Source organism: Candoia aspera, chromosome 3 (genome assembly GCF_035149785.1).
Source record: "Candoia aspera isolate rCanAsp1 chromosome 3, rCanAsp1.hap2, whole genome shotgun sequence".
In the NCBI taxonomy this organism is placed as follows: Eukaryota; Metazoa; Chordata; class Lepidosauria; order Squamata; family Boidae; genus Candoia; species Candoia aspera.
This window is the reverse complement of record NC_086155.1, coordinates 165,620,549-165,764,727: the sequence shown is the minus strand read 5'-3', so window position 1 is coordinate 165,764,727 and position 144,179 is coordinate 165,620,549. Positions and strand designations below refer to the sequence as shown.

General features: G+C 39.0%; 4 protein-coding genes and 1 pseudogene across 6 annotated transcripts; 1 reads left to right on the top strand and 4 right to left on the bottom strand.

Annotated features, from left to right (window-relative positions):
* The first annotated feature begins 7,855 nt into the window (after nucleotides 1-7,855).
* B4GALT6 (beta-1,4-galactosyltransferase 6) lies at nucleotides 7,856-32,286 on the top strand. 3 transcript variants are annotated; one of them, XM_063299228.1, is made up of 9 exons: nucleotides 7,856-8,168; nucleotides 15,819-15,932; nucleotides 18,927-19,051; nucleotides 20,110-20,226; nucleotides 20,736-20,923; nucleotides 22,676-22,798; nucleotides 24,107-24,208; nucleotides 29,198-29,406; nucleotides 30,641-32,286. In XM_063299228.1, the coding sequence occupies exons 1-8, from the start codon at nucleotides 8,054-8,056 to the stop codon at nucleotides 29,343-29,345; spliced, it is 1,032 nt and encodes a 343-aa protein (XP_063155298.1). In that variant the 5' UTR covers nucleotides 7,856-8,053; the 3' UTR covers nucleotides 29,346-29,406; nucleotides 30,641-32,286. The 3 variants fall into 3 exon arrangements, with proteins under 3 accessions (XP_063155298.1, XP_063155297.1, XP_063155296.1); XM_063299227.1 differs by lacking the exon at nucleotides 7,856-8,168 and adding an exon at nucleotides 15,401-15,517; XM_063299226.1 differs by lacking the exons at nucleotides 7,856-8,168; nucleotides 30,641-32,286 and adding an exon at nucleotides 15,409-15,517 and having other exon boundaries at nucleotides 29,198-29,465.
* Nucleotides 32,287-33,233: 947 nt separating this feature from the next.
* TTR (transthyretin) lies at nucleotides 33,234-36,560 on the bottom strand. Its single transcript, XM_063300234.1, has 4 exons — nucleotides 36,474-36,560; nucleotides 35,483-35,622; nucleotides 33,946-34,081; nucleotides 33,234-33,473 (listed from the first exon to the last, which is right to left on the bottom strand). Exons 1-4 carry the CDS (start codon nucleotides 36,540-36,542, stop codon nucleotides 33,366-33,368), a joined length of 453 nt encoding a protein of 150 aa, XP_063156304.1. The 5' UTR covers nucleotides 36,543-36,560; the 3' UTR covers nucleotides 33,234-33,365.
* Nucleotides 36,561-50,753: 14,193 nt separating this feature from the next.
* On the bottom strand, nucleotides 50,754-93,441 carry DSG2 (desmoglein 2). Its single transcript, XM_063299224.1, has 15 exons — nucleotides 93,236-93,441; nucleotides 75,967-76,002; nucleotides 75,197-75,325; nucleotides 74,044-74,205; nucleotides 73,691-73,835; nucleotides 72,697-72,863; nucleotides 71,048-71,182; nucleotides 70,770-70,955; nucleotides 69,719-69,981; nucleotides 67,223-67,365; nucleotides 65,569-65,796; nucleotides 63,832-64,059; nucleotides 62,806-62,933; nucleotides 61,348-61,680; nucleotides 50,754-53,637 (listed from the first exon to the last, which is right to left on the bottom strand). The coding sequence occupies exons 1-15, from the start codon at nucleotides 93,281-93,283 to the stop codon at nucleotides 52,696-52,698; spliced, it is 3,273 nt and encodes a 1,090-aa protein (XP_063155294.1). The 5' UTR covers nucleotides 93,284-93,441; the 3' UTR covers nucleotides 50,754-52,695.
* LOC134495079 (U2 spliceosomal RNA) lies at nucleotides 56,876-57,024 on the bottom strand (annotated as a pseudogene).
* A 10,903-nt stretch (nucleotides 93,442-104,344) lies between the features above and the next one.
* On the bottom strand, nucleotides 104,345-142,934 carry LOC134494197 (desmoglein-1-like). Its single transcript, XM_063299221.1, has 16 exons — nucleotides 142,769-142,934; nucleotides 130,913-130,951; nucleotides 130,235-130,363; nucleotides 126,974-127,129; nucleotides 126,266-126,413; nucleotides 124,336-124,499; nucleotides 122,196-122,330; nucleotides 117,826-118,011; nucleotides 114,976-115,247; nucleotides 113,832-113,974; nucleotides 112,884-113,105; nucleotides 110,274-110,861; nucleotides 109,332-109,483; nucleotides 108,112-108,175; nucleotides 106,153-106,367; nucleotides 104,345-105,389 (listed from the first exon to the last, which is right to left on the bottom strand). Exons 1-16 carry the CDS (start codon nucleotides 142,814-142,816, stop codon nucleotides 104,448-104,450), a joined length of 3,603 nt encoding a protein of 1,200 aa, XP_063155291.1. The 5' UTR covers nucleotides 142,817-142,934; the 3' UTR covers nucleotides 104,345-104,447.
* Nucleotides 142,935-144,179: the final 1,245 nt, after the last annotated feature.

Here is a 144,179-nt window from a genome sequence, read left to right as displayed (position 1 = left end):
GCACAAAGGTACTGCTGGACTAATGTTTCCTTTTAAATGCTTTCAATTAGACCTCGAAAATCAACCTCTAAGTTGAGTTCTGTATTTATTTGGCACTAAAAGATATTTTATATGTAATTGTAGGAGAACTGCAAACTCTTTGGTTACAGTCCTTTGGAAATTGAGAACAAATGCACTGGAGCATAGAGTTTCAAAGGCTTAAGACAGCAAAGTCTATTGCGGAATCCTTTTAGTTGATGGCTTGTATGATGGCACTCTTCTTTTTTCCTTAATACTCTGTCATTCAACTACTTCCCTAATCTGTTTCTTGTTCCTGTATCATTTTTTTTAATCATTCATCTTGAAGATACTGGTACTATGAACTTGACTGAAAGGTGGCTTCACTTAACCTTGCCTAGATGAGGGCTCTTTGGCATTCTTTTGGCCAGAAGCCCAGCAATCACTGTGGTTGTGCATATCAATAAAAGAGACTTTGCTACATCTATCTCCAAATGCTTTGGTTTCCCCCCCCCCCCCGTTCTTTTTTTGGTGCCTTCCAGTCAGTTTTTTGACTCTTGACAACTGCTTGCTGCAGTTTTCTTGGCAAGGTTGTTTGGAAGTGGTTTGCCATTGTCTGCTTCCTAGGGCTGAGAGAGAATGACTGGCCTAAGGTCACCCAGCTGGCTTTGTGCCTGGCAGGACTGGAACTCACGGCCTCCTGGTTTCTAGCCTTACTGGCCTTACCCACTACATCAAACTTACTCTTGGTTCTTTATTAGAGTGGGCATTTTCCCGACAATATGGTGTTCCATTTAATGATCTAAAGCTGATTAATATAAAGCAAAGATACTACTAAATAGGCTATTTTTTAAATGTTTTCATTAGACAAGAGAGCAAAGTTATTATAAATTTGACAACATAATATGACATAATTCAAAATCTAAATAGTTCAACAATATTTGTCTAATCACCAGTTTTCTTATCAGCTAATAAGTTAGTCTCTAAGTACATCATGTTGATGAAATTAAGCTGCTATTCCCAAACAACAGAGAACATTTGTAATTTTTTTGTGTATTACATATACATGTCACAAACCCACTGCATACCTCAGTTATCTGTGACATGGGATCACAGACTCCACTGTTATCAAACATTCTTAAGACATAGGGCACAAAGAAGACAGCTGCATTTCATTTAGAGACTTCAAATTAATGATATTTTTACAAAGTTCTGTTAAAAGTGCTCTAAAAATAACCCAAGTTAAATCTAGTTAATGTGTTACATTCTTTAACAATGTATTATTAGATGTTAACTTTTCACCCAGCGCACTAGAGTTTCATAGTCCTTCATTACACAAATATTTTGACTCCAAAGATTTAGAAATCAACCAGGGTTTCTTGATTTAATAAGTATCACTGTAAATCAGTATGTTAAGTGTTTTGCCTGTGTCACATTCACTATTTCTTACCTATTCATTCTCTAAATATTTAATTATTTATCTTATATTGGTTTGAGAGAGATGAATCATATTTTCTTAATACTTTTTAAGTAATTCCACAAAAGCAAAATCAACCATTATTTTAAATGGCATTTTGATTTATTTAGGCTTAGGTTATGAGCTATATAAAAATAACTGATTAAACTTATTGGATAATCAGACTCACGTTTACCTGATTGCCAAGGTTTTACTGATCTTTGACACTGACATGGAGCTAACCTAAATAGAATTCAAGCTTAATATTCTACGTTGTGAATTATATCACAAATAGGATAATGTCAAGATCTTGAGAGAATGAGAGACAGTTCTTGGTCATTGTTTTACTGTTTATTGCAATCAATTAGCAATCAATGTGAGAAACGTAACTACAAAGACACTAGACAAACAATATAACAAAAATATACAACATATCATCAAACCAGAGTATATAGAAATTATCTAAAATATATTACCTAGCCAAAGCCTAAAATCAAACAAAAATGTTGTTAGCATTGTCCTAAAACAAAATGAAATGAAATGTTACTTTTGCTTAGGATCATGGCTGGGCATACTTATGCAATAAAAATGAATACATTTGTCTTTGATATTATAAACAAAACAAAACAGCACAATTAACAATCCAGAGGATGCTATAGCTTTGGTGAGTGCCAAATGTCAGTTGGCAGTGGATTTTCATAGCTACAGAACAAAATTTAGCCCCTGAATGGATAACACTGGTCCAGATGTCTGACTGAAGAAGTAAGATATATACTTCATCTTCTCTCTGTGGTAGATACTTTAGGAGAGGAGGGATTAGGGTGGAATGTAAGTTGCAGTACAGTAAGATACGCTTTATTGAGAGCACAGGAGCAGAGACATTCTAGATAGGAATCTTGTGATCCCTATCCTCAGTAATGAGACACAGGTAACAGAGAATGCAAGTACTGTCAAGCTGGAGCTTTCTGACAGGTGATATACATTTAATTCAAGGTATTATCTTTTATTGTAGAGATAATTTTGCAACATTTTACAAAATGAAATGTCAACTTGTAACCCACCAAAGTTCAGACTACAGGTAGTCCTCAACTTACAACAGCAGTTAGGACCAGAATTTCCATCGTGAAGTGATGTGGTTGTAAATGTGACCACATCGCTTAGCAACGGCAATCCCTGCGGTCCTGGTTGCTGTCATTAACCGAATCCCACAGTTGTTAGGCAAGGCAACTTCCTGCTGGCTTCCCACAACCAAGTCAGTGGGAAAGCTGGCAGGAAGTTGCAAGGCCCAGGCGAATCGCAAGCAGGCTGTCAGGCAGGTAGTGGCTGCTGCTGGATGGGGGAGGGTGCAAGTGGCTGTGCAAAGGTGCGAGTGAGGTGCAGCAAGGCTCAGGGAGGGTGTGCAGGAGTGTGCAAGTGGTCAGCACAGCACGAGCACAGAGGGGCTGGGGAGGGTGCACAGGTGGGAGAGACTTACCCTAGCAACTTGCAGACTTCCCTGCCAGCTTCCCCACTGACTTTCTGGGGAAGCTGGCAGGGAAGGTTGCAAATGGCGATCATGTGATCTCAGGACACTGCAACCAGTCTTAAGTGCAAGCTGGTTGCAAAGTGCCCAGATCATGATCAGGTGACCACAGTGGTGCTGGGATGGCTGGAACTCTGAGGACCAGTCATAACCACCATTCATTCAGCGCCATTGTTACTTCAAATGGTCACTGAATAAATAGTCATAAGTCGAGGACTACCCGTACTCTAGATAGATTTTTAACCCCTGGGTATTTAGGCTGATTTTCTCAGGAATACTGTATTGGAGATGTAGATCAATCATTTTATTGTGACTTACCATTCTTATCTGAAATGCAGTCCAGTGGCAATTACAGGATATAACTAAAATCTACAGAATGGTTGTTACAACTTCTTTCTAGGAAATAGTCAAGATAAATAAGCGAAGATAAATAAGGAATTTAAGAATAATTATATTAGAAAGGCATTATTAAGGGTCTGGGATAAATATAAGCTTAGGTTGGAACCCAGCGTTCCCATGTGGTTATCACCTCAAGAGGCATTTGCAAGATGAGAGAGTATGGGAGAAGGAACGTGGCTAAGGTATAAAGACCTAGTAATTTTTGAGGAAGGAAAACCAGTACTGAAAACAAGAGAGAAACTGGAGATAGAGGGATATATATGTCACTGGTTCAGTTATAGCCAATTGCTTGAACATTTTAAACTAGACAAAAAGAATTTTAGATTTTTAAATGAAATATCAATTCTGGAAAAACAATTATGTACAAATAATCAACACACGATCACTAAAATGTATAAGTTATTATTACAAATGAACCTGGAAGATGAACAAGTTAAGGAATGCATGGTAAAATGGGCCAGAAATTTTGGTTATAATATTAAGTTGAATCAATGGGAAAGAATGTGGTCAAAAGGATTAAAATTTACATTAAGTTATAATTTAAAAGAAATTTTCTATAAAATGATGTTGTGATGGTACTTAACACCCGATAAATTGTCAAAAATTTTCAAAAATGTACCAAATCTTTGCTGGAAATGCTCTCAAGGGGTGGGAACATTTTACCATCTTTGGTGGACATGTGGGAAGGTGAAAAAAATTTGGAATCAGATTCATATTATAATTCAGAAAATATTAAAAATTAGAATAATAAAGAAACTGGAACTATTTGTACTAGGTATTATGGATGAAGAATTGGGGAAAAAAATCATGGAAATCTGCTTATATACATGACTAGGCTGCTTGAATGCTATATGCTCAATATTGGAAAGATTCATGAATACCGTCAAAAGAGGAATGGACAATTAAACTGTTGGACTTAGCCTAAATGGCAAAATTAATGGACTTGATGAGAGACAAGAACACTGTCAATTTTATGGAATCATGGCAACCATTTGTGGAGTATTAGAGACCGTGTCATGAGCACCGTTGAGCTGATTGTGTCAGCACAACAGCACACATAACAATACCAAGGAAGCAGGGGCAAAGGATTAAGAGATATGCAAGCGACGCACAAAGACAGGCAACAGAGACCGGCAGCAAAGCAACAACTTCAGCCGGAAAGATCCAATCAAGAAGATACATTGTTGCAAGGGTGAAACTGACAACACCTGAATACAAAGCACGCCCGGAGCTGTCAACGGAAGCGCAGAAGATAATCGCCCGGCATAGAGTCATCACCGGCCGGAGGAGAAAGATTAAGCAAGACGCCCGGGGCACCAGCAGGGGCCCCGCGACCCCTCACCCACCGGCACGGGACATTTGGGGCTCGGGGATTCACGCAACGGGGGGAAGGAGGAGCGCTGACCGGCGCGGGCTATTTAAATCCCGTACCGGCGCACTCCATCCACTCTCAGCTTTACCTAGGCGTGCACTGTACTCAAATAAACTCAGAACCTGATTTCTCCTGAATTAGCGTCTGTGTCTTATTAAGTAGCAGGCAGAGCCTGACAGACTGAAAAAGATGAAGTAATGACTATGGGATTTTCATAATAAGGATGTTATGGAATAGAAATAATGGAGGTCTATATATGTAATCAGTAGCAAGAGAATAAGGTATTATAGATATTTCTATAACTAGGTTAGGCGGAAGTCACTTTTCTTATTTTTTTCTTTCTTTTACTTTTTTCTTTTCTTTTTCTGGTATGTATGTATCAATGTGTAAGTTGTATATACATGTGTTATTCTTTTCTTTTTGTTTTCTCTCTCTTTTTTTAAAGGTTTCCTTATGTTTGGGGTATTTGTTATTTATGTTGGTTATTATTGTGTTGACTGGTCTGTATTTAGAAATTTGTGTTCGTTATTTTTTTGTTTTAGTTTTTGAAAACAATAAAGTTTATAAATATGGAGAAAAGAAAAAAAAAGGAAATAGTTTGTTTTCTTTTGGAAGAAACTTTGAAGAACAGGTGAAAGGTAAGCACTCAAGATACAATTTCAAGAGAAAAAGAAGGCAAGGCAAAAGAAGAAAGAGTTGTCACCACCCCCTTCCATATTCCTCTTCTTCTACCCAGGTGAATGAAAACATTAGTGGGTTAGTATTTGCCTGGCAATCAACTTCTCTCCCCTTCTTTGTATCAAACAAACAAGATTTCTCAACTGAACCTATCCAATCTTGTTGAGTTCTGAAACACTACTAGGTGGTTCACCTTTTTTGAGAACTAATGTGGCGAATCCCTTCTTTTCCCCTTGGCAGAAGCACAGAAAGAAGACATCATCTGGTTAGCCTCCACCTCACAAACTGAAGCCTCCACGCTCCTATGGCATCATGTTGTCTTTGGATCGCCTGCCTAGGTCAGGGTTTCTCAACCTTAGCAACTTTAAGATGTGTGGACAGCTTGCTGGCTGGGGACTTCTGGGAGTTGAAGTCCACATATCTTACAGTTGTTAACATTGAGAAACCCTGGTCTAGGTCCTTGAAGACTTCCCCTAATTTTCCTTGAGTCTGCTTGCCCCTCTTGCCTTCTCTCATCTCTCACTCCCCTCGCTTGGCCAGTTATTTTTTTCTCTTGCCTGCTCTTCTCTTCCACCTCATGCCTGCTCCTTATGCCTGTCCAAACTATTGTCTTCCTTGTGCATGCTCATTATGTTCCTACCCACCCTTCTACATTTCATACAGTGTGCATCCCTGTTAGGATTCCATATCACTTCCAGTTTGTCTCCTGACAAGAAAGTCCCAGCATAAGTTGAAGGAATTATCTTCACCAAGATAATTCCTGGACCCTGGGCAGTTTACAATAAAATTAACAATTAAAACCATAAACATAAAAAATACAATACAAATCAGCCAAATATAAATAGAAGATAAAAATGGGTATAAAATCTAAGTTGCAATAAGATCTAGTTCAGTGGGGAGGGTTCTACAGCGCCAGCCAACCCCAGGAAGAACTAGTCCCCTTCCCACCCCAGGTGGTCTCAGAGCTGCCCCTCATTCCCAGAGAGGAGGGGGCGCATTCCAGGCAGATAAGAGATTTCACAGTCCAGATTCTGTTTGTGGGAAAGCCAAGAGGTTCAGGGTAGCTCCGCGCTAGAGCCTTGCTGATTATTTACCCTTAGGTTAGTCAGAGCACATTCAGTCTGGCAAGATTTTGTCTATATGGTAAGAATGAAGAACTAGAGTTGAAGATATCGGCTCAGCATGGTTCTTGGCCAGTTTCCCTTGACAATATGTTGAAAAAAAAAATAAAGCTTAAGGAGGAGGAGGAGGAGGAGGAGGAGGAGTTTGGCAAAAAAAGATGTTGCCCCGGCAAGTTGGTACTGTGGCTAGGTCCAAGTAGAAAAATGCCCACTCTCATACACATTCTTGTAAAGTGTGTTTGCCATTAAATAAACCACAGCTTAACTATGCTTTGTCAAATAAACAAAGTATAAACCATTGTTTTAAGCATACCAAATTAAAGCTATACAAACCATACTATGACTTACTGCACTGCATGAGCCAATCACAGACTCGGGTTTACATATTGGGACAGCTGGCTTGGCCTTTCATTGAGGGAGGGGAGGTAAATAAAGTATTCCCGAGTCCATCCTGCACAATAGCTATTTCCCCTCTGCTAATCGCAGCAGATTGTTAGGAGGTTGTGTATAACAGGACGGAATCTTCTTTGCCACCAGGTTTCCTAGTGCAAACAATCTTTGGTCCTAACTATTCTTTAAGGCACCGGAACATCCCAACCCCACCCACCCCCACACCTTTCTTTTTTGTGGCGGATGCCACGAGGATTTTCTTTCTCCCAGCTGCCTCCTCAGCTTGGCTATAACCACGGCGGACCTCGCCCGCTAGCGTGGGTCGGCAGCCGGGGGCGTCAGGGAGCGCCGCGCGCTCCGGCTCGTTCCCCGCAGTTCTGCAGTCCCTCGTCGCGCAGGGAAGCCGGGGCGCGCACGCCCACAACGTCGCAGTCCAGGCGCCTGCCCGCTCGCTCGCTCCTACGAGGAGTGGGGAGGGCTAGGTGGGGAGCGGGGAGTAGAACAGGAGCCGCCGCCACCGATCGACTCTCAGCCGTCAGGAGAACAGGGGTGGTGACGGCGGCGATGAGGGCCGGGGAAGCTACGGGATTTCCGTGGATTGAGTAGACCCGGAGCCGATCAGCAGGAACTGCCACACCTGAACAGGCAACGCTGGGCGCCACTCTCCGCTTTGGCCGCAGTCTCTGGTTGACTGAACGGGGACAGAGCGAGACGGGTTTTCCTTTCGCCGCCAGCGGCCACGGTACCCATCGACCACCCCGTTGTGGTACGGTCTGCTCGTCCCAGTCACCTGCGTCACGAAGCGTCCCCCTTTTCGCTCCGCGGCCGTCGCCACTCACCACCCTTCGCTTTAAAGCTTCACCGAGAGCCCCCCCGCCGCGTGGCTCCGCTCCATTCTACACGCCCCCTCCCTAGGAGAGCCTCCCCACCCTGGGATGCCATGAGTCATCCCTGCTGCTGCTGCCGCTGCTGCTTCCACGCCGCTGCTTCCACGCTGCCGCCGGCGGTCTGGAAGCTCCTTCCCCGGCGTTAGTTCGGAATCCATTCGGCGGGCAGCGTTTTGCCCGGGCGGCGTAGCGGGCCTCGGGGAGGGGTTCCTCCTGCCCTGGAAGAGGAGGATGCCTCTCTTCAGGACGGCGCTGAGGGTCTCCAACCGCTCCATTCTCGTCTTCATCTTCATCTTCTCCTTTTCTTCCTCTTGCCTTTATTTCATCTATGTGGCTCCTGGCATAGGTAAGACAAGCTCTTTTGCCCTCCTCCAAGGTCGGTGGGTGGGATTAAAGCAGGCGCCGCCCTGGAGCTGCCTGCCCCAACGGGAAGCACGTGGGGGCTGATTCTCGCAGATGGGCTGGGAGACCCGATCATGGATCACCTTCCCCGGAGACCGTTGACACTACCATTTCCCGACCTCAGTGGAGTTGATAAATGTTGTCTTTGAGGTGATGGAAGGTGACATGAGCTTGTAGCAACTGTTTTCCCACATGTCTATCCATGCCCTGGTGCAGTTTTTGCTAGATGAATTTGTGTATGTCCATGTCTAAGTTCCCACATGCCATAGTTTAATAGGAAAATGCCAAAATAGGAAATAATTCCTCTCACTTCTCTTTGCTGCTTGTAGAGATATATGCTGTAGACAGAATATGGGAGGCTTCTGTGGATTACATGTTTGAAAGACCTGGAGGTTCCTGTGTCCTTCTGGGAAAAAATGCACAATTTTCTAGAAATGATAATGTGTTGCTTCAGGGGGATGAAACACTGACTTAATCAGCATTCCAGATGGAAATTGTTGCTGCTGACAAAATCGCATGTGCCTCCCTAGTGGTGATGCCTGAATGTGTGAGACGACTGACAGTTACGGGGTTTGGTGGACAGTGTGACTTAATGTGTAACCGAATGGCTCACCCCAAATAGGCAATTATTTCACAGAACTCCTCTATAATAATTATAATATAATATAATAATTCTTAATATAACAATTCTTATATAATATAATCATATATAATAATTCTTTGAACCCTTTGAACAGTTTCTTCTACCAAAACAGTGTGTCTCCCTCTCTCTCTCCCTCTCTTGGTTTAAAATTATCTAGACCCTTTTCAGTCAGGCTTCAGGCCCAGACATGGGACAGAAACAGTATTGGTCACGCTTTTAGATGATCTCTAGTGAGAGCGGGATGGGGCAGTGCATCCATCCTGGCTCTTCTTGACCTCTCTGCAGCCTTCGATACCATCGAGCATGGTGTCCTTTTGGGTCGGCTTCGGGAGTTGGGGGTGGGCGGCACAGTTTTGTGCTGGTTCACTTCCTTCTTCTGAGACTGGTCCCAATCGGTGTTGATAGGGAGCAAGAGGTCTGATCTGCGGCCCCTGCTCTGTGGGGTGCCTCAGGATTCAGTTCTCTCTCCGCTCCTTTTTAACATCTTCATGAAGCCGCTGGGTGAGATCATCTGCCACCGTGGGATGAGGTATCATCAGCATGCTGATGTTACCCAGTTGTACATCTCTGTCCTGGATGAACTGAGTGATGCTGTGGATATGCTTTTGTGGTGCCTGGAGGCTGTGGAGGTCTGGATGGGGAACAACAGGCTTCAGCTGAACCCTGGTAAGATGGGAGTGGCTGTGGGTGTGGGGCTCCTCTGTATCTGGGAATCTACCATTGTTAGTCCTTTACAGGGTTGCACTGCCCCAGACGGACCCAGTGCACAATTTGGGGTTCCTCCTGGACTCACGACTCCTGTTCAAGGAGCAGGTGGAAGTCATAACTAGGAGAGCCTTTGCTCAACTTCATCTTGTGTACCAGCTGCTCTCTTTCCTGGATCGGGAAGCCCTTCTTTTAGTCATTCATGCCCTGGTCATCTCCCGTATGGACTACTGCAATGTGCTCTACGTGGAGCTACCCTTGAAAAGTATCTGGAAGCTCCAGCTGGTGCAAAATGCGGCGGCATGGGCACTTATGGGTACCTCTAGGGCTGCTCATGTAACACCTCTGCTGCGCGAGCTGCATTGGGTGCTGGTGTGCTTCTGGGTCCAATTCAAGGTGTTGGTTTTGCCCTTTAAAGCCCTTCATGGCATGGTGTTCTGCCAAGTGTCCAAGCAGTGATCAGTTGCTCAGACAATTGGTTCTTTTAGATCCAGTGACAATAAGCACATCAGTGGATAAAGAGATTTTAAGCTTTATTATTAACTCAAGCAAACAGATTTAAACAGAAACAGTTTAGGCAGATTAAACAGAAACAGTTTAGGCATAAATAGCATAACATAAAGAAAAACACAACATACCAAGCAAGATGATACCCAATCATTCCTATAGGCTGTCAGGAGCCCCTTAATAAAGACAGCAGAGATACCCCAGGGTGGCTCAATTTCCACAGCACCCAGCGCTCAGGTCTGTGCAGAAACGCCCAAACTCAAAAGGTAATCCTAAGGTTTTTAATCAGAGTCTGGCCCTAAAATCTTGTGACCCCATTTCCTTGGTACAGAGACTGCAGGATCTGACCTCGACTGGATAATTCCCAGGATCTGGAGCACCTGTTTAATCCAAGAGCCTGGGAAACTATACAGATAAGCTAGTGCTTAACAAAAACAATCTTGGGGTTTTCTTTTCTCCCCCCATTTCAAACAGAAATAAAAAACAAGCCAGATAAACATTAGTATAACTCAAAATAATCTCTTAAGCTTCTTTGTGTGAAGGAGAAAATCAAAATATGTCACTTAAACTCCTCGAAAGACAATGGTCTTCCGTATTGCCACTACACACAGGCCCAAGTTACTTGAGGAACTGTCTTGTCCCAATCACATCAATGCATCCCACCTGGTCTGGCAGGAAGGGCATGTTACGAACCCCATTGGCTAAAGATTTCCGACTGGTAGGGTTGAGGAGGAGAGCCTTTTCTGCCATTGCCCCCGCCCTGTGGAACATCTTGCCCCTGGAGGTGAGGTTGGCCCCCATTCTTCTGGCCTACAGGAAGAGTGTCACGACCTGGCTCTGCCAACAAGCTTCAGGATCCAGGAGTGATAGGCAGCCCTGGGGGCGGTTGGTGATTTAAGGTGCACTCTCTGCCTTTTAGTTTTCCTCTTTTATCTTCTATTTTTTTGTATTTTTATAATGATTTTTATGACTTTTTTATTTGTAAGCTGCCCAGAGTCACTTTTATAGTGTGATGGGGAGTGTATAAATTTAAATTTAATAATAAAAATATTATTCCTTTGTAGGACTCATTTTTGTCTCTTGTGCTTGTTGATTCCTTTTTGAAAACAAATAAAAATGGTTTCTTTTCAGATCTGAAACCATATTTCATTTTAAAAGCCAAGACCAGCACACTGAATGAATACACAGCAAGTGTTACTGGTCATTGTTTTGAATTTTATTTTTCTGAGGTTCAATTCTCAGCAGAACTCCTTCATGAGCTACTAAAATTATTTGAATTTTTACTCAGCATCTGCTTTAGAGTTAGAGTTCTTTACATGACAGAATAGCAAAATTTGCTTCATGCTTTCCAGTGGTTTTATCTTGCAGTTTCTACATCAAGAGACTTGATCTTCCTCCCACCACTAGATGAAGTATTTAGTTCCATTGTAAACTAAGGCTGTATCCAGCCATGCCCCTGACAGCACGGGTATCTCCAGCAGGGACAAGGGGGCAAATAATGATGCCTGCATCACATCATCATATGATATAAATATGCAATGGCAGCATTTCTATAACAATGTCATTGCATGCGTGTCATCTTCATTTTGGTGTCTTTGGGGCTTGCTATAGACAGCCACTGCTGACAGGATTTTTAAAATTATAGCTTCTGGACAAATCATTGTAGCCTGGCTTGCACACAGTGCTAAATTTAATATGTGGATTTGCATGTCTTACGACCAGCAACAGACTTTACAGTTTAGGTTATGTATCAGCTAAATTTGTCTCATTGATTTTGTTAAGATAAGCTATGAATATGAAAGTAACAGCTTGAAATATCTAAACAACAATCCATGATTCTGAGTCCAGTTTGTTTCATTAAAGGATATGTAACTTTCCTGATGTTATAGAGATAACTGTAACATTAAATAAGTGATACTCTCTGAAGAGATTCAATAGACCTAAAGGAAGTTAAAGGAAGATGGAAATACTTTACTGAAACTCTTTACAAATGGTATTACAAAAACATGGAGAACATGGAGAAACAATGTATTCAGGAACAAACTCACTAAAAAGTGAGGTACAAGAAGCAATAGACTGGCTCCCCAATAGGAAAACAGTAGGCACATATGAAATACCTACTGAACTGTTTAAAGATGCAGAAAAAGAAACAATTGAAGTGTTAACAGTTCTAAGTAAATATAGGACAAGACTCTGTTCTACAGCCTTGGAAAGAGCAGAATATACCCTTAGAAGAAGGTATATATTGGAGAAGGAAGATGTAAGAGAATGTATACATTACTTAAGAACTGCACTAATTCCCCAGAAAAGACATATGAGATCAGGTAGTTAATGTAAAATGAATAATGGTACAGCAAGAAAAGGTAAGAAGGAAGTTTGCTTTATTGACTGCTGCAAAGCCTTTGATTTAAATCATGCCAGAACGTGGAACATATTAAGGCTAATGCATAAGCCACAACACCTGACTATTGTTTTGAGAAAACTTTACAGTGAAGAAGCAACTACTATAACAATGGAAAGTGGATAATCAGAGTGGTGTAGAAAATGAAAGGGTGTGAGATAAAGATGTATATTGTCCCCATATCTGATTAACGTACGTAGTTCATATATTATATAAATGCCAAGATTGGACAGGTGCTATCAAAATCAGAGGCTGAGATACTAATGGTTTGAGATACACAGCTCACCTTTTATTAGTTGAAAGCAAAGATTCAGAAGTGTTCATTATGAAAATAAAAATGGAAGCTGAAAATTAAGTTAAGAATTTTGGGTTCAGGAGGCCAAAGGTAATATGAGCCAGTTGCAGTGAAGAAATGAAGGTAGCGGATGATTTTCCCACTCTTCAGATCAAGAATAAATAGTGTGGTACATAAGAAGAGATTAATCCTAGGGAGAAAGATTAAGTAAGATCATGAAGGATAAGGATATTTCTGTGATAACAGAGTTAAAGCAATGGTCTTTCAATATATGGCTGTGAAAACCAGGCACTGAGAAAGTGTGAGAGAAAGAGGAGAGATGCCTTTGAGTTAGAGAACATCAGGACCTTTACTGAGAATACCAAGGGGTGCAAAGGGAACCAGTTAATTATTCCTAATGAACTGAATAAAAATTGAGTACTTGTGGTAATGATCAGTTAACAGAAATTCACATACTTTGGGCTGCATATGATGGACTTGGAAAAAAAAAGACTGCTTGGCAAAGTTGAGGGAAATAGAAAAAAGAGATAAATAAGATTCAAGGTGATGATTAGAATTCCCTGGAAAAGCTAAGAATTTTACTAGAAACAGGTTGAGATGGCAGGCATTTGTCCATACAGTTATTTAAGTCCAGCTCATTGGCACTCACCTAATTAAATAACTTGCCTACAGTCCATCCTACATGCCATGATGGGACTTGCAAAGAATGACCCACTGAAGCCCTGGCATATAAAAAAACAGAAACTGAAATACATGAACAATAACATTCATAAAACGTAGAACAAGATTTTCATACAACACTACTTGTAATTTTTTTTTAAATATCTATAGCATTGTTGTTTTGAGATAGAATAGAATATAATGAAATATGGAATGAATATACATTGTAGTGAGGAACACTTTGGCTAAACTTCAACTATACGATTTTTGAGATTTTGTGCAAGGGAAAAACTGTTCACAATGACTGATGAAACCTCTTCCTGACTTGGTTAAACTGACTGTTGATATCTGAGCTAGAACTATAAGGGAGTAATTCACTATTTTTCCCTGTAAAATAACTTAGCCATTAAGCGGTACTAGGTACTTGACATACCTTACATAATACCATTGCAAAAATCTCAGGATGAAAGATTGCACAACAATTAGGTTGGGTGAATAGTAAAACTAAAATTTCTCTCAACTGCCAGTATCCTACCTTGGGGTGGCCAACAGTGGTCTGACTAGAAGAATCATTTTGATCTGAAGCACACCAGATGAAGCTGTAAAAAGGCCTTTCTGGCCATAGCTGCCATCTGCTCATGGCAGGAATTGTGAATCCAGGAAGACCCCTAGATTGTACACCATTCTTGAATGGGGAAGTGCTACTCCATCGAAGCTTGAAGATGGAATATCCCCTGATCTAGATGACCCCAACATCAATAGCCATTCAGTCTTGGTAAGATTGATTTGGGATGGTTCCTCCCTATCTAGACCTGCACAGCTCCAGGCTCTGGGACAAGACCTCAGTAGCCTCACTCCACCAGCCTAGAGTCAAAAAATATAATTTGGTTGTTGTGTTATTCTCTAAATTCCGTATTGCTCCTTTGTACTCTGGAGTGTTACAAAAATGACACAAAGGGTTTTCCCCATTTGTGTATTTCCAGTGGTACTGCCCTCTGCAGCATAATGTAGCTTCAGAAAAACAGATCAGGAATGAAGCTTCAAAGAAGTCCAGAAATGAAAATCCTTTCTGTATTCCTCGCTTCCTCTAGTGATCTGGGCTTTAGCTGACTTTGAAGTACGTCTTACCACAATACATAATGACATTCTCTGATGTAGAGATGTGGAATTTTTAATATATTTTAGTGTTTCACTATGCTAAGCATCTTTTTATATAATCAGATTAATAAAGTTGAATTATGTTTCTGATAAGACAGGATATAGATAAAATTTTATATAATGTATATGAATTTTAAATTATTCCAAATAGTCATAAACACAGTTGAAATATTAGTTATAATTTATCTTTCTTTACGTGCTTTTATGTGTAGAAAGTAGGTATGACCATCAAGTGTGATTCTTACTTCTAAGTTTTAGAAATAATATCACTTTAAAAGTTGACCTGTAATATGAAACTGATGTGTATTTAATTACAAACATAGTTACATTTTTTCTATGGAGAATTTGGTGTTGGGTGGAATCATTTTAGTAAGCCATTGAACCCTGCTGGCTTTATATTTACTAATGTTACCAAGAGTGACATCTAGTGATGTGAGTTTTTGTTGCACTTGAGATTGATTATGTGACAGATGATCAGTGCCATTAGCATCAATTGCTTATGAAACTGAAGATGAGAACAGAAGTTAGACCTATGATTAATTAATTATTCCTTTTCAAGTGGAAGATGTTTTGCATCTAATACAGCTTTCAAGAGGTGGTGCAAAGCTCTTCAAGATATTGTGTTTAATATTAAGATTCTACATGTTGTATTTTTGTCAACTTGAATTATCTGTTATAATTTGTTTATTTGACCTGTCTATGATAATTATCCTAAAATTATTCATTCTGCCTATGATTTAGAATATTATACATCCAACTTTACATTTTATATTGAAGTTAATTTTGAATGTTTTTTTTTCTTCATAGCAAATACATATTTATTTATGGTACAAGCACGAGGTATAATGCTGAAAGAAAATGTGAAAACAATAGGACATATGATCAGGCTGTACACTAATAAAAATGCTACACTAAATGGCACAGGTAGGAATATTATACAATACTTTGAATGTTTATGTTATTATGTAAATTATTTTTAGTGACACTCTGGGCCAAAGGAATTCTTGAATCAAATCCCAACAAATTATTTAAGATCAGAAGTATGCATTTAATATGTTAATTTGCCCAGAGTCCCTCTTTTGGGGGAGATGGGTGGTAATTAAATTTGAATAATAAATAAATAAATAATTTGGCATATATGAAATTACATAATTGGATAAAAATGAGTTGGGAAGACAACTTTATAATCAAATGATTAATGGGGAATATTTTTATTTCTATTAAGATTATCCTGATGGCAACAGTACAACTGATAATATTGCTCAGACAGCGATGTATCTTCCAGAAAACTTCACTTATTCTCCTTCTCAACCTTGTCCAGAAAAATTGCCCTCCATGAGTAAGTTTATTTTCATCTTAACAGAAAACCTGTTAACCTAAACCTATTACAAACTGTTTTGAATCGCTATTTTCAATAAAGCTCTTTAATATCATTATTTTTTTTTACATTCATACCATTAATTTTACATTAAAAAACTATATTTCCCCCAGGGGAAAAAAAAGTTTGTCATCATTTTTTAAAAATAATTTTTAAACATTCTACAAAAATAAGTTTAGAATTTCAGAGTTGAATTTGGTGCACTATTATGTATCATGTATAGATTGCACTATAATGGCCCAATTCAATGTTTGTAATATTTTAGAAACCTTTCTGTCCTGTGTTCCTCCTCAACTTTGATGGAGTTACCAGATCTAGACTGCAAGAATCCAGAAGATCACTGGATGGAAGCAAAGAGATACAGTAAATGTTAATTCTATCCTGTCATTTAGTGGTTGGTTGGATTTTTGCAGCCCAGATCTGCTAGCCCTACCCCTTCATTCTCCTATGATAGAATTAAATAGCTTTTTGCTTTAAGCTTTAATTAGCCATGGATTACTGTACTCTACAGTATACTGTGACCTATCTTAACTAGGGTAAACTAGAACAGGCCAGCTTCATAAAGTAATCTTGTTTTAACTAATCAAGAGTTACTGGATTTAGTATGCACATTGCAATGTAATTAGGACTGCCATAACTGGACTGCAAAAATCCAGTCAGCCACTGGATCAGAAATTTCTTTATCTGCTCTGCTCAGATTCTAATAATACAGAATATTGTGGGTAAAACAGGCAGGATTTCAGATTGTGGTTAAAGATAGTGGTTAAACTTAACCATTATTATGGCCAACTTGGCTTACCATAACGTGAACATGCTCAACAGGAGTAGTGTGAATGAGAAGCAAAAGCTTCTCAAAGGCCTCCTTGTTGCTTCGTCCCACTAGAGAAGAAGGTGGGGGCCGGGTGAGTTCAAGGTTTGTTGTGGCTCATTCGTCTAATGATAAACATGATATATTATTATGCATAAATAAGGCCACTGATTTTTCCAAGGTTTTCCATGAACTTCGTATCTGAGATCTAAGTATTAAGAACCAGTGTGATATAGTGCCTGAAATAACATTTTGGTATTATTCTCTGATGATGGGCTTGCCCCACGGTCATTTATCCATTTCAGAAGGGCGGGGACAGATGACATCATCCACTCCTCAGCCTTCCTCTAGCCTGCTGGAAAGGTGACTGCCACCCAGATATTCTTGCTCTACATCAAAAGATGATTTTTTCTCCCTCTTCTGGAGCGGGGAGGTCCCTCTGGTCCACCTGCTGTACTTCATTCCACGTGAAGCAAACGCTCCTCCTCCAGCTGCCCATTGTATGCTCTGCCTGCCCCAGTCCTTGCTCTCTGCCTTTGGCCACCTTTTTCTACTGGCCTGCTGGCATGGCTCCCAGGAAAGGCTGGGCCTTTGGTTTCTGTTTTTGGGGGTTCAGTAGTGGAATAGTGAAATGCTGGCCCTTTTTTGTTTGTTTGCAATAGGTTCAGCAGAGGAACTGTGAAATGCTGGCTAGTATTTATTTATTTTTTAAATGGGTGAAATTGGCAAGAGGTTTGCCAAGTCCCCTTTCCAGCCAAAATGACAGGACAGCTTGTAAAACTTAAAAACAAAACAAAACCACAGTCCTCCAAAGACATGCAGTTGGTGTTTTCTTTCCTGGCCTGGGTGGAAGGGGAAAAGAAGCAGGTGAATCCCCCAATCAGGACTGGGTCAATTTCAACCTGGAGAGTGCAGGAATGGGTCGAAGCCCCACATGAGCCCCCTTAAGCCTTCTTAGAAAACAAAAATGATGGATGGCTACAACTCAGCGCTTTCTCTGGAAGTGTGTTCCACCTTCTCAGAAAAAAAGGCAGTGATAAGCTTGGATAGTAGAGATCGTCTTGTAAGCTATATTGAGGGTTAAGAAATACACTCACAAATTTGCCTTCTACTAAATTGTCTTTTACAGTCAGCTGTACCACATTCCCCAGTAACAGCCATTTTGTGAGCATTTCCATGACATACTCCCAACATTTAAAATGTGACACTGACCCCAAAAGGTTGCCCACCCTTCTTGCTACTAAAATGAGTTCAGGCCTATGAACGTCATTTCCCCTTTTCCTTGCCCTAAGGAGAATAGGAAATGTTAGTTCCATTTTCAACAAGCCAGCTTTGCATTGTATCTGAACTGGGACAAAAAATGTGTTAGTTTAAGCATGTTTTATTTGAAAAAGCCAGCTCCAAGTCACGGTTTATGATACTGCTTTGTTTGAATAAACTTTGATTGAACTAATCTTACATTTGTCTAGATAGCGCACCAAAGTACAGTTAGTTGAAAACTGAAAGAAATGCTGCCAATCTCTTTAGTGCCATGCTGGAAGGGGAAAAGCAAATTGGAACCTAAAGTGTGATTTGGCTAAACAAGGCCAATGTTTGTGATGATAATAAAGTAAAAAGGGAAGATGTACATATGTAAATATATTTTGCTATATGGCAGAGCTTGTTGTCTCCCTTGGTGCATGTTTAAAAAGATGCACCTCAGCTTCATTATGGTGTATAAATCTTAAAACCTGTATGCATGTGGCAAATATACACATTCTGCTGTGTTGTTCAGGTCTTATTCTGCTCCGTAAGTCAGGAGATATAATGGCACATTAAGCATTTTGGATCTTAATTTGGATTTGAGATCCACTGTTTGTGCATTTAACTATTATTTCATTACTGTATTCTTTTTTTATGTGTTTGTGTTTAAGCACAGGGGGTTTCTATACCTGACAAGCAAAAATTCCCTTTTTCTTAACTATATTATGTCACACCATTTGGAAAGCTGTATCAGATACCAGCTCCTATCATTGGCTGTTATATATAATAATATCTATATCATTTACATGTGGGTTTAAATGTGAGGGAAATCTTAATCAAAATTTATATCATGCTTCTCATAATTAATGCTTCTCATTGCATAATTAATGCTTCTCATTACTTAGGAGGCTTTATTGAAGCCAATATGAGTGAAATCAGTTTGGATGAAATTCAGCAGATGTTTTCTAAAGATTTAGACATTGAACCAGGTGGTCACTGGAAGCCAAAAGACTGTAAACCACGCTGGAAGGTAAGGTACAGTTATTTTTCTAGTAATCTAGGACCTGCATGATTTTCTTCAGGTTTGAAATTGGTTGTCTTTGCAATATTGGAACGTATCTTCATATATACCTGACATGTTTATGTATAATTTATCTTTACTTTTCAGCCAAACACGAAGCTCATAATGAATTGAAGTTTGAAAAGCATGCTAGAATAAAGACAGAATAATGTATCTTTACCTACCTGCCAGTCTCTATAAGAATCTTGGTACTGTTCAGTTTAGGTACAGTCCAGATCATTAGCCACTGATAGGCTTCAGACCATAACTAAATGTGGTAAGGACAACCACATTTAGTTATTTGTACATCTGTCATGTAAGATAGGATTGAGGGGCAGGACTGATTTTCACATGAAAATCAATATTGAGTTAAGAGGTGAACTTACCCTTCTTGATGCAAAAACTGAAGTCTTTAAACTATACTTCATAAATGAATGGGACCATTATATCAACAGTAAATGTGTTTGTCCATGTTGCATCTAGTTTGGCTTTTTGAAAAACACTAATAAATAACTGTTCCACCATGTGTTTACTAAAATGAACATCGATGGCAGTCTTCAGAAGATAAATTTCTGAGGTGCTCCTATTGAAAAGGCTGTTTCCTATATTCTCAATGATTTTAATCTGGCAACTTGATAGAATAGGGCTTTAGATAGAACTTTATCTCAGATATACCAGAACCATATATTAAAATCAGGCATTACCTAAGGTATGTTGAAGGCAGTTGGATATGTCAATATGAGACAAAAATGTACTTCTTGCATTGTTTATTAAGTCATAAAAAAGATTTAAAAACAGATTTTTCTTAAGAGATCATTGAAATTTGCGATTACTGTATTTTTCTTCAGATAAAGCAGACATACAGATTAATTTGCAGAAAAGTAATTAAAATTAATTTTCTGCTATTAGACTTGTTGCATAACCATAATCATGCACCACCAGCAAATAGCTTTCCTAAGATTTGTGTGTAACTTCTGCAATTCTGTCTGCTAGCATAACAGATTTCAGATGGGTCTCTATTTTTAAAGGTTGCAATACTCATCCCTTTTCGCAATCGTCATGAACACCTTCCTATATTTTTTCGACACTTAATACCAGTGTTACAGAAGCAGAGGCTAGAATTTGCTTTTTATGTTGTTGAACAGGTGAGCTTTTTTTTTATTTCTTTCAGAAAAGAGTTATTATATTATTGTACATATTTAGCTGAATATATTCCACAATAAACAGCGTGTGTCTGCCAATCTATGTTTAACAATGTATGTTTAGCAGTGTTCTTGCTGTGTTTGGGCAAATTTCTTGAATTACTGCTATAACTTGAATTCCAGATCAGCAAAAGAAAATCTTTAAATATTATAATATATGTCAACTTAACTGGAATCTTCCATGTCTTCTCTTGTGTGTATCCAGTATTTTTAAAACATTGTTTCTATGTTCTCCTATTAGTAGGAATGTAATTAACTAAGGATTGGATCTCTACCTGTAATATACTTAATTTAAAACGGACATATTAAAATTAACGGGACAAGCTGTCATAGCTCAGGTTCATTGATTTCAGTGGTTATATAGCATTATGAAACCGTATTCCAATAGTTAATCTGCATATTCTAATTCACTTTCTTTAACAGTTCATTCTTCTGTTTTTCCCTCTGTTAAGATAGGAACACAGCCTTTTAACCGAGCAATGCTGTTTAATATTGGCTTCAAGGAAGCTATGAAGGATGGTGACTGGGACTGTGTAATCTTCCATGATGTGGATCATTTACCAGAAAACGATAGAAATTATTATGGATGTGGTGAAATGCCACGTCACTTTGCTGCAAAATTGGATAAGTATATGTACATGTACGTAACATGTGGAACAGTATTTCTGACCTCCTGTATTTGTGCAGTTAGTCAAAGTAAGCAGTATTGGAAAATATTTTAAATCGATCCTCACATTCTATGAATATATCTATTGGTATTACTAAAAATTCTATGGACCAAAAAAAACATATAGGCCAAGTTCATGATGATGAAATGTCAGTTCTAAAAATGCACATCTTCTGTGACATATAGGCTTATAATCCTTACTGTTGGCTTTAAGAATGGTAAATAAAAATGTATCAGTATACATGATACATTTGGCAACCACTATTTACATCTCTTGTATGTATATTTTCTCCTATTTCATTAAAGTTCAGTTTGACTATTAATTCAAACAGTGAAATCCAGGAGCAGAACCACAAAGAATTTGATACATGTTCTCATAGCAGCCTGCAGACATCCAAAATCTGCTCTACTGTTTAAAGATTTCCCCGAGAGCACTATTTCTCAACCTCAGCATGCTGGCTGGGGAATTCTGGGAGTTGAAGTCCACATATCTTAAAGTTGCTAAGGTTGAGATACAATGCTCTAGAATATATTGGACAGTATGCAATGAGTAGGAGGAAGTCCCATTATAACACTGGATTTCTCACAACAGTTTTAAAACACTTTACCTTACTTAACATGCATAGTTTTATTATATAATTCTACTGAGGATATTTGCTTTTAGTAAGATTTTGTTTCTAACAATTCAATGCTGCTCTACTCCTGATGGCTCTCTAAGCAGCAGCTTTGATGAATCTTACTGATAGTGTTTTACTGGAATAGATGACTTTATAGGTGTGAAATAGGCTGGAATTTAATTCTTTGAGAAACATAATCTATTTATTTATTTGAAATTTATGTGTTCGATTTATATCCTGCCTTTTGTTCAGGAATTCAAAATGGCACACATAGACTTCCACCCATTTTATCCCCACAACAACAGCAACCTTGGGCTAAGAGAGTGACTGTCCAAAGTCACCCCATGAGCTTTCATTGTTGAAGGGGGACTAAAACCTGGGTGTCCCCACTCTCATTCCATGCCCCATTGCTAAATGCTGTTCCCACAAATAACCTGTCTTTTTGTTTGATTTCACTTTTCTCCCACCCCAGAACTTGTGCCATATGCTGAATTTTGCAGCAGTTCAGGGTTTTTTTTGCTTATCTTACTCCTAGCCTTTCTGATTCAACTAATTGCACATTCAGTCTGTCCCTATCCTGAATATCTGTTTTTCTCACTTTTTCTCCATGTTTGGTATTCTGCCCCTTTATATATTTTTTTTAATTTTTCCCTTTGTTCTAGTATTTACAAAGAGCAAGTTCTCTTTTTTAGGAAGATATTACAAAGTCTTAATTGCCCACCAGTGTGATTTTTTTTAACCTCTACTGTTCGAAAAGTTAATACTGTTAATGCACCATTCAGTTGTTTTGTAGTCACAGCTGCACTTTATTTTACAGAAATAACATTACCTTCTCTGTTATACTCCCTGTTTACAAAATTCTAAACCCATTTAAATATAGTTATTTATTAATCTAAATTAGTTATATGTAAGATGTGAAAACCGTTGTGGTGGAAAAGAATTATAAAAATGTACGAAAGCCAAGTTTGTTGGTAAATTGTTGCCTGCCCCCCCAAAGTCTAATATGGATATTTCCACGAAGGCAGCGGGAGTTGGGCATGACTCAGAGACTTCCCTTTTATCTTTACAAGTCCTAAACATAATAAAAATTACCTTCTCTCATTTTCAGTCTTCCATACAATGAATTTTTTGGTGGTGTAAGTGGACTAACAGTAGAACAATTCAAAAAAATCAATGGATTTCCAAATGCTTTCTGGGGATGGGGAGGAGAAGATGATGACCTTTGGAACAGGTATTTGATTGTATTGTATTAACTTTATTAGGTCATTGACCAGAATTCAACAGTTCATAGCAGGTGGAACAAGTGAAGGTTCAAAGTAGATGTAGGATAAATGGAAGAGTAGTATCCAAGCTCTTTTCTCCTGGCATGAGATGTAAAGACTTATTGGACAAAATCATAACAGTAATTGGCTAATACCAATTTGAACAGCTTTAAGCAACAGCTCATAGGTAAAGGAATGCCTTGCTAGCATACTGTATGTCTCTGGATTCATCTAATGGGACCCAAAGCTAGCGCAGTGGAAAATGTATGTATTTTTGTGTTGAAAAAAAATTGAAATACCATGTATTGACAAATCAATGGTTAAGGGTCTTAAAATATTAAGTATGTTTTTTATTATCAGATTAGGCTAGTTCAACCCCAGCACCCTCCACCCCAAATCGTGTTTATAGGACACTTCAGAAAAGGTTTAAAAAGAGTTTGCTATCAACTTCATTATTCTATAAGTAGAAATATTGAAGGGGACACAGCATATGACATAGACTTGCTCCTCCATTGTCCTATTTTGGTTTAATTTTCATACTTTTTAAATGTGGTTTTTGCATAAATAATATTGCTTAGTTGTGAGTGTGATGCTGAATTATGTATCAGAAATGTGGAATTCCTCATTATATGAAGAACTGTGGACTTACTGAGCATGGGCCTTAACAAAAAAGGATTCCATATCTCAGGTTTGCAGTTATGGACTGATGATGTTTGCTCTCTACATATGTACTGGCTGTTTTGTGTTGTTTTTGACATGATGGAAAGACTATGTTTTACAAGATGGGGAATGCATTCAGAGTGTAATTTGGGAATTCTTTCCAACCCCTTAGTAATAGCTCTACTCTGATGGTGTTGCCAGGAGGAAGAGTTTGAATTACAGTGGAGCGGTCAGCATCATTCTGAGCTGCTGGCTGTCTCACTCATAGAGATGCATTGGAAGATTTTGTTCTGAATTTTTTGTTCGCTGCAGTCCCTTGGTGGTTTTGGCCCATTTTAGATTCAAACTTTCTTTTGCCAGCTTCTCTCCAAACACCAAACCTGATTCAGTTCTATTTTGAGTTTGTTGTTGTTGTTTTGATATATTTTCCTCTTCTTTTAATAACTAAAACTATTTAAAAAAGCCTTTCTGCTCAGCTATGAAATCAGCTATGGCAACCTGCCTGTCCCACCAAACTTAAGACACCTTTTATTTATAAAGGTTGCCTCTGATTTCTGTCCCTGAGTTTATATCTCAAAGTGTTTCCTTCTTACACATGTTAATTATTTGAATTATAGGGTCCACTCTGTAGGATTTAATGTGACAAGACCAGAAGGAGAACTTGGGAAGTATAAGTCAATTCCTCATCATCACAGAGGAGAAGTTCAATTTTTAGGACGGTGAGAATAAAAATGTTAAAATAAGTTTTTATTTTTACTATAATATTGTGCTTCTGGTAGTTAAACATAACTGATTAATTTATTCATATGCAACATTTTAGCATTCGGAATATTAAAAATTCCACTGTGGAATATTCATTGCTATTTCCAGTTTGGACTCTCTCTCTCTTGAAAACTATCTTTAGTTTGACAGAATACTCTTATGGTTCAGCAAAGTCTGGAATAGATAACTGTGATAATATCCCAGCAGCCAAATTTTAAAAGAAAATGAGGTAATACAAGCAATATATGGGTTTCTGCAGAGGGAGCAAGGGGAGGCAAATTATGAAATATGTGACCTGATGTTCTGACACAAACTCCTGCTACTTACATATTTGTGTCATGATGTTACATGCAGGTATATAAGGGACAGCACATTTATTATCTTTTTGATGAAATTTCAGCTTTCTGCAGATAACAATAACAATCACCACCACCACCACTACCAATTTATTAAACTTGTATGCTGCCCATCTCTCAATGACTCTGGGCAGCTCATAACAATTGAAGAAATTACAATAAATAAAACCTAAAAAATAAAGATGAAGATACCTCTAAAGCTATAATATCAGAACCACCAACTCAATGTTGCATGTTTCCTATTGCCCCTGAAAGAAAAGGAAATATAACCTTAAACCTTGCATTTGCAACATAACTTTGCTCATGCAAATAAATCATATGTGAGAATAGTTCTTTTGATTCAGACTAGTATTGACTGACCAAATTCCACAGTATATCTGATCAGCCATGGTCTTGTCCTGGGTTAATTCAGTCAATACTGAAAAACAACAACTATGCAATAATTCTAGAATTGCAAATGGAACTGAACTAATGCTTTTTAACTTGCATATTCAAAGTATCAATCATATTTTTAACTATTAGTCAATGCATATACTGAGCATAATAAGAAGAGTACTATGCTATGTTGTTGTTTATTCATTTAGTCGCTTCCGACTCTTCGTGACTTCATGGACCAGCCCACGCCAGAGCTTCCTGTCGGTCGTCAACACCCCCAGCTCCCCCAGGGACGAGTCCGTCACCTCTAGAATATCATCCATCCACCTTGCCCTTGGTCGGCCCCTCTTCCTTTTGCCCTCCACTCTCCCTAGCATCAGCATCTTCTCCAGGGTGTCCTGTCTTCTCATTATGTGGCCAAAGTATTTCAGTTTTGCCTTGAATATCATTCCCTCAAGTGAGCAGTCTGGCTTTATTTCCTGGAGGATGGACTGGTTTGATCTTCTTGCAGTCCAAGGCACTCTCAGAATTTTCCTCCAACACCACAGTTCAAAAGTATCGATCTTCCTTCTCTCAGCCTTCCTTATGGTCCAGCTCTCGCAGCCATATGTTACTAGGGGGAACACCATTGCTTTAACTATGCAGACCTTTGTTGTCAGTGTGATGTCTCTGCTCTTAACTATTTTCTTGAGATTTGTCATTGCTCTTCTCCCAAGGATTAAGTGTCTTCTGATTTCCTGACTGCAGTCAGCATCTGCAGTAATCTTTGCACCTAGAAATACAAAGTCTTTCACTATTTCTACATTTTCTCCCTCTATTTGCCAGTTGTCAATCAAGCTGGTTGCCATAATCGTGGTTTTTTTGAGGTTTAGCTGCAAGCCAGCTTTTGCACTTTCTTCTTTCACCTTCATCATAAGGCTCCTCAGTTCCTCTTCGCTTTCAGCCATCAAAGTGGTATCATCTGCATATCTGAGATGGTTAATGTTTCTTCCAGAGATTTTAACTCCAGCCTTGGATTCCTCAAGCCCAGCATGTCGCATGATGTGTTCTGCGTACAAGTTGAATAGGTAGGGTGAGAGTATACAGCCCTGCCGTACTCCTTTCCCAATCTTAAACCAGTCCATTGTTCCGTGGTCTGTTCTTACTGTTGCTACTTGGTCATTATACAGATTCTTCAGGAGGCAGACAAGATGACTTGGTATCCCCACACCACTAAGAACTTGCCACAATTTGTTATGGTCAACACAGTCAAAGGCTTTAGAATAGTCAATAAAACAGAAATATATGTTTTTCTGAAACTCCCTGGCTTTTTCCATTATCCAGTGGATATTGGCAATTTGGTCCCTAGTTCCTCTGCCTTTTCTAAACCCAGCTTGTACATCTGGCAATTCTCGCTCCATGAATTGCTGAAGTCTACCTTGCAGGATCTTGAGCATTACCTTACTGGCATGTGAAATGAGTACCACTGTTCGATAGTTTGAACATTGTTTAGTGTTTCCCTTTTTTGGTATGGGGATATAAGTTGATTTTTTCCAGTCTGATGGCCATTCTTGTGTTTTCCAAATTTGCTGGCATATAGCATGCATTACCTTGACAGCATCATCTTGCAAGATTTTGAACAGTTCAGCTGGGATGCCGTCGTCTCCTGCTGCCTTGTTATTAGCAATGCTTCTTAAGGCCTATTCAACCTCACTCTTCAGGATGTCTGGCTCTAGCTCACTGACCACACCGTCAAAGCTATCCCCGATATTGTTATCCTTCCTATACAGGTCTTCCGTATATTCTTGCCACCTCTTCTTGATCTCTTCTTCTTCTGTTAGGTCCTTGCCATCTTTGTTTATGATCATACCCATTTTTGCCTGGAATTTACCTCTGATGTTTCTAATTTTCTGGAAGAGGTCTCTTGTCCTTCCTATTCTATTGTCTTCTTCCACTTCCACACATTGCTTGTTTAAAAATAATTCCTTATCTCTTCTGGCTAACCTCTGGAATTTTGCATTTAATTGGGCATATCTCCCCCTATCACTGTTGCCTTTTGCTTTCCTTCTTTCTTGGGCTACTTCTAATCTCTCAGCAGACAGCCATTTTGCCTTCTTGGTTTTCTCTTTCTTTGGGATGTATTCTGTTGCCGCCCCCTGAACAATGTTGCGAACTTCTCTCCATAGTTCTTCTGGGACCCTATCTACTAAGTGTTGTTGTTGCTTATTCGTTTAGTCGCTTCCAACTCTTCGTGACTTCATGGACCAGCCCACGCTAGAGCTTCCTGTCGGTCGTCAACACCCCCAGCTCCCCCAGGGACAACTCTACTAAGTCCAGTCCCTTAAATCTATTCTTCACCTCCACTGCATATTCCTTAGGAATATTAGTGAGCTCATATCTAGCTGATCTGTGGGTCTTCCCTAATCTCTTTCATCTGATCCTAAATTGTGCAAGAAGAAGTTCGTGATCTGAACTACAGTCAGCTCCAGGCCTTGTTTTTACCAACTGTAGAGATGTCTGCCACCTTTGGCTGCAAAGGATGTAGTCAATCTGATTTTGGTGTTGTCCATCTGGTGAAGTCCATGTATAAAGCCGTCTCTTAGGTTGTTGGAAGAGAGTGTTTGTTATGCCGACTGAGTTGTCTTGGCAAAATTCTATCAGCCTATGTCCTGCTTCGTTTTGTTCTCCCAGGCCATGCTTACCTGTAATTCCAGGTGTCATTTGACTGCCCACCTTAGCATTCCAGTCTCCTGTGATGAAAATATCATCTCTTTTAGGCGTGTTGTCCAGTAGGTGCTGCAGATCCTCATAGAACCACTCTACTTCAGCTTCTTCAGCATCTGTGGTTGCGGCGTATATTTGGATCACTGTGAAGTTAGATGGCTTGCCCTGAATTCAAATTGAGATCGTTCTATTGTTTTTTGGATTGTATCCAAGCAATGCTTTAGCCACTTTACGATTAATTATGAAGGCTACTCCATTTCTTCTGTGGTCCTCTTGTCCACAGTAGTAGATCTGGTGGTCATTTGATGTGAAGTGGCCCATTCCAGTCCATTTCAGTTCACTGACGCCCAAAATGTCTATCTTTAATCTTGACATCTCACCAATAACCACATCCAATTTGCCCTGGCTCATAGATCATATATTCCAGGTTCCAATGGCGTGTTGATCCTTAGAACATCGGATTCGCCGTTCATGACCAGCACCGTCGGCCGCTAGCCGTCCTTTCGGCTTTGAGCTAGCTGCATCATCACGTCTGGGGCTAGTTGAACTCATCCTCTGTTCCTCCCCAGTAGCATTTTGACCATCTTCCGACCTGGGGGTCTCATCTTCCGATGGTATACCGACATATCTCTGGTTGTACTGATCCATTTAGTTTTCACGGCAAGAATACTGAGGTGGGTTGCCATTACCTTCCCCAGGGATCGCATTTAGTCTGACCTCTCTGTCATGACCTTCCCGTCTTGGGTGGCCCTTCACGGTTTAGCTCATGGCATCATTGAGGTGCTCAAGCTCCAGCACCACGACAAGGTAACAATCCTTTGTTATAGCTGGGGATAAATTGTTGAAAGCCAGACTTTCCAATTATTTTTGTCACTGTTGTACTGTTTGTCAAAATAATAAAGAAGATAGTAGAAACTATCACAATCACTTTGGGGGGATTAGCATTCATAGACTCCATACAGATGCCAGTAGCACACTCCTGTTTTTTCTGCAAAGGATTAGATTTGCTTTTGCAGGATGCTGTCCAACATCCCCATCTTCAACACTTCATTTTCTCTTTTTCGAGAAGAGTGGTGTCCAACTGAAAGTAAACCCCACTGAACTCTGGAATTTATTTCTGAGTAGAAGTTCATAGGACAACATCCTTAAAGTTCTTGCATTTGCTATGTATTATTATATCACATGATGTATGGATATGTTTGTGTATCTTTAAAGCAGCCATTTCCAATATGATACCTTCCTGCTCTGCTTGAGTTTAGCACCTGTCCATCTTGATAAAGTTTCTGCTTACCTAAAAATCTGTCCAGCATATTTATTGCAGAATAAATGTTTTTGCTGAATATTCTGCAAAAAGTCTATCCAATATGTTTATTGTTTGTTGAACTCTTACTTGTGTTCAGTTTGGGTTCAAAACAATTGTTGGTTTCATTCTGAGGCTGAAAATATTTTCTTGTCCAAAAGGAGAATGACATTTTACATTTTTATCAATGCTCTGAATATTTTTTTCCACAGATACAAACTATTAAGATATTCACGAGAGCGTCAATTTATTGATGGTTTAAATAATCTACTATATATGCCATCTATTCTTGCCAGTAAACTGTATACTAATATCACTGTAAACCTGCTACCAGAACTAGCTCCTGTTCAAGATTATTGATGGAACAGCAGAATAAACTACTGGATCAAAATTTTGTAACACTGGAAAAATACTAAATCAGGTATTTCTAAAAAGTCAAATGACTGCACAATCATATGCCAATTAGTGAATGTTTCACATTATGAAACTAATAAGTTAGCTTTGCTTGTTAGCTTTTCTGTAGATAACAAATGTAGCATGCTTACAAATCAGGAAAATCCCTTTCTCTAAGAAAGCATGCATTCAATGAATTATAATTTTTTTTTTTTATGTTTTCCATATCATGTAAATATCTGTTAAAAATATCAGGCTTTTGACAATGGTAGCATTCTGCATGTTTTGGAAGTATTTGTGTTCAGTATTTCTAGAATTTAGGCATGAAATGTAAGCAATTGAATCTAGACAAAGATTTTGAATGATTTATAGGCTGATTTATAAATATTGGCTATCTGTTATTATAAACTTTTATGCTAATGTTGAGCTACAGCCCTTCCATATACCACCTATACCTATGATTTTGCCACCAAACCTATGAGAAATCATCTTTCAATCTTTATTCTACTGATTACCAGGGCAGTTCCCTGAATACGCTTGAAAGAATATTATTTATGCATATTGCATGCATGGGAATCCATCCATGATGTTGCATTTCATTATGATTCTTGATGTGCCAGTGCTGTTAATGTAGATTTATATCTAACTAGTCTATTTTCATCTTACTCTTTTGTGGATTTTTGTAATAAACAACATCATCATTCCATCCAAAATCAAAAGAGCAATGAATTAGAAGATGAATAAATGTTAATGGGAAGAAGTGATGGTGGAAAGGCTTTACATGAGTAACAAGTGGAATATTCAGAGTAATTGTCATTAGTCAATATTTTTCTCATTGAAAGCCATTGGAAATGGAATCAACCTGAGGAGAAATGTCTTGAAATTCATCCTAAACCGATTGCCATCAGTATTAAAAGTTTTCCTTTCCTTTGTAAACAGTGAATTTTCTGCAACAAGCTAAGACACTTCTGTTTATGACTTCTACATGGGTGAACTTGCCCACCATTTTACAAAGTTGTTTTGATCTTGTTTTTTTGTGCCCAGTACACATAACTGAGGTATGTCTCATTCTAGTTTGCATTGGACTGGATGATGATTGACATATAGCATCCTTTTTATGAGTACTATTCTTTGAATACTTGAGCAATTATCTTTACAGAGTGAATCACTCTGTTCTGATACAGGCGTTTCAGTGTTGAACATAGGTATCAACCAAGATTTAAAAAAATGAGAACCAAAGAATTACTTCTTTTTCCTTTCAGAATGGAAAATGCATTGCTCAACATCTACAACAAGAGTAAAATGGATACAGATCTCATTTACATTATGGATTAGTTCTTCTGCAGATGTCTTGCAGTTGTTTGCGATAACAAAATTACTTATCTTTGTTTTCTCCTTACAGCCTCAGCATAACAACTGATTATAGGCTGCTCATTAAATATACAAAGTGATGTCTATCATTCCAAATAATTTGCAATTTGAAGAGATTAAAATGGAAAGATGTTGCTGATAAATATATAATTTTGATTAAATTATATGACCCAAGCATGCAAAAAACCCTTTACCTTTAAATCTAGACACCATATTCTGTACACTATTTCTCAATTCCCAGTTAATGGATTTTTGCAAAGCTAAACATAGTATTTATAACATCCTGTCCTAATTCAATATGGTGACATTGTTTGAATGGAGAGGCTTGTCTTAAATATTGCCAATGTGATGCATACGTTTTGTAAAAAGTGTGTATGGGGTGTGCATGTGCACATACACTTTGGAATTACATTTTTAACCTGCCAGGAAAAAAAAAGTTATGATGCATACCTTTTTCTGCTCAATTATACCATTCGGTAACAGATCTTTGTACACTATGATCCTTTAAATTAGCTTGCGCTTGGAGTTGGGAGCCATTCGCTTTCTTTATGACTTCATAATGTAGAAGCATTGACAGCCTTGTTATGCTCTCTGGCTTTGGGCAGAATGCCTTCTAGAACAGTTTTTCAAGAGCAAGATAAATAAATACATTTCAGATGAAGCAATAAAAATCATGTAAATAACGAAGGCTTAGTAAGTGGTAGCATACTGCTGACCTAGTCTAAGCTCACTAGCTAAGTGGAACAAGTCTTGGTTAGTGCTTGGATGGGAAAGCTCCAATCAGAAAAGAATGCAATAGCAAATCACTTCTGTACAGGTAGCCCTCACTTACCAAGTGCAATCAGGACAGGCAACTCTGTCGCTAAGTGATGTGGTCATAAAGTGAAAAATCACATGACCATGCCTTAGGACAGCAGTTCATCAGTTCTAGTTATGGTCATTAAGTGAATCTCCCATAGTCATTAAGCACGATGTCATGTGACCATGACTTGCAACTTCTTGCTGGCTTTCACATTGACTTTGCTTGTTGGAAGCTGGCAGGGAAGGTCACAAATGGCGATCATGTGACTTTGGGGATGCTGTGACAGTCGCAACTTTGAGGACTGGTCTTAAGTCTCATTATTCAGTGCCATTGTAATTTTGAATGGTCGCTGAACGAGTGGTGCTGCCATGAAAAGTACATGAGCGTGTTGACGAAATCACTAGGAGCTGAAATTCAGCTTGGAAAACTTGATTTTAGTTAATGAAAACCTTAACTGTTTGGGGTTTTTCCTTAATTCCCCCAACACTATATTTTAGGCTAAAATGAGTGATTGACATAGCTGTAGTTTTATTAGCTTTTTGTCTTGGATTTTAGGTTGTGTTCTTCAACTGAGTGAAACATACTTTGATATTTATGTGTAAATGATGAGAATGGTACTCATAGCATATGAGGGGAAGTGTACTTAATCTGATTTTACTTTTTCAGGTGTAAGAAGCACATTAATGTATTAACAAGTTCTGAGTATTGTACAGAATTGTGCTATCGCCTATTATTCTGCTCATTAAAATATTTATACTTTTTAAATCCATTGTTTTTTAAAGTACAGTGTGCTACAAACCATGGTTTTGTTTCATATCTCTAATCTTTATGGGCTCTTGGGATGAGAATCTTGAGAAAGTGTCATGGGTGCTGCTGCAGAATGGCTGCCATAGAGGTGAAAGTTAACAAACTGGGTTCTGTGGTACCTAACCACATGTACTGTGGAATCACAGAAAGGGAACTGGCACAAGAATGCCAAGCAGAGATTAGGTCTGAACTTCATAACATGAAACCCTTCTTCTGAAGTCACTGTTTCAATAAAACGCATTCCATAGGAAAATCAACTGATGAAGTTAAATGCCAAGAAATACATCTCAGAATTTGGCTTGAAGTTGGAGAGGTGAGCCTGAGTCTCTAATCACAAACCCACAGGTCTTCCATTCAGGATCACCAGTCCAAATACACTATCACACACACACATTTCTTTGCCATTTTCTCTTTATATCAGATAGCCTTTCGGTCTCTTGCCTTGCACTTGACCAATCTCAAGTCATTCACTGTCTTTACTTCTTAAGGGTGTGCCTTGGCCGTGCTGGCTGGGAGATTGATAAAATGACAGACACGCTGGAAGGACACCAGGCCGGTAAAAAAACTTCTGTGCTATGCCTAAAGACCTTTCTCCTCCTCATTCCAGATAAATGTTACCCTGTGCCAGTGGCTCTGCTTCTCTCCAGGTACATTTACTACTTGGTGGGGAACAGGACAAATTCTAAACAGATACAAAGGAAGCAAAGGAAGAATCACAATTGTTCACAAATTCGTGCTTTCTGAATGACTTACAGCCTGCTGTTGAATACAACATAAGAAAAACGCATTTCATCTTTCTTTAAGCAGAACTGTATTGTGTTTGATGCATGGACACAAGTATTTAGAGAAGATGTATTTATTGATGCATTAAAAAAAAAGTTAGCCAAGTAGTAGCTGTTACATGCTACTGCAGGAAACAAGCCATTGATAGTACAAAGTAACTACCTCTTTTAAAATATTGCTACAAAAGTGTAATAGAGAGAATTTTGGATGAATTATGCACTGTCTCATTCCTTTGGGTCACTGACAACAGCCGTGGTTGAATAAGAAAAAGGACTAAGGAGAGCAGCGATAGTGTAATGACGATGACCAGAATCATTAGCAGTAAAAACCACCTGTAAAAAAACAAAAAGGAGTTTGGGAATGTTTTTAGTTAATATAATGGCCTGAAAGTGAGTATGTTAAAGTAAGACAGATGGATATTAAAGGAAATTCATTATTTGTTTTCTTCCATCCTGAAATTTTACCTTTACTTTCTTTTACTGAAAATAAGTAAACTAACCACACTTTTAAATACAGCTGGATATGGAGATCAGTTAAATACAGACATATATACATGTATGAAAGTGCACATGTTTTGATGAATATTATGACTCTTTGGTATTTTTGAATAAACATAGATGGTCTTGCAGTTTAAACTTACCAAAGACTTCAGTTTACATTTCTCACCTCCCCAAACATTATGCTTACTTAATAGCAGGAATTCTTGAATCAAACTGCACCATAATACTTGGGAATTAAACATTAGGGATAAAACAATTTTTCACCAGTGATTTACCTTATATTTTAATATTTCCAAATACTCACATCAGCATATTCATGAAATGGGGAAACACCAAGTGCCCTCCAGTATGAGCTAGTGTCAAATTCCACCTTGTACAAGCCTTCTATAAACAATTCATCAGTTGTAAGTTCATGGATTTCTCCATATTCATTTGTTTTCCTTAAATAAATACATGAGAGTGACACCGTCAACAGCTTTACTGAAAGCAAATGGCATATAAGTTTATTCTGATCATAGGCTGGATGCAGAGTTAGTCATACTTAAAACACAGACATTGAAAGGAATGGGACTCCCATCAAAATTGCCAGGGCTCCAAAGTTGCTAGCTTCTGGAGCAGTGTTGCTCAAGCTTAGCAACTTTAAGGTGTGTGGACTTCAACTCCCAGAATTCCCCAGCCAGCATGGCTGGCTGGGGAATTCTGGGAGTTGAAATCCACACATCTTAAAGTTGCTAAGATTGAGCAACACTACTCTGAATAATTAACCTTTGTCTTCAATTAATGGGGAAACCAAATACACAGGGAGTAATTCTATATGTGCATGTTGAACTTACAGTCTCAACTCCAAAGCATTATGAATAAGGGAAACAAACAAAAAATCATGTAAGTTAATTAGAAGTGCTTATATTTAGGATAATGTAGTCTTTTGTTCTATGCCCAACTACCTGGTAGCAAAGCATATTGAATTCACTGAGATTTCCAAATAGATAGGAGGTTTTAATGCTAGGTCATACTGTATTTTCTGAATCTGTTCAAATCTTTTTTACACTGAAAAAAGATCATCAATATGGCTAAATTAAAGCTGATCAACTACTGTACCACCCTTCTATCTACAACTATTTGATAGACCTCCAGATTTTCTATGAGCCTCATGTGGTGCAGAGGGGTAGGCGGCAGTATTGCAACCGAAACACTCCCCCATGACTTGAGTTTGATCCCAGCGGCAGCTGGATCTCGGGTAGCCAGCTCAGGTTGACTCAGCCTTCCATTCTTCCAAGGTTGGTAAAATGAGTACCCAGATTGCTGGGGAAGGTGACGACTGGGGAAGGCAATGGCAAACCACCCCACTATAGTCTGCCAAGAAAATGTCGCAAAAGCGGCATCCCCCCAAAGGGTCAGACATGACTCGGTGCTTGCACAGGGGACCTTTCACCCACCAGATTTTCTACAATGGTGAGGATTGTTATACCACCTGTAGCTTCCAGGGTTCTTCTGAGAATCATTAGCTACAGAGCTGTCTGACTATACAGTATTAAGTTTAAAATGTTCTTACTGTTAGTTACATTGCTAAAAATGTAAGTGTGATAAGTCTCATAAACAAATAAGAACTCACATCCCATTATTGCACCTACTTCTTCACTGAATCAGGATTTGAGAGGAGATAGTGCCATCACCATGCTAAAATATCAGTGTTCTGAGGAAATACTGGATCTACAATCCTTCAAAAATAATAAGCAATGAAAGCTTGTGGCTAATAGGCTTGTGTTGTTAATACATTCCATTTGAGAAGAAAATACAGCATCAGCAATAGATTCCACCAGATACTTTCCATGTGGTCTTACCCATTAGCAAACTCCTTCCAGGTCCCATCTTCACCCTTTTTGAATACTTTTACTGGGAGGCTGGTAGCTGGGCTTCCTCGAACTGCATCAAGGACTTTCACCATCAGAGGACACTTGGAATCAATGGAACTATGGGATTCCTTGATACAGCAAGAGAGATTTCTATCAGGTGTTTGGTAGTACACAACCTGTTTTGTGATCAGTAGACTTTGCTTTATTCATTCAAAACCTTTGCTTTTAAGGTTTGGGTTGGATTTTTTTTTTTTGGGTGGTGGTAGCATTGGGAAGCCTTAGTTTGAGCTAAGAATTTGTGTAAGTGACATTTAAACTAGCATAGACATAGAATGCAACTTTGAGGTGCTGTTTATAAATTAATATTTAGAACATATACAAGCACACAGACATACAAAATACTGATACAAGCTTTTTTCAGACCTCTGCCAGACATTGCCCTCCACCAGTTTTAGAATGAATATTCATTCTATCCAGACAATATTCCAGATGTTGACAAGCCGCACTGTAAGCATACTTTGGTTACTGATGCACATAACCAATAATCAGACTTCCCAGTTTCTTGTATCTACAAGTCAAACCAATTTCATTGTATTAAGCTAGAAATGAAATGTAATCATTTCACAAATTTTCCCACGGAGTTTGATTCAGTATGCAAGATATTCATCTTTGTGCCAACATCTTAAATCTTTTTAAGTACAATTGAAAAGTATTACTAAAAATAAATACATTCTAAAACGTATAAATGACAAAAAATGCATGCTATTTTATACATTAGATTTTTTTTTTTTTTACCTTAGATAGTTTCAGTTATTTGAAAGAAATTTATGCCTAAGATACTTTGATTGAAAAAGCAGCCATCAAAAGATACAGTTAATGCTATGGATTTTCCTATAGCAATTGTTTCATAACACTTGTAAACAAAGGCATTTTTCTGTCCTCCCTCATTAATCAACTGTACTGTTTAACCAATACTTACCACTGGTGCAGCTTCAATGAGATACACCATTGTAGCCAAGCAAAAGAAAAGCAGAGAAGAGGGAGCCATTGTATATGCAGAATGGAAGGCTCTACCAGCAGCTACAAGTTAGTGGGATTTGGGTTTTTATACTCCATCCTCCTACAAAACAGGCTACTTATCAGGTGCCTGTATGACTTGAAACCTGCTGATTCTGATTATTTACTTAGCAAGCATCCTGCTGTGCAGAATTCCTATCCACTGGCCTCTTGCTGAAGTCTGTAGGATTACAGTAGGTAGGTGGAAGGAAGGACTACCTAGGTGCTGGGAGTAAGAGAATCAGTAACCCACACAAACATGAACCTTGCCTATTGAGATTAGTCTGTTAGCATAAGCATTTAAAAAAAAAAAAGTGTTAAGCAACTGATGTCTGCTTAGATTTTACTGACCCCAGCAAGCCCACCATGCAATGTGAACCTGTGGGCATGCCTGTGACATTCACTCAAACTAAAGAAATCTGTGATTTGTTTGGGGTGTGTCCACTTCAGACTTTTGGAGTTAAAGTACTCCTGGGCTGTTTTGTGTTACACTATTCATATTCAGTGTAGAGAAGCAGCTTGCATTGCAGGAGATGATAGTTCACAAAGCAACGGGTATTTGTGTATATCATACCACTGACTCTGAAAGCCCAGGAGAATTTTTCATTCCACTCCCCAATGATCAATTGACATCTATTCTAAGTTAGAAACCTCTTTCCTTGCCGCATCAGCTTTTAAAAATAGATTGATGTACAGATACTAGTCAATGATAATAAGTACCTGGGAGCTGATTATGTAGATCTATCTTGTCCAATTTGACATCATCCAGATGCACTGCGATTACAGCTCCCAGTACTCCCAGCTTGCTGGCTGTTGGGAATTGCATTTCCAACATGTTTGGAGAGTATCTGGTTGAGAAAAACTGCTGTGGATTAGGTGCAAAGTGGTGCCTAGGCTAGTTTTCCCTTATGAATTCAACACATACATTCATCTTTCAATCATCATCATCATCATCATCATCATCTACACATAGATATTACTCTTCCTCTACTTTCTAAATACTCTGCATTTTTTCTCCCAGTAGGAAAGAGGCAAGTAAAAGGTTCGTTACATAGCTGTAACTTTCCGTGGGGACTTTGCAGGCTGTTTCTAATGGCTTATATTTTAGTTATCTTGTGTTTTCTGCCTTAGAGTGGTGGGAAAGGCTGCTGCCAATTTTCAGTGGAAGTGGTCCTTGCTGAGAGGCCCCTACTGTAAAGGACAAAGAAGGGTCCTGGCCTGGTTGCCTGCTGCTGGGAGAGCACTTTCAAGACTGGCACATTGGGAAGCCAAATGAGGGCAAAGCACTAATGTGGAAAGCCAGACATTCTCACTGGGGAAAGGCAGGGTTACTCATGGAAACAGATTAATTTGCAAATATTCAAACACCTAATAGATTATCTGGATTCCAAAGCATTTAAAAATCACACGCTGCTAGTTAAAATACGATTTTCTAATAAACGGGCCTCTCTGGATGTCAGTAATGCTCCTGAAATGAACTATTTTCTCTTAAAACCCATGTTTATGTCAATGCTTTTCCCGTATTGCTATGAATTTCTTTCACACACCCTCAGACAGGTTATTTTGTTCTCCCATTGACTATTACCTTCATGTAATTCATTGCTTAAATTAATATTTTGCTTCTAGATGCACAAATACAAATCTGAGCTTAACGAGGCTTTCTTCTGAATAGACATGCATGAGATTACACTGTAAGAAACTTCCTTTAGAACTGAGATACTCACTTTGGATCCTAACATACCATTTCAATTATAGGTAAACATGTTCTTGTTTCTTTATTTTGAAGCACAAAGTAAAGAAGATTGCAAATCTGAATCCACTTACCTAGAAGTAAACCCCACTAAACTCATTGTGAGGAACTTCTGGGAAGATATTTATAATACCGATGTTAATAGAAGTTAATAGTTTATATTTAAATTCATGATAACAGCATAATCTTCACCAAGTTTACTCTGAAGTCATTCCCATGGGTCCAATGGGATTTACTCCATTAGAGCAACTGTTTTCTTGTGACTCTGGGTTTGAATGGATAGAGCAGGCATTTAAGTAAGAACATTTGGGCATGTTCACCTCAGGAATAGACACCTTTCAGAATGTGTAGTGCCACTAAGATATTAAAATGTATGGATTATCTTCTGTATACAAATCCATACAATGAAACAAATTTGTTTAAATTTAATGCTCATCAGTAGAAAATTATCACCAGTTTCTTCTGAGATATAATATTGTCTTTTATCTGTTCTTCCCTGGTCCCAATAAGTTTATTAGATCAAATCTTTTATTCACTTACTTTAATAAATATTGAAATCACTAGTTTAGTCTAAATAGACAAATGACCAGGAAATGTAAATCAATTTGCATTGTCAGTTGAATTTATCTTAACACTTATCTTAAGATTCATATGTTTCTTTCAGAAGCAGGTCATAATTTAAATCTAAATGGTGTTAAGTGTTTCAACTTAGCAACAGAGACTACATTCTAGTATTTAATGAGTTAGGTGGGATACAATAAAATGCCACAACAATATCCTTAGTAAGCAAACTGAAAAGTCTGCAAACCTATCTCTACCAGGAAGGAAGGCAAAGGATCCTTTTGGAAAGATCTCTTTAGCACTGAACTATTTACTGAAGATCCAATAGCTTCCAGGAGATCATAATTAAATATGGGAAAGAAAGTGACTATGGGGCACTTTGCATCAGCATCATGATTGAACCCTTCTCTCTATTTAAACTTCATTAGATCATCTCATTAGATCCATAGCTCCTACCATCAGGTAAGACCCCTGAATTCAGAAAAGCCTTCTCCCTGGAAGTATACATAAGTATAACATGATACCTTGAGATGATTAATTGCAAGATCTATTTTGGTTTTCCATTCATACAATTATGCTGTGCCAAATTACTCTTATCATCTTCATGCTTTGCCAAAATGGAAGGTGAATTGGAACTCTGGTGCTGTAGACTTGCACTTTGCTTATTTGTTGTGCTTGTTAAGATCATAAACATCTTAGCCTATGGATTATTTCTGGGCATTTCTTCCTGGTGTGTTAATGCAAGTACAAATAACATTGTGGAAATGTCTGTTTGATTTGTTAGTATTTCCATCCTTCAGTTTATCTAAATATTGCTTCAAACCCTGTATAAATAATGTAACATTGACATACCTGAAATAACTTTTAGAAGTATGGATACAACTCTTTGGTTAGCTTGTACCAGAATGCTCCTAATAGACAGCACTCAGTAGTTGCAGTTGTATATCTAGATATGTTATGTCTTAACCTCAATGTACATTTTCAAATGGTATTCATGAGAACAGCAGATATGTGTACACCCACATACAAAGTATACCTAAAATATGTAGAAGGGCCCCAATCAATGCAGACTGGTAATCACTGTTCATCTGAACACAAGTTCCCCTCATATGTTACTTCTGTCAAAGGGCAAACAGTGTTGAAAGATCAATAGGGTCGCAGTTTTAACAATAACCCCATTTTTGTGTTCCTGAATCCAAGGAAGACTTGTGCATAGAGATTTATTCATGAAGACATCTTTATGGATCCAATAGCCAGGAATTAAGATAGAGCTGACTCCAGCAGAAGTCACACTGCTGAATAATTGTTTGCCATGCTGGAGAGCTTTGCTAATAAAATTGGCCACCCTGTTGCCAAAAGATCTAGCTAGAAGATAATGCCTTCTTTCCTTTTTCATGTAGGAGGAAGTCAAATGAATCTGTGCTTTCCAGGGCATGCTTCTAAGTCTCCATATCTTTACAGTCTGAAGACTGGGATTCACATTAATATTGGTCACATGATGAATGGTTTGCTATTGCCACAGCCTTGATTCATGGTTTGCCATGCACTCAGTTACCTTTCCACAAATATCTTACTGACAGCTAGCTATTAATGAAGGATGGCCCACATAGTGAGTATTCAACATGTTGGTAGAATCTCTCTTTGATGCCTGCCAGACTCACTGTCCGATTTAATTTTGTCCTCTAGATTCTTGTAGTTAAAAAAAAAATCAGAAGGGACACTAGCATGTTGCAACTGTACTTTTGTTTCCCAGAATGATGTTGGACCCCAAATAGGCCTCCATAGACATTTTTAGAAATTATGAAAATGGTGAAGTGGCTGCTGTCCTTTGTTTTGTTTGGAAGCATGCTCAGAAATAAGTTGAAAGTAACTTATGGGACTAAAATGAGTGACAGGAAGCAACCTGTTCAGTCTTAATTATTGACTATGCTCATGCCATGCTTTCAACATGCTGCATTGCAGACCTTTCATATTTCATCTAGCTTGCCTTCTAATTTACCTGCTGTGGGGCTCTATCCTATTTCTTGCCAAGACTTTGTCTTCTGTATATGTCTTTCTGTTTGCATTTCTGGGTGCCTGATAAAACAGTGCTTCATTCACAAGGTGGCTTTAAATAATTTCAAATCCTTACTTGCTCTCCTGCTACAGCTATACTTCTCTCTTCAAGACTGAAAGTCATTTCTTGAATTTTTTTCAGTTCCAGGGTTCTACCTTAATTTATGGATTTTTGTTCTTGCATTCCTATGCAGCTCAGCACATATTAAAAAAGGATTACAGTTTTGCTAGAATTGGCATTTTTATTTGTGTTTTAATCTGCAGAAGGAAGAGGGGAAATGGGCTGATGTATCTCAAGGAGAAAAGTTCATAGTTTTGAAGTGATGTCTTGGACTCTAGAAGAAGTTGCCAGAGAAGCAGTGTAGCATCCCAAGAGACTACTTTGGCTCTGCCTCGCAATGGCCAGGGGTACCTGTGGGGTGGCACAGGAGGGCAAGAAAATGAAAAGTCCAGTAAAAAGATGCAGGGCTTCAGTTATGTGGTCATAGATGCCACCTTGATTTTTTAGCCTTCCCCTCGCAAGAACAGAGACCTACCACAACAATGTCAGACATGCAAAGACCATGCAGAAGTCTCTGATAGAAACTGAAGGTGAATGCTATTTTATTCTGTGCACATTCACAGCTGAACAAGCCAGTGGATCACTCTGCCATTCCAGAAGCTCAGCAGGCAGCTACTTCCTTTGCCAAAATAAGTAAATAAATAATGAAAACACTATTTTATGCAATTGTCCTGCAGGCAGAAAATAGAAAAATCAGGCTGACAGCAAGAACCTAAGCTATCCTAGGGTAGAGTACCAGATACCTGAATAGGCAAAGGAGGACACAGACAACTGGAAAGGAGGACAAATGAGGGAAAAGGAGGACACACTGTTAACTTTCTTGGCATCTGCAACAAAAATTACAGCGAAAAACTGCAAAAGAACTGTACTTGGGCTTACATGTATATGAAATTATTTTTTCCAGCATCAGAAACACGTTTTTCAACTGCAATATTTTTCCAACAGATCTTTATTTTCAAGAACATATGCTAGCAATAATATAGAACCAACAATGACAGGCTTTTCAAATTTCATCATAGAAATGAATGATGAGTCATATGATCTACAGATTTCAATGATCATAGATTTGAAGGGGCTGCATTGAAGCAGATTGCTGGAATCAGGGAATAAATTCAATAACGTAAATCTAGGCTATTGTACCTGTTGATGGACAAGGGAAGGAAAGAAGCAGACAATTTACAAGGTCACAATACCTGAAAGTTTGATTTTTTTAAAAAAAACAACAACACAAGAGACTCAAAAAGTGAGACAATACTTGATTTTAAGGCTATGCCTGCTGGACAGAGGAAATGAGGATGTCTGGTAACCCTATCCCAGGGCAAAAGTATGCCATTTATGTGAAAGAGGGGGAACTGTTAATAACAAGTGAGTTTATAACTACCCAATTGTACTGACTGCCAATTTAATTCAGTTTATGATCTGTTAATCTTCTTTGGTTGGAGCTTAGCAACAGACTTACAAATGGAAGCCAGGATGCCAGATTTATTTATTTTTGTTTGTTTAGGTTCCACCCAATCTTCACTGCTGCTTTTTATGAGCATTTGATCCTTCTGAGAGCCAGTTCATGTATCCCTTGCCTAACTAGAATTCAAAACAAGCTGCAAACTTACACTATCATTTGACTACTGGAAATTGTAAGTGATCAGAAGTTCCTTTTGCGCTGATGCATTGATTGCGCAAAAAGAAAAAGAATAATGTAAAGCTGCACATACAGGAACACACATGCGTTGGGATCAAATATGACCAAACCAGAGATTTGGTCTGATGTTTTAACATAAACAGACACATGTTGGTTTTCGTTGTAAAAGGCGAACATATTCCTCTGTCAGCCTTCAGCCTTTCCAACTAGATGCCTTTCAAAAGACAGAAGCAAAGGAGGCACTCCACTTTGTTTTTTTGCTCAAGCAAACACTTGGTTTCAATAAGATTTCTTGATAAGCAGCTCCCTGCCCCTAAGAGGTGAAGCATCTCAAGAAGGAACATTGTGGGCAAACTGCACAGTCCTTTAATATTTAATATTAATTTTGAATTATTAAATGAATTCTATACTTTAATATTTCGACCAATAGAATTGATCTCTAAGAAAGTTGTACAGCAACTTCTTAAGCTGGAAGTCGCAAGACATTTTGAGAGGGCTGGTGCAAGACTTTCTATTTCTTTTGAGACAGTATTTTCCCAACACTTCACCTTCAAAAGCCAGCCAGACTGGCCGTTGAAGAGTATTTCAGTATCAGCATCAGAGGATAGCAAGTTACCTTTGAGCCTTTCTCAACCTTTTGACCCTGGAGAAACCCTTGAAATATTTTTCAGGCCTCGGGGAGCCCCTGCACATTCAGGCTCCAATATAGGCCAGAAGTTACAAAATTATTATATTCATTTCATGGGTAGGCCCATACAGAATATATGCATTAACAGTGTTCTTAAACAAAAATAAAGAATGAAACCTACCTCTTTAATGTGAAGTTGCCCAATTTGAAATAATTTTTAAAATGTGATCTCCCTAGCGACCTCTTGTGGGACCCTAGTGTGCCACAGAACCCTGGTTGAGAAACCCTGCCTTAGAGGGTGCAGGACACATTCCCTGAAGACAGAACTCTGTCCTCTAATGCTGCCTTACCAGGTCCCCAACTATCTTCCACCTGAGACAAATGTCTTTTACTTGGCTTAACTGTAGGGCTAGGCCTAGATATTTCTGTGTATTAGTAGTGTGTTGTATTCACAAGAAGTGCTTTGCAACTTACGGGGTTGCAAATGAAGCACATCTCTCTGAATGGTTTAAGGCGTATTTGTCTCTTGCACGGCTTGAGTAGCTGCTTCAGAAGTTGCTTCAGCTTCCCTTCATGTGTTCACAACCATCTTTCTTCTCATTCTTCCGTACACAGCCAGGTGGTTATTCTGTATGTGCTCTCACATATGGAGAAGCAAGAAGAAACATCCAAGTAACCATGTAAACCTTGCAGAGGATCCAGCTGGTTTAATGATTTGAAGAGGACCTCATACATTGCAAAGCACGTCTTCCAAATGCTTTGCACGCTCCAACTGAAACTACCTAAACTGGTTGAGATTCACACCCAGTTCCACACTGCAGAAATGGAAATATATTCTAAATTACCCTGCTCTGTCTCAGGATCAGTGCCAGATTTAGACTTGGTGAGGCCCTAAGCTATATAAAACTTGGGGGTCCTTGTTAAAAAGTTATACCAGAAGATCTCACTAAAGTGCATACCAAAACAGGACTTTGAGTTGCCACAGAAATAATGAAAACACACACATACACGCCTTTTAATTATTTAATAGCAAGGTATTTAAAGTGAAAATTACAAATTATTTTCAAATGAATGCATTCACTAATTATATATTTATCATTTGGCTGTCTTGATCTCTCTCAAAGATTATAATATAATACACCTTGGAAACAATACTTAAATGTAATTTTAAAATAATTTTAAGTTACTTGTATGTGTGTGTGTATATATATACATCTGTATACACACACACACACACAAATGCTGACAAAATAAGTAATCAGGATCACTTTTATTAATATAAGTAATAATGAACTCATTAGCAAAATCAGAAAACTGATATTCTGAAATTTTGTGAGGCCCTAAGTTGTAGCTTGTTTAGCTTATGCCTAAATCCGACACTGCTCTGTCTTAGAACTATGCATCACTTTGGAAAGAATTTGGAAAAGTTGCTTCGGAGTGCTGAGGTGTGCAAACAGAGAACCTGTCTGTAACTTTTTATGGCAGCTGCTGCTTCTCCTGGGATTGGGTAGCTCTCCTTGCAGCTACCACTTGATTGCTAGAAAAGAGGCAGCTGCTTCAAGATGTTGCAAACAAAAGCTCCATTTGGACCCCCACAGATGCTCCAGAACACCTTTTTGGAATGCAGTTCGAAGCATTTCACAGTCTACTCAGTATCCATTAAATGAGATTATGCAAAGTAAAGGCCCAGAAGCCATTCTAAATGAGTGGCTGAAGCATCCTTATGTTGGAGATGTTAACAAATCAGCATGCCTCATTTTAGCATATGTATGAGTTGCTCTAGGATGCAGACTCTATGTGCGAGGAAGCTGTTTGTTGCTACTCCCACTTCCTCTCTCTCTCTTTCTCCTTCTTCCACCAACCAAGGAGGAAGCATGCTTATGCTGCTCTCTCTCCTTCCATTACGGCCACATGCTTGGGCCTTGAAGAAGGATTTTCCCCATTTTCTCCACACAGCTTTTAGCAGCTATGAGGGCTAAGAGTTCATTAAGTTTAGGGAACAGAAAAAACAAAGAATCTTCATTTTAACACCAAAGATGGATGTAACTAAACCAAAAATAAAATCAGTAAGACTCTTTTTACTTTTAAACCTACTTTGTCTAAGTGTGTGATTCTTTATGCTTGGGAGGCTGAGTGAGTAAGATCAATAACCTGTATTTCTCTAATATGCTCATTAAAGCTATTTAAGATAATATTCTTTTTCTGTGTGCAGCTTCTCTGCTGTGTTAAGCTCTTCTCCATTCAGTGGTCCTAGTTGTCCACTAATGGCTTCACCTTCAAGGAGAGGAACTTACTTTGTTTTCCTGCTTTTAATACAAATCTGGCTTTGTGTGCATAACTTCTAAGTCAAGGGCAGAGAGACTTTGGCTGATAAAATACTGGACTATAAAGTCCATCATTCCTGATTATTAGCCATGCTACTTTTGAAAGTTGGTGTCCTACAGCTTCTGGAGGGCCACATAATACACTGATCAATTAATACAAGTAGAATGATAAGTCTTCAGCAAAGGATCATTACTTTGTCGTGGTGCTGGAGCTTGAGCACCTCAATGATGCCAAGAGCTAAACCGTGAAGGGCCACCCAAGACAGGAAGGTCATGACAGAGAGGTCAGACTAAATGCGATCCCTGGGGAAGGTAATGGCAACCCACCCCAGTATTCTTGCCATGAGAACTAAATGGATCAGTACAACCAGAGATATGTCGGTATACCATTGGAAGGCAAAAGGAAGAGGGGCTGACCGAGGGCAAGATGGATAGATGATATTCTAGAGGTAACAGAGTCATCCCTGGGGGAGCTGGGGGTGTTGACCATCAGGAAGCTCTGGCGTGGGCTGATCCATGAAGTCACGAGGAGTCGGAAGCAACTGAACGAATAAACAACAACAAAAAGAATGATAAGTACCAGTGCAATGATGTATTTTCACATTCAATACTTAGTTTGCAAATTGCCAGTATCTATCGGCAATCATCATCATTGGCATCATCATTGGCATTTCTCACCTCACTTCTCTTTCTGGCCTTTTCTTTTACCATTCCTACCTCCAATTGTTCTCTCTCACGAACATACTTCATACATTGGATGCACTGCACTTATAATCCTTAAAATTTATGCCAGAATGAATTTATTTACTAAAATTAATTAGTGTTAAACGACTCTGTTGTATGCCACCTCAGTCATAAACACAGCTATTCTTCTTGAGTGTACTGTAATATAAGTTTTAATGGGCACAAAGTCTGATACACTATTTGCAGATCCATAAAGTCATTGTAGTTTAACTTAACACAAATGACCTCCCAGAGCAAATTCCAAATATCTGGCCAATGAGTTAGATTTAAGCTGCAAATCTTAAGAGTATCACAAGAGAGTTTGAAGTTAGCATGCAACAGAAAATAATTGTCACTTCTTAAGGATATAAATGGACAAGAAAGGACATGGGGGCTGGGATTGGGGGGGATATAATATATCTATTATTGTGTAAAATGTCTTTCTCTTGGAACTCATGACACATGCATCAACTCATCCTGTTATTTTCCCTCAAAAACTTGAAGTGCCAGATGGCTTTTATGATGGTTTTTTCAGACTTCGTGCTGTTTGATATAATATGTTTCTAAGTTGTTAAACTATCATTTTCATGTGTTTGCAGATGGTGCAGTATGGAAAAAAATGGGTCTCAACCATGAGGTTCAAGGCTAGGAGTTTTGGGTAGGCATTGCAAAATTGACTAGAAGATATGGTTGCCAATCAAATTCCGCAGAACCAAGTCTTTCGGAGAGAGATCAACTAGTAGGAGGGGGATGGGAAGGAGTTACCCCAATCTGTTTCTCCCATGCAATTGGCCATCAGGAGAGGAAGAAGTGCAGTCCAAAGGGAATCTGACTAGATTATTATGTATATGTGTGTGGTGGTACACACATACTCATGGATTTGTGTAGGAGTTTGAATGCATGAGTAGTTGAGCCAATGAAGAATTTTTTTGCATCTGACCAAATGGCTTTGGTTCCTCAGAAGCTATGCTGCAATAAATATAATAGGCTTTAACATTGGTATCTATTTTTTTGTTTCTCTGCTACAGGCTAATTTAGCTACCTCTGAACTTTGTCACAGATGCCTGTCATTTGACTTGCTGCAACTTTAGGGATAATGTCTAAGTTTACAAATATAAAGCCTCTGCCAGATCAGGAGATTGTATATTTTGCTCAGGGTAGGATTGATTTGAGATGTATTTACAGAAAAGAGGGGTTTTGTGTGTGTGTGTGTGTGTTTGTGTGGGATCCCTAGAAAGGTAGGTGCAATCTAAGGTCCACATTCTCTGGCTTGAGAAGGGTTCTGAGCTACAGAAATTATGAATATTTGCCACCTGGAGTAACATCAGTGAGATGGGTGGTTATATAAATTTGATTGATAAATCTATATCTATCAATCACCTATCAATCACCCATCATCTATCATCTATCACCTATCATCCATCCATCCATCCATCCATCCATCCTCTATCATCTGTCTGTCTGTCTGTCTGTCTGTCTGTCTGTCTGTCTGTCTCTATCGTTTCTTTGCCTATCTCCTGATGTGTGTACCTGCCTGGTGAAGTAGTCTAGAGAAACTAAAAGCTTGTACAATGTTCTGTTGCATTTTAGTCAGTTCTGATAAAGACAAAGCCCAGCTGTGGATTTTGGATTTTTTTTTCTCTTCTTTTTACTATGGCTATGTTTGTTTTAAATAAATGCTTGCTTTGGGAGATACTAAATCTTCAGATAGTGAGTGGCAACTTATGCGACTGAGGGCTTCATATTTCTTGGGTGGCCAAGGGCTGTAGTAAGTGAAGAAAATAGATGGGGTCACATTCCATTTTTATCACTGGGTTTGGGGGTCAGGAAATTTGTTATGTTTGCTTTTAGGTTTATACTACATTTTTAGGTCCAATTCATAATTATGGGGAACCTTGCAATTAATTTTCAGTGATCACTGACTGTGGAAATTCTGCAGGACAGTCAAAGACCATATGTGAAAGCAGTTGTGCTGGATCAGACCAATCCAAGCACCCACCTATTTCTGTTTGTGTCCAAGGGTGGCCCCATAGCTGCATTCAGAGAATTCATAAGCATGGATAAGAAAAGGCTATCCCTCTTTACCGATTACTTCCCAGCAACTGGTATTTAGGATACCCTGCCTCTGATTCAGGAAATAGTAACCAATTATCAAGACCAGCAGTCACTGATAGCTCTATCCATGAATTTCTCCAGACCTCCATTAAAACTATCTAAGAATATACTGACTGGCTGGCTCAGGGTTGCCCAGCTGGCTTTGTGCCTAAAGCAGGACTTTAGGCACTCGCAGTCGCTCGGTTTGCCTTAACCACTACACCGAACTGGCTCTCAAAATTTAGTGGATCATCATCCTTTGTAGGCTATTCGTGTGTGTGTGTGCCTTTGAGTCAGTGTTGACTCCTGGCAACTGCCTGGACAAGTCCCTGCAGATTTTTCCTGAAGCTGTTTGCCATTGCCTGCTTCCTAGAGCTGAGAGGGAGTGGCTGGCCCAAGGTCAGCCAGCTGGCTTTGTGCCTAAGGCAGAACTAGAGATCATGGTCTCCTGGTTTCTAGCCTGAAGCCTTAACCACTACACCAAACTGGCTCTCTTCCAAGTATGTTACAGCACTGTATTACAGTATCTTCAATGTGTAAGCAACAGTTTTAATCAGCACTGCCCCAATATGTAGATGCTTCCACTGCTGGTTAAGGGTTAAAAGCTGAGGGTCTCCTTATTTCAAGAAATTATTCCCTGCTTTTACAAGGAGCAGCTGTTCTGTCTCCCTGAAAAGGTTGCTGAAACAAAGCTAGGTGTCAGTTTAGTCCTTTAGTTTCTTTTCACTTTCAAAAACAGAACATTTCTTACGGTTGTGTACTGAAAGCTGAAAAACAAGAGGCTGTCCAGATCATCTTGCAGTAACAGTATTTTCACAAGCGTGATAATTATGCCATCTAGTGATGTAAAGTAAAAAACACCGATGTGATCAGTATAGAGCAGCCTTTCTCAACCTTTGGACCCTGGGGGAACCCTTGAACTATTTTTCAGGCCTCGGGGAACCCCTGCACATTCAGGCTCAAGTATAGGCCAGACGTTACAAAATTATTTTATTCATTGCATGTGTAGGCCTGTATATATGCATTAACAATGAAACTTACCTCTTTGATGTGAAGTTGCCTGAGTTTGAAATGATTTTTAAAATGTATCTTGATCTCCCAGGGAACCCCTAGTGACCTCTAGTGGAACCCTGGTAGAGAGATTAGGATTGGAATTGAGGACTACAGGCACAGCTTTAGGTTAGACAGCGTTACATTTTATAATTTATGCTTTCATTATAGTATCAGTCTGTTGTTTTGCTGCTTTTCAGTGTATGAGCCAATTGACAATAACTGATGTAAAGGGCTCAGGAATCAACATTTCCTGCAAATCCTGATTTTTGATGATTAGCTCACACAGCGTAGGAACCTTTCAATTTATGATCCCCTGGGTTGAAGGCAATTGTTAATCCATAAGCACAATACAAACTTCATTACGCTTACAGAACATCCACTGCTTTCAGAGGACTGAGATCCAACCCAAAGTCTTTGTTTTCATAAACAAAGCCACCTATAACGTGACTGTACCAATGATGGAAGGAGGGTATTTCTAACCACAGGGTTGTGTGTGTAACAATGGCATTTATATTCGTAACTGTGTCCCTCTCCCTGCATTTGAATCTATGTGATAGACAATTACATCTTTCCCTATATCAATTCAGATTAACAGTCCTTTATCCACTGATACAGGGCTTTTCCATTTGTGATACTTCTAGACACCAGAATATTTTTGAGTAATATTGTACTCATCTTCTGATCACTGCTAGTCCAAAAGTTTTATTTCTTCCCTTGTTTACCTAGTCTGCAGGAATGTGAAAAAAAACTATGCCTGAAAAAAAATAACAAAATTCTAAAACATGCAATCCTTTTCAGATGTCCTCAGAAAAAAACACAACTGAGTTCATTGTACTTACTCCTCACTGTATACCATTAAAAACAGTAGGATTTATGTTCAGGTAAACACACGTCAAATCATACTATTCATGTGAGATTCCCTTGTCCCAGCACCCACTTTGTCATCATAGATTTATCAGAGTGAACTCAACTCCATGTCTCAATCCTTTCATTATTCATTAACCAAGTGTTCAATTTAGTCTGTTTCTCATGAGAAAAGGTCTTCCATAATTGCTTTGGTGATAACAGAATGCAAATATATCTGATTATGACAAAACCTGGTTAAGACTGCAGTCCTAAACTCATTTATTTGAAGCAAATTGTATTGTGTTTACTCTATGGGATTGATTTCTGAATCAACACCATTTGGCATGTAGGATATGTCTCATTACAAAGATTTCATTGGACTAATAACTGGCAGCAATTTTGACAGCAATCTGAATTTAATGTGCATACTAACCTCCTTTAAAATGAGCTAAAAGAATTGCGAACCACATAGGTTTTTTGGTTTTATTTCAAATTCCATTAAAAAATTCCAGCATATCCAGCCCATTCCTCAACTACAAAACTAGTGCTTAAACAGCAAAGTCAAGATATATAAAATGAAAGTTAAGAACCCTGAAATCAGTTACTACATTTTGAAATCAAGCAGGTTGTATTCCCATACCAGATGAGAAAAATATGAAAATAACCGTAAGTCCACTGTGGACTACTGAAGTGGCTTAAATTCACTATAACATGACATCATATATAATAGCCATAGACAGAACTATGAATTTAAAAAGGAGAAAACTTAAAATCAGCAGATGTTTGATCCTATGAATGCATTGTTCACCCCAAAACATAAACATATGTATTCATATTTCCTCTCATATTAACATTTCAATTATCAGACAGACATATTATGTACAAAAATGTCCAACTCAAAACATGCTATGGTCATTATTTATATCTTTTAGCTTAAGGTCTTTACGAAGTATGTGAAACAAAAATGTATCAATGGTACAAGGGCATCAAACAGGCCTCAAGGCTGAATTCTCTCCTTCTCTAAGTCCAATATTATTTCTGCATCCCACACTGGATACTTATTTTAATTTGATCTATCTCTAGTGGTTTATCTGTTGAGCAACACAGGAACTCATTTCACATGCAAAGAAAGCCAAACCTGATTCCATACCTTAGAGCGCACTCAAGTATTTACAGAATGATTCTTATCTAATAAAACTGCACTCCCCATGCACAAGAGGGAGGGATCAGCAGATCTGAAAGACATCGTTGGGAATCATCTTTAGGGAATCCTTCTTCCATAAAACAGGCTAACCAAGACTGGGCCTGTCCAATGGGGTGTGGAATCCCGACAGTCTGTCGGGTAGAAAAGGAAACTCAGAGGAGAATACAGGATAGGCATCCAGAGTGCAGAACCTCATTTTTTTTAAAGTAAACATTTTTTTAAAAAATGGCGGAAATCTTGAGATTGACAAAGGTTAATTTTTTTTGATGGCCATGGCATTGAGCAAGATTGTGTGATGATATCTGGCATCTAGGGTAAACCCCCCCCCCCCACAGTGGATGGAATTCTGCCTTCAGAAATGTAATATCCTGTTCAAATACAGTATTTGAACCAACTACGCAGACAAACTAATTCAGCTTGAAAAGGAAATACAAAAAACAAAATCGCATTCCACTTGGTCTCTATTGGTAGAGAATTTATAAAAATCTAGAGTTTAATTTTTTAAAATCAAGTGAGATCCATTCTTTTAAAGAATATGAATACTCCCTCTTTATGTAACAAACCTCATACCAGTTAAAATTGTAGATTTAAGGCTGCATCCTGACTGTACAGACTGAAGAATAAACCCCACCAAGCTCAGTGGAAGCTGACTGTGAACACTGTGCTGTTTAAAAGACACATTTCTGAAGTCAGTTTGACTAAACAAACATGTTCAAATTTGCTGATATATACTTCAGCATTAACTACACTGGTGAAACAATAAATCCAGTGAATTCATTAAAAAAATAATTGAAAGTACCATGTTTAGGCTCATGGTGCAGGCCAGTAGAATTTGCTGCACAATGAACAAAACTGAACTGACTTTAACTGGATTATCAACCAGACTAAAAATATACTAGCTTTGATGTCATACAGAGATTTATGTTACTCTTTTGATAAACAATATTTTTTTCTAGCTGTGCAAGCTTGGGGAGTCTCTTGCAGGAGCTCTAACAGAGCAATCTTATGAGTAACTTCTCAGAAATAAACCCTACATTATTCAATGAGGCATTGCTCCTAGTAAGTGGTTTTAAGGTTGCACCCTTATGGATTGTTAATAAGCATTGTTAGGAAAGTGAGGCAATGTATTCAAGCTTTTGAGAAGGAAATGCACCAATCCTACCAACGTTAAATACTACATATGAAGTGATGGGTGAAAATTTACCACCTATGAGCGTGTATATTGGACAGAGCTGTATTTTTTGACCCTTGAGGACTTGCTCAAGGTTGAACCCGTGGGAAGCACTTCCTCTGGGCTACTTTGGTTAAAGGAGGAGTCAGAGATTAAAATCTGTTCCTGCCTTTCATTTCCAGAAAAGGTGCCTGAATCAGCTGTGGCCTGCACACCAGAAATTGGTGTCATTACTCTCTCAGTTAATCCCATGTTCTGCCCTTCTGACAGATTGGGGATGCTCAAAGACGCTTTTAAGTCAGAACTAGGCACAAGGAACCGCTCCCTTTCTCTCACGACAACGTACTTTGAATCTGGAAGGTCTGGGAAGACTCCAGCAGGCATTTCTAACATGTCCTGCAAGTTAGAAGCAGGTGCAAGGACCCTTTCTGTCACTACCACATTCTCCTTAAACTGAGGGTCACGGATGACTGTTGATGGTACTGCCGTGTAGGATGTTTCTGTCACTACAACATTGCTGCTGCTACTAATCATAGGGTCTGGGATCCGCTTTACTGGCTGCAGGCCAGGCTTAGTTTTAACAGTTGTCTCAGTTACCGTTTCCTCAGTCACAGTTTCGGAACCAAAGCCTTTCCCAAGTTCAGGTACGTTGTAGACAGACCCCGAAGAATAGGTGTGTTCAGCATTCAGTGCATTTTGCTGCTGTGAGTATTGCAGACCGGATCCATTCATTACTTTCTGGGTGTGAGAGCTGAGCTGCTCTGCTTCTAGGCCTGTGTGTTTGCCCATGCAGATCTCAGCCAGAGTCTTAAATTTGTCTCCCAAGTCATCCAGGAGATGTTCATCAAAGTCGCCTTCAATAAAGCTACAACAGCCAACTGAACCATGAGGGGAATCATGTTCTTCTTCCTGTGAGTAAATGAGTAGGCAATCTTTGGCAAGCTGCACTTCATCCGCATCAGCAAAAGTATCAGCTTTCTAAAATGTGGAAAAACAAGAATAATGAGCACTCACATTTCAGAAGTTGTAATTTTCTTTAACTAAAGCCTCTAGATCAGATTAGTTCATACATCAGAGTTACGTAATACTTCCAAACTACAAAGCCACTGACATTCGTATGCAGAACACTCCAACCCAGAGCCATTCTACTTGGACAAAAAGAGCAAGGACCCCCCAATTCATATTTTGGTAGCAGATTTCCAGGACAGTAGATTTAAAAGGGTCAGTTTTAGCCCCTTGTATAGTTGCCTCATAAACTTTCTCTTTTTTTTCCCATGAAAACTTTTAGATGTATTAATGGCAGAGAATATGTTAGTTTTGGGGGCGGAGGTGGCTTTAGGGTTGAATTACAGTGCATTCTTATTCTCTTTTTATTTTTCTATGTAATTCACATCAAGAACATTTACAATTTGATGGATTAAAAATATAATAAACAAACAACATAAATAAATAAGTCACCTTTATTTATATATGATTCAAAAAGTATTGCTAGTAACTATGATAAACAGTTGTTAATATTTTTTGGAGGAGGTGGGGAGAGGGGAGAGGCTGCTTTGAGAGGCTTCTCCAGCCTGATTTTCTTCAAACGTTTGGGTTGCAACCCTGACCTGCCCTGGTTAGAAAGGTCAGTGATAGAGTACCAAGTACAGGATGGGTAGGATAAGCAGGAAAAAGTACTTGGAAGGAGCATGGAGTGAGAATTAGAGTGGCAGTTGTAGGAAACCTGAAGAACTAACAACCAGAAGAGGCTGGGGAGAGAGTAGAAAAAAGAGTGGGATTCCCATGCCTACAGAACTCTATCTCGTCTCTGTATTTACCCAGTGCTGGTCAGCATAAGGAGACTGAGAAAACCATGGATCTGTGAATGTTTTTTGTGTTGATCTGCTAACTGAATTCAAAAGTATCAAAAAGTGGTCAATCACAAACTATTTAAAGAAACTGGAGCAAGTCATGGAGGATGGTTCAATGGGAAGGCCACATTCACATGCAGGACACCTCAGATGAACATCTCTTAGCTTCCAACAATGAAGGACAGCAAAAACTTCACCCCCATCTTGAGCCCTCTCAGAACTACTTAGTTAACTGTTACAGAAAATTAATTACTGGACTGGGGAATTTTAACCTCATCTACTAAGGCAAGATGGTATCAGAACAAAACGTAAAAAAAAAACTGAAGATCCACTGGCCCATATGATATGGTCATGTGATTTTTTTGGGCAGCTTTTTGGGATAGTGTATTAATGTATATAAGCAGATTTATGGGAAAACCTTTAAATGTTAAAAACATTAATGTAATGTTGAACTATATACCAAAGCTTTAGAATTTGACTTATAAGGAATTATGGCTGTATCAAGCATGAGGAGTGACTAAAAGAATCAAATTTAGAAATTGGAAATATGATACTATACCAGGTGTCAGGGAATGGTTGCCAGAAGTGTATGATCTAATTTGTTTTTTTACAGTAATTTTATTAAAAATTAAAGTTGCAAAGGTAAAAATGAATACAAACTAAAAAAAATTAAAAAGGTGCAGAAAAAAAAATAAGAATATAGTAAAGAAAAAATATACATATAAAGAAATGACTTCCCCCTTCATCACAAGTATAAACAATTTTAGTAACTTATCACCTTCTCTTAAAATACAACAAATGATCTCTTCTACCCATATCCCATCTCTTATCTCTAAACAAATCCTTAAAGCTTTGTCATTTCAGTCCTGATCAGTGAAAGTCCATTAAGGGTTACCAGAGATTACAATGTATCTATTTTAACCTTGATCAAATAAATCAACTTTATATTCCCTCCTTTTACTTTTAACAATCTTGATCTTTAGTCCCTTCAAATAATGTCCTAGAACTTGATTTCTTTTCATTTTTTCTTTGTCCCTTCTCACAAAATTCTTCAAAGCTTTAACAAGCCTCTTTTGTAAATCCAATATAGGAAAATTATCCAGGTCACTCTCTTGGTTTGTTATTTGTATATTCCTTTTAATTATTAAGACATCAGGCAGCAGCTTTTGTATAACCAGTACAGCATCTTTTTCCATATCATTCTTGTAACCTGACATTTTTAAGTACACTTTCAGATCAGCCTCAATCTTGTCAGGTAAAACTTGTTCCTCTTCCATAACATCTTTTAAACATAGTCTATCTATAGAGGCAGATACTCTTAAAATTAACTTCTGGGTCCACTGTTCAAAAATATTCTTCAATATGTCCAACTTTAAAATATTTTGCTTCATTCTGTATTAGTAAATTGAATTTAAGCGTTCTTCTCCTTTAATTGTAATCTTTAGTTCCTTCTGGTTCCCTCTATTGTCCAACCTTCAAAGTCTTATTTCAAATTCATCTGGACCATTAGTTCATCTGTAACTTTCCAAAATCAATGTTCTGATCACCCTTTGAGACTGTTTATTCAAAAAAAAATTTTTTTTAAGTCCTTAAAGTTGTATTAAAAACTTCTTTTGCTAAGGATTGAAGGAAACTCACCCACCGCTGTAAATCTTTTATTTATTTATTTATTTTATTGATTGATTTCTATAGCTTGAAATCTTGTCGATCCAAAGGTTCCTAATAAGTGAAAAGCAGTTAACAAGCAATTTCTAAAAGTGATTAGAAAACGAAGAGGAAGTATGCGAACCCAGTGTCCTTAAAGGTGCCGACTGTGGTTTGAACAAGATGGCTATTCCCTCATCTCCCAGAGCTCTAAACTTCCTGGAGACTGCTGTCTTGCTGTCTCCTTGCAAGCAGCAACTGTCTGGAGCACTTGTGGGCAATCTCAAGTCCTCTCTTTGTCCAGAGAGGAATTATGAAGAGCCAGTTACTGGTTGTCAGCTCTGCTAAAAGTTTTTAGTTTGCCATCTCTTCCCCAGAAGTCCAGAAATTTGTGATCTATTTTGGGAAAGGCAATATTTTCTACTAATCAAAGGATGCAGCAATATGTGTGATTTTGTAATATTCTACAATAATATTCTGTACTATTATAGTAGTGAGTTCACTAGTAAACCAGTGACTATTGGTAAATATATATTGGTTTTTAATAGATTGTTGTAAACCGCCCAGAGTCCCCCAATGGGAGGAGATGGGCGGGGATAAATTAGATAAATAAATAAATATATAAGGTAGATTTTTCTTCTTTCTTTTCTTCCTCCATTTGTATTTTTAGTTTAATTTTTTGTTTTTATGATTAAAGATTGTTTTGTTAATTGTGTATGCATAAAAAATGATAACTAAACATAAACGGTTAACTTATGGTGACATCTGGGAATCCTTCCAGGGAGAACTCAAAATGAAATCAAGAGAAGATTTGACATTAAACTGGTAAGAACAGATACATTTGATCTTAGCCAAAAGGCAGAGAAGCCCTTCTACCAAAAAGACAAATAAAAGACAACACAAGAACAGTGATAGATATTTTGGAATATGCACATCATCATAATGAAACCCAAATAGCCTTAATATTTTTGGATGCTGAAAAGGCCTTTGATAATTTAAATTGGAGATTTATGATCAAGGTATTGGAGAAAATGGAGTTTGGAAAAGACTTTACGACGGGGATCAAAGCAATTTATTCATCACAAAAAGCTAGAATAATAGTAAACAAAGAAGTAACAGATAATTGTAAAATAGAAAAGGGAACGAGACAGGGATGTCCATTGTCACCTTTATTATTCATTCTTGTCTTAGAAGTTCTTATTAGAGAGATAAGATTTGATAAACGAATAAAAGGGATAAAAATTAAAAACAAGTATTTAAATTGAAAGCATTTGCAGATGACTTAGTGTTTACTTTACAAAGCCCATTAGATTCAACAGACTATTTATTGAAAAAAATAACAGAATTTGGAGAGGTAGCAGGATTTAAAATTAATAACCAAAAAACTAAAATATTGAGTAAAAATATGACCCCAAAACAAGAAATTTTAAAAAGAAAAAACTGGCTTTACAATAGAAAAGAAAATTAGATACTTGGGAATAATACTTTCAGCTAATAATAATGCATTATTCCACAACAACTATGAGAAAATGTGGTCTGAGATTAAATTAGATTTAGAGAGGTGGAGTAAGTTATAATTATCTCTTTTAGGAAGAATATCTGCAATTATAATGAATATATTACCAAAGATGTTATTTCTGTTCCAAACAATTCCAATTTTGATAAATGAAAAAACTTTTAAGTTATGGCAAAAAGACATTTTTGAAATTTCTATGGCAGGGAAAAAAACCAAGAATTAATTGCAAGATGCCAAAGAGAAGGGAGGCCTGGAATTACCTGATCTTAAGTTATATCTGGAAGCTTGTTGTTTTCTATGGATCAAAGGCTAGTTAATATTGGCAGATCAAAAACTTTTACAGTTAGAAGGACACAAAATTAAATTTGGTTGGCATGCTTATATCTGCTATGAAAAAGTAAAATTGAACAAAGAATTTAAATAATCACATTATTAGAAAAACGTTACTTAAGACCTGGGACAAATACAAAAAAAGATTACTTCCAAATATACCAAATTGGGTATCACCATTAGAAGCCCTATCAAGAAGGGAAAGTCTAGGGGACCAGACTAAATGGTTAAGATATAAAGATCTATTGAAATTCGATCAAAGTGGTCTGCCTATTTTAAAATCTCGGGAAGAACTACAAAATGAAGGCCACATGTGTAATTGGTTTACTTGCCTCCAATTAAATGAACAATTCAAATTAGATAAAAAGAACTATAAATTTAAAAAAGAAGAATCAGAATTTGAAAAACAATTATATTTAAATAATGATCATATTATTACAAAAATGTATAAAATCTTGTCACAAACAAATCAAGAAAATGAACATGCATGATTAATTGGACAAGAAATATTGGTTATGACATTCCATTAGAAAAATGGGAAAAAATGTGGACTAAGGATTTAAAGTTTTCATTGTTATAATTTAAAGGAAAATTTTTATAAGATGATGTTTAGATGGTACTTGACACCACAAAAACTAGCAAGAATGTATACTAACACTTCAGATACATGTTGGAAATCTCAGCAAATGGAAGGAACATTCTATCCTATGTGGTGGACTTGTAGCAAAGCAAAAAAAATTTGGGCACAGATTCATGATACATTTCAGAAAATTTTTAAGAAAAAGATGGGGAAAAAAAACAGAATTTTTTTTATTAGGTCTCTTTGATGGCGATCAACAATATAGTAATTTGATGCTTTACATGATCACAGAGGCCAGATTAGTATTGGAAAAGGGAAACTATTCCAACAATGGAAGAATGGATAGTAAAACTCATCAAATTAGCACAAATGGCAAAATTAACATGTATAATGAAAGATAATATTTTGAAATTTAAGGAAATGTGGCAACCAATTTTTGATTACCTGCATGCAGTTGATGAAACTGAAGCAATGATATTGGGTTTTGTATTGTAAAGAAGCGCATATTTTGAAATAAATAGTAAAATAAGAGTTCAAAATTACTGGGAATAACATTAGGGGTTTTAATATATATCTTTAGCTAGTTTAGTCGGAAACCTCTTATTTATATGATTTGTATATGTTGACACACCTATTTTCCTTAGGAAAAAGGAAAGTTAAAATCATAAGACATTATAGCAAGATGTGTAGAAATGTATGTTGATTTTTTTGTTAATTTGTTTTGTTGAAAAATCTTTTTGTATATATGTCTTGTAGAATTTCTTTTGTAGAAATTTTTAATGAATAAAATCTTGAATTAAAAAAAAGAGAAGATTTGACATTAGAAGGATATATGTTTCAACGGTTTTCCCATGTATGATTATTAGAAAGATCTGAAGTAGATAAAAGGACCTTTGGTTTTGAATATGGGAACTCTGAATTGAAACAGAATTATGTACAAATGATGAACATGTTATTGCTAAAACGTATACACTTTTATTGAAATTTGAAACAGAAGAACAAGTGAAAGAATGTATGATAAGATGGGCTAAAATTTTTGGTTATAACATACAAATGGAACAATGTGAGAATATGTGGATGAAAGGACTGAAATTTATATTACGTTACAATCTCAAAGATAATTTTTATAAAATGATGTGTCGTTGGTATTTGTCAGGGGAAAAAACAGTGTAAAATATATAAAGGTACTTCGAATTTATGTTGGAAATCTGAATTAGAGGGCACTTTTTACCATGCTTGGTGGGCACATAAAAAAGAAAAAAAAATTGGACCCAGACATTAATTCAGAAGGTTTTAAAGATTAATATACAACTGAAGCCAGATATATTTCTTCTGGGACTGATTGACAAAAAGTTGGAAAACACTCATGGAACTTTTGTTTTTATATATGATAACAGCAGTGAGACTTCTATAGGCAGAATGGTGGAAAGATTTGACATTACCCACAATGGAAGAGTGGATAGGGAAGATGATGGAGCTTGCCAAGATGGCTAAACTGACAGCCCTTGATTAGAGAAAAGACAATTATTAAGTTTAATGCTGATTGGAAACCCCTTTTGGACCTTTTGCATGAAACAGAAAAAAATGAAATTACGATATATGGGTTTGATGATTAGAAAAAATAGTAGATGATAGAAAAAATGAAAGTTATGTTGTAACCATAGAGTAAGAGTTCAGTTTAATTTTGTACCTACAGCTGTTGTAAAAGAAAATCAGAAGTTATTTCTTTATATTTCTTTCTTCTTTCTTTACTCTTCTTTCTTTTTTTCACCTTAAATATTAGTTTGTTCGTTTTTATCTTTTTTATTAAAACTTTAATAAAGTTATTACAAAAAAAAAGTTTATGCATAAAATTAAAAAGAAAGTTCACCGGTTTAATTTTAAACTTTGGATGGTGCTTAAACACAGCAGAAGTTTACTGATTTGGGAAAGAACATTTTCCTTATTTCCAGGAATAAGGGGGCAAGCTCTACTGACATCTTTTTAACAATTCAACAAGGATCAATGGCATTTTGCCCCAATCCTTTCTTCTTTTCTCTTTAAAAGTGTGGTTGGATCTCTTCCTAATAGCTTGCCCTGCTTCCTGATTACATTCTGGAATAGCAACTTTCCAGAGACTACTGGAAAGCATCTTTCCAGAGCATAGTCTGGAATCATGCTACATCAGGGGCAGAGCACTATTTGAAACGTGGCAATACAGGAGAAATCGTGGACAACTGATATGCCTTTAGGAGAAATACTGACAGCGGCAGTTGCAACTAAAGTTATAGTTTTAAAAAGGAAATGAGGCAAAGGGGATGGAAGCAGAGGATTTGTCTGATATCATTGAAATATGAAGAACTGTAACCCTCTTGAAAATCCATGAAAATGTCCTCCAGCGTGTGCAAAAATTATGCAGCAAAATAGTTAAACTACAATGGGAAAATGCTTGGCAAAAAAAGGAAAGGCCCTTCTAGCCCTAATTATCCCCCTGCTCCACTTCCTCAAAAGCATGCAAAGCCAGGCTGAATGTTTTCAGCCCCATTCTCTCCCTCCACCCCCCTGTCCTATCCCTGTGTCACCAACAGGAGATTTCTTAATGAAGCCTGCTGGCCTGTCCAAGGAATAAGCTACAGTTCCCCCAATTGGGAAAAAGATGCCCTTCCCTGCAATAACATATACCCAACCATGATAAATCCAACAAGATTAATAAACACCTAGGTCAATATATATCATCGAAAGGTAGAAGATGTTGATCTATGGAATGAATTCAGAAAGTAGACTCTTACCTCACTGAAGTAATCCCGTAAGAATTCTTCATTCCTGATGGTGCCACTTCCCATGGCCAGGGTTCTGCCAGCTCCCATCAGTACTGTCCTGCCTGCAGTCAAGCCCGCCCCTGCTGCGGCACCTCCAAACGCTGCACTGGAAAGAAGAGCTTCTTGCTCTTCTCTCTGCCATCTCGTGATCGTGTTGCTGCTGACATGCTGCTCCTTGACTGCAGAGGAAAAGCCGCTCCCTGCTGCTGCTGCTGCTCCAGCTGCTGCTCCTGCACCTGCGATGGCTGCCCCACTTCCCAGGTTCTTTTCCAAACCAGAGGAAGTAAGGAGGTTCAGGATTGCCTAACGTCAAAGGCAACAATTAAAAAGCAAATCTGAGCCTGGAAGGAGCAACACTGAAACCATGAAGGGAATGGCTTTGCTAGGTTGCTACGTGAATTTGGTCTTGGCCTGGTCTGGTACTTCTTACTCAGAGAAAAAGGAAAGGTTTATAATACACCTAAGGAAATACAGGGTTCTACATTGTGGCTACTTCTGTGTTCCTCTCAAGCCCCTCCTAGAAGCACATTGCTTGGAGAAGAGCAGGTGGAAACAAAGTTGGAGAAGCACAGCTTTTTAAAGGTACTTCAGAAAAAAAATGAGAATCATTTTCTCACACCCTGCTGGTGTTTATCTGAAACCAACAGGACCTTCTTATAACATTAGGATTTAGCAGTAAAGCTGTTTTGACTTGAATTCCCAGTAAATATGATTATGGCTGCAACCTAAATCCAGTGCTTTAAATGGGGCTTACTAAGTCACTGCATTTATTACTGCAGGCCTGGTAACTTGACATTGCTCTTTTTTTTAATTTATTCATTTAGTCGCTCCCGACTCTTCGTGACTTCATGGACCAGCCCACGCCAGAGCTTCCTGTCGGTCGTCAACACCCCCAGCTCCCCCAGGGACGAGTCCGTCACCTCTAGAATATCATCCATCCACCTTGCCCTTGGTTGGCCCCTCTCCCTTTTGCCTTCCACTCTCCCTAGCATCAACATCTTCTCCAGGGTGTCCTGTCTTCTCATTATGTGGCCAAAGTATTTCAGTTTTGCCTTTAATATCATTCCCTCAAGTGAGCAGTCTGGCTTTATTTCCTGGAGGATGGACTGGTTTGATCTTCTTGCAGTCCAAGGCACTCTCAGGATTTTGCTCTAGATCAGTGCTCTAGATCAGTGTTTTTCAAACTTTGCAACTTTAAGATACTGGCTGGGAATTCTGAGAATTGAAGTCCACACCTCTTAAAGCTGGCAAGTTTGAAAAACACTGCCCTACATATATTAGTCCTTTTAATTTTGCCAGTCCGTTTTAGCATATCCTTTTAAGACAAGTTTGCCTTATTTAAAGCAGCTTGTTTTCTCAAGCAGCCTCTGCACATTTTAAGAAATGGGAAACCAAAGTAAGAGAAAGAAAAGGCAAAATGCAATATACCTTGTCTTCAGGTGCTGCTCCTTCACTATTCCAGTTACGCAACATTTCTTCACTGTTATCAGGTATGGCTACAAAGCCTTTCCCACCACCTGATCCAAAGCCACAAGCCAGCAGTAAGAGAGGTACGACTGCGAAGGAACACAGCACAGCAGTGAGCAACCAAAGATCACATGCCAGGGGAAAAAACCTTGAGTGCATCTGCATGTGCAATCTGATCCATCTCAAACAAACATTCCACAATCAGAACAAAATTATTAAAAAATTCCAGGAGAGATGAGCAACTTATATGATGATAAACAGGCACTTTTCCTGCTCAGCCCTGATCTTTGTTTTCTAATAGCTCAACAGTTTTTAACATTCCAATGAGAAGAACAGAGCATCAAGCACTATCAGCAGAAAGAAACCTCTCGCCTTTTCATCTTGCTTGCTTTTAAGTGCTTTCATATATTCAGGTTTGTATACATTCCAGAATGGTTAGATATCAATACAGAATTTGTTGCTAGGTGTAAAAACTAGCACCTTGAAACACTAACTTTTTAAAAAAGCAAGCAAATATGTATATACGTATACATGTGTATATGCAGGAGTACCAAGATAAGGTCAGGACTGAGTGTATATACACATACATATACACACACTCTGTCCTGCCCTTGTTACTCCAAGTTTGGAAGTTTCTTAGCTGCCAATATGGCTTTCTTAAGAAGAAAGCCCAGAACAACTTGAGCAAGAATCAAAGTGAAACACCAGCTCCTAAATAGTCAGAAACAAAAAGAAAAAAAACAATAACACCTTAACATTTGTATGCCTTTTGTAATGTTCCATCCCACATTATATACAACAAAATAAAAAGGTGCGTTTCTTAACTCCTATTTATTACAGTAGGAATTAATTATGGAAGTCTACAGTCTTCCTTTTTTAAATGAAGTGAAAGATTTGCAAGCTCTCAAATGAAGGGGCCTTTGGGTCAGAGACTTGTTTAGTGCTAATCATGACTCTAGACATTATGGAATAACATTAAAAGCTTACGGAGTAGCAGCAAAAATGCCAAGATCATCAGTGCAACTGCAGCAGGTCCCAGAAAAACAGAGGAGCTAACAATTGCTTCTTTGCAACCACCGTCACCCTTGCAATCACAAACGTGCACCTCCAGAACTTGTTGGTCAGGACAGCTGAAACCTTGGTTATCTTTCACTAAAACAGGAATTTTGTATATGCCAGGTGTCACATCCTGGGGTAGAAGCTGGGCTCTAGTCCCTTTGTAGGGAAGAAAAAAAACAACAGTAGAGTTCAGCAATGTAATAGAAATGAATAAAACCAGAAGTCTTGCTACCTTTGGGGTTACCATCCTGTTATCTACAGCGGTCATCCCCAACCTTGCAGACTTCAACTCCCAGGATTCCTCAGCCTGAATGGTCATTGATAGGAATTCTGGGAGCTGATCTGTACTTCTAAAGCATACCCAAGTTAGGAGAAGTTGCTTTAAAAAAAAAGCATTCTTATTTTTATTATTCAAATTTTGTTACCGCCCATCTCCCCAAAAGAGGAGGAGTGAATACAGTAAGTGAATCTAATCTAATTCTTATTAGCAGACAACTATACATTTCTAGATTCTGTAACTATTGCACAATGTTTTGAAAAACTGCACATTGTGTACAAAGCTACAATTCTCTGGATGATCGAAATATTACTCTAATCCCACATCCACAATGTATTTGTGGAAGTTCAATCCATTCAAGGTAATTCAGTCAATCATGAGAAGAAAAGATTTCCTAGCTGTGGAGCTTGCAGGCTTTGGGATGCCCTCCTAAACCTACTTCCATTTTATTTTACAACTGGCGCTAAACATGTTGCCCCATTTCATTCAGATATACCAGAAACAATCCCTCCGCCTGGAAGGATTATATCTGAATGAAATAACTGAATCTAGTCTAATCTACAATGAAGCAGCACCACTAATATTTCTCCCCTGACTTTGACCACCAGTTCTTCGGAGCAGAAAGGAAATCAGGAATATTTTTTAGAGGAAAAGATACAAATGTAGAGATGCAAATCTGCTGCTCTCCAGTATAAGATCTGGCTATCAAGGTCAAAACAAAAGATGGATTCACACAGGGCATTTAACCATGGCTTACTGAACAAACCATATAGTACATGGCTAAATTCAAACAATATGCTAAATCATAAATGGTGGTTTATAAATCACAGTGGCTAGTTCATATAAATTGTCTTGAGTTAAAACCAAACCAACCATATTCAGGGTTAATACAATGTGTGCACCAGACCAAAAAGCAGCAGCAGCTTATCACTGGACAAATCTCAGTCTCAATTGTTCAGCATAAGATGTTTTAGCCCCTTTTCCCAGTAAGACAAAATTCAGTTTGCTACAGTTACTTAAAACAGCATTGGTTAATATTAAACTAACTGGTCACAATTAGTCAGATAGCTCTTTACTAAGCTAGAATTCCACCAGTGCTCTCTCTCTCATCTCCAGGAACAAGCTATAAAAGCAGGTAGGCAGCAAACTACCATCTATTAATAGAATGTCTGCCATAGATTAGCTTATGCTATGCCAATTTACCCATCCTTCATGGGATTTACAAATTACAATAACTGGGTTCATGCATCTCAGCTAAAACCAATCCAACCACATGACTGCTTGGCATGATACAAGAACCAAGCCACAAGGTTATGCTCTCATAAATCCTGTAGCTTCAGAGCCACTCAAATCTCTATAAAATGTGGTACTGACTCTTACTGACTTACCATCTATCTGGCCAATTCTCCATTTGTCTGACATTCTTCCAGGTTCATCAATGACCATGAAAGTGAAAGGGCCACCATTTGGATGTCCATCTTGATCCTCAGCACTGATATTAATATACTTTGCATCAGTACAGAGAGTTGTTGTTGGAGTCACAAGAATTGGGCAGTGATCATTTGTGTCTTCAACCTGAATAACAATGGTACCTGTAGCTGTTTTTGGAGGGTAGTCTGTAAAGCACAGAAGGCACATCTATTTTTATACAAACTGCTGATCAATTAGAAACCTGTTTGCTTCTCTAAGCATGTACAAGATTTTAAATGTGAGCCCAGTGTTTGAATTATGAGAAGTTTACATAGTTGGGAAGAATATAAAATACAATTCATACTCATGAAAATGTTTTGGATCACTGCTATAGTGTTATTCCACACTCATCATAGTTAATGAGACAACTATTCAAAAATTCAGAGCCTCAGATTACACTATGGTCAGTTTTAGATTATTAGCTCTCACTGTACAATGCAACTGTTTTACTAAACTCTCTGCTCCTACATTCATTTAGCATAATGACACACCAGAATTCCACACAACACGAAAGGTGTATGATCGCATTATGGATTTACTCAAGGGGGAAAAGTGATCTTGGCTCTCTAGTAAGCAGAATGTTGTGAAATATTCTGATTGTGCATGATGTGACAGAACCAGTCTGCTGTTGTCCTCAGGGAATGGATTCACCTGGTAATGCAGAGACCGATGATCAATGGAATCCAAGTCTGCCTTGGTTATAAAGGCAGCAGTTATTCTGCCAGCATCCTTGTCTCTTTTGTGGAATCTGGATGGCTACCATGGGGGTTGGGGGTGCAGTTTAAGAAAAATGGAGTCAGAGCCAGCATAGATGAAGCAGAGAGTTAGATTTATTTTCTCAACTACTTTCTGCACCTATTTAGCAATCTGCACATTCACCAAGGCAAAGAAAATCAAAGAAATCGAAAGCTTAGAGAAGTTGCATTCTAAAAACCACCCTAGACACTGATCTCTCTGCAGGTAGCTGGAAAAGAAAATTACCCTACATTAAAGCTCTCTCCTGATTTTGAGCATAAGGTAGCCAGGTTAAGGTAAATTACTCAAAACTAATCTGTTCTGGGTTACTGGAGCCTAATCTTGATGCAAAAAAGACAAAGATTCTGGGTTCGCATGACAAGATCATTAAATGTTGTGTAATCTCAATCCTACCAGTTCACTGAAACACAATCCGAGACTACTAGTTTGGCTGTGGTTTGATAAAATTAAGACCAACACCAATTTCTTCAGAGTAGGAAAATTCAGTTTTGTTCATGCTTTCTCTATGCCATTTGCTGGCATTTTTCCAAAGCCTTATATGTTTTGAACCACCCAAAAAAGAGAAAAGAGAAAAGAGAAAGGTAGGGTACTACAGATTATTAAAATGTTTCGTCTCCTACTTGCTTTCTAACTATATATTGCAGGCAATTTTGGTGGGTTGTAGGATTTAAAAAAAATTAACCAATGTGAATTTGGCATGAATAATGGGAAGAACATTGCTTAATTATTTATTAAATGTGTATCCCACCAGACCTTACAACTCTTGACAATTAACAACAATTATAGGGTACAACAAATAAAATATTCACTACTTACCAGTAGTTATGGCCAAAATTGTTACAGTGTAAGTACCATTGACGACATACAGTGATTCATAGTCTGGGACTTTAAGCAGTCTGATTTCAGCTGTTTTAGAATTTACTGTCAACCAGTTTGCAATATCAGTACCTTTGGCATACCTGTGTAAATTTTAAATATATGTGAAAAGAAGCATACAAACTTAAGAGTAAACATACATGAGGCACGAAAGGTCCCCTGTGCAAGCACCGAGTCATGTCTGACCCTTTGGGAGGATGCCGCTTTCATGACATTTTCTTGGCAGACTATACAGCAGGGTGGTTTGCCATTGCCTTCCCCAGTCATCACCTTCCCCAGCAAGCTGGGTACTCATTTTACCAACCTACTTAACTATATATTTCTGAGGAGACACACAAACTTTTTAAACATCTACACATATTTCTATTTATAGTTAATAAACAACAATCAAATTTCAATACATTTATCCTTTCTTTTGGGGTTTTCAGAGTTACTGTGTTATCAGACAGAGCAATTTGCCACACACTCAAACTCCACTGACCCAATGAAAGATGAAATGTACTTCTCCATGGTTTTTTTACCTTAGCTAATTGGAACTGAATCAATTTTGTATGTTAAATCAATTTATATGCCTTATGAAATATGGACATTGAACCAACTGCAAGGCTCACTGAGAAAAACTGTTGGATGATTTTCCCAGGTATTTCAAAAAGTTTTGACCAAAAGAATCGGGCACTGCCCCCACAGCCTAATAAACAAACGATCAGTAGTATGCACTAATTTGCTTTTAAACCTGCCAGCAGAATCTAGAAAAGTTACAGTGTATATACCGTAATTCCAGCTGAGTGAAAGGCCACTTAATACCTTCATGGTGATGACTTTCTAAAAAAGATTTAACATTCTGTGCCATAAACATTTCATAAAGTAAATACATGGGGCTGTTTGTTCCAGAATATGGCAATTTTGTTTTCCATTTGTTTTTCCATTTTTCCTCCAACATCTCAGGGTCACTTCATACTTTTTTTAAAAAAAGCCAAAACACCCACACAGAAAAATGCAGAAAAAGGTAACACAGGAATCGCTTTCTGAAGAAAATCACACATTTTTTAAAAAGCTACTGTAGTTATCTCCAAAGATGACATTTTGGGTTTGTACAATAAAAAAGTGAATTCATGCCATTTATTTTGCTTACACATTGACTGGGTTCACAAACTGCACTAAGCCATAATGACCTGGTTTGTTTCTGTTTGATATGAAAACATGGCAGTACATTCACATACCAACACTAGTATTTGCTATGAGTTTCCTGATTAAAATCATGCCTTAAGTGTGATGCATAAATGAAGAGTTTGATTGTAGTTTCTTGGTGTATTTCTAGTTGGTATTATTCAAATTTCTAACCAATCCAGAGGTACATGGCAAGAACAGCTAAAAGGGGAAACCAACCAGAAGTTGGCCCAACAAGCCATTTCTGCTTTGTTCTTTTGCACTAACTCTAGTTTGCTCAACAAACAATGGGTAAAACCACACTTTAACATGACATGTGAACATTAAATTTTCCAGTATGCCATTAGTGGAGAGCCATCATATACCTGTATCATATTGATACTGCACATTTATTATCCAAGCTGCCACTGCAAATATATTTAAAACAAACAAAAAAAAACCCACTGGGAAGCATAAGGCATAAATTGCACCTCTTTTCAACTTAAAAGAAAAGGATGAACAAGGATGGACCGTGATAGTGGTGAAATTATGTTTAGTATATTGAAGGCCCATAGGGACAGAATTTTCTCCTTCTCCAATAACTAAAACCCAGTAATTATCAATGAAGCTGAATGGTGGGAGATCATACAATGCAGTTATTCATCAAGATAGGATTAGAGAGGTTTATGGAGGATAAGGCTATCAATGGCTATGTACTGTGATCACCATTCAGTACTTCTGGTATCTGATGCATTATGCCACTCAATACATTGCTCTGGAATGTAAGCAGGAGGGCCGTTACTGTACTCGTGTCTTGCTTGTGAGTTTCCTGGAGGCATCTTATAAGCCATGCAAGAACTAAAAGCTGAACTAAGCAAGCTTTTGGTCTGATCCAGCACAGCTCCCCTGTGTCTTATCTTCATATGGAATCAGTTGATTGTCACTGGGTTACTTGATAATACTTCAATTAAACAATGTCATTGATCAGGATCCCAGAAACGTGCCTTCTCTGTAGCAGCACCTGCCCTCTGGAATCAGGTTCCTGCTGGGATCCAGATGGTCCCCATTCTTCTATTGTTTAGAAGAATGTGAAGACCTGGGTCTTCAACCAGGCCTTTGGCGATGGAGTTTGTGTTGCTTCTATCTGGTCTGTCATTCTTACCATCTTTTATATTTTTTTCTTCCTTTTAATTGGTTTTATTGTAATTCTTTGTTTTGATTGTTGTGAGCCACCCAAGTCATTGGGAGTTGAGTGGCATACATGTTTATTTATAAATAAATAACTCTTACGTGATGTGTTCTGCTATTTTTCCAGTGTCTTCATCATAAGCTTGAAAGCTTCCAATAAGCTGGTTTATTTTCATTGTTTCACTTGTTTTAATCACTAACGTTTTGGGCTTAAATATGGGGCCTTCCCTCACATTTTCCACTTTAATTCTAATAGGAACTGGTTTTGCTTGGTAACCTTGACTAATAATTGATTTGTGATATGCTGCTTTGTTAGAAACAACTATCTTCAGGTCAAGTGTCTGCAATTCTTCATAATTTATTTCCTGCAGAGAGAATGAAAAAAGTCATAACTTAGAATGTAATTGCAATTAACCCACTTGCATATCCTTCTGGATCTTGGTGGAGGTTTACTATTGTAACCTCAATATTATTTGACATAAAATACACTTGGAAATCTACAAGAGTCCTGTCAATATAAAGAAGAGCAGAAAAGACTCTTTGAGTTTTCATGTCATTGTATCAGACTGAGATCCAGGCACAGAAGAGAACAGAGCATATGCAGTAGATCCTATATTGAAAAACAGATACATCAGGCAACTGAGTTAGGAGCCTCTATCCACCCTTGACGTCAGGCATACATAAGTCTATGACAACAGGGGCCAAAACAGTTCCCAACCTCTTTTTAAATGGCTTAGCTTGACTATAGTTATATAAAAAAACTGATGCTATATTATCCCACAGTTTTAAGATAAAGCAAGAGTTGTAATGTAATTTGTGGAATAGAAAATGAGCTGTCTAAATTATTATGAAGTATGAGAATCTGAACTATATGGATGCTGTTTGTGGGTATGTGTTGTAGGTGGGCATGCAGAACACAACCGCTCTACAGTATGTGCAAAGCATCCTACCATACTATAAAATCTCATCACAATGGAACATAGCACAGAGATGTAGTTAAAATGAGATTATAGCAGTCTGTGCAGAATGCTCATTCAGATCAGATCAGCTTGCCATTGTGCTATATGCTCTCATTGTTGCTCTTCTTTTGCTAGGTACCATCACTGGACTGAGTTCAATGGAGCAAGCACACTGCCTTTCCACATCCACTAACCTTAATCAGAGTAAGAATTCCTTCGTTGGTTTGTGAATCTGTTTCTATATGGAAATAGCCTCCTTCATTGCCAGACACAACCATGAAGTTTGCCAGCCAGTTATCAGTAAATTGTTCATCTTGATCAAAGACTTTCAGGCGCATGATCTCCACATTAGCTATATTTTCCTTTACACTTCCTTCATACTGTAAATAAAAAAGCCCTTTAAAATAACACACCTTTCTGATCATAATCGAAAGAAACTGTCCACATAATAGCAGACACACTTTTTACTCACCACAGCCTTTTCAAGGACGGGGATATTGTCATTAACATCCAGAATCTTGATCTGTACAGTGGTCTCTTGACCATGCCCATTTGAATCGCCACCAAAGTCTCTTGCTTCCACAACCAAGGAATACTTACTGTGCACCTGCAGAGCAGTCAAATAGTATGAACGTTAGGATATACAAAAGCAGTGTCTAAGTGAAAGGTTTAATGCCACCCCTTCTAGCTGAAAGATAATTGTGGTGCCATAACCTGGGGAACCTTAAAGAGAGTGTGGAGACTCAATACCATCTCAATACCAGAGATTGATGAACTACAACTATCAGTATCTGTACCTTCTGGCCACATTTGGAGGCCACATATTTATCACTCTTGGAGAGTGCAGAAATTTACAGTAAGTGCAGAAACTTAACACTTCCTTTTTGCTGCCTGAAGGCACAAACAGAGGGAACCATGGTGCCTGGGAGTGGAAGTAAGCAAAGTATTCTGAAGTAGTGGAAAGCAGAAGACAGGAAAGCAGAAGGCCATAGAAACAACTTGCAAAGGTATAAGCCATTTACACATTGTGGTCCTCCCCAGAAGACAAGGATATTTTCTCTTTCTAATCCTCCAAATCAAAAAGGTTCACAATCATATTGTGGCTTTGCAGGAGAGCGACAATACAAGTCTTACCATAAAAAGACAGCACCTCCACTACGTATAAATATTTCATAAAAGTTCAGTGAATTTGTATGAGCTCAGGTCTAGCCAAAGTGAAACAAGGTTTTGGAAAAATACTCAAATATTAGATTGTGTGTATGTGTTTGTGCATATATGTCATTAACATACATTTTATTTATTATTAAGTTCATATACCAATGATTAACAAACTATTGCTTTAAGCCACCTAGTAGTCTAGAAATCCAGCCAAAATACACTGCAGGTCTCATGGGGAAGAACCCCCCATTTCAAGTATACATGCTGAGCTTCAAAGTTGAGGTTTGAAGATCAAATGGATCTGAATCACTACATAAATATCAAACAAGTCCTCTTTAAATTTGGCTAAGTGAATTGTATCCAACTGAGCTTTTATTAATGATTATGTTTTACTATAGTTAACTGCTTGCCACTGTTATTGTGAACTGTTATTATTTTAAAATATTAAAATGTTGGATCTGCTTATTAACAGTTTCTACATCTTTTAATTATTTATTTGTAAACTGAAGGTAAAAAGAAAGACAATATAATTCTTTTTTTTAAAAAAAATCACAATTAGGACTAAAATCTTAAGGATTCTCTGGGCTGGATCCAAAGAAATAGTGAGTGACATTTAGCTTACAGGAAATGACCAAGAAGGCAATTGTGACTTCTACCAGCAGCACACCCAACCTCCTGAAAGACTATTACATGGAACTGGAAGATGTTCCAGGCTAGGAGGAGAAGTGACACAGAGATGAAGGGAAATTGGTGAAGATCAGTCTCCTCCTCTTATTTCATCAAGGAATCTCCATGACATTTCAGTATCTTCCATAAATGGAAGGAACCCTTTAGTTCAATTACCCTGGATCCAAGCCAGTATTTTGCACAAGATATTAACAGTATATATCACACTTCTACTAAGTAAACAAGAAACTAGATAAATAAGAAACGATTAAAAGAATATTAAGAGAGAAAAAATACCTCTCTGTCAAGCTGGAATATTGCGGTCTGAACTTCGCCTGTTGCTTGGTTAATTATAAATGCAGGAGGATTACTAGGTTCTTGTGAAATAATTTTAAAAGCAATTTTGGAGTTGAGTGTATTGGGCTCATCTGCATCAGTTGCATTTATCTTCAGCACAAGAGTACCTAAGAAGAATAGGTTTTACAAGTGTATATTCTTAACAGATAGCAATGGCCAACAGTGCACATTTCCTTCCTGACCATTGCAACTGCCCTGCTTTTAACACCATGGGCAAACCATTCCTGAAGGCACGTGGGAGAAAACTCATCTAATGTAATCTCAGCCTCTGAATACTAAAAAGCTATTGGTGCAATGTATGCCATCTCAAGCTCCTAAATGAAAAGCAGAATGTATAAACCCAAACAAACATTCAGTGGCATCAGAGGCAGAATAGATACATTAGATAAATGGAAAGGGAAGCTATATTTTTGTCAACCCAGTAAGAGAGAAGGTCCTGATAAAGGCATCACCATGAAACATTTATCCTAAGCAGAGACTTAGCTCAGCCCCTATCCTTGGTTTGTTATGCTCTATTTTATAGTCTATGAGATTTTGCCTTTTTAATTACTATATAGTAAGGAGCTCAAGGTTAAGGAGTAAGGCACATGTGTATTCTCTGTTCCCTACTATCATACTCTTCAGAAAGTATAATAAAACTGAAAACAGGACTTTTTGGGGTACTGGGCCTCATATTTTTGTGCCAGTCAAGCACTGCTTCTCAGCTATTCAGTTATGTTTTCTAAATGCCCCACCCCAACAATACTATAAAATAAGTGTGTGATATTTCTACTCTGTCGCAATACTATAATTCTGGATGCTGAAATCAGTGAAATGCTCATTTGTGACAAGGACACATAGGCTATAGGAAGGAAGGGAGTCAAAATAACTGTACAGAGGAAAGAGTATGAATGCTGAGCCAGAATGAAAATGTAAATAAAAGTCTAGGACTTACCTACATTACACAGTTCTTCAACAGAACCCATAAAAACTGCCTGTGAAAACACTGGCTCATTGTCATTTATATCCAGAACTCTAATCAGCAGATCCAGCGGCCTTTCCAGATATTCACCTTTTTGATTCAGTGCATAGCCCTTCAGCTGAAATAATATTAACACATAGTCCACATGGTTAATTTCATTAATGATAAACAGGAAAACAAAAATAACCATATCATTGAATTATACTGCTCACTCTTTTCCATAAGCAGGTTAAGAAAAATCAATTGCTGTAAATATAGTAAACATCAGGAGCTGACAACTGACATGAATCTATACATTAAAGAGAGACAGAATTTCATCCACTTACATGTAACATTGGGGTTTGTTCCCGATCAACTATTCCAGTTATGTTCAGTTCTCCAGTTTTCCCATTAATCACAAACAAATGATATGGTGGTTCTGTGACTCCTTGGCCAGAAATGGTGTAAGTAATAATTACTCCTGGTTCAACTTCTTTGTCAGACCGTATCTATACGGAATAGGAGAAGAGAAACAACATTTACCGAGTTTGTCTCTGAAACTTAATACAAATATGTTTTAATTTTTTTTTAAAAAGATGACTATTTACACTACTGTATTTCAGTTTTCCTAGAAGTTAAGTAAAGAAGTACAAAACCTTTTGTTCTGGGGACAATGTATAACACTATGGGAAACTCTAGTACATTTTGTTTTTCCTCTGGACCATTCCAATCTATCTGTTTCAAGGTTGGTCCAGAAATTTCTTGGATATAAATCTTCTGGAAGAAGAGGTTTGCCTTGCTCTGGATGTGGCCTATTTAGTTATTGGATCAATGAACTGCACAAATCCAAAAAATGGCTTAATTCAGGAACCAAGTTAAGTGTTTGTATGAACCAGCCTTTATAAACTTAAAGTAGACAATACTTTAAGAGGTATGCAGAAATTTAAAACAAAATTAAGTAGAACCTAATCAGGAAACAAAAGCCACAGCTCACCCTCCAACATATGGACTACTATATGTAGAAAAGGCTCCCCACAAAACTAAGTGGCAAAAGGAAAGACTTTCATGGGATCTCTTTCTTGCATGTGAACCAGAACAGAGAATCTCAAATGAAGCAGAATATTATAAATTTGTCTATGTACTGATGTTCTCCTGTGGTCTACTACACAGGATCTGGCTGACTACAATAAAATTTCTGATTCTGAAATAACTTTCATAGAGGCAGGTAGAACACTTTTATCTTATCCTCAATTTTGTCTGGGAGGGGAGAAAAAGGCAAACATGGAATCCTTTTAACAAGGTCACTACATTATAATTTAGCTGTACTAAGTAACATGGTTGCCATTTTAATTTTTTTCCAGTAATAACCTAACTGATATTATATGGTCATCTTACTCAATCTGGCACCTTCCATGTTTGATAGAATTGCAACTCCAGCCCAAGTTCAGAAGGCTATTAAGGGCAAAGCCAAAGATATATTTGTTTCCAAGCCTGACTTACTTTAGCAATTGGATTCTTCTGGGAATTGTCACGCTCTTCCCAGATCTTGGCAGATGGGACAATCCATTCTCGCTTTTGCCTGATTAGGCTGTCCTGATGGAATACTTGGTCATACCTTCCGCCAAGAATCTGTGAGGAAATCAAGTTTCATTTGCAGTATTGCAAATTTTCTTACTGTCAAACCAAACTCAGGAAGTCTGCTATTTTAAATGCACATTCTTATTTTTCATATAAATACCCTCATGGGATTCATGACAGAAAACACATGGCATGTTTCAATATAAGCAACAACACAACATTTGTATTGTAAGGACTGACCACATTATTTCTAATAAAGTATGCATGTTCTGAGAAATCATAAGCACTTATAGGAAGAAAAACTACTTGCTGATTCTGTGCAATGTTCATGACTTGCCAATAGGTATGTTGTAATAATTACCGTTGTCCTCTATGGTCTTTAAAGTAATTACATTATTTGCTATATACCACATGTGGAATCTTAGGACATATTCGCTATACAAGCTTTAGAAATAAATTACTTAGTAGAACACTTTCACTAAACCTTTAAAAACCTTCCTAGTAATCTAACCTTTCTCCAACCAGGCACCATTCAGTTATGTTGGGACTTTAATTCTCAGAATTATCTTAGATATAAGATAATCTTTCCAGTTTGGGAAAGGCTAATCTCAAGAAACTATAATCCTTCCCATACATTATGCTACAATGATATATATTCACTGAAAATACCCTGAAAATTAGTAGTTTCTTACCTCTATATGAAGTCCATTTCCAAAGATTATATAACTCTGCAACAAACAGATATAGCCATTAAAAATAAAACTAGCCCTCCCAATATAAACCACTAAAAAAGTTAACACCGTGCAATATTTTGGCATCAGTGAAACTCAGTTACAGTAGTGCATATTATTCCACCCAGACAATATTAAATACATCTAAACTATTTTTCGAAAAAATGATGAAATGGATGTATATTTAAATATTGCCTTATTTAAAACCAAAACATTAGATTTCCACATTTAATATGGTCATAAAATGGAAGTAAGCTGTGAAATTTCATACAAGTGAATACAAATGAAATCTGAAAATAGTTAAATCAGCATTAATAGGTCAATTTTGTTAGTTCTGCATTTTAGGCAAGCACTCACAGAAGAGAGCAAAGATAACTTTTCAAACATGTTCCAGGGATGTGGGAATGCCACTTTCTTTTGCAATAAACCTTGGAATTGATTAATTACATTTCAGTATGTAAGAATATATAGCCAACTATGTGCCACTTTTTAAAGTAGTGGCTTGCCAGGTGTAGTCAAGGACCCTTCAGCACTCGAGCTGCCCATGTTAGTGCTGTAAGTCAGCTAAACACATTAAGATTTTATTAACAGAAGATGATCCAGAAATGTCAGTGTGGTGTATACTCAGTGTACATTTTAAAAACCAATTTGGCTTAATCTGCTTTTTAGTTAAAATTTTCAGTGCAGCTAAGCTTTTTTTTTTTACATATATACATACTGTGGTTTTTTCCCTCTGACAAATCCACCTTATATAGGCTTCTTTAGATTGTGAATAGAGGACAGCAATGTGCTAAGGAAACTAAAAGCAACCCTGCCCTTAATATATCCACAGTAAATTATTGTCTTTCAAGTGATGAGAAGTTCTCAAAAATACCTTAGTTTCCTTAACACATTGCTGTCCTCTATTCACAATTTATAAAGGCATGTGGTTTCTCAATTTGAAACCCAAATGCATTCTTGTTTGCCAATATCTGCAATATTAAAGAAAAAGTTCCTTCTAGTATATGGAAGGTTTCTGTCCTGGGATGGATGTCTTTGGTTTGAGTGATAAATGCATTTTCTTTCCTATGTCAAAGCCAGTCATATCCTGGTATGACAGTTACCTGATCCATGCCTGTCAGAAGGATGCAGGTATAAACTGAAGTTTCTTCATTAAACTTCGTAGTGACACGAAGTGCTGTCACAACACAGCTGTTATACGTACAAAGAACATTCTGGACTCCTTTCCTCACAGCGGTCTCTCATGTTTTGAAACCCGTTAACTAGACCTGGGATCTAAAGCTCTATAGCAGTGTCTCTCAACCTTACCAACTTTAAGATGTGTGGACTTAAACTCCCAGAATTGCTGGCTGGGGAATTCTGGGAGTTGAAGCTCATACATCTTAAAATTGCTAAGGTTGAGAAACACTGCTCCAGAGCAAGCAAGTTATCTCATGCTATCCAACACAGGACTCAGTATTAAAATCAATATTTATTCAGTTGCTGAACACAGAAACAAAATAGACTGGCCATACCCTGTCACCTGAAACTGTTTTCCCTGATAATGCCCACCATTTAAAATATATTGGAACATAGGCCAGTAGTTAAATATCAAATTCTCCTTCAGACATCACAGCTCCCTGTCTCTAGAAAGTTCAGACTATCTGGCACCCAAATTCTTTTCCTTTGTTTTTACAGTTTTACAATACTTAATAGACACAATAGACATATATTTCTCTGTGAGTTTTAAAGTGAACAACTTCAGGGATAGAGCCAATAAGTATCAGTTATACATACTAATCTATCACTCTTTTTGTCCTGTCTCTGAAGCTGCTATTGGCTTTCGGAAGATGGCGTCCCCATTAATACTTGCATAAACAGCAGTATCAAGATTATTGCATGAAGAAAGCTACACTCCCTCACATGTATCCTCCAATATCCTACATGCCCCCAGCTGGTATTACTTGCTTACAGAGGTATAGGGGTTAATATAGTTTCTCCTTACCACTTTTTCACAAAAACACAACATGCTCAAGTAGTTTTGAAGAGTCATCTATCTATCTATCTTTGGATGAAAGAGTCACGGAACTCTATACAAAGTATAGTTTGTGTCTTTTACTCTGGTCATTCTTGCATTTGGAATAAAGAGGCCTGCTAAACAAAGTTGATGAAACTGATCAACATTTATTTTTGAGTCAACACTGCTAGTATTAAACCACTGTCGTTCACTGTATTCTCAGTATGCTATTTAAGATAGCATGACTCATTACATATCATCAAATTACAAATCCAAACCATGGTTCAAGCCATCTTGAATTCTAAAATAATCCAAAATAATCCAATAAAGTAATCTTTCTTTGGATTTTGTTTGGAGCAGAGTGGGGAGAAGGAGGAGCAGTTACAAAAACAATTAACAGATGCATATTGCCCCACCTGTGCAAAAAAGGAAGCATCCAGCCACTTTCATCATTCAGAGCACTGGAAAACATACCAGAGTTTTGCTACCATAAATTGCCTATTTATTTAAACAACTTGTATGATTGCCCAGCTTGCGTATTGTAACTGTAAAGTTCTCATTGGAATTGGGTTTTAACCTTCATCTTCCTTCTAATCAATATTACCAATCAGAACTCTAGTGACTTGTTCACTGGATTGCTTCGAGTCCAGATTACCAAAACTGAAGTCTGACCTATTATACATTATTTTTAATTAAATATATATGCTGTCCGACTCCCAACAATTTTGGGCGGCTTACAAATGGTTTAAAATATGAAAACATGACAAGAAAAACAAGGGGAAAAAAAGGGTAGAGATGGTAGAACAACAAACCGGGTGGAAGCAAAAGAAAACGACCTAAGGAGGCTTCAGTCATGCCCATCAGAAGACTGGGCCAAGAGCCAGATCTTAGCCCCCTTCAAAACACCAGTAGGGTGGGGGCCAATTTGAACTCAGCGGGGAGGGGGCCTCATTTCAGAGGACAGGTGCTGCGACAGAGAAGATAGATGGCATTGTCCTGATAGATGGCATTGCTTAATTGAAGGAACCCGGAGCGCACCAACCCTGCCAGATCGAATTAGCCAGGCAGATACTATGGAAAAATACTTTAGAAAGCTAAGAAATTGTATGCACTATTTAGGCTTTCCAGTCAAATAAGAAACAACAGTGTATATAAGAACTTATTCTCCCAATGCTCCAGGTCCTTCTACTTGGAGGCTTTGATGTGCATTCAGTTAAGCATTATTAGAGGTTTCCATTGAGGTGGGAACCCTGCACAGATTCTACTCATGTTCAGTTGGACACATACAGATAATCCCTAAATCTGATACGTGATGATATGTCCTATACGAGATAACCCTATACTGTATGTGATAATCCTGTATGTGATAGATTTTCTCCATGAAAGATCCCTGAACTATCTATGTGGTTGCTAGAACTTGAAAACAACTTGATGGCACTCAATCAACCAATCAGATCTTTCCAATTTGGAAACGTCTGGAAAAGACGGGGTTAGTCCACTGGGAATACCAGAGGCATGACCAGCATAAACACTTGTGCACCACTTGAATAAGATGCTGTGTCCTATTCAGGTGTAACACCTGAACAGCATAACACTGTACACAGTCTAAAAGAAGCATCTGCATAGTTTTCATGAGTAACCTTTCCAATGAGGATGCAGATGATTGTTTGTGTTATTAAGCTTTACCCAAAGGTCTTGGCAGGATTAAATGAATTTCACTTATTGTATGGCCTCGGGTAATGATATGGGGCTAGTTAAAAATATTTAAATGTGCTTTCCTACTAGTCATACCATCTAACACTTTTTCTTCCTGAACAGCTTTCCTTATTGTAATTAAATATTAGCTGTTCTCCAGAATATAGAAGAAACAAAACATTTTAAAATGTGGGACCCTCAAAATGACACTTGATCCACCCAGTTTGTGTCCTTTGGACTTATAGAACTTCAGTTTCACCATTTCCAGAGTTTCCACTCAAGAGGATTTTTCTGGTCACTGCTGTGCTTTGGGGATTATTAGCATTCCAGTTTCCTAAAAACACAAGATTTATTATCATGAGCTCTGTGTTGATTACACCAAGTCCAGATTTTGATATTGGATCAGTAGAGCAGAAACAACAATTGTGTGTGTTGTAAGTAATGATAGTTCCAATCTCCTATGAGAATAGCTTTGTCTACCATGATTGAATCCTGATGTGTGCAGATTTGATGCTCCCATTTCTGGGAAAACAGAGATAAGAATGCACTTTTCCCTTGTTATATACATCCTGGTTATATTCAGTTCTGAAGCTGAAGTATATACTTGCATTGAAACATGTACCAATCTGTCACTGAACTCAATGAACTCCATACAATTGGTGATGCAACTAAAATTCCTTTGGGCATGCAGACTATGTCTGTTGGGATTGAACACGCAATATTTCTAGAACGCACCTGACCGGAAAAGGCTGATCTAATTGCTTCTGCAATGCACAGAAGTCATAGACCTTACTGAACTCAGTCAACTGACTCATCACAAATATCTCCTAAACTAATCTTCTTTAGTATAGTGTTCTCCAAATGTGTGAGAACTCAGTTTTCATCGCTCAGAAACCATCAGGTTGAGGACAATTGTCTAAAATGTAGACCTGCAAAACTCCAGGTTACCAAAGAATAGCAGTAAATATTCAGCTTTCTGTATCTGCTGTTATCTAGTGGTCATTCAGAATTCTGCCTCCCAAATATTTACCCAAATTTAGAGGCCACCCAACTCCTTAACCATTTTGGGTGGCTTACTAATAAAATGGAAAAGCAACATACTGTATGCAGATACAATTAAAAAAGAACCCTGGCTGACTGTAAAAAGAAAAAAAAATCAAGCAATTCCGCAGATGAACAAACATAATGAAAGGAGCTCCACACCCAAATACAATATGCTTTATAGCACGGTTATGAACATGATTAAAATTATAATGAATAGAAATAGCCATAATTCCTTTGGAGCTTAGGGAGAATTCCAATACCATCAAGACAAAACATATATTACCATAATTAAACTTAAGGAAGATGACCATGAATTTAAGATAGCTTCCCTGCAAAGAAAGCTAAACAGAAAAGTGTTTATAAAAAGAAACACACAAATTCTGTACACTGCCCAACTTCCCTTGCCTTATCCATTAATGTTGGCAACTCCTACTGAAGCAAATCATGGAAATTTTTTCTTCCAAACAAAACACATGTGGTCCAATTGTATTGGTGTATCTATGTGAATATATTCACTGGCCATAAGTTATGCAAAAACAGTAGGACAAAAATTTAACTTGATTCAATTAATTAATGATTAAAATTAATTTCCTGTAAGAAATATACAGCCTATTCTGAAAACTGATGCCCCATCTTATATACACAAACCATTTTCTTTTCCAAAAAATATTCTCTCATATGTAAGTCCACAAACACACTTACACAGAGAAAACAGTGATCCAGAAATCCAGTGTCATGATCGCCGTTGCGATGTTTGCGACATCGTAATGGCTCGCATGACAAAGCGTGGATGCATGTCAATGACTGGAGAGGTGTGGGCGATAAACCGGACAAAGAAGGTAATGGGTTTGGGAGATCTATTGAACAACAAGGTCTCATCGCCCAGTAATCGACCATTGACACCATTGTTAAAGAAATGATCGGGGTGAGGTTCGGAGGGTGCGTCCGGGCTTTTGAGGAATATCGAGGTCTAATCGCCTGGTAATGGACCATTACCTCGCAGGAAGATAACCAGGGCGATGCCCAGGGCGAAGGGGGCTGGACGACCTCTCACCTATCAAGTCTTGATGACCTGTCACTCCGCGGAACTCGTGGGGCACACCTGGGGAGTGGGGGGTGGAGCGCTGTTTGGCGCGAGACTATTTAATTCAACTTTTGGCGCACTTCCCTCACTCTCAGCTTTTTACTGATGTGCATTCTATTCTAAATAAAAGCCAGAGCTTAAACTTGATTTAGAGTCTGAGTCTTTTATTTAGTCTTCGGCATTCCTTACATAAAGTTGAGAGTCATTTAAGAACGAACCTCGCTAGTCTCTACCAGGAAATTTTTCTTGCGAGAGAAGCAGCTAGAGATGACTGAACCGGGGATGATCTTGGAGTCGGTGCTTCAGAGCGGAGACGCGAAGGACTCAACGCGAGTGGGGGAGGCGACCAGACACCTTCTGGAATCGACGCTCCCGAGATGGGACACGAGCCCCCTCCCTACCCACACCACACCCCAGTTTGGAGCCTGGAGCCCCAGCCCGGAGTGGAGGGTCCCGATGGAAGAGGGAGTTGTGAGTCAACAACACTTCGGGTGGGACGGCGTAGTGGACCCCTGGCCGGGGACACCCCACACCATTTGGAGACTCCAATACCCCCAGACGCCCAAGAGGGAATTCGCAGGACTGACGATCGGGCAACAACCGACAGCACTGAGGATGGATGATCCCGTCACAACGGACAGGATCAGGGCTCTGGAGTCCAAGGTGCAGTCATTAGAACACATGCTGTGATCCATGTCAACTGTGGTGAGTGAGCTCACGAAGAGTGCTGCTGCGCAGGGTGCAAGGAGGGGTCTTGGCATCCCACCCACCCTATTGCCGGCCCCGAAAGGAAGGGGCCAGGTGCGGGACTTTTTCCCAAGGCCCCGTGGCTTTACTCCGGTGGGGGTCACCCCTACTCACTCACAGGTTGGGGTTTCTCCAGTTGGTGGGATCGCTAAAGACTTTCCAGTAAAATTTGATGGCGATCCCACGAACCTGTCATTCTTTTTAACTAATGCAACAAACTACATCCAGCTATACGGACATTGTTTTGCATCGGAAGGGGCCAAAATCTCGGCTATTGCCACAGAACTTAAGGGCAGAGCCGCGGATTGGTACATATGAATGTCAGAGTCTGGAGCCCCAGCCCTGGCTACCTTCCACACCTTCCTGACCACTTTGAAGCAGTACTGTGAAGACCCCCTGGCGAAGGAAAGGGCTAAAGGCGCTCTGAAAGAACTTAATCAGGGGCAGAAATCGGTCGCAGATTACGCCCTAGAATTTAAGGTCTTGGCAGGGAAGGTCCCTGAATGGTCAGAGGCCACCCTGATTGATATGTTTAAGGATGGCCTCAATCGAGAGGTGTTACAATGGGCGCTGTACAGGGATGATCCGGACTCACTGCATGACTGGATCTGTCTTGCCGGGAAGGCTGAACACGCTCAGCGCACCTTCATGCTGGCGGCTAAGAGAGACAGGCTTCCTTCCAGCGGGAAAGGACCAGTGCCACAGTTGGGCCCGACATGGGACACCGAAAGACAACGTCACTTTGCCCGTGGGCAATGCATCAAGTATGGTAAGGCAGGTCACCGTGCGGCAGAATGCCACAAGACTAGGACGGCGGATCGCCCACCTAGACCGACGCAGAAGGCTCCACAGAAAGCACCCAACCCTCCCCAACGGCTGACAGGGGCACTAGCGACCCCGGACGAAGAAGAGGACGTCTACCTCACGGGGGACGGGTTGGCTGCCCCAGAGCAGCCGGCGGAAAACGCCTTCCACCTGTCCTAAACAGCGCCGCTGGGCAGGTGATGGAGAATGGGCACGATACCACCAGGGTGAGTGCGGACTGCCCCATCCTGGCTGTAAAAATTGAACTGAGCTACTGCTCCAAGACCATTGAAGTCGGGGCTTTGGTGGACTCCAGGTGTTCCAGATGCCTGATCCACCCCAACCTAGTCGCTGCACTAAATTTACCGTTTCCCTCTCCCGAAACCGCTGATCTTCCAGCAACTCGATGGTTCCATGGCGGGGAGGGGGGTGGTGGCCACCCAGGGTACAGGGAATGTTACCCTACAAATAGGCACGGACAGGGAAACCATAGAATTCGTGGTCACCCCGGTAGGCAAGCCTATAGTGGTTCTGGGAATCCCCTGGCTAACTTGCCACAATCCCTACATTAACTGGAGAACCCGTACGATAACGTTTGAGGATGGGTTCTACCAGGCACCTGCTAAGGGGAAATCCCTCACTTTGACTGTAGGGAGGGCTGAGATTGTCGACCCTCAAGTTCGTGCTACCCCCATGGAGGGGTTGCCAGAACAATATGCAGACTTCACTGACGTCTTCGGGGAGGACGAGGCGGACCAGTTACCCCCCCATCGCAAGACGGACTGTGCCATTGAACTGCTCCCTCATGTCCCATTGCCTAAGCCAAAAATCTACCCAATGACACAAAAGGAATTGGCGGCGTTGCGGGACTTCCTCAATAAAAACCTCGCTCGGGGCTTCATCGAACCGGCAAACTCGCCAGTTGGAGTGCCCGTTCTGTTCCGCGAGAAGAAGGACGGTACCCTAAGACTGTGTACAGACTATCGCGGGTTAAATTCAGCCTCCTTGTCAAACAAGTACCCCCTCCCCCTCGTCAAAGATATGTTGGCACACTTGTCGACTGGAAAGGTTTTTTCCAAACTTGACCTCTGCGAGGCGTATTACCGCATTCGCATCAGGGAGGGGGACGAATGGAAAACAGCTTTTAACTGTCCCTTGGGCTCCTTCCAGTATAAGGTACTGCCTTTTGGTCTTGCAGGGGCCCTGGGGGTTTTCATGCAACTAATTAATGAGGTTCTGCATGACCATTTGTTTAAAGGAGTACTGGTTTATCTGGACGATGTCCTGATATACTCCAAAACTGAGAGAGAACACGAAAGATTGGTAAGACAGGTTCTCACCAAGCTCCGGCATGCTAAACTTTATGCTAAGCTTTCCAAGTGTGAATTCCACAAGTCGTGCCTGGATTACTTAGGCTACAGGATTTCAGATAAGGGCATCGAAATGGATCCTGCAAAGGTTCAGGCTGTTTTGAGCTGGGAGCGCCCGCGCACCCGGTGCCAGCTCCAAAGTTCCCTGGGATTCGCAAATTTCTACAGATCCTTCGCAAAAGGGTTCGCGGAGATTGCCCTGCCCTTGACTGATTTGTTGTGGACCAAAGGCGTCGGGGAGACGCGCAAGGTAAAAAAACCCAGGGTCCGTGCTCAATTGGACTCCCTGTCAGGCTGCTTTCGAACGGTTGAAAGCTCTCTTTACAGCGGACCCAATTTTATCCCATCCCGACCCCAAACGGCCTTTTGTCGTTCAGGCTGATGCCTCTGATTTTTCAACTGGGGCTATCCTATTACAAAAGGATTCTGCCGGACTCTTGAAGCCCTGTGCCTATCTCTCCCGGAAATTTTCCGAGACAGAAAGGCACTGGCATGTCTGGGGAAAGAGGCATTTGCAGTGAAAGCGGCACTGGAGGCTTGGCGTCACCTTTTAGAAGGGGCGACTTGCCCTTTTGAGGTCTGGACAGACCACCGCAACCTCGAGGCGCTCCGCACGCCCAGGCGCCTCAGCCCTAAGCAGATTCGCTGGGCTCAATTTTTCAGCCGTTTTAACTTTCAGCTGAAGTTTATTCCAGGGAAGAAGAATTTTTTGGCAGATGCACTTTCGCGTCTGCCCCAGGACGCGGAGCCTGTCTCCGACGTCGTGGGGACTGTGCTCTCTGAGTCTCAATTGGGTTTGGCCGCTGTCATCCGGAGCCGCGCTCTGGAACAGCCTCCCCCCTGCGAACGACTCCAGCGCAGCCCGCTCCAGGCCGCGGGCAACCACAGCTGCTGGGTGGGTTGCATGCAGATTTTGCCCGCGCATTAAAGTCTGATCCCTGGCTCCTTGCTAACCCTGACAAGGTTTCCATGGAACAAGACCTCACCTGGGTGGAGGGACGTTTATACGTCCCTGACTCGCAACAATCAACTATCCTCAGCCGGTCTCATGACAGCAAACAGGCTGGTCATTTCGGGTTCCTCAAATCCCTCCACTTGACCCGACGCCAATTTTGGTGGCCCTCGCTGAGGAAGGATGTCAAAACGTATGTGGCATCCTGCCCTGTTTGTGCAACGTCTAAGCGACCGTCCGGTAAACCCCAGGGGCTGCTGCAGCCCGTGGCTAACCCTTTACGCCCTTGGGATGAAATCTCTATGGATTTCATCGTGGATTTACCGCCCAGTCAGAAGAAAACAGTCATTTGGGTAGTCAAAGACTACTTTTCCAAACAAGCTCATTTTGTCCCCTGTGCCTCTATCCCATTGGCACAACAGCTGGCGAAGCTCTTTTTGGTGCATGTGTACCGCCTTCACGGCTGCCCCTCTCGCTTGGTGACCGGTAGGGGCACACAATTTACCTCACGGTTTTGGCGGGCTTTTTTGAAATTAATTGGCACAGAGCAAGCATCATCAACCTCCTGGCATCCCCAGACTGACGGATCTACTGAGATCCTCAATGCCACCCTTGAACAATTCCTCCGCTCCTACATCAACTACCACCAGGACGACTGAGTGGATTTGCTTCCTTTCGCAGAGGTTGCATACAATAACGCTGTGCATCAAAGCACGGGACAAACCCCCTTCAGGGTGGTATCGGGTCGGGACTTCGTCCCCATTCCCGAGCTCCCACAGCCGTCTCTGGTAGTGACGGCCTGTGATTGGGGTTCTAAACTCGCAGACTCCTGGCCCATCATTAAGGATGCTCTTAATGAGGCACAGACCTCATACAAACTTCAGGCTGACAAGCACAGGCGCCAACAGCCACCTTTTTGAGTAGGGGACCTGGTTTATCTCTCCACTAAATTTATCAAGTCACCTCAGCCTTCCAAGAAACTGGCCCCCAAATTTATTGGCCCCTTTCAGGTTACACAAGTTGCGAACCCGGTCACGGTGCGTTTGGATCTACCTCATAATTTGAAGCAGCTGCACCCTGTGTTCCACTGCAGCTTACTCAAGCTGGCCAGTGACCCCTCCTGGTGGCATCCACGCACTCCCCCTCCTCCACCCATCATGATTGACGGACAGCAGCACTTCGAAGTCAAGGAGGTCCTCGACTCCTGCAAGCTTCGTGGCTCTCTCCAATACTTAGTACGCTGGAAACACTTTCCCCACCCCAAGTGGGTCGCTGCCCACGACATTCAGGCCCCCAAACTAGTCCACAACTTCCATGTTGCATATCCCTCCAAGCCCTCAGCTTGATTTTCTTCAGGGGGGCGGTATGTCATGATCGCCATTGCGATGTTTGCAACATCGTAACGGCTCGCATGACAAAGCGCGGATGCATGTCAATGACTGGAGAGGTGTGGGCGATAAACTGGACAAAGAAGGTAATGGGTTTGTGAGATCTATTGAACAACAAGGTCTCATCGCCCAGTAATCGACCATTGACACCATTGTTAAAGAAATGATCAGGGCGAGGTTCGGAAGGGCGCGTCCGGGCTTTTGAGGAATATCGAGGTCTAATCGCGCGGTAATGGACCATTACCTTGCAGGAAGATAACCAGGGCGATGCCCGGGGCGAAGGGGGCTGGACGACCTCTCACCTATCAAGTCTTGATGACCTGTCACTCCATGGAACTCGTGGGGTGGAGCGCTGTTTGGCGCGAGACTATTTAATTCAACTTTTGGCGCACTTCCCTCACTCTCAGCTTTTTACTGGTGTGCATTCTATTCTAAATAAAAGCCAGAGCTTAAACTTGATTTAGAGTCCGAGTCTTTTATTTAGTCTTAGGCATTCCTTACATCCAGGCCAATGATCCATAAACCTATGCATGGTAACTCTGTGGTAAGGCCCTTGAATTCAATGGTTCTTACTTTCAAGCAGCATGCATATGCTGCTGAAATGGCAGGGAGATATATTAGCCCAGTTTCCCTCAGGTATAGTGGGATGGATAAAGACCTTGAGATCCTCAGCTATTTTCTCCTTCAGTTTACTTATATTCCCAGGTAAGTGTGTTTAGGGTTTCTAGCGCTGTTCATAATCTCTCTACATGTGTCTGCATGAAGACTGCCTTTATCCATGCCTTTTCTAGAGTTCATCTCCAAGAACAGCTTCCAATGGACAGTGGAGGCTGCCCAGCGCAGATACTCATCCTCTATTATCCTCTGTGACAAAATGCAGGCAAAATAGAAATAATCTGGTAGGCTTCTGAGACTGGTAGAACTTGTTTAACCAGAGTTCCTAAGTGACAGAGCATTGCAGGAAATTAACTGGTGTTTGCAGTTAAGTCTGAATACATGGTAGGACTTCTTTACAATGGGCAGTTTTACTTCCATAAGCATTATTTCAGGATCAAACCCTATGTCATTACCACTAAAAGATTCAAAACACCTCCAAGCTTTCCCTGAGACAGAAAATGCAGTAGCACACCTCTATAATTCTAGATAATTATTCCTGTAGTTCTGAGTCTGAAGAATTGCTTAAGCTGCATTCCTCTGTATGCTTTTTTGGAAATAAGTCCTATTTAAGTCAGAGAGAATAAGCAAGTAGATTGGTCTGTAAACTGGCTATGGCAAATACACACATTATTTAACAGAACCAACAAGATGGCCACTGTCAATCTGAAGATGGGAAGCAGAATACAGAAAAGCAAACAAAAATAATTTAGGGGAGGGAAAATGAGTCTAAAAAAATAATCATACATTTGCATCTTCAATCTAAAATTCCCCAGTTCTCACACCATTTGGCTTTTTCTCTTCATGTTGGTTCTGACGACACGGTTTGCAAGACAAGGACAAAACATGCCTTGCTTATTCATATGCAGTGGTAAACTTTAGTATATAGAAGAAAAAACTGGAGTTCAAGCAGGAGAGGAAGAAACATATCAGATTAAGGTGGAGTTCCATTCCTCCAGAAGTATAATAGAAAAAAGTTATTTCTATGAAACAAAATTAATCATTCTCAGATCTAACAAGGCTGGCATGACAACATCCCAAACCAGCAACCTTTTGAACAGAGGAAGGGAAAATCTAGACTTCTGTTTCTGTTTCCATAATTTCTAGCATGCAAACAAGGATTTAAAACATTTCAAAATTTCCAATCAAGAGTTCCTTCATTATACTGGGTGTTGAAACACAGCAACTAGGCAATGAGGTTTGTTTTTAATTGTTCTTGTGCAAAACAGGCCTCAAGGCCTGAGACGTTCTAGAAATGAAAGCTGTTGATGAGCAAGAAATGTACAAGAATTGGCTAATCTTAAAAAAGTTTTCTACTAGCCTCTCTACCTATTCAGGAATGAGGAAAATGCTTGAGTGAGCGAGCACATCTTAAAGGCAATTGAGTTTTGTGCTGGAGAAACAATGAGGCTTAACACTTACAGTTTGCCATTTTCCCATTAAAATCCTACTCATTCTCTTTTTTTCTTTTTTTACACTTTTAGAACAAATATAAAGATAGCTCTATTTTTTTTCAACAAGGTTAAAAGCAGCTTGTAAGGAGGAAAGATTTTCAGCAACAAAAAAGCTAAAACCAAGTAACATATAGTTTAACTTTTAAGTAAAAACCCTCTACAGGTGTTAACTTTTCTTATCACAGCATACAAGGCAGGCAGCAAGAACTAGCATGATGGTTCTATCCCTCTGTCACCATTTTCACAGCTCTTTTCATTTCAAGATGAACTTTTGAAGCAAGAAGCCTCTTCTGTATATAGAAAGCTCCCTGTGCAATGTTGAGTCTGGATTTCAACATTATCCAGAATACTTCACAGACTCCCCATTTTAAATGTTCACCCTAAATTGGAAAGGGCAGCAAAACCAAGATGGAAGAGAACATGCAGGATGCTCACTCTACCTCTTCACTCATTTGTGCTTAAGTCAGACTGAAAATACCTGAATAGGACTCTAGTCAGGTGCATCTCAAGACTTTGAAAGGCTTCCAGGAACATAGCATCCATCTGGTCTAACATCTACTTTCTGAAGGTGGCTAGCCAGATGCCTCAAGTTAGTTCACCAATGTTGTTGTTCCCCATCAGATAGCCTTCAGATATATTCTCTCTCTGAACCTAGGTATTTTATTTAGCTGTCATGGCTAATATCCCCTGGTAGAACTGATTCTCCATGAGTTTAACTGATTCACTTTAAATTCCATTTAAGGGAATAGCTGACACTATACCCCATAGTAGTGCATTCCAAAAATTCCACGTTGTGTAGAAAAGCATTCCTTTCTGTCTCTCCTGAATTTACTACCAGCCAGTTTAATGGAAAGAGTGAAAATTCTAGTAATGTGAGGAGGAAGGGTAGTAGTGGTAAAAAGCAATCTTTCTCCACAATGTACATGATTTTATATACTACCAGAGTTATTGAGAGTTGGACAGCATACAAGTTTAATTATTATTAGCTTCCTTGATCTGCTCCATTCACTGTATTGAATTATATCCCATTATTCTTGGTATGGCTCTGCTAGCATACTAAGAATATTGTGGACTGTCTTGGAGGATATCAAATTAGGTAGTCACTCTACTGTTTGATCCATCTCAGTCTTTTTTTTTAATACACTGAGTCTCTCCTCATAAAGATGGTATCCAATTGCCTTTTTCTAAATTTTTTTTTTGGATTCTCTGAAAACATAAAATAGAATTTTATTTGTAATCCTGTTAACCTGTAGCATAAAATTTGCTTGTTTTGCCCACAAACAATGCAATTCTATTTTTTTATTTCATTTATACGGCTGCCCATTTCATCATGGTGACTTGGGCAGCTAACAACGGTTAAAAACACAAGCAATAGTGGAAAAAAAAACCCAGAACCAGCAGCCAAGGTATATATAAATATTCACAAGAAAACCTCAGTAGGAATTCCTCCTAAATTAGATGGATACAAGATTGGATGCTTTCAGTGAGCTAACCACCATGAACTGAAAATCTACTTGAGGGTCTAGAACAATAGGACATTTTCCTTTGGTCAAATTCTGGTCTTTATATTTAAAGTGTTCACTTTTCAGCTCTGGAACTTCACATTTTAGAAATTAAACACTGTTTAAATGTCTGCAATAGAAGCTTAATATAAAATTATTATTTTTTAACTACTGTGAGTTTCATAAACTTTTTAATTGCAGATTTTCTTTACAAGGGTATAAAAATCCAGGGAGGAGAAAGAAATGAAAATGACTGATCAAATTTCTCTTCAGGGATCTCCAGTGCAGTACCCATGAGGAAAAAAATGCCCACAATTGCTTTCCTTGATCAACCCCAACTTTTTTCTTTTTATCATTCCTGGCTGCAACAGCAGCACAGAGAAAGTCAAAGGGAAAAAGAAAAAAAGGAGGGGGGGGTCAGTATTTGGTGATTTGCCACATCATTTTGCCTTTTCCAACAGCAGTTATTTTTAGCGCCCTGGACACTTTTCAAAATTTAAAATGGCCACGAAAATGTTGGAAACATCTTTACTATCACTTCGAGCCTCAGGGCTGAAGCCTTATATCCAGAAAGGGTTTTAGGGAAAGCTCAAAAGAGGCCAAGCTCAAATCAATTCCAGCCAATATATCTCAGAGGATAATTTAAGAAACAGTGTTTGCAATATGAAGTTGTTCACAACAAACCCTATCATTTCCAGAATCATTTTAAGGATTTCAGGAGAAATCTGGGTGCACCTTTGATATGTATGAACTTGTCAAATTAGACTCTTAAAAAGGCAAAAGTATGGGGAGGAAGGAGAAAATCAAAGGATGTTAGTCTAAGCTAATCTTTCCCCAATATGCTGGGCATGAAGGCTGAAGTTCTAGAAGCTGAAGTCCAAAATCTCAACGGGATCAAAACAAAACTGAAAGAAGCATAATACTTGTTTAGAAAACCTTGCTGTTTTAAAGATGGGGGAATTCTACTTGTCAATTTCAAGTCAATTGTATAAATGAAGTGTTATGTCTGTTTCCATGGGGATGGGAATGTTACAACTGCAGATAACAGCAATGAACTTGCTTGCACATCATTATCATGGGAAGTATCCTCACCAATTACCTTTACAACTGCCTAGCAACCCTATAAAATTATTACTTTAACAGGTTTTATTGGCTGCCATCCCATGCATAACTCTTTTAATCACAATAATAGCCCTGCCAGATCAGCATCCTATTTTCCCCAGTGGGTGGCTAGAAACCTTCAGAAGCTGAGGGGGAATAAAAGAATCAGCTGTTCCCTATGAAGTGGAGGATTAAGCCTGCTTTTAAATACAACACACATATATCCTGCCCTTCCTATCACATATATCCACACATATATCCTCCCCTCCCCTTAATTATTATTAATGTATTATTATTATTCAGTTCCAATTGTCACATTCTAAGAGCCAGTTTGGTGCAGTGGTTAAGGCACTGGGCTAGAAACCAGGAGGCCATGAATTCTAGCCCCATCTTAGGCACAAAAGGCAGCTGGGTGACTTTGGGCCAGTCACTCTCTCTCAGCCCTAGGAAGGAGGCAGTGGCAAACCACTCCTGAAAAACCTTGCCAAGAAAACTGCAGGGACTTGTCCAGTCTCTGAGAGAATTGGACACAATTAAGGATTTTTTTAAAAAAAACACACCTACCACCCCATTACTCCTTGGCATACTTTGCATGGTTTTTTTTCTTTTAATTTATTCTTTTCCCCCCCTTAGATGTGACTAGTTGCTTGCAGATGACCGTTTCCCACTGGACCAAGCAAGAGGTTGCTTACCACAGGCCAGTCTAGTCTCTTGGGGTATACATTACTCCCAACAGCCAGGCCAGCTGGGGATTCTGGGAATTCTTTTCCCAAGCCATCTAGAGGGCCCAAGGCAGCCTGACAGCTTTTGGAGAAGTGGGAATTCTAAAAGGGGATTCAACAACTGGAAATCTGATGGCCAATCTTTCTTGCCCTCCCCAGAGCCTGGAACAACCTGGCTAGAACTTCTGAAATTAAGACCCGCCTTCTTGTTAAAATGAAAGCAAAGCTTCTAAAACACTCCAAACTTTCCAGGTTTCCCTTGCAAACCAACGACTGAACAACCCAGCCGAGCTTAAAACCAGTTGCTTCCAAGAAAGCGCATATATAAAATGGCAACTTAAACATGTTTCTCGCAATACCAACACCTCCAGATCTTCCCACGAGTTTCCCCTCCACGAAAGGCATTTTCCACCTTGCACATTGAGATAAGCGATGAGCGCGGTTAGCATCTCGGGTAAAGCTCCCGAGGTTCCGGCGCCGGATTCCCAGGGCGTGGCGCGGCAGTCCGGGTGAACGAGGAGCAGCTGCTCCGGCGCCCCATTCAGCCAGTGATTCGCCTCCAGCGCAGAGCTCGTCCGTTCCTGCGGTTCCGTTTCGAAAATTTGGGTCTCCCTATCGCTCCTTTTCTTTCCTTGGCACCCATCTCGGGCAGCTCCCCTTCCCAAGAGCCAGAACGAGCTGACTGCCAGGCAGCAAGAGGTGGGCTTCCAAACTCACCCAGAGTAGCCACAGGCTGGGCCCTGCCACGCCGAGGTATCCAGCCATGGTACAGCCCCCGTGTCTCTCCCTCGACTTCGCGTCCTGAACTGCGGATCAGCAGCAGGAGCAGCCCTTTCCGCTCAACTCTCCGGAAGGGAAATTGGGACTTCGCTTCGAGCGCCTGGGCTGTTGGTGACTGCTGAAGCCAACCCCTTTCTTGTTGGTGGGGAGTAACAAAAACAGGGCTGGCTGCTGACTACCGGCGGCGCGGGGAGGAAGAGGAACAGCCGAAGGGCGGAGAATATCGGCCTGGCAAGGCGCGCCAGGTGGGTGCGGGAGCCCTGCCCGCCCCTTGAGTCATACTCCGCCGGACCCGCCAGGGGCGGTGGAGGGGTAGCTGTTGCCTTTTGCCCTTTCAGATGAAAGGCTGCCTTTGCGCAAGGGCACTCCTTGCTTTTCTGAGTTTAAGGTGCGAGGCTGCTCTTGCGCGCTTCAGTGCAACCTGAGATCCTTTTGCCTCCAGCGCGGCCTAGGGCTGTCCTGCGGCGGCCGACCTCTCCCTCTTTTCCTCTCTCCAAGTCGCTTGATACCGCTTTACTCTTGTTCAGGCGGAATTCCTGGTCGCCTGCCTTCCCTGGCCACAATCGCATTGACTTCCAGCTTGATAGGGAATTTTGAGCCGTCTTACTGCTTTGTGGAGGTTTGTTCGATTGCAATAAAGATACTCTCCCACTCGCCTCTCTCCGTTTTCATTCGATCCCACCGAAAACGACGTAGCGCCCGGGGGGTGCCTGCCCAGGCAAGCAGCGCGCTGCAGCCCCCCAGTCCTAAACCCAAGCAGTTTCATGCAAACCGGGAAGGGGAGGGGGGAGAGAAATGGGAATTGTAATGGATATTTACAGCACGGCAGCTGCTTTTTCAGGTTATAGACGTTGTCTTGGTGAACTAACTATCGTCTGTAGTACCGGTTGAGTCTTGAAAATGTTAAAACCTGCGAGTGATGGCCAAATTGCTTTGATTGCCTGTAGTGGGTCGATACACTGCATTTGAGCATGGATGATTAGTTTACTTATAATCCTTTAAACATTCCATTTAAGTTTGTGGCTGTCATAAATTCAGGGCTGGATTAAAATACTTTGCGGGTCAAAAGAGGTGCACTTTCGGCAGTGACAGGATGACGCTGGACGGTTGTTAAGCAATTTCTTCGTGGCAAACTGTAAGGACTCTGCGTTTAGCTCATTGCTGCTTTGAATTTGCTGTTAATAAACTCCCTTGGATGAGTTGTGAGTTAAGGGAAAAATGTTAAAAATGGCTCCCTTTTCACACACTGCCTGCTGCTCTTAAAGTTTTCCTTCCTTAATTGCCCTTTTATCTGTTGATAGTACACCTTTCTTTGCTGAATGGTATTTTCTTTGCTTAGTTATGGTTTTTCCCTGAAACTCAGCCCAATTTCTGTAAGAAAGCTTTTCGGCCTATTGAGCAAGGTTAATCCCTTCCTAGTTTCAGCACAATCCTGTATTCCCAATAGATCTTAAATTCATTCAAGGCATGTTTTGTCATTTATAACAGCTCTGGTTGTAAGAACAAACAACTGAAAACATGATCAAAATAGATCTACTGAAAACAAGGGAGAGGGTTACAAAAATGCAGTTTTAAAAAATGCATCCCAGACTAGGGCTTTTGTTCCTTTTTTATCTGGCGCTGGTGATAAAATCTCATGTCCAAAAAGCTTTTGTCTGTTGTACAAACTAAAGAGTACATTCAAAGATATATTGACCATTATACTGATGGCAAATAAATTTGTACAGGAAGATTCTGCTAACTTTTATTAATCAACTCAGTTACATGAATATTGCACAGATATATCATGTAGAATGCATTTGACGATATCCTTGTTACAATTACGGCCTTGGTCCATGCGCAGATGTAATCAAGTGATGTGCAGAACTCACTGATGGGCAAACACTTTTTGGTGGGCAAAAGAACAAGAACCTTGATTCTTAAAGACTGTTGAATACCTGCTGGATGAGTAAAATTAAATGTTGGGCAAGAAACCTTAGAGTTTACATACTACACTAAGTCATAAAGGGCTATAATATCAGGTGCAAAAAATCCATCTGACCGTAATGGCAGCAAGGGGATACAAAGAATGTGAACTCTGTTGCCATCTAGAAGTTATTTGGAGTTGTATCGTAATTCTAGTTTACCTAGGTGTAGAAAGCTGAGGTCATGTACTACATTAAGTCAATGCCATGCAAATCATAATGGTGTAATGGGTTTTTTGACCTTTGACATTTGGATTTGTAAACCACAGACTAATTTTGTAAATTTGGGATTTTGTGGGTGGATTTAAGCTTGGAATTTTGTGCAAAGCCAGCCAATTGTGACTATGATTGTGCAAACTGTGTTTGGCTGTTTAGAACCCTGAAGTGAGGCACTGCTTCTCAGTAGTGATGCTGAAGTTTTTACATTTTGTTACAGCTTGTGCTTGTCTTAATGTTCTCTCTCTCTCTCTCTGCGTGTATGTATATATATAAAATAATAATCTATTCTGAAAAATTGTACTAAGTTTTTTTTTCCAGCATCCATCCTTAAAAACTTTTATATTTTTTAAAAATATAAAAATATATAGAAAAGCCAGAAGCAAGCTGTAACCTGCCAGGCAATAATTTATTTTAACAGGACTTGCTTAAACTTGTTAAGATATTTCCAACGCGTATTCTTTTTAAGGGTGTAGTGGAGTCCTGGTTTTTAGACAAGATATTTTATATATTAGGGCAAGAGAGAGCTGTGGTGCTAGTTCTTGCGATTAGAAATGTAAGAATTCATAAATTCGTTGTAATTATGGATACTGTGCTTCTAAATACCTACTCCCAGGTCAGTATCCAACTTCTGTCCCTGCCTTTTCCCTCACTATGACTCAGACCATGGATGGTGAAAAAGATTCAGAAGAACCAGCTGGTGTTGGAATGTTAATGAAGAGAGTAGAATCTTGTAGGGTATTGGGACTAGGGCTTCTAAGTGTGATGTGAAGGGGGGAGCTGATCAAATGGCCTCTGGGGAACACTATCTTCCATCACAGAACACTGCTTAGTAACATGAACATGAATGAATCTATATCAGAGGTGTTGTAGGAAATTAAAATGGCAGCTAGATCAGGCTACCCAGTGTTCTTGGGGAGATGGAGTGAAACACTATTTTAACAATGGGGGGAGCGGGGCAAGTCATATTTCATTGATAGGCCTTGATGGAGCTCCAGCTGCTATCTGTGGATGGCAAGTGCCAATATCATCCTAGTAACCTAGGCAGGATTTGTAGACATGGGAAATACAAACAGGTCACTGGCCTGCTCTTTGTACATGTAATATTATACTTATGTGCATACCTACATATATCACGATCATAAGTCTTGCAAGTCAAACTCAGTTCCTGGTAACTAAGGATGTATATAATATTGCTGGTGTTGTTAAAGCTTATTGATTTATTTGATAATGGCCAGGGGCTCTTGACAGTGCATGTGGAACTCTATCCTCCATTTTTCCCCCTGTAACACCTCTGTGGGGTATATTGGTCTGAAAAAAACTGACTGGTCCAGTCAGTCACCCAGTGGGCTTCCATGGCTTAAAGTAGACTTAAACCTCATTTCCCCAATCTTAGTCAAGTTCTTAACCACATTGGCTATTAAATGTGAATGAAGCCAACATTTCAGCCCACTTCTTGGATTTGTAGAAGTTCAAGGGAACTTTAAGGAAACATCATCTGATCCCATAAATTCCCCTATGTGAAAAAAAATTGGTCCAATTTGTAGGTTTCAGGGATGACGTTTATGCTTATGGCACTCTTTTTTTTCCTTAAAACCCTCCAATAACATCCCAAAACTAAGCCCAAACCATGGCTTTGTCAACTCCAGGAGTAGTCAGTAGGCTCAAAGGATCCTAAGGAGAGAATTGTCCCCCTCTCCCCTGATCTATACATACCATTTTATTTCTCCCCCTGAATCTCATCCTTGAAACTATGTCAAATGAGCATATATAACACCAGGATTGCTTCTGCATTTCATTTGTGTGCTTGTTTTTGTTCTTTTTAAGTTTATTTATTTATTTGATTTCTATAGCCACCCATCTCAACAAGTGACTCTGTTTGTTGATGCTTTTTAAAAATCTAAAATTTATTTTTAAAATAATTTTTAAAACAGATCTATGTCCCTTCACTCCAAATGAATCAGTGATAAAATCTGAGGCAATCTTTTGCGCAGTGATCAAGTCTAATTTTCCACCTTCTCTTGCCTCTCAACTAGAGACATGATGGTTGTGTCATATGGCTGAATTCTGAAGAAGCAGTTCTTATCTGTGAAACTTTCTCAGACTTCATTCACTCCCATGTTGAATTGACTAAGCCAAAGAAAACACATTAATCATGCGCAGGCATGTATATACAATTAACTCATTCACATGGAGTTTTGGAAGGCTCTGCCTTGACTGAGTCATTTAATATTTGATTCTGTTCAGTTTCAAATCAGGGATTACTTTGGTATAAAGTTCTAATCAAGTATATTTTGAAAAGTTCTACCTTCCCAGCTGATCAAGTTTTGGCTGTTTTATCTTGTTCTTCTTTTAACTACACTTAAATGGGTTTAACTCTGCTTGCACTGTTTTGAGGGCTGCTTTGAGTCCTGAGAGCACATGTACGTGTCTTTATTTTCTCTACAAAACACTGAAAGTCATACCATGATTGACTGGCTGTATTATAACAATAAAGCATGGAGAAACAACATTTTGGGGAGCAGGGCTATAGATATTTGCCTTTAAAGGCCATATAGGTTGCCACTGTGATAAATAATGTCACTCGGGAGGGCAGGGCTAAAGTTTTTGACCCATATGGAGCCTCTGGAGGAAATATTGAAAGGCAAAGTCCACAATTTAAAAGGTAAAAATAAACTAGGGTTGGCTTTTAGATAGTGCATAGCGAAAAAAGTCTGATCACTCAATAACAAAACAAAGTTGGAAAGAAAAGCACCCTAAAATACACAGAATTATATACTGCTCACTCCTCCACACCTTTTTGTCTAATACTGAAGAGAGACACTAAAATTAAGCTATTGACTCCTGAAGTTTGGTGGCACAGTTTTCTAGAGGGGTGGGGATGGGTTTGGGATGCCACAGAAATGTGATTCAGGCCTTGCATGATGAAGCTTACATTGCCTGATCCTGTATAAAAGTTGAAAGCTTGTTAATGTGACTATATGCAAATTATTTAATGTAAATAATGCAAATATAAAGCATATGTAAAATACTGATAGTAAGACTGGTGATGCTTCATTATGTGTATCTATAATATTATGGACGCGTATAATACGTGAATTCTACATGTGTATGATAAATTGCTAGCCAACCTACTCCAGCTTGAGTATCTTCCAGTTGGGTTGGGCCTCAATTCTCATCTAAAGCTGGAGAAGAGTCCAGCAAATTTAGAGAGCCCCAGGGAAAGGCTTTCATAGAATCATAGAGTAGGAAGGGACCTTGGAGGTCTTCTAGTTCAACCCCGTGCCCAAGGCAGGAATCCTCATACCATCTTGGACAAATGGTTGTCCAATCTTTTCTTGAAAATCTCCAGCAATGGAGCACCCACAACTCCGGTAGGCAAGCTGTTCCACTGCTTAATAGTTCTCACTGTTGGGGAATTCCTCCTTATTTCCAGGTTGGATCTCCCTCTGATGAGCTTCCACCCTTCTTTCCTGTCCTACCCTAAGGTGCTATAGAAAACAAATTGACACCTTCTTCTCTGTGGCAGCTCTTCAGGTACTGGAAGACTGCTTATCATTCCGCTGGGAGAGCTCTAGTGTGGGGCTATTCTGAGCCTCTTAGTTTTCCCACCATCACTTCCTGGACTGTATCTCATCTCTTCCACCTTCTTGGAATGTGCTCCCTTCTTCCTGAGAACCAGCGGAATTGCCGAAATCCACCACAATATGTAAAACAGTTTCATCGTATTATAATTATTTCCCAATTCCTCGGTGTGTCATTGAACTCATTACTTTTCTTTACTGGAAATTATAGCTGGAAACTGTAAGTAGCTTTTAGCAAAGATAAAGGTAGGCCTCACAGTACACCTGATTCTCAGTACATACTTTTAGTAGGGGTTCTCTGGGTTAAAGAGACCAATACTGAAGTAGTAGAGTTCAATGTTGAAGTCATTTTTTTTTTTTTTGCGGGATTGGTTGGTGATTGGAGGCTTCCTGGGAAGTATCAGTTGCTTGGTGATTGGGTATGGTACTAGCTTTATTTTGACTAATCCTTCATATTAGTCTTTTGTGTATGGTTTGAATTAGGTGCTTGACTGGCTGGTAGATTGAATCTACTTCCATCGATTTGTTGATGACCCCTTTATTTGAGTGCCAGAATTCCAGGAATTCTCTGGCTCTTCTGCCATTTGCCTGGTCAATACTTTCTATATGTTCCTAGCCAAATGTGTGGTTCATTCTGAGGATGTGGGTAGCTTTAGGTACATCTGATCTTGGATCTTTGTTGCAGGTATGTATTCTTTGATTCTTTGGTGTAATTGGTGTCCTGTCTGTCCTATGTAGTGCTGGCTGCAACCCAGACAGTTGATCCTGTATGTGATGTTGGCATTTCATGATGGGATTGTAGTCTTTGGCTTATACAGTTTTTCAGTGGTTTGTGGGCCACGATGCTTGGTGGCTCAAATAATCTGGTGTGTTCTTATATATTTCTTATTTATGGGAGTGTTGTTGTGGCGATGCTTGGAATGTCTTTTAGTTCTCTGTTTTGTTTCCTGGTGCATTTTTTGATGAATTGTTGGGGGTGAGATTTGTTCTTACTGTATATGCTGTGGAGGTAGTCGGCTCCTGCTTTTATGAGTGCTGGTAAGCTGCAATGTGTTTTTGCTCTGTTGATGAGGGTTCTTATGCAGCTGCTCTTATATGTTGTGCTTTGGTTGCTGTGAAAGTTTAAGATTCAGTCTCTGGGTGGGTTTTCTGTAAACTCGAGTTTGCAGTTTGGCATCATTTAGTTTAATGATAAAGATGTCTAAAAATGAATGTTAGTTTTCTCCATCTGAATGGTGAATATGATGTCTGGGCATGTGGAATTAGGTGTCTGAAAAATGCTTTCTATTTGGCCTTCTTTTAGGATGAAAAATATGTAATTGACATAACTGATTTGCGTTTGGGGTTAGATCTTAGGAAGGGCAAAGTTTTCCAGCTGTTGTATAATACAGCTGGCACTATTTTCAATCACCAGCCAGTTGATTCCTTTCCCAGAAGCCTCTATTCAAATTCCATACAAACTATAACTGCTGCAAAGTAATCCCCACTTCTGAGGAAGCTTCACTGGAATAGGGGTGAAATGTCTGCAAAAAACATGATCCCTACCTGGGTATTCATCTCCCTAAGCCCAGAGGACCCCTATTAAGAGTATGTACAACAAAGCTGGGCTATTGTTATCCCAGGAAATCCTGGTTCTATGTGTTAAAGATCACCTCAGTTTCATAGGACTGCATGTTTATATTATATCTCAATGCATATTTTCCAAATGCATGAATTTATTATTTGTTACATTTATATCCTGCCTTTCTTCTAATGTGCTCAAGACAGTGTACATAGCATTCCAAAATATTCTGGAAAATTATGGATTGCATCTTAGAGACCATAAATACTGGGTTATATATACACATACTCATTGGCAACTGTGGCAGTTATGTAGTGAAAGAAAGTGGGATCGGTGGATGGGATCCCAACTTTCTTTACGTATGGAATACATAGATAAGATTGCTGTGCAAGGTGAAGCAAGAGGGCATCCATTCCATTCTACCTAAGGAAGCTGATCAGACTGGCAGTCTGATGCTGTTGTATGTCCTTGAATATCTGAGATACCTCCTTTTATTCTGCTGAGTGACTGGACCAGTGCTGGACACAGAATATTTATGGAAGGTTTCACCTGGCTTTCACTGTATAAGAATGATTCTGAAATGTTGTTAGCTCAGTTGTGAGTTACATAAATAGCCACACCCTACCCAGCTGCTATGGTGCGGTATCATTGAAGCAAGAAAGGTTGAGAGTTATAAAGAAAGAGCATTACCCCACATTTGGGATTGAATCACTTAGCTTATTGTAGCATGTATGTGAGATAAAAGCTTGACATTTCACACTGAAATGCTCACCAGTCTTCCTTATTCATCGCTGCTAGAGATTGATGGCAGATGCTTCCTTCTAGGCAACCTGTGCTCCTTCAGGTAGTACATGCTTGCAATTGCAATCCACCTGTAGTTAGGAGGACTTTTCAACCCATTGTATTGTTGGTTTTGTTTAAGAAATACTTACGCAACACTATTTGGAAAAAAGCAAAGGAATTAAGATCCTTTGCTTAATTGTTAATGGAAAAACAAGGTCAGTATGATTCAAAAGCATATTTTTTAAAAATGCCATTGAACTAGATCAGGCTAACTGGCAAGTGGTTGGTATGAAGAGTGAGTAAAGGCAACTTTATTCTCTCTTATGCCCTTCAGATTTCAACCCAAGGAACTCTACATGATGTTCAACAGTAAATAAACATTAAAAGAGTAAGAGAATTTGCCCAGACATTTTATTAATATTATGTTACATCTTCAAATTTAAGCTTGTGTGCCAATTTATTGTAATCCCACAGCTCTGATATTTCACTCCCAAAGAAAACATTCTTTCTGAAAAGCAATCACACCCAAAACCAGCAATGGGAGCTTATACTTAGAAAGGTTTAAGACATCGTGACATGAATGACAAGACTTGTTTCTGGTTGGTAAGCGAAAAAGCCTATATTTTTTCAGCATTACATTTGAAAAGAGTCAGTGCAGTTAAAGACAATTACTACCTAAAAAGATGTTCATTCAAAAAAATGTTTTAATTGGAGTTACTTGCATCCCATGACATGAATTCAGACATAAAATTTGCTTTCATAAGAATAAAAAGAATAAAAAAGTGACTGCAAATACAGCCTTGTAACATTATGATAAATCATAACATTTTAGAACATTATACATGTTTTAAGAAGTATAACTTTTTATAGGCATATGCTAATGCCTATTATAAAATGTAAATACAAAATATATTTGGAAAAAAGCCATTCGTGATTCCTCCTGTGGGGAAACATTTGCCATGGATTTTAGCTTAGAAGGTCAAATAATACAATTTTCTTTTTTCAGTGTTGCAGCTGTTCTTTAAACTGTTCAAGATATTCTCATGGGTACAGTTAAATGGTGCTCCCTTTAACAGAGGGATTCAAATTATTGCTTAATAACATTGGTTTTAGCCTGTATTACAATAACCAAATCAAGCTCAAGCAGCAATGTTCATGGGGGAGCAAGGGAGTCAGATAACAGGAACAGTGTTGCAGCATTGCAATACCAGCACTGTCCCTTTTCTACACACGTGGGAGTCACATGCATGCTGGTGAGCAAAAGAACCAAATAGAGATTTTAATTAAAAGACAGGTGTTGATTTTCTATAGGCATAAAACTTTCCATACTTGAACTGTGCAAAAATACAGTAGTAACTGGGGTGATTTCTGCCTATAACAAAATGGGTGTGTCATTAAATTACATAATAGTAAATATCTCATTAAATAATTACAGGGTATAATAATCAGATTAGTAATTAGGGGAAGTAAGTGAAAGATGTCTCATATTTTAAACCATGATTTCCAGGATTATTTGGGGAAAGTATTACAGTTTAAATATGTACATTTTTGAATATTTTGCAATGTTTTTAGTTGCTTTGGACAGATAATGACAAATTAAACCTACAGTTCTGTTGTCATGTTTATAAATGTAGGAAAAACAGCTGAAGGGGAGGCTTTCTGCAATAGAAAAATCAAGAGTGGATACTAGATAAAGTTGCTGGATGTATTAGAAGTTCCTCTTGTATTTACATCTTATTTAGTATTTTTGGGGTGGTCAACATGCATGTTAAATTGGGAAGGAAATTAAACACTGGGAACAGACATAAAAACCCATATCCTTACTTTTCTATAGAATTCTCTACCAACACTAGTGGTGTACATAAAAGGTAAAGAGGATAGATTACCATAAGCTGGTGGGGAAAAATTCCCTGTGTTTAACAACTGTTATTTACATTAGAGTGTACTGTATTATCTATATTGGAGCTACTTTTAGTTTACATATGGTACATAACTAAAACATGGAGGTCAGATTCCAAAAAACTGTGTTGTTACTTCTTCATGCCAAACACGGTTAGGAGCTTTTGCTCTCAAACAGCAGGAAGTTAAATTAATTTAAAAACTAATGGAAAATCATCTCTAGTCTTTTATTTGAGAATGGAATCAACATAAATGTTTTTTATTTTCATGATCAATAGAGAGAATGAGTTGCAATAAGGCATTGTGATTTGCTACTGAAAAATGAATACTGTAGGTCAAAATTTGTACCACTTTCCTGTCAATTCTATGCCTAAAATAGCTTTTTGGATTCTGACCAATGAGGTCTCTACTTTCTATATTTTAATAGTTCAGCATTTGTGGTTTAAACATTTAGAGATCTTATTTATTTTGTTGAGAGAAAAATATTTTGGTATTCAAATTTCCTTTTAAAGACATATAGCACCTTTATCTCGGCATAATCAGAGGAAGTGGGCTGTTTTGTTTTTGCTATATTTATGCATTTCTTTTCTGTCCAAATTCAGTGTGGAATAGAAAGCTGGTCAAGAACAATATAATGTGTTTGCATAATTTAAGACATCTGAAAGAGCTAACAGATTCATGAATAGGGTAGTCTCTGTGGATAGGAAGACTTTGTAGTCAGACACTTGATCAAAAGAACTTAATGATTGAAATGGAAATTTAAATGAAGCACCATGTCCACTCACAAATACTTTCACAATACACAATATGCTGCTTAAATCTGATAACATCCTATAAATTTCTACTGCTACAGCAGAATATTGTCATTCTTAAGGACTGCCTTATTGATTCCTTGTAATTCACACAGGGTCTTATTCAGACATGCAGAATTAATATATGTCATGTTTTTCTGATGGCACTTTTTTGTATAGTTGCTTGTGCTGACTAACTGCTTTAAGATGAAACTAAGCTATGCCTAGTTGATGGAATTATTATTTTTCTTTGATTTTTGATTTGCTATCTATAAATAATAAAAACATTATTTAGCAGCAAATCTAAAAAAAGGGGGGAGTTTTGCAAGAACATGTAGCTGCAAGTGGTCTTTATTGATTAGAATACTGTATAGTGCTGTATTTTGTTACCCTTCTTCGAGTTGTACCAGGGGAAGCAGATCCGATTGTCTGACTAAGAAGATTATCAGAAGCCAACAGTGGATTAGGAGCACTACTTAGACTCCCAGCGCCACCACTCACTCCTGCTCCAGACAAAACTCTTTCTGTTACAACCACGTTACGTGCACTTGGTAGGTCAGAAGGGATGGTCACGTTGCCATGCAAGCTGCCAGCAGGTCGAATCACTCTTTCGGTCACAACTACATTTGACCCCTCTGCCAGATTGGGAATGCTCAAAGAAGCAGGTAACCTTGAATTAGGAGCAATTACCCTTTCTGTGACCACAACATTTGACCCATCTGGTAGCTCGGGGATAGCTATCATGCCATGCAAACCAGTGACTGTGGCAGGAGCAAGCACTCTTTCTCTGACCACAACGTTTGATCCACCCAGAGAATCAACATTAATTGGGGGGGGTTTCACTGTTGGTCCTGAAGTATATGTTTCTGTCACAACTACATTACCATGGAGCATAGGATCAGGTATTGGCCTTGGAGGCTGTACATTAGAAGTAGTTGTGTAGGTATTTTCTGTAACAACCGTTGTACCGCCAACAGCAGTAGGTTGAGGCATAGATGAAGATGTGTTAACAACAATCGTGGTTCCAGGTGGTGGCAGATTTACCTCAATATCAGGGTGGGGCAGAGGCATAGTGGCATCTGGGAAGGGCTCAATCTCTATTCCCAAGCAGATCTCTGCCAAGGTCTTAAACTTAGGACCCAGCGTATCCAGATAGGAATCATCCAGATCATCCCCAATAAAACTGCAACAGCCAATGGAACCAACAGGAGTGCCTATACCCTCATGATCATATATTAGGAGACAGTCATTTGCTGGTCTGCCTTCATCTTCATCAGCATAGGCAAATGCTTTCTAAAAATGAATAAACAAGACAGAATTAGCGTTCTCATCATTAACATGAGGAGGAGTATCAAAATGTTCTCTAAGAAAACAACTGCTCAAAAGCAGGGTGATTATCTTGGATATCAGTTGGAAAACTGGAAGGGCCACTTAGATTTATTCAGACAAATTCCTTCTGACAAGACAAGCATAAGAATTTTTCCTCTATTTTATGTCACAAAGTGTGATATTTTCATCTTTTACATAGCTCCCTTAGGAATGGCTGCTCCTATATAAAAGGGCTGTGTAGCTGCTGCATCCTTTATGGGATCCCACCTCTGCCCTCTGCAGCTGCTCAGGGATCCTTGGAAAAAGTAGGGCATACCCTGCATACTCTGAAGTAGCTGCTTCAAACTGAATCCAAAGTGCTGCACAGCCCCATTTCTTAACATGGGTAATTTGCCCTTAATACTGTGTAGAGGCAGCCCAATTTTGCATCAAGGAAAGTCAAATACTGCAACTTGTGGACACTTGCACCATCACCATTACTTTGCATAATACAGTTTAGGCTTGTGGCCATAAATCTGAACAGAACCCTAAGTAAATATTGTTACTGTAATATCTTACTGATATTACTTATCACCATTCTCCATATTTTGGCAGATACTGTATAAAGATTAACATCTTTTGTGTGTGTTTATAGAGTGAGGAGGTGGTGGCAGTGGCGGCGGCGGCCTAGGAGAAGGTCCTTGGTCAATGTTAGGGGTGACTTATGGAAAAAAAGGAAATGGTTTACCTCAGAGAAGTAGCTGTCTAGGAAAGCCATATTCACACCACTTTCTCGGTATTCTTTTATTCCTCCAAATGTCTCTCTCCGTCCTGTTGTCCCATAGCCTGTAGTTGTCCCATAACCAAATGTAGTTCCATAGCCTTTTACTGCTCCAAGTCCTGTTGTTTCTTCAACTCCTGAACTCACTATTCCTCCATCACCATATTTAGTTGTGTAGATTTCTGATGACGATGATAATTCATTTATTTAAGTTAATTTATTCAAAGCAAAACAAAAGGACAAAAAGGGGCTGTATAATCAACCTGTCCCCAAGACCTGGGAGAATAACTAGCTCTTCAGTAGTTTCCTGAACAACATAAGGGTGGTAGCCACACAACTCTCTGGGGGGAGATTATTCCAGAGGGCAGGAATTGAAACAGAGTAGGCACAATTCCTGGGTCCTGCAAGATGATATTGTTTAATTGAGGGGACCCAGAGTGTACCCACCCTGCTGGCCCCAACCACACAGGAAGAAATAACTGGCGATAGGCAGTTTCTCAGGTAGCCAGGCCCTGTGCCTTGAAGGGCTGTAAAGGTGATAACTAGCACCTTGAATTGTACACCAAAGCCTACTAGTAACCAGTGCAGCTTGCAAAGCAGCAAGGTGATGCACACATAACATGATATCACCATCATTGCCTGTGCTGCCACATTCTGGACTGGCTGTAACTTCTGGATGGTCTTCAAGGACAGCCCCAAGCAGAGTGCATTACAGTAATCAAATTTAAGGTGACTAGGACATGAGTGACTGTCTGAAGGGGTTCCCAACCTAGAAAAGGGTACAACTGGCACACTAGGTGTACCTGTGTAAAGGATCTCTTGACCACAGCTTCTACCTGCTCTTTGAGCAGGAGCTGGGGGTCCAAGAGGACCCCTAAATTGCACACATCTCAAATGGGGAAGTGCAATCCCATGGAAAATCAGTGGGGGTGCAAATAAACACAGCTACTCAGTCTTGCCAGGATTGAGCCTGAGTCTGTTCCTCCCCATCCAGACCCACATAGCCTCCAGACACTGGGTCACTCACTCGGCCAGCCAGGTGTCAAGATATACAACTGGGCATCATCTGCATATTGATGATACCTGACCGCAAAATGGCAGATGACCTTACCCCGCATTTTCGTGAACAGAAAGGGAGAAAGTGTCAAGCCCTGTGGCACCCAACAAGTGAGGGGCTGTGGGCGAGATCTCTCCCTGTCAATTCCAATTGAGATCAGCCACAGAGAAAGGAGGAGAATCATAATAAAACAGTGATGATGATGATGATGATGATGATAATAATTATAGTATTGGTGATGATGATACATGATAGTTTCAAAGAACATTCTGTGAATATTACAGTCTAAGTGGTATAACAAGCACTCTGCTCCTATGTAGATGCTCTTTGTATAACAATTTTGTTAGCTATTAGACAATCTATGACCCACTGGATCATCATTTCAGAGATATTTCCTTACCTAAATAGAGAAACAGAATGGCCAAGAGCAAAAAAGCAGTGGGAATGGGAATGACTTTCCTATTTACTTTCCTTGTGGGAAGCTGGCAGGGAGTGTTGGAAATTATGATCACGTGAGTGTGGCAATGCAGCAGTGCTGAAGTGGACACAACTTTGCCAAATTTCAATCCCACAGGAGTAATGGGTCCTGGATGTTGGATGCATTCTGTAAGTTAGTCCACTTGAGGTAACTTGGTTCAAAAATTGTGCCCTACGATGTACCATTTTGCCCAACTGAAGGTTACAAACAATCAGACATGAGAATTTTAGTATATAGATGTGAAATTCACATGGACCCACAAAGTGATTCTATTTCCATAAATAATAAGAATTACATGTAGAAGAGTAAGGATAAATTCATCCTCCACTTTACTGCCATTTCTATCCCCATCAACTACCATATTTTGCCAGTTAAATTTTACTTTGTTTACCTGAAGAGTCTGCAAACTCCCCTTTACTTGCAGCAGTTACTGGTGCACAGATATTTGAAACATCCTGGAAAGAAAGCCCAACCTAATTTATTAAAATATACTTTTTAATAAGAAACATAAATTTAAGATAGAGATTATTTTACTCTGATTAGGAGAACTGCAAGTGTAATGGAAAATAATAGTTAGTCGGAATGGTACAAACAAGACCTTAAATTTGTGTGCATGTGCTGTATGCCTTAGTTTGATTATAGACTCTATTTCCCTGTGTGCAGTACTGCCAATGGATCATTCCAGTTTGGTGTCAACATATAAGTGATCTTGGCTTGGCTTTGAAGCTATTGGGGTTTGGACCTGATTAGTACTTGGATGGGAGACCACTGGGGCAAAACCAAACTGGAATAAGGCAACAACAAATCACTACTGTGAAGTTGTCGAAAAACGCTGAATGGTTATGTTTACACAGTGACCATGTGTGGGGCTTGATTTGATGTAAAGAGTACAGAAGATGATGTTGACAGATATATGCAGGATCTGTTGCCTAAGGCAAAAGAGGCTAAACATTTTTAAAGTCCAGAATGAGATAACATTTGGAAGCAGCTTAGTCAGAACTATAAGAAGGAGGAAGAGGTACAGCACAATCAGACTTGAGATTCTGTTGTTATTAATAAGATTCTGTTATTATACTGATCTCAATAAAAGTAGTGTTAGCCTTCTTGTGGGGTTGATTTCCTGCTCTGGTCTATCTAGTGCAGCTGACACTTGAGGGCAATTTTCCTGTGGCTGGGATAGCAGGATACCTTCTGAGGTTCAGACCCAAGTAGCAGGTTCATCACTAATAATCCTTTCTGGTCCTCCTCCTTGCTGATTCTGCCTATTCACCTGTCCTTTCTGAGTGCATGTCAGTGATAAAGCAATGGGAAGTGGGAAGTCTCCCCTCTTCTTTCTTAACAGGGTGCAGATTGGCCTCCTAGGTCATGAAAAAAAATGAAAGCGTACCACTTATGGAGAGTGGCAAGGAGGCTTCCTAGTCTAGGAAGGGGTAAAGATTTTCTGTAGTCAACTGCTAGCCCTTGGTCTTGGTGGTTGGGGATTTGGGGGACTTGGCCTAATGCATCTGTGGGGAGGGGGGCACCAGTTGGTAGATGCTGGAATAGTATGAATCTGCATGTAGATACACGGGAATATGCTTGTGCCTGTGTGTGTTTCAGTGATGAACTAACCCGGTCTTCAGGCTGTGCTCCTTCAATTCCCCAGGAATGGATAGCTCCTTCTGTGCATTCAGGCACAGGCTCAAATCCAGCTCCCACTCCACCAGCATGTCCAGAGCCAAGATAACCACAACAATCGCTCTGTGACATCAGAATTGGTACCACTGATAAACCAAACAAAAGAAAAAGTAATGTAGTTTTCATTAGTAGACTGAATATTTGGCCTGTATATAAATGGAAACACAATAACCTGAGACTATAGTCTATTTCTAGTCTGTTATTTCTGCTGAAGCCCTATAACCATTTCTGGAGGCTCTTGCTCCAGTTGCCCTTACAGGCTGAGTTGCCTGAGTAGATGTTTGGGCAGTTTTCTCAGCTGTGCTCCCCCAAGCTTTGAAAAGGATGCTTTTCCCGGAGAGGCACACCAGGCATCTACATTGCTGCTTTTTGGTGCTAGGCACATACTTCTTACACTTTAATTCCTACAGTGCAATGTTTTAATCATTTTATATCTGTTGTCTAGCCGTCACAATCACATTCTTAAATGAACAAACATTTTTCAGGATAATAGTGTTAAGACTTGAAGACTTTTGAAACGTATTATCAGCATGTGCATTTCCATTCAGCAGTTGATGCATCTCAAGGTTCCAAAGATGGGCATTTGTGAGCAGAACACTTTTTGACTGAGGGTTGTTTTTCTTTTTGCATGGAGAGGTTAAGACCAGGTTCACAGCAACATTCTAGTGTTGTCAGCCTACCCTACCAGTCAAAGTTTTAAGGGTGTAAACAATTGTTTTTGATTATTCCTCCTGAATGGAATCAAAAGGCATATTTTATAGAACCATTATATGCTGCAGCAAAATGTTGTATAGAAGAGGCCAAAGGTTTTATTATGTACGAAACATTTTTTAAAAAAAAAAACTAGGAATAAATCTACCCTTATAGAATACTTACACACAAATATTAATCCTCCGAGAAACATCAGGCCAATGGCAGCAGCACTAAGAGAAGTTTCTCCACTTTGTTGCCGTGGTCCTCCTAGGTCAATACTATGTCCACCAATGCCACCATGGACATGCGTGTCATCAGTACCACCTGTACCACCACCACCTCCAGCACCAGTGTCAATACCACCTCCACCTTCACCTTTACCACCTTCACCTCCACCTCCACCCCAGCTAGTGTCACCTGTTCCCCAGCCAGTGCCACCTGTTCCTCCACCTGTTCCTCCACTACCTGTTCCTCCACCACCTATTCCTCCACCACCTGCCCCTCCACTACCTGTTCCTCCACCACCTATTCCTCCACCACCTGTTCCTCCACCGACCATTCCTCCAGTACCCGTTCCTCCCCAACCAACAATTATAACTTTGACTCTTCTAGTGGCCATATTGACACACATTCTATTATGATCACAATGACAGGCTTGCAGAGGAACTACCAGTGGCCTTTGACAGCTTCTGCCACTGTTGTCAGTCACTTTGACTTGGACTTCATAAATTATGAACTCTATAGTGTTAGCAAACAGAGCTGCAGAAGTATCTGGAGGGAGAAATAAGGGAAAGCATTATATTAAGAACTCTGCTTTAGAATCTCTATAATTAAAATAGTTCATTCTCCTAAATAGTTATTGTGTATTTGTCTATAAAAATTCAAGGAAAAATGTCTTTAGCAGGGTAGGCATGACTATCTATCTATCTATCTATCTATCTATCTATCTATCTATCTATCATTTATTCATCTCCATTCCTATCTGGAATGATCACAAAGATGGTCTTCAACATTATACGTTTTCCCCTTCCTCCTCTCCCTTTGTCAGCCTTGCAGGGTAGGTAAGGTCAGGAAGCAGGAGTTTCTAGAAGTCCTGGAATGTACCTAATGTAGTTAGGGTATTGTAACAGAATCTTAAAAGTCCATCAAAGCTCCTCTCTACTTCAACTTATACATAGAACAATCAAGGCAGAGTTGTTTTGAGTTTCTTTCTCATGCTTTCTACTTTTCTAGGACTAAGGTATCTTTTCAGAATTGAACCTGACATTCTATCACAGCACTCACGCTCTTCTAAGCTCTATCTGAAGGATCTCTCAGGGGACTAATCGGAGGAAGGGGAACATGTATAATGTTGAATTTCACTACTGGGGTCTGTTCTGTTTTATAACAACAATAACAGTTGAAATACAGAGATTATGGAATAATGCAGCAGAAGTTTTCCCCATAATTATTGGAGTTTTAGGAGCTAGAATAATAGAATTGTCAAAAAAAAAAAGCTGAAAAAATAGAATTGTGTGACCTCACAAAATTTAGTTTACCCAAAACCACATATACATTATGTGTTACTCTTTGGACAATTCTTAGGCTTTGGGATAAAGCTTGAATTAACCCTAAATTACCGGCATGTGCTGAGCATGCTTCAAAAAATAAAATTCAAACACACACAAACATCTTCAGTCCATTGTAGCTGTATTGCTGTATCAGAAATACTTCGCAATTGAAAAAAGTGGTTTTGGTGGAGAAAGAAGAGAAAGTACTCAGCACTGCAATCATTATGTTGATCAAGGACATGGTGTGTGTGTGTGTGTGTGTGTGTGAGAGAGAGAGAGAGGGGAAGAACAGAGACTTCCTAGCAATTACTTTACAATTTAATAATTTAATTATTCAGAGTTACAAAAGGGGCACTTACATTAAATATGAGTTACATTATCTTGAACCATTGCATAGGGCCTTTGCCAAAGCAAGGTCTCAGTTTTCTATTTGTAATGGGCAGAAGGAAAAACTTTGAGGAGCAGGAGGAAGAGCTGCTATGAAGATAATTGTCAGATAAAAGAAATATGAGTCCAGGCCAAAACTGTAATCTGAGCAAGAACCTTAGACAAAACCCTCCCTAATTTTCATGAAGATAAAGGGAGGGCAGGGAGGAAGTGCATTCAGACTTGCAAGATTCTGTTACCATAACCTGATAATAAATGTAGTATTGGCTTGCATGACTTTGGTTTCCTAGTCTGGTTTACCTTGAAGGGCTGACACTAATTGACACAAATTATTTTTTTCTCCTTATTTTCAGATTGTTGACTATGTTTCCTCCTCCTCTAAGAATGAGTGAGACTAGGAATAATTGATGCCAGTGCCAGGCAGTGCTGGGATTTGTATATGATTGATGGATTAACCCTTGAAATTCAGATAGATCAATAATTAAAGTCAATAAAACATACCAGTTAAAATATAATCCCCAGAGCTATTTCATTATTTTGGGTTTCCTTGTATGGTCCTATTTATTGTCTTATTGCCTATAATGAATGGAGGAAATCTAGCTTGACAAAAGATTCAAGAAGAAGAAAGGGAGGGAGGTGTCGTGCAGCTGTCTGAAATGAACATTTGACCTCAAGACCTCTTTAAAAAGCCGAGGCTACCACCAATGGATTCGTGTGTGCAACTGTGGGATGCACATATTCCACATGTGAGAAGAATGTTGGATGCTCCCCAGCAAGAACAGGTGTGAAGGGGAGGGTTGGGAAGAAGAACATATTTATTAAGATGGGAAAATCCTGAACATGTAATTTCACTCACCATTTACTATTCTGATACTCCATGAGCTGCCTTCAGGCTGAGCCACTATGCTAAATGTAAAGGGTGGTCCATATGGAGAACTATCCAGATCTTTAGCTGTGATCACCACTGTTGGATTGTCCATACAAACTCTCCTGATCTCCTCAGTCACAACAGGACAGTTATCATTGACATCTTGAATAGTAAGCACAATAGTACCAGTGGCTGTTGTGTAAGGGCTGTCTGCAGTAAAAAATACCCATAAGGGAATTAGGTAAATGTCATCACACAATAATTTATGTTGCACAAGTACAATAAACTCAGTACATAAATAGGATCCCAAGGAACATCTGGGAAAATTAATTTGAGCAGACTAGGAAATGATGGGAAAGAAAGGGACAGCTTTTAATGGCTGAATGGCAGAATGGCACAAGTAATTTTACATGTATCTTTCAGAATGAAGGATAATTTAAAAGATTCTCCTTCAGTTATAAAATCTGAGGATAACACTAAAAGCATATAAGAGCAGAATCCAGAGTCTGTCAGCTCTCTAAGTATACAGCAAAGCACTGATAAAGTTGAAAGGTGTGGCCAGAAGTGGTGGTGGTTCTCCCAACTCAATTTTGTTTGTGTCCCTATGCAGCTGAGCAGCATACTGTTAGACAATACCGTTTCATGGCTGGCTCGGGAATTCTGGGAGTTGAAGTCCACACATCTTAAAGTTGCCAAGTTTGAGAAACACTGATATAGAGATTTAAAACAACCAGCAAAATCTCTGTTCCAGATGTTTAGAGGAAATATTTACTTTTTTCTTCTATTTAAAACTTACATAGGGCACTTTCCCACTTGGTCAAAACAGCTAGGGCTATAAAAATCTGGAATAATTCAATATTTCTAAGCATGTGTTAGCTATAGATTTCAACTTCTTATGAGCAATAATGAATATTAAAACAAAATCCATGTTCTTACCTACAGTAACAGCAAGTACCTCTGCTGTGTATACCCCATTGACTACATAAATTGATTCTCGATCGATAGATTTCTTAAAAGTAATGACAGCAGTTCGGGGATTGATTTGAAACCAGGCAGCAGGATCACGTCCCATCTCATACCTGTGTTTTGAACAAGAGAAATGCTTAGCGTGAGTTATAAATGCTAAAATAGTGGCAGATACCAGACTTTTGCTAATGTAATGTCAGGACCAGCCCAAGAACAAGGACGAGTCAGTGTATTCCACACTCCAGTTCTTTGTTTGCTCTCACTGTACAGACAGAATCTTGCCAGACTAAAGTTACCCTAACTAACCTAAGGGGAAATAACCGAAGAGGCTCTAGGGCGGGGCCACCCTGAACTTCTTTACTTTCCCACCAACGCTGTCCAGACTGTGAGTCCTCTTATCTCCTCAGAATGTGCTCCCTCCTTCCTGAAAATCAGCAGCAGTGCTGAAATCCACATCACCCCCCTTCAGTGACACATTCCATCATGTGTGCACTGTCCAATTGGACTCAGTAACTTTTACATGAGAGGAAGACTTCTGACAGTTGCAGTCCTAGCAGTCCCAGGGTGCTACCTGTAGAAAACATTTTTTTAAAAATAGCAGAGGTATAAAATGTATTCCGTTTTCTCTCTGTCAAAGTACCAGCTAATAAGCCCACTGAATACTCACACTGAAGCATTCAGCGTTGCACTATTGCAAGTAATATTTGGAAATGTGGAAGATTCTAATGTAAGTTTTTTGCAACAAGGCCTCAAGATATCTGCAACACTGGTAATGGCTGAATACCAATTCTGGACTCACTGGCTACATTTTGCCATGACATATTGAGCCCCACACTAGTCAGGCACAATTTAGCTTAGAATCTTGAGTGAACATAGTACTTGTGGTTGATTTATGGTGAACAGCCAGTTTTTTGGATTTCAGAAATAAAAGATCTAAATACATACTTAAAACCATATAAAAGCGTAATTCATTGATGGAAGACAAAATGGAAGAAGTAGAGAAAACTCTGCTTAAGGGGTTGACTTTTGGTATCCTAAGCAACTGGTTATTTCTTCCAATTAGACTGCTTTGATCTGGCTGAATCCATAAGCTTCAGGCCAAAGGCTATCTTACCGGATATTTGTAGCAACTTTTCCAGTATCCTGATCAATGGCTTGGAATGTCCCAACCTTATAAGTAAGTATAGTTTCACTTGTTAAGCTCTCAGATGCAGTAACCGTCAGTGAAGCTGGACTAAATGCTGGTCCCTCAAGTACATTAGTTATTTGTACGGCAATTGGGGTTGCAGGAGATCGATAAAGATGAACCACAGAAGAGTGGAAAGGAGCGACATTTCGCACACCAATATTAAGGTTTATTAATGAAAATTGTTCATAATCAATTTCCTAAAATAAAGAAATGGCATTATGAATTTTTCATTTGAATTAAAATATCCCCTAAACATATTGTATATATTCATCATTCAGGAGTACATTATATGTGTTGCATGTGCACATGCCACAAATGCACACACAGAACAAAGAATTCACCTGTCTCTTAATTTAATACTACATCCAGATATATGGAAGATAGTCTATAATCATGCAGAATAACATCTCAGATCAGCCAAGAATAGGAAGAAATCATTTCTGATGTACAGCCAAGCATTCAAAAACTTCTAAGAACAAATGAGGAGGTCAGATTGGAGATTCTACTGAATATTAAAAAGATCAATACCACTGAAATCAAATATCACCAGGAAACAAATTCACGCCATTAGGGATATGAAGTTACTATTATCCCCAAATGGATAGGATAAATTAGTGATAAAATTCAGAACATGTTTCATCCTGAAATATAGAGAAAAATGTGAAAGGACTCTGGTAAAGATCAAGAAAGAAACACCTTATCAAATAATCATATATTTCAAAAGACAAATGATGGGTTTTTTCTATATACATCAACCAGGATTCATAACAGCTTGCCCCCAAAGGTTAGGTATACCTCTACCCTGATGATGTTCCAGAAAATGAAGAAAGAAATTAGTCAAGAGCTCATTTGGACTTGTGTGATTGCAGTTACGGATTTACTTATAATTGTTAATACTTCTGTTTCTATTTATTGGTTTGATATACTGATTTTATGGGTGTTTAATTTTAGATGTTGTAGACTGCCTAACATTGGAAGAATATGTGGCATATAAATGTTAGTTATCATAGTATTATTATTAGTAGTAATAAATTTGACAACACATTAATAAACAGGCCAGACAAAAAAAGCAATATTAGATAATAATAGAGCCAGTTTGGTCTAGTGGTTAAGGCAACGGGCTAGAAACCAGGAGACTGAGAGTTCTAGTCCCACCTTAGGCATGAAAGCCAGCTGGGTGACTTTGGGCCAGTGACTCTCTCTCAGCCCAACTCACCTCACAGGGTTGTTGTCATGGGGAAAATAGGAGGAGGAAGGAGTATTAGGTATGTTTGTCACTTTGAGTTATTTATAAAAATAATAAAGGTGGGATAGAAAAATAAATAAATAAAATAAATAGAATAAATATTCAACCAAAAGAAGTTCAACATCTGTGCCGTGTCCTTCAAAATAATGGATACAGCAGAAATGATGTAACTGGAGCAAAGAAAGTATGAACAGTATGCAAACCTGCCATACATCTCAGTTGTGGCTGAGAGGATGAGAAAAATTATAAACAAGAAAGGTACGAGGGTAAGATTCAGGATGATGATACAACATGAAGATACAACAATTGCTACTTAATAAGGGTAAATGGAAAATTGAGAACTTGCATAATTGCCAGAATGGGGACAGTTACTTCAAACAAACTGAACAATCCGCAGAATGCAGAATTAAAGAACAAGAAGGGAATTGGCTTTGCCAGAGGCAAAGCAAGTATGACAAAAAAGATTTGCATCCTGATAAGGTACAACAGATATTTCCTGGCAATTATTAGAAAGGGAACAAACATTTAAAAACTGCAGGATCATTTAAATAAGAAGGAAAGCTATTGACTGTCATCTAAGTGGTGGTCAGTGTTTGATTGTGAGTTCTCCATACCACAGAATTCAGGCAATATACAAGGACACTGTCCTTATATATCGCAATATTGATTGCTGAGTTCATTTTCAGATTATCTATGAAAAAGCTAGCAGCACAGCCAGTGATAGCAGTACTTATTTTATCTCACATGGCATTATTGGAAGTCATTTCATTGATAAAAGGAACTATTGAAATACAAAGCATAATGAAACCAGGGACTTCTGGGAAGGGATCAAAAAAGTCATGATGGTAAGCATGACTGTGTGATTGAAACCCCACCCAGATTACAGAGTAATTTATAGTTTAAAACTAAAAATGCAGCATTTGCTGGCTTGATGATGACGACAAAGATGATCATATTCACCAAAAGATTTTGATGATTGCAAGATTGATGTTGGCCTCACCGGGTAAATCAGATGGAATCATATCCAGATGAACTAAATCTACTGTTAAGCTACATGACAGAATCTTGCAAGTATGAAAGTACAATTCTCCCCCTGCCCCCCCCCCCCCGTCTCCTTTGCAGCCTGAGAAACTAGGAAGGGTCTCTTCTGAGCCTTTTGCCCCACTCACTATCTAGTTGCGAGCTATGCTGTTTCTTTTCTGACTATTGCCTTGGCAGTGTCTCTTCGCCCAGTCTCCCAAGGAGTTTCCCACTTACTAGTACATCCACTGCTTGTATCACATAAAAGAGGATTTAACAACCAATTTAGTCCTTGTTGATTCACAATGAAAGGTATACAATGACACAGTTTGGGAAAGACTGCAGTAGTGAGCTAGATGATTTTCCAGTTTTAAAAAAAAAACCTTACCCAGGTGTTCTTCTGGGCACTACTTTATAAACAAAATGCCAGGGGAGATGATTGATTTATCACACACTCAGAATCAAAATTTGAGTTTCAACAATAGTAAAAGAATATTTGAAATTCATACCTTTACCACATTCAGGATACCTTCATTAGTTGTTCTGTCTATTGTGATCTCAAAGTTGTGGTTCTCATTTCCAGAGATAAAGTAAAATTCTGCAAACCAGTTATCTGTAAATTCTTGATCTGCATCAAAAACTTGTATCCTCAGCAGCTCCTGACTCAGTGAATTTTCTAGAATTGATACTGAAAACTAGAAGAGAAAGAACATCACAACTGGCAATGAAGACATGTATTAGATTCCCATCAGCCTGAAAAAAAATTGTGTACTATTGTCACTTTGATTTCAAACTTGCTATAAATACTAAGCATCCACTACTGTTCTTGTATGATAAGGTTATGATATTCAGGGTAGTTGTACCTCATGAATACTTATTGGGTAATGCACAAAAACACACGGATAAACAAGATAACTACAGGAGAAGTGTTTTTAACCTGTAGAAGTGAAGACATTTTTTAACGTTGGGGAATACACTTGAGGACAGCTGTACTGTAAAACAGCAGTTCCCAACCTTTTGGGCACTAGGGACCAGTTTCATGGAAGACAATTTTTCCATGGACCAGGAGGTGGGGATGGTTCTGGGATGATTCAAGCGCTTCCTCTTTTTCTCAACCTTTTATTCTTTTTTCTTTGCGCTGTTTGGAGATAGCAGCCAATGGGCTTGCTTTCTTTGACAGGAGGCGGAGCTCAGATGGTAATGAGAGCAATGGGGAGCGGCTGTAAATACTCAGGCTGTAAATTCACTCGCTCATCCACTGCTCACCTTCTGCTGTGTGGCCCGGTTCCTAACAGGCCACAGACCAATACCGGTCTGCGGCCTGGGGGTTGGGGAGCCCTGCTGTAAGAGGTAATCGGGTAAGACACAATTCAAGCATGTCCTTAAACATATGATGGGTTGGGCTTATGCTGTGTTGGGCTATGGAGCTTCACTTTGCTATTGTAAAATTTACATATAATTTCTTTTAGATATTTGTTTATGCTGCCTAAATTGGATGGAATGAGCCTCTAAGAGCATACAGCTTTATACATCAAGGGCTATTCACTGTAGACCCAAAACAGCAGTGTGACCCCATTCCTGGCATGTGTCTTCAAGAGAATAGAATGAATAAATGTAATGAACTCAAAGATCATCCTTAGCTGGTTATAGTGCTCCTACCTGCTCGCTTTTCTTTTTATCCATCATACTGTAAGAATAACTGATAGAATTCAGTAATTTCCTCTCTTCATTTTTCTCTTTACTTTTATTGGGCAGCAGCTATGTTGTCACTCATGATGACAGCACAACTTCCCAAATTACATTGTAATTCCTAACTAGTTCATACAGAGAACAGATGAATTGCTAAAATTCTCCATGGGCTGTCCTACTTCAATATTTGGAGAAATAAATAGCATTTTTTGATGTTCTTCAGTTTTTAAGAGTAATACTACCTACGAATAAACAACTACAATGTCAGGAAGAAGAATCTAGCCTTCTACTGTAAGTTTTGTGTTATCTGTATAATTTGTTTTAGTGAAAAAGTTCATTTATTGGCTCCCTGTGGGAATGGCGGACTGAACGGCTGTGCCTGTGGGTTCAGGGGTCAGAGCTGACAATGTGGTAACTTTTTTCGGGCTCAGGCAGGTTTTTCTGAAGCCCAGAAACATTCTCCGGATAAAGGAGAATACCTGGAATTATCCCATCTGCCCTCCAGATGGCTGCTTGCAGCCAGAAGATCACAAACAGCATTTCATGTTTGACTGGTAAGAACCAGCTGGGAGGTGGGGACTTCATCACTTTCCAAGCTGCACTGCAGCCCTAAAGGGATACTAAGACTGCCACCCCATTTCTAAATCACCAATTTGTATTTTTTTTAAAGTATATGTACTCCAAGAGAGGCTTTATACAGCGAGGAGGAGCTGGTTCTCTTGATGCTTAACTTTATTTTTGGAATTACTTTTTAAAATTTTTTTTCAAGTTTTGGACTTCATTTTCCTTCCAAATATAAAGGAGGATTGAGAGTAAACAATTGTCTTCCTGTTATTATTTTTGTATTAAATTTGAAGATATTAGCATTTTCCTACACATTGAATTGGCTGATTTGAACCTTCAGTTTTCTGTTTTCACTTTCCTTTGAGAACTGTCTGCTATCTCACTTTCACTTTACGTAAACACACTTTGGAACACTTCCATATCTTTGACTTTTGCTGGTTAAGCTCCTAGGGGGTGTTATAATTTACTGCATGAGGCATGGAGGATTTCAAACAGATTCTTTCTGACTTCCACCAAGATTTTAAACAGATTTCTTCTGACTTCTATCAAGCTTTTATGCAAGATATCCAGGACATTGTGGAAAATATGAGACCTAAAATGTGCCATCAGGTTGGGGATGTGGTGGATGAAATTGAGGAATTCAAGAGCGATAGAAAGGTATTTTTGAAGACTGAGATTGGGATTTTTATCAAGATGCTGGATGAAGATTGGATAGTGGAGTTGGAGAAATCTAAGAGAGAGAGTGATCTGCAAGCCATAAGTAAAATTGATCTCTTGGTGGAATGCCATGAAAAGAACCTGGAATCTTTGAGGGGGGCAGTTGGGCTGTTTGATTCTTTCAAGAAGAAACCCCTGTGGGGGTATGTAACTGCTCTGGTTTATTTTGAAGCGGGATAAGAGTTGAAGAATGTTCATCTGGTTTGCTTTAAGGATTTGATGGATGCTATTTGCCTTTAAAGATTTGGATTTACTGTTTTAAATTGGCTTTGTTTTTTGGGTTTATTAAGATGAAAATTATTAAAACTGTTGTATTAGGGTTAAAGAATGTTTATCTGGTTTGCTTTAAGGCTTTGATGTTATTCACTTTTAAAGATATGGAATTACTGTTTTGAATTGTCTTTGTTTATTGGGTTTATTAAGATTGGGATTATTAAAACTGTATTATTGAGTATAATAGCAGACAACTTATGTGCTTTTTAATTTGATTCTTATAATAGTAGAGAGAAATGCATAGAATAGTGGTAGGAAGGGAATTAAATAGGTGTTGTCCTTTGGAGGGGAGAAAGATGTTTAGGAGGTTTATATGAACTTTTTTCCTTTATTTTAATATAAGGGGAAGGAGTAATTGTGATTTTTATTATGTGTTAAAGTGGAATGACTTACAGAAATTATGTGGTGTTTTGGTTTAATATAAAGTAAGAGATTGATTATGGAAATTTTTGTATATCCTTGCTGTTAAAAGTCAGAAGCCACATCTTTTTGTAAATTTGAAAAAAAATTCTCTTGTGTTTCCACGCTTTTTTAGTTTTTCTTTCTTTCTTTGTAGTTTATGTTTTTCTGTAGTTTTTATTCTTCTCTTGAATCTTAATAAAATTTACTATATAAAAAAAGTTCATTTAGAGATGTGGAAACAGCACTACCTCCCTAGATATATTCATGACAGCTTCACTGATTCTCTTCCTATGTATTTTTTCATCAGGTTCTGGGCTAGAAACGAGGAGTCTGTGAGTTCTAGTCCCACCTTAGGCATGAAAGCTGGCTGGGTGACCTTGGGCCAGTCACTCTCTCTCAGCCCAACTCGGTGCAATGTAGACTAGCCTCCTCATGGTACACCCTGGGCAACATGACTTGTCATGGCTAAATAGTCTACACATCTGGCTGCTGGACCTCACAAGGATTTCCCAGCAAGAAAAAGCAGCACGAACACCAAACTGCTATGCCATACGATTTAAAAATCAGAATATAATTTTACACATGGTTACCCAACAATGAACATCAATTTTCATTGGGTGTTGATCCACCAAGGAGATGTAGCCAGTCCCGTCTGTTTTAGAAGTCAGACCATATTTTATATAATTTACGATTCTTTCAAAAATTATTTTCATGTGATTTATGTTAGCCACTTCTTTAAAAAATACCTATAATATTTAATGCATGAAGAAGTCCTAAACTTTTAAGCCACGGACTTTGGTCTAGGAAGTTGTCGGCTTACCTAGGTTAATTCTGATACCATAGCCAATACTGCATTATAAAATTTTTGCCTTCAGCAAAAATTGGATTGAGCTCTTAAATTATTTTCTCTCCTTTGGAAACGAAAGGAGCTAGGAAATCATATTGGTCCTCAAGATGGTTAGGAAATAATGGTGGAAGCCTCTATTTTACTCAAGTCTTTCCCTCAGTGGTAGCTGGGGGAAAGACTGAAAACAGGATATTGTGTAAGTAGAATATGGAAGAATTGGCTTTGGGTCCACTGAATCTAAAACTACTCCTTTTCTGGAAATGGATCTGTTGATTTCCACTAATCCTGCACAGCAGTTAGTGAGAGTGGAAGAATAATTATAAAACCAAGAATTACCAAACTGAAAAGAAACTAATTATGGATCACACTGGCTATCAGTAAGCTTACCGAGCTTTGTGAAAGAGTAGGAAAATTATCATTTACATCCTGAACTTTAACCTGACATAAACATTCTGATGATATTCCATATGGCCCTCCATTCCTGTCTGTGGCTTTCACAACCAGAGTATATTGACTTTGTTCCTAAAGAAAATATGGGAAAGAAGAAACAGAAGAAAGGGGGAATAACATGACAAATGCTTTAAAAATCACATAAATAATAAGGAACATTAGTATAAGACAGAGCTTTAAATGTTAAATAATAAAGAACGTTAGTCTAACACAAAAATAAAAAATAAAAAGTTAACTAAAATAAAAAACATTAAAAACAAATTAAGACCATAAAACATAATCTGCAGGAGAGTACAATGCATACAATTACTAGCAGTATAACCAACTCAGAGGCTCCACACCACCAGCAGATCCCCAGGCATGATGAGAAAATCATGTCTTAAGAAGTTTCCAAAAGGCCAGCAGGTCAGGGCCAGTCTAACCTCAGAGGGAATGAGGAAACCTAGGGTTCTGTGAGAGGTCACTAAGGGTTCTTCGGGAGATCATGATTTATTTAAAATATTGTTTCAAATTCAGACAGCTTCACATTAAAGAGGTAAGTTTCATTCTTTATTTTTAGTTTAAAAACACTGTTAATATATATATACAGGTCTAAACATGATATGGATATAATAATTTTGTAACTGCTGGCTTATATTTGAGCCTGAATGTGCAAGGCCTGAAAAATATTTCAAGGGTTCCTCCAGGGTCAAAAAGTTGAGAAAGGCTGTTCCAAAGGGTGGGTGCTGGGGCAGAAAAGGCTCTTCTCCTGGGTCCCGTCAGATGACATTCCTTAGTAGACAGGACCCGTAATATGTCTCTCCTGCCAGATCTGATGGGATGGGTAGATGTAATGGAGAGGCGGTCCCTCAGATAACCTGGCCCATGCCATGTAGGGCTTTAAAGGTCAAAACCAGCATCTTGAATTGAACCTGGAAGCAAACTGGCAACCAATGCAAGTTGTAGAGCAAAGGTGTAAAGTGCACTGATCAAGGAACATAGATAACTGCCCACACTGCTGCATTTTACACCAGCTGTAGCTTCCAGATCATCTTCAAGGACAGCCCCATGTAGAGCATTACAGTAATCCATTCTGGAGGTATCCAGGGCATGAGTGACTGAGAGAAGAGCCTCCTTATCCACAAATGGATGCAACTAGTGCAGAACCTGAAGTTGCACAAAGGCCTTCCTAGCCACAACTGCCACCTGCTCATTGAGCAGGACTCGTGGATCCAGAAGGACCCTCAGTTTGTGCACAGGGTCTGTTTGGGCCAGTGAAACCCTCTCCAGCACCAAAGATGGTAAGTTCCCAGAACCTGAAGGCCCTAAAACCCAAAGTCACTCAGTCTTGCCAAGGTTGACCTGAAGCCTGTTGTTCCTTATCCAAACCCCCACAGCCTCCCGACACCAGGACAGGACATCATCAGTATCACTTAGTTTGCCAGGAGTAGAGATGTACAACCAGATATCATCAGCATAGTGATGATACCTCACCCCATAGGAATGGGTGACCTCACCCAGTGGCTTCATGTACATGTTGAACAGGAGTGGAGACAGTACCAAAACCTGTGGAAACTCAGAGTAGGGGCCAAGGGCTGGATCTCTTGCTCCCAATCAACACTGACTGAAACCAGCCCAGAGGAAGGAAGAGAACCAGCACAATACAGTGCCACACAACCCCAACCCTGGAGCCAGTCCAGAAGGATACCATGGTTGATGCCATTGAAGGCTGCTGAGAGATTGAGAAGAGCAAGAATGTTTTTTTCTTAGTCATTTTCATTACATACTGTTTGCTTGCAACAGTTATTGAGATTCCAGAAACCTTACTTATTTTGAAAGTATTTATTCATTTATTTAACAAACTTATATAGCTGTCCATCCACCAGAAGGAATTCTGGGTGGTGAATAGAACAAAAATACAGAACACTAAAAAAGACCATTTGAAAACAATAAACAACATTGAGGCCCTGATGAAACTCATATTCATCCATCCGCCATCCCATGCCAGTTCTATCAACATCCTGCCCACAGAATATTCTATTTTCCCAACAACTAATATTTTCCTCCAAAAGGTTTTTCTTCTCTGTTTTGTTTTTACCTCTCTATCAAGAGCTTTTGCAATGTGAAGTTCTCCGTTCTCTGTGTTCAAGATAAACAGTAATGGACCTCCAGGATTCTGGCTTTCAATCTTGTAGGCAATTTTGGAATTTAAATTATTTGGCTCATCAGCATCTGTAGCAGTTATTTTCATTACAAACGTAGCTGGAAGGAATGGAAAGACAAAAGGGAGCAAAAGCTGCAGATATTAAGATATTAAAATTATAGAGCACCATCATTTATGAAATCTCTAATTTAGTTTGCTTACAAAGAAGAAACCAGCTTGATTGATAACTGGCAAATAGTGGGAGAAAATGTAGAAGCAGTGAAAGACTTTGTATTTCTAGGTGCGAAGATTACTGCAGATGCTGACTGCAGTCAGGAAATCAGAAGGCGCTTAATCCTTGAGAGAAGAGCAATGACAAATCTCGATAAAATAGTTAAGAGCAGAGACATCACACTGACAACAAAGGCCCGCATAGTTAAAGCAATGGTGTTCCCAGTAGTAACATATGGCTGCGAGAGCTGGACCATAAGGAAGGCTGAGCGAAGGAAGATCGATGCTTTTGAACTGTGGTGTTGGAGGAAAATTCTGAGAGTGCCTTGGACTGCAAGAAGATCAAACCAGTCCATACTCCAGGAAATAAAGCCAGACTGCTCACTTGAGGGAATTATATTAGAGGCAAAACTTTGGCCACGTAATGAGAAGACAGGACACCCTGGAGAAGATGCTGATGCTAGGGAGAGTGGAGGGCAAAAGGAAGAGGGGCCGACCAAGGGCAAGGTGGATGGATGATATTCTAGAGGTGACGGACTCGTCCCTGGGGGAGCTGGGGGTGTTGACGACCGACAGGAAGTTCTGGCATGGGCTGGTCCATGAAGTCACGAAGAGTCAGAAGTGACTAAATGAATAAACAACAACACAAAGAAGAAAAAGGAATGCATTTTTCTGGGAAGGCACTTTCATGGGTGTTCATGGATCATTTTCTAGCGATCTGCTACCAAGGATGTTCCCCATGAAAAAGTAAAGATTTTGCAATCTATCTAAACAAACAGTTTGAGTTAATTGTAATATAGTGCTTCATTTTAATTCTGTTCTTAGGTTATTCATGATACTTTACCTTGAGATTATTTCAATTATCTCAGAACAAATATTGTATTTTTATTTGCCCAAGTCTTTGTCTACAGAGCAATACTAAGTGATAGGGATCACAAGCGGGGGCGGGGAGCAGCTAAATGATGAAACAAGTATCATGATGTCATTATACAAAACCTGTGAGTTACATGCCTATGTCAGACACTGGGTGCATCCTGACATCTCCATACATATGATTATTTTGACATAATCTCAATTTGCTGCAGTGATGGTGGCAGTTGCCGTAGCAGATAACCCACCACTGTTAGGCCCTGGAGGTTTTTGCTGGACAGGTGGAGAACTGACCACATCCTGTACTCCACTGTGGATTAATCAGAGAATTGAGAGATATACAAAATGTGAACAAGGATAAGCCAGGGAACAATAAACAGGCCACACAGACCCATTTGCTCATCACAGTAGAAAAATGTGACTTACTGTTACAAAATCAACTGTAGTTTATTCACTGACCAAGATAGCATATTGTGCTTAGCTGAAAACAAACCACATTTTCCAGTTTTCCAAGTGAAATGTTTATGAGTAGTGACACAAATGCCAGTGTGTTCAATATGGGAGTGTTAAACCCAAACTTAATTTCTCTATTGACAAAAATAGGATATATGACACAATCCTGTGCATGTTCCTAAGTGCCGTTAAATTTAGACTTACTCCCAAGAAAGATAGTGCTACATTCAAATCTATGTTTTCAGGAAATTAGAAATATGAAAAAATGATACACAACTATACATATTGGTCACTATTCTGTAATGGGCACATTTATTTACAAAGTACTTACTCTCCATGCTGCTCTCTGCTATTGACCCTGAGAACATGTGTTGTGTAAATATTGGTGGATTGTCATTTATATCCAGAACCCGGACACGAAGATCAAGAGGTGTTTCTACTGATTTCCCAGTCATAACATTTATAGCATGACAGTGAATCTGGATTAAGACATAAAAAAATAAAAAAGCCTCATTCAAAAGGACTGTAAAGTATTCAAAATACTTTCAACAGTGAGCTAAAGAAGCTTCATCCAATATTGCAAGAATTCAGGTCATCTTTAACCTAATTACAAAATGATCTGTACTTTCCTCATATTGCAGGTAGCTAAGAGTAATATTAAATGTAACAATAATAATGATAAATAATATAAGAATAAAAGCAAATAAATAAAAAGCTGTATGCCAACCACCCAAGAAAAGCACCCAAATTTTATATTAAAAAAACACCAACACCCTAGAAAGACTTGTAGCCCCAAATCTGTTCTAAAACTAAAAGTGGAACCCCATTAAAAAGGTTAAAGTTTCCATGGAGAGGGAAGTCTTAGAGGTTGTTAGCAGCTTCTGCGAAGGCATAGTTTTTGATTCTTAACAAACATGTTTAAAATGTCAAGGGTCTCAGGAAATCACCTTGTATATGGGAGGATGAGTGATCATTATTTAGATACTGTAATCATAAACAATAATAGATAAAGAACATCTGTTTTGCCAATAGTATTTACCACAAACATTGGAGTCTCCTCTCGATCTACTATTTTTGTTATATTAATTTCACCAGTCTTCTGATTGATGACAAATACTCCCACGGGATGTTGATCAATGCCTACTCCACTTATTTTATATATAATTTGCTGTGTTTCTTCACAATCTGATCGGATCTGTATTAGGAAACAAAACCAAAAATATCTCAGTCTTTTGCTTTTTTTAACCTTAAATAATGTGATAAACTTCTAGTTTTGGTATGGCTCAGTAGTATCCCTAAGGCATCTGATAACTGACACCATTTTGAGAGGCCTGGAGAGGTGCAATTCATTAGGAGGTGGTTTTAATTTAAATAATTTCTGATTTTATTTTCAGTGTTCGTGCTGCTGCTTCTTGCTGGGAAATCCTTGTAAGGTCCAACAGCCAAAACTGTGACTGTGGGAACGTCCTGCAAACTTTACATCACATCATGATGGAATATCCCCTCAGAAGGTTTCCTGGCTCCGTGCAAGAACTACATCATCTTGAGGGTACTGCTGTCCAATGGCTAAATGATCTAGATATCTGGCCATAGACTTATATACTTTAGTAACTGCTCATACATAACTTAATTTATTCATCATTTTATTCATCATTTGTATTGTGTGTTTTTAAAATAATTTATTGTGCCAATGTCCTATATTTTATACATTTTTATATATTGTTTTTGTGATATTTATGCAACAGTGCTGCATTTTGCTATGCCATACGAAATAAATAAAATTTCTGATTTGCTGGGTTGACCCAGGTCATCATAAAATGAGTGCTGTTCTCAATAGGGCAAAGTAACAGTCTCCCCCAGGAGGCTGGCTTTCACTTATTCTTCAGTTCTGTAGGGCTAAGGAAAGATCACACAGGAAAGAAGAAGGAAGAATAAGAATAAGGTCTTGCCTATGAAACTCCAGGCTGGAGGCCCAGATGATTTCTCTCCCACTTTCTTCTCTGTGATGAACATGTGCTGAAATCCTCCTTGATTAAGCTACTAAGTAACTAGTGTAATTATTAATTAATTAATTAATCAAATTTTATCACTGCCCATCTCCCCCCCAAAGGAGGGACTCTGGGCGGTTTACAACCAGACAAAGTTTAAAATTCTATGTCCTTATAAATACAATAAATATAAAATAAATAGACAATAAAAATATAAAATATGGTAAAATCCAGATGGCCAAACGTTGTATCTCAGCCTGTGAGTGTAAAGAGCCCTTCTAGGGCACTAGCTATCCCCACAAATGACTGTTCCCCTTCCTGCTCCAGGCATGATGACAGAACCAGGTTTTTAGTTTTTTACGGAAGTTCAGGAGAGAGGGTGCCTGTCTCACCTCTGGGGGAGTAATGTTCCAGAGGGCAGGAGCTACTGCAGAAAAGGCACGTCTTGGACCCCACCAGATGGAATTCTTTTACAGATGGGGTCCATAACATGTCCTCTCTGCATGACCGGGTGGGATGGGCTGATGTGATGGGGAAGAGGCTGTCCCTCAGGTTACCTGGACCCATGCCAGGTAGGGCTTTAAAGGTCATAACCAACACCTTGAATTGGACCCGGAAGCAAACTGGGAGCCAGTGCAGCTCATGTACCAAAGGTGTTACATGTGCTGAACTTGGGGCACCTAAGATTGCCTGCGCGGCTACGTTCTGGACCAGTTGTAGCTTCCAGTTATTCTTCAAGGATAGCCCCATGTAGAGCACATTACAGTAGTCTATATGGGAGATGACCACGGCATGAGTGACCATTTGAAGGGCTTCTCGGTCCAGGAAAGGGCGTAACTGGCACATAACATGAAATTGAACAAAGGCCCTCCTGGCCACAACTGCCACCTGCTCTTTGAGCAGGAGTCGTGAGTCCAGGAGGACCCCCAAATTATGCGCTGGGGTCTGTCTGGGGCAGTGCAACCCCATCCAGAACCAAAGATGACAATTTCCCAACTACCGAGGAGCCATTAATCCACAGCCACTCTGTCTTACCAAGGTTCGGCTGAAGCCTGTTGTTCCCCATCCAGGCTGAGTGTATTGATTTTATCTGGAATTCTGTGTGTGTGATTATTGCCTCCGTTTGTTTTTGCAATATGTCCCTTTTCTCAATAAACTCCTTTTTTATAACCATGTCTTTGGTTTCTTTAGTTTTATATAGAAATGAAAACCTTCCCCACTACATGGTTCCATAATTAGCTCTTGTGTTTAAGAATTGTCACAAATTTTGTTCTATATCCCTGGCCCTTGGGCAGGAAAATCCAAAACATCTTTTCTGTTTTCTTAGACCTGGGAGAAGTCCTAAGTAGAAGGGCTAAGAACTCCTCAGCTGGATAGACTGGGGAGTGTTAGAAAGTTCAGTGGCAACCTATTGTAATTATCTCTTATTGTGGAATCCTTGGAAGAAGAAGGTTTGCTAGGAAAGTGTTAAATGATTGTTCCTCACTGATTTAGAGATCTTTCTGATTTCAGTTCTTATGTGAAAGCTTAGTTAATGAAAATCATGGGAGTGGTATGATTTAGCATCACTTAATTATTGTAATAATACATATTCCAGTGTTGAGTCCAGCTAACAGTACCAATTTGTTATTAACTTTAAAATCTAGTAAATAAAACAAATTCTGTGCCCAGCAGGATCTATGGCAGAAAATATCTATATCTGTATCTGTATCTGTATCTATCTATCTATCTAAAAAAATTGCAGTAAGTATAAATGATGCAATAAAATTTAGTGCATACTTGTAAGGGTTAGAAAGGGAGACAAGAAAAACAATTCATAATACCACATATTAATAATTCCTTAATATTCCTCCCATACATTAATATATTCATCTGGCATAAAATAAGTATGGTTCCCCTGGTTAACATAAGATATAACATCAGACCGTATATTTGAGAAATCTTAACTGTAGCTTGACCAGTTTAGCATGTGAAGATGTAGGTCAATTTTTCGGCTATGGCAATATGCAGAATCTTTTTATATACATATTCCTAGTACTTCAAACCAAAAAGGATTGAGTATTGCATCTTTTCCTCCATTTGGAGAGGGGGGTAGAAAGAAAAGAGAGCTACAGAAGATGTGGGGAAAATGGCAAACTTACACATGGAAAATACTGTATTTGAACTCCACATACGGTAAAACTCTCTCGATGAGACAAAGCAATTGCATAATAAAACCTGGTCTGGAAATTCCCTTAGCTAAGATGTTGCTCTTGTTTGCTTAACTTTTTACAGCTGTTGAATTTTATCTATATAAAATGCTTGGAACTTACTCTTGCAATTGGGTTTCTTTTTGAATTATCTTCTCCTTCCCTACAGGCAGCAGCAAACTTAATCCACTCCCGTTTCTGCCTCCGATAGGATTTCCATCTCTCCATTCCGTTTTCATTCCATTCTTTCACCTTGAATAAAAAAAACATGCTAATGTTATTAGACTAAATAAATGACATCACAAGTGTCACAAGTATCTAATAGTAAGTTTAAAATCTAAAATATAACAGGCTAGTTGTACATTATCTGTTGCTTTTTGCTCAACTAGCTTCTCACTTCTTGTCTGTTCTCCTAACTTCCCAGAATGTTTCCAAATACCCAGATGTTTAAATGGGAATGGAGTAGTCATGGGAAGCTGTAAACTGTAAAGGAAATATAAACTCAGAATGGTTTCTCTGTTAATATGAGAATTTGATTAAGAGGGCCACCCTGTCTCAAGACAGCTGTGGGTCACTGGGAAGACTGGTGACTCCAGGCCAGGATCCTGAAGGAGGCAGGGGAGGAATGTGTGAAATCAAGTTCATATGGTCGGAACAGCTTTTCCTGCAGCTAGCAAAGGCTCAAGCAATAAGAAGGGCTGAGTCTTACATATTGATTTATAATAAACAGTACTTTCTAGCAAGTCTTAATTAGATGTGTACTGTATACTATACTAGCAAACAAATTGAAATGATTGTTACCTCAACATGAAAAGTACTGATGCTGAAATCCAGGGACACCTGAAAGGGAAACAAGGACAAAGTAAGCGTAATGTTCTTCTTAACTTTGATTTGTACATCTTTCGATAGATAAAATACATGGAGAAGAATCCTGTTCCACAAGGCCATAGTGTAGAAATTAGAGTTGTGTATATTTCTTTTCTCACAACCCAACCTCTGTTTTTCCTTTGAATCAGTGGTTCCTTTATTTAAATCAGCACATCTCTTGCCTCTTCCACTCATCCCTGACTATTGGTAATGCTGGTTGGGGCTGGCTCTGTAACATTCGGAATACCATGAGGATCCCATTCTTACTTTCAACAAATGTTCAGCTATGATTAAAAAAAACCCCAAGTTTATAAAATGAATTTTGCTTTTATTTTAAAATATCAATCACTTTAAAAAATCCTAAAACTCAAAATGGATAGCAGCAGATTAGTTTCGCTCTCTTTCGTGCGTGTGTGAACACACACGCACAGACACAAACACGGCTAAACCTGGAATGCTGCCATTTTGGTTTTAATTAAAGCTTTTAGATTAGTAGTTTTTTAGTTTTAGTAGGAACAGATATTCACACCAGATAAGTAAATTTCAAGTAGAAGTGAGAACATGACTCAAATTTTTGTTTATTTTATATATCAAATTTAGTTACTGCCCATCTCACTCAGAGAGCGATTTTAGATAGAACACAAGGAAATTATGCCTATTAGAAATGGATAGCTTCCATTACACAAATAATTCAAGTGTCTGATAAAAATCCCTACCTTGTGGGGTAAAGTCTTAAAGACAAAGAAGAAAAAGAGCAAGTGTACAAGTTCGGTACATTTTTGTAGAAACATATGCTCCTTTCCTAAATGATTGTGACACCTAAGGTTTAGACCAGGCTGGAGAATTCCTGGAGTTGAAGTCCACACGTCTTAAAGTTGCTAAGGCTGAGAAACGCTGGTTTAGACACTTGCTTTAAAAATGAAATCTATGATTCTTGGGATGTTACGTTATATGGTCTATACTACCCTATTTTCAACAAATACTGCAGTCATGCCTTTGCAGTAAATATTTGGTTATAATTTTACTCCATATATAAAGGAGCACATGGCTGTTTTCTATGTCTCAGGGCTTCTGGGATGACAAGCCACACCCAAAATATGAAAATTTTCAAGAGAATTCTTCACATAACACCAGGAATCCAAGTGTGTATGTAGAAGCATAAGATATGTGCTTTATTTCAGTTTAGGTGAAGGCTGAACTCATCCTGATTTGTGACGTACTGTTCTATATTCCTGGCTGCTGGTTTGTTTTATATATTTTAATATTTGTATTACTTATATGCTTTATTTTAAATTATATAAAACATATTTAAAGGTTGTACGTTGTCTGCAGATGCACAGCTTGTCAAACGGTATAGAAATGTTTTAAAGGAAATAAAAGAAAAAGCAATTTGGGTCTGTGTGTATGTAGAAAGACAGCCATGCCTTTCTCCTGGACTTTACATTCAGATCAAACTTCTCAGATGAACGTGGGCAGGTAGATGTGCTCCAAACCTTCCGTCACTACAGTTTACTAAGTATGTTTTGGCACAACAAGAAAAGCAAAAAGGAAGTAACTTTAGAAGCAAAATGGGCAGATATATATAAACCCCCTCCACAGACAATTCTGTTACTCCACAACAGAACAATAAGGTTGTTTGAAAGCCTGTTTGTTTTGTACCAGGCTCACCAAGTTCTTACAATCAAGCTTATCAGCTGTCTTGCTGCAGAGCCTGATGCTGAGGGGGAATGGTTGGCCAAGATCATCCAGCTGTCTCTGTGCCGGGGAGCACCAGAACCCGGATCTCTCTATTCCTAATCTAGCAATTTAACCACTATACCACACTAGCTCTCCACAAAACAATAAGGTGCTTAAAAAAAAAGAAAAAGAAAAAGGAATTGCATGCAAGAATCAAGTAAAATTCTTTTATATAAGTTACATTACATTTATTTTGGCTTAATGACAGCATAGTTATTTGAGCATTTACATGAATAGAGTGGCTACAGCGTAGAGGGATGATTTTAACTGTTTTAAATTTTATATCCGTACACTGTCCAAAGTCTGCTTGAGTTGAAGCAACAGATTATACACACACACACACACACACATGTACACACACACACACACAGAGTATACACACACACACACAGAGTATACACACACACACACAAACACACACACACAGAGACACACAGACACACATCTGCTTATGCTTATGATTTTTAAAAAAGAATTGGAATATTTTGTCCAATTCAATTAAATTGGCAGTTGTGAAATATTAATGAAATAGCAGGAAGAAAAAATGGAATGTAACTATTTCTTTTAACATTATGCTGTGGTTTCTCCTATAATAAAATTTAGATTGTATTTTTTCCAGGACAGGAACCTGACTTGGATCTTGAACCTGTTGTATCAAGAGCCATGTACTTGATAACTCCAGAAGAGTTTAACTTCATTGGAAATGTGATGACAATAAGAATGAATAGACAACAGCCAAAAATCCCCAAACTCTCTTAGTAATCAGTAATCATTTTGTCAAAGATTAAAAAAAAATCCCTTCTCACCCCTGTGGGTGGTATGCGTCTTCCTCAACCTTGGGTCCTCTACCAGAGGCCTGGGAGTTTGAGGATTCTGTGCAGTAACTTAGCTGTTCCTAGCATTGCACTCTTCTAGACAGAGAGCTCTGATGTTGTTTCTGGGATCTGTTGGAGCCATCCTCCCAGCTTAGGAGTCACAGCCCCAAGTGCTCCTACCACCACTGGGACCACTTTGGCCTTCACTTTCCACATCGTCTCTAGTTCTTCCTTCCTGCCCTGGTACTTCTCCAGCTTCTCATACTCCTTCTTCCTGATGTTGCTGTCACTTGACACAGCATCTAACACCACTGCTATCTTCTGGTCCTTGTCTACTACCACGATGTCTAGTTGATTGGCCAGGACCTGCCTGTCTGTCTGGATCTGGAAGTCCCACAGGATCTTAGCCCTGTCATCCTCCACAACCTTCTGTGGAATCTCCCATCTGGGCTTGGGAGGGTCTAGCCCATACACTGTGCAGATGGTCCTGTACACAATGCCAGCTACTTGGTTGTGCTGTTCAGTGTATGCTGTTCCTGCCTGCATACTTACACCGTGCCACTATGTGTTGGACTGTCTCTGAGGCCTCTCTGCACCTTGGGTCCTGTCTAGTGTGGTAGACCCCTGCTTCTACGGATCTGGTGCTTAGTGCCTGTTCTTGTGCTGCTATGATCAGTGGTCTCAGCGCTGTCTTTCAGTCCAGCCCTTTCCAGCCACTCAGTGTGTGTGTGTGTGTGTGTATGTGTGTTTATTTGTTATAGGCATTTGTCCAGCATGTATAGAAAGAAGAAATTCATGCGCACTGTTTAGATTCCCAAACCCTGTATAGTTCTGCCACCCCATACATTTATTTATTTATTTTTCAAATTTCTATCACTGCCCATCTCCCCAAAAAGGGAGACTCTAAATCCTGAATTAGGGTTTTCCGTTTGCAAAAATCACAATTTTAGTTATTTAGTCATTAGTCATTAACAGTTTCTTTTTCAGCAGATAGCAAAGATTAGATTTAAAGGCCTCTCTCATACTACCTGAAGTGATGGCAAGAACTCGCAGTTTGCAATGGCTAAAGACAACAGCTTTCGAATGCAGCAGCACTGAAGAAAGCTTTTCACATCCAGGCATGTTTTGTGGGACAAGAAGGAACAAAGGAAGAGCTGTTCTCCTTGTTCAGAAGGGTGTAGCTTGCACTGAAGAAGCATTTGCTTTTTTCAATGTCTGCTCATGTCTTCGCCTCAGCTCCCCATAAGAAAGTTCCTAACTTCAGAGCACTTCTACTTTAAGTTCAATAATATGAATGGTTCCTAGAACCGGAAGCTTACTTAGATGTGTGCATACTGAGTGGTCTTTCACTTCTTTACAGAGAGAGACGGGTACTGCTGCACAAGAGTTCTGAACCAGTTTGAAAGCGCTTTTGGCAACTGCGTTCCCATGAGATCAGCAGTATTGGATAGCTGAGCTTACTTATTGCTGGTTCAACTGCAGTATAATTAAAATTACTGCCAAGCTAAGGGGTTTTTTTTCTTTTAATGCTCCGCCTTCCTTTGCCCATTGGAGGGAACCTTTGCCTTACCCCTCTTCCCACTTCTTGAGGTCCAGCTCCTATAAGGAAAATTTGATGGCTTTGTTTTTTCTCTCAGAATTTCAGACTAAACAAGCAGGGGTGAAACTGACAAGAGTTTTGCTGGTTTTCCCCTTTCCTGAAGAACTTAGGGGCTGGGATGCAAAGTTCCAGGCTGTTTTATTTTGTTTTGTTTTCTTTCCTTTTGGGTCCTGCAGGGGTGATGGGATTTTTGTTGCTGGAATAGTTATGGTCCCTCCTTGTTCTCAGCATAACAAGTGGGCAGCAGGAAAAGCGATCATGGGTGGCCTTTCAATTGCTTCTGAAGGTTTGAGGAGAGAAAATAGTGGATGCACGACATTGCCCTTAGAGAGGACAAACAGCAAGTTCCAGCCTGCTTGTTGCATTCAGTGGCAGGCAGGAAAAATCTGCTTCCCATTCCCCACAGCAATTTTCAATTCAATGAAAGACAATTTGCTTTATCAATTATTTCAAAGCAGAAGAGGATTTGGGACAGATCCAAATAGGAAGCATTGGTGTACTTGTTTATTTCCATGATACATGAAAGCAGGTATGTGTCTGTTATCGTGTCTTTCCCTGGACAATTCTCCCTCTGTCTACACTGCAGTCTTTCTGGCTTCCTACATTTCAATGAAATCCAAGGGAAGAATGTCATGAGATGACTTCTTCCACTGGACTTTTTAAGTAGAAGTGCTTATGTCATTTTTACAGGGGAATCCTGATCTTGAGAAATCACTGGAGAATTTCTCCTTCCTTGGAAGAAATTCAGAGAATATATCCAACCAATTTCTCCGCCAAAAGATTTGGGGGAGAAAAAAACAATTTGGGCCCACCTCAGCTGCATTATGCTGGCTTCTCCTTTGATCAGGAAGGGTATTGTGACTGAGCATTTCATATCTATTTGACCTCAATTGCTAAGCCTATGCTGGATTCCTCAAAGCCTACTCCTCTGGGAATTTGTCAGAGCTTAATTCAGGGTGTGGTGGGTGGTGAACGTTGTACTTCAGGACCTACCTACAAACCTCTTGATGACAAGCATACCATATTTTCATTCCGTATCAGCTGCAGGGGGGGGGGGGGGGAATCAGTCCTAGATATCCTGTTATATGACACATAAGAGGATACGTCCAACTTTTTTCCCTGCAACTATTATGGAATGAAGATCTTGCTATACTATCATTAAGAGGCATATAAACAGGGCTTCAAATGCTGTGATGCCAAATGGGCATATCTCTTGTGTCTGGTATACATCAAAGCATATTCTAAACCTCTGCCATCATAAATAGGCCACAGGTTATTTGTTGATGGGTTTCCTTAAGAGAGTAAGAGAATTATCTGAGGATCTTGTTAGGATTGCTATTTATTCACTCACGAAAGTCTATCACATGCTCTTTCATATAAGTGTAGAGTGATACAAAACTCTTTGACAGTGGATATTAGTAACTACATTTATCTTTGGGAATGAAACATTCCAGGTAACCCAGTTTAACCTCACTTTTGCATTGAAATATTTTAGTACACAGCCTGAGTAATTTTTGCACTATTTATTAGAATAAATAGCAACTGCATCAGAACACAAGAGTGCTCGTGAAGCCCCTTCCAATATATCTGAATACTGTTTGCTCAAGAGAAGTTCATGATGGCCTGTGCTCTTCATTAAAAGAGAAGCACAGCTGCAGTTGATGTGTTTTGTGTTTGTTACGTGATTCTTATTAAGGAACTCTTTACCTGAAGGCAAAAGTATGGGAGTTCCCTCCCCCTTAAGAAGAGACAAGCAGATACACTAGTCCTTCTCAGCTATAATCTGTTGTTAAAGAAAAGAGAAGATGGTGTCATACCTGAATTAAAAGGCATTAATACTGCTTCTTGCTATTGGAGAACTTCTAGCTTGGGAGGTGAATGCATGTGTGATTCTTTCTCTCTGTATGTAATATGTATCTTCATATTCCACATACTACAAGGAAGCATGTGTAATTCTCTCTTTGTTCTATTGGATAAATGGAGATTTGATCCTTACTTTAGCAGTCCAAAAAGCATAATTTCTGAGCAGTGATTGAAAACATACAGTATATGATGCAATCTGTGATTGAACTTCTAATAATTGTTCTAATAAATCTAAACCTTCTAATAAATGTTGCTTGATAAATTGAACTTAATATTTGATATTTTCATTTGTAATGGTAATGGTATAAAATATGCATTTTATGTATGGCAAAACTGAGAAATGTGTATAGCTATACAATAGATTCAGCACAATAAATTGCTCATGCTTTTGTCAAGAACAGCATAAATTACTCAGCCAAATACTGCAAAAGATAGCAGGACATGCAACATGAAGTAACGGAAAGAAATTCTCAAGAAACCAGCTATCGTTAATGCACATGAGAGGTCCAAGGTGCATGCAGATTTTCATTTCATACAGTTCAAAAAAGGAAAGCTAATTAACACAGATATTTCTTTGGGTTACTCACCTCCCATGAGTATAATTAGTGATTTCCATGTGACTTCTACAGTATGGCACAGAGTTGACAAGAATATACAGTCAAAATGATAAGCCACTTGACAAAATTCTCAAGAGTAGTTAAATGATTTATCTAATACAGTATATGAAGTTAAAGTTGGAATCTCAGTTAGTAGCCTCGTTAGTAGGAAATGTTAATAGTCACAGAGCTTCTGCGACCTAGAGCAGACAGTTCCGGGCAAATGAATCCAACCTTAGAAAAGAATGTTGCAGCTATCAGATGCCACCTTTCATTGCAGAACTGAGCTGCGGCATTGCAGGGGGCGCCAAAAAAGCCAAGATGGCAGGTGACTGTGCCATCAAAGCTCCATCACTTTTTTACATGTGGCAACACATGAAAAAAAAGGGAGGGGCTTTGACTGCTGCCTTACCTTTTTTGAGACCCCGATGGCCATTCCTGGAACTGAGAAGGAATGGTTCATGCCCCTAATCCTTTTGCAAACAGAAAGTCTGACTGTAACTCAGTTTTGACTTGTGCTAGGCAGAACATGCTTGTTTCTGGTTAAACAGAGAAGATGTAAACCATTTTTACATTAGCAAAACCAAAGATTAATTGTCCATGATACACCAGGAAAAACAACAACAACTGGAGGTAAATTGTATTTCATTCCTCAATGCTAGCAGTAATCATCTGAAGTTATTGAAGTTTAAAAACCCATTCTTTATCTTTTCTTATTTGGGCTGCAAGTCTAAAAAACACTTGCTTGGGAATATGTACCTTTAATCTTCAGCTCTGACCATTTTGTGTTATAAATATATCATTTTTAGATGATTGTTGGGACCAAATCATGAGCATTTGTTCAAGATGAAAATGCTATAAATGAGAGTGGCCTCAGTTACCTAACTTTAGCACGCTGCTTTACAACTTCAGCTTCAAAGCCAACTGCAAACAGGAATTAATTCACCATGATTCTTGCCAAAGCAATATTATATGCAATTATGGAATACTCCCTGCTCCACCTACTTGCAACCAAATGACTGAACATGCCCTTAATTCTTGATCTGTTCTCTTTCCCAGAGCTTTTATTCTAGGAGTTGAGTCTGCTCTCTTTGAAGATAAGCAGAGTATTGCTGTGAACAAAGCTGGGTATTCGAGCACATTATGCTTTTAGTCATTGTTGTGTCATTGCAGTATGCAGTTGTATCAGCAGTTTGGGCTAGGTATTTGATTCCTGAGCCAAAACTCCCACTGTACAAGATTAGATCGTTCTTTTTTTATTAAATTATCTCCAGAGTTCTATAATTCTGCCACCAAGTACCTGGCAGGAATGTCTTCAAGCATAAATAGTATTACATATTTGAATTCCCACTGAAGAGAACCTCACCTTGCATTGCAGTCTTTTCCTTATTTACTTAGAAATAAGGCCCTTAAATTTTATTCCCAGATAAGTAGGATTGTATCACATCAGTCTGGAAGAAGCTAAGAAAAGTAGGGCAGTAGGCTAGACTGGAAAGATGGCAGTGTCAAAACACTTCTAATACTGTGGCCAAGACCCAGTGTGAATGTGTCCATAAATTCACCAGAAATTGAGGTTGCCCTGGGAAGGGATTTACCTTTAAATAAGATTACAACATCAGTAGAACGTGTATATATGTACATATGTGAATTTATGCTCAGATCCAGTTACTTGTTCTCTGCCAATTGGTTTTACTTTTTTAAAGTTTATTTTAAAATCAACATTAAAATATATTTGCATATTCTAGAATCCTTTTGGTTTTTTAAAAAATAGTTTCAAGTTTTTAAACAGAAAGCTTTGAGAAGCAAATTCAGCAACTACATTTTGATAGTATAACTGTGTCATATTGCTGATTTGATCGTAAACTGATTGAATGTGATCCAAGATAAGAGCTCTCCGAGTGAATTCAGGGCTCTGTGCATATCTGTATCCTAATCTACATGCACACCTGGAGATGTATTTCCATCTCCCTTGTAATTATTAACCTGAGACCCATTGAACTGGTTAAACATGAATTTTAATATGAGTGGGAATGCTTATCCTTATGTGCATTTATGAGCTTCTTACACACTACAGCACTTGGGAGGAACTTTGCAGTTTCTTTATGCTGGGGCCACAAAGAACGCAAAGACAGTTTGTCTCCTTTGCATAGAAATTTGCAAATTTGGCAAAAGAATTTTGGGTTCTTTATTTTACATAACACATATGCATGAATCAAGTATGGGCTGTGGACTAAAATCACAGTATCAACAATTTTCAAATGTCTCTTCTGGGGGCTATGAACTCCCCAAATTCCCAACAGCAGGCTCTGTCTTGTTTAATGCTTTGCAGGTTGCAGCCCAGCAGACAATATTTATTAATGGAAGACTGACAAATGTTTGCATCTCTCCATACCGGGCCTATTTTTTTCTAACCCTTTGCCTTCCATTGCTTGCAATACAAAGGACAACATATATGCCAGCAAAATTGCTAATCTTAATCTACATATCAGCCACTCAGGTTGGATTTGTGGAAAACAGCTAGGAGCAACTTAGTATATATATAAATTTATATATATTCTTTGATTCTGGAGCATTTCCCAGGAACCTAAACCTAGCCAAACTTTCATGTGAGTCCCTTCTGAAGTTTTTGGCAGTCTAATGTTTTCTATGACTTTTCTAAATTTCTGTTTTAAAAAACCCTACAATATTTTTTCAAGTTAATGGATGCAGCCAATGTCCACGTTTTGAAATCCATAATGTTTTCCCTTTGGGTCAATAGCATATTATTTTTGGTGGACACTATTTCTCTTGGGTTGCTGGAAAAAAAAAAGGCAAGCATTCCTAAAACGCTTAAGAATCAGGTGACAAACCAGTGATCTCACCACAAGCACAAAGCATGCTGCTTTTGGTCCACATTTGAACATTTTGGTGACAGGCTACTACCCGTTCTGTATTTAGGTTTATGCTGAAATAATTCATTTTCTTAAGATCGTTAATCTTTACTGGAAAAAAAAATCCTACCCACAAATCAAAAGTTTTCCTGCAGATGGGCTTTAACTTGCAGTAAACGAACCTTCCCTAATCTGATGCCCTCCAGATGAGTGGACTCCCATCACTCTAGCCAGCAGTGTAGGGCAATAAGTTAGAGCAGTGTTTCTCAGCCTTGACAACTTTAAGATGTGTAGACTTCAACTCCCAGAATTCCCCAGCCAGCATGCTGGCTGGGAAATTCTGGAAGTTGAAGTCCACACATCTTAAAGTTGTTGAGGTTGAGAAACACTGAGTTAGAGGATAGTGGACTAGCCTATATATTCCAAATCTTTAAGTGAATTGGGTACAGATGGTGATTACAGTAAGAAAGACTAAAAACTTGGAGAAAATTATTTAGACCTCTAAAATTTGCTAAAATATACATTTATATATAGAAGTAATCCAAACTCATATTTTAATTAGGAAAGAAAAAGAGGGTGTTTAGCTGCAACTACAAATCAGTTTGAGTGAAGTAGAGAAGGTAATAATAAACTGATTTTCATTAGGCAGGTGGCAAAAGTATTGTGCTACTTTGCCTTCTTAAAACAAGTCCATACATATACTCTAAACCCAACCCAACCTTATAATTCAGTTCCTTGAAATAAACATTTGGATCAAGTGAGAAGAGAAATATTGTATCATCTCCCTCCTAAACAGACAGTATAATTTGTCATGAATAAGGCTGATAGGTAAATCTTCCATATATATAAGCTGTTAACCATTTGGATTTCTCAGTGTGTATTCCTTCCTTCCAAGGACAAACGATCATAAATAGATTTTAATGTATTTTATGTTGTGGTCTGGAAGATTCTATGATATTACAAAGACCTATATTTTACTTCCACCTATGAAATCCCCAAAGTTCCTTTGAAATATTTGTAGCTTCTGCTTTTGATAAGCTTCTGCTTTTGAAAAATAGGGACCAGCTTAAGAAGGCCCCAAAAGAAACTTGTTGGCAAATACCCAAGGCCCAAAACTTGTTGGACTCATGGTATGAGTTACAAGTAGTTTAGATTGAGGCCTGAAGGTCTACCTCTTTCTAAGAAGTTGTTAAAAATGGACCTGGATTGTGTGCTAAAAGACACTGCTGCTGTTGCTGCTGCTGCTGCAGTAAAAATTGACTGAGGCTGCACTTGGCATGCTAGTTGATCATAGCAGTATGGATAATAAAGCACATGGTAGGTGAATAGCCTAATCCCATTTCCAAAGTGTAAACAACACTCCAGATTTAAAGAGACCTGTACGTTGTACCAAACTTTTTTGTTGCTTTTTCCCAATGCTTGACAGTTGTCTCCCCAGATGAGCTCAATTTTACTGAAGTAAAACAGCAAATGGAGCTGGCTTCATTTGTTGTAGAAATGAGTTACAGAATTTAACATCAAAAGAAAAAAAAAAGCTGTTCATATATATATATATATATATATAGAGAGAGAGAGAGAGAGAGAGAGATCTCAAAGAAGCAAACAAGTGTTGTATTATACTCCTAAAGCTTATAATTAATTGTAAAAATTGTGAATATCAGAAAAGCTATTAAATTATGAATAGGGGAATACCAGTGATGAATGTACAGCCTCAGCCTCTCTACAGCTTCTCAGTATTTGACTGCTTGAGCATTGAGATGAATTCTGCACCAGTCAGGTCTTACCATCAACTCTATTTCCTTTCCCTAGGGAAAGTAAGCCTTAGAACCAAAAGCATTAATATGATGGAGGACCATGCTAACTAATTCTTCTATACGCACATGCTTTTGAAGTCCACATTCAGTCTAGAGAAGAAAATGTATTGATATTTGTATAATGTTAAAGCTAAAACTGTTACTTCATCCTAAAATCTAAATCATGATTCCATTTAGACTAACTGATGTTTGTCTGTGATGCTGTGTTGCTATGCTTATATATTCAGAAATAAGTCCTGAATTCAATGGGGTTTATACTGTAGTAAGGAAGAGGATTGCAGCCAAAAGCTTTTCTATCCCCAACTTTATCTTACATTGAATAAAAGCAGATTTTCAACACATCGTTTAAGAATAGCCAATAATTAGTTTAAGAAATGCCTGCATCACCAGGCAAATTTAAGCAAAGTACAACACTAAAATCACCTCCACACAACAGATCCTTAGCTAAAAATGAATATTTGGAATGTTTAAAAATGCTTTTAAAATCCTTCTTACCATTAAAATAAACAGCACAGCAGCTGTTCTGTAAGGAAGCCAGTCCATTTCATCTGTAGTCTCTTACATCCAAGGAAGGGGCAATAATGCTCCAGCTGCCTATACCTTTCCCTCCCCCCCAATGGCAATGCCTGTAAAAAGACACTGCACAGATGTTCGTCCACCCAGGCTTTGGAGGAACCTCTGACTTCCTCACAAGGGAGCACTGAAGATGCTGTATAACACAGAATATCTCTCCACCCAAACTTCTGGGCAGGTCTGACTTGAAATGCTTGACAACATCATTATTGCTCCAAGGAAAAAGATTATGACACACCTTGATAGTTATTGAAATAAAATACTTTCTTGGCACACAAGAGAACAGAAAGAGCAGAAACTACCCAAACTACCATCACCAAACATCACTTTTTTCCTCTGTTTTTATCCAGCAAAACCAATAGCTCAATGAACTGAAGTATGTGGGAATCCTGAATCACTGGAATAACTCTTGGGGTTCTATTTCAAGTGATTAGTTTTACAGATGGAATCTGGTCTGGTTTGGTACATCTGTTCATTTCAAATACTTGGGAGGGATTGTGTCCATGTGAAGGACTTGGTCCATTGCCTTTTTTATAATAAAAGACCATGCTCTGAAAGCAGCTTGAAAATCTATCCCCTCCCACTCAGAATAGGGATTCTGCATGGAGAGGACTCCATCTGGATGTTTGAGAGCTCAGTATACATGCTGGGTGAATATACCAGACTCCTGCTACACTACAGTGAATGCGGCTGCTTGTGAAGCTTCTGATCCTGCAGTATATAATAAATACCTGAGCTGAACTATGATTATTTCATTTCTTAGAGCTCAAAGTTTCTTACATCAGAAATGTCCAGCATTTTTTTAAAAAAGTAAGACCTTTTCAACTTTGTTGAAAAGTATATCTAATTGATTTCTCCCCCACAAATGACCAATTTGGAGGACTGTGAAGACCTGGCTTTTCCCCCAAGCATTGGGCTAGGATGGGGGTTGAGCTGTAAGGATGTTTGGTCTGGTGCCTGGGTGGAAGGATACTTTTGTTTTTAACCATGTTTTTAAGGATTTTTGTGAGCTGCCTAGGGTCATTCTTTGAGATAGGCGGCCATATATGTCCTGTAAATAAAATAAATAAAATGAATTCACAGATACAACTGTCAGGAGAAGCCTTTCTCTTCGTTTCTTCAAAGAGGGGTAATGCAACAAGTGCTATCCTTAACAGTTAATTAAAGGGGTACTGGTGGTGTAGAGGGAAAGGGAACAGCCTTGAAGGACAAGAGGAAGAGCCGCCACCAAGTCAACAGATAAAAGGGGCCTGATTCCGGGCCAAAAAAGTAACATGAGGAAATGTCTCAGACAAGCCCCTCCCTCATTCACACAAAGAAAAAGGGAGAGAGG

Bases quoted from the DNA above. Each gene is read 5' to 3' on its own strand.
- B4GALT6 (XM_063299228.1), top strand. From the start codon at position 8,054: ATGCCTCTCTTCAGGACGGCGCTGAGGGTCTCCAACCGCTCCATTCTC. The intron at 15,933-18,926 runs GTAAGTTTATTT...CTCATTACTTAG, and splicing joins AGAAAAATTGCCCTCCATGA to GAGGCTTTATTGAAGCCAAT. The intron at 19,052-20,109 runs GTAAGGTACAGT...CTATTTTTAAAG, and splicing joins ACTGTAAACCACGCTGGAAG to GTTGCAATACTCATCCCTTT.
- TTR (XM_063300234.1), bottom strand. From the start codon at position 36,542: ATGGCTCCCTCTTCTCTGCTTTTCTTTTGCTTGGCTACAATGGTGTAT. The intron at 34,082-35,482 runs GTAAGACCACAT...TATTTATTTAAG, and splicing joins TGGAAGGAGTTTGCTAATGG to GAAAACAAATGAATATGGAG. The intron at 33,474-33,945 runs GTGAGTATTTGG...GTTTTTTTACAG, and splicing joins CATTTCATGAATATGCTGAT to GTGGTTTTTACTGCTAATGA.
- LOC134494197 (XM_063299221.1), bottom strand. From the start codon at position 142,816: ATGGACTGGCTTCCTTACAGAACAGCTGCTGTGCTGTTTATTTTAATG. The intron at 126,414-126,973 runs GTAAATACTATT...GTCTTAATCCAG, and splicing joins AGGAGACTCCAATGTTTGTG to ATTCACTGTCATGCTATAAA. The intron at 113,106-113,831 runs GTAAGAACATGG...TTTTTACTGCAG, and splicing joins GGTACTTGCTGTTACTGTAG to ACAGCCCTTACACAACAGCC.
- DSG2 (XM_063299224.1), bottom strand. From the start codon at position 93,283: ATGGCTGGATACCTCGGCGTGGCAGGGCCCAGCCTGTGGCTACTCTGG. The intron at 72,864-73,690 runs GTAAGTCCTAGA...TATTCTTCTTAG, and splicing joins TGAAGAACTGTGTAATGTAG to GTACTCTTGTGCTGAAGATA. The intron at 53,638-61,347 runs GTAAGAGTCTAC...TCCACATTTTAG, and splicing joins TACGGGATTACTTCAGTGAG to AAAGCTGATACTTTTGCTGA.